The sequence below is a fragment of the Dromiciops gliroides genome, chromosome 4, assembly GCF_019393635.1.
Source record: "Dromiciops gliroides isolate mDroGli1 chromosome 4, mDroGli1.pri, whole genome shotgun sequence".
Lineage (NCBI taxonomy): Eukaryota > Metazoa > Chordata > Mammalia > Microbiotheria > Microbiotheriidae > Dromiciops > Dromiciops gliroides.
This window is the reverse complement of record NC_057864.1, coordinates 16,915,626-17,059,804: the sequence shown is the minus strand read 5'-3', so window position 1 is coordinate 17,059,804 and position 144,179 is coordinate 16,915,626. Positions and strand designations below refer to the sequence as shown.

Genomic DNA, 144,179 nt, shown 5'->3' with positions numbered 1-144,179 from the left:
ATTGTTCCAGGCCAGGGATTGCCTTTACAATATCCCTCACACCTGGTGATCCAAGGATGAAAGCATCAGTGATTCAGAGCCCCAAGGGAAATGAGTGGTGATGGATTCTGCCCCACTCCTATCTTACAGACAAGGAAACTGAAGCCCACAGTGGGGAAGGAACAGGCAGTAAATGGAAGAATAGAACTGGAAGCCAGGTTCTTTGACTCCAAATCTAGCCCTGGGTTGTTCCTCATCCCTCTAACCCCATTCTGTGAGATAGAAGGCTAGTTTAGGAAGACCTGGATTACAATCCTCCCTGACTGATGAATGGGTAGAGAAGGGAGGAGGGAGGGAGAGCAGGTGGAGGGACAGAGCGGCATATAGACAAATAGAGATAGAGTGGAAGGAAGGAATGGAAGAGGGAGGGAGGAAGAAAAAGGAAGGAAGGAAGTGAGGGAGGGAGGGAAGGAGGGAGAAAGGAAGAGAGGGAGGGAGAGCAAGAGAGACAGAGACAGAGACAGAAACAGAGACACAGAGAGACAGAAACAGAGACACAAAGAGACAGAGACACAGAGAGAGAGAATTAGAGCTGGGGAAATTTCAGAGCTGTCTAACCCTGGCTAGGCACTGAACTGTGAAAAGTCTGAGATGGACTGTGTCTAGGGCTGATGCTGTGACCTGATTCCTGCACCTCCCCTATCACAGCACAGTATTAGACCCACACAGAAGAATATTAGTGAGAGATGTGAATCAGGTCTGGTCTCACACCACTTAGAATTGGTTTTTCCAGCTCCTCCTCATTACTTTGGGGCAGATATTACCCAGGAGAGGAAGAGATAGGGTGACTCCCCCCCTCCCAAAGTTAAATTATAATTCAGTCCATAACTTAATCACTGCAAATGTGTAACCAATGTAGGCTGATTTTAAAGAATGCATTTCCCCTGGTGCAGATGACCCAAATGTCATTCTTATGTGACTTTGACATTTGTTGGGTTACTTACATGTGAAGGGCAGTGTTTTAAGTAATTCCCAACACTTCTCTTGCAGTCAGTCACCAGATTTTGTGAATTACTTTGCCTCTGATGTCTCTCAGAGAGGCAGAATTGCCTAGTAAACAGAGGTCCAAGTCTGGAGTCAGGAACACCTGGGTTCAAGTTCTGTCTCTGAAAATAGCAGCTGTGTGGCCATGGACAAGTCACTGAACCTCTCAGTTCTCTGCCAATTCTCTAAGCCTTTAGGTTACAGACAAGGTGCCAACCTGCACAGGTAGAGAGATTCTCCACACCAGAAATTCTTGCTGTGATGAAGTCATATCAGTGGCTCTGGCATCAGAAGACCTTTGAGGATTACCAGCTGTGTGACCTAAAATAAGTCATGTCATTTCCCTGAACCTCATTGTCTTTATCTGTAAAATAAGAGTTTGGGACTCAACAACCCAGCTCAAGATTTATGTTCCTTTGGTCTTCCAGTCACAGATGGACTCCACAAAAATCTCTTGTATCCCTGCCTTCCATCCTCCTTTCAAAGTGTCTCCCTGTTCATCTTTTTTTTGGGGGGGGGCAGGGCAGTGGGGGTTAAGTGACTTGCCCAGGGCCACACAGCTAGTAAGTGTCAAGTGTCTGAGGACGGATTTGAACTCAGGTACTCCTGAATCCAGGGCCGGTGCTTTATCCACTGCACCACCTAGTTGCCCCCTCCCTGTTTATCTTATTGTGTAAGACCTGCTTCAGCTAGCCCCCATCCTACCGCAGCCAACCAGAAACTATCCCCTCTACCCAGAAGTAGGGATGCTTAGCCTAGAAAAGAATACCTTTGCAGGAGGAGAGGAAGCAAGGACCATTGCTGTAAATATTGCCCCAAAGTTTCTACCCAACAAAAGTCCCCATCGTGATAAAGACTATTCCCATCATAAGCACCATCAACAATGAGCATTTATTAAGCACCTACTATGTTCTGGACACTGTGCCAAGCCCTGGAGGTACAAAGACAAGCAAAAACAGGGTCCCCACCTTCAAGGATATATCATTGGGATGAAGGAGACAGAGTGCAAACAACAATGTCCATCCAGTATAAATGGAAAGTAACCTCAGAGGGAATGTACTGAGGGGTCAGAGTACTAACTTTGTTATTAACTTTATTAATGGAGAGTATTAACTTTAAGAATTCACCCCTCCTGGGCAGCTAGGTGGCACAGTGGATAAAGCACTGGCCCTGGATTCAGGAGGACCTGAGTTCAAATTTGTCCTCAGACACTTGACACTTACTAGCTGTGTGACCCTGGGTAAGTCACTTAACCCTCATTGCCCTGGGTGGGGGGGGGGAATAATTCACCCCTCCCCCCAACTATTCACTATATAATTGTCCGGAGAACAACAATGGAGTTTAAATTCTTAGTCCATAGACTCCCAGCCCCTTTGGATATTAAAGATAGTGTTGAAAAAGTAACTGGGAATAACTCCCTCATGGTACAGTTAAGGAAACTGAGAGCTAGAAAGAGACTTGGGTCACACAGATTATGAATGGGAAAGCAAGGATTGGGACCCTGCTCTCTGACTCCAACTTTCCCCACTATACCATGCTGCCTCTGGCCATAGGAACTGGGAATTAGAAAGGACATGAGAGATTCTGTACTCCAACTCCTTATAAAACAGATGAGGAAACTGAGGTGCAACAGGAAGTAAAGTATCACAGAGGTGGGATTTGCACCCAGGTCCTTTGACTCCAAAGTGCCCCTTCAACCTCACTGCGCTATCCCTCAAGTGAAGCTTTGTTACGGAAACTTTTGTCCTTGGCCAAGTCTGGGATTAATGATCTAGGTGAGGCCTGTGATGGCATCAGCCCTACCGAAACAAAGGTTTTTTTAAATGTCACTAAATTATAACCAGCTTTTGTTTTCTAAACAATTTCTGTTCTGTGGAGAAGGGAATGAAGGCTAATATCCTATACGTTTGTTTCCCAGAGAACTGATTCAGTGAGGGGCCTCGTTCATGCACAAGGAGGGTTCGCACAATGCCCCGCCTGCAGCACTCAGGATGTGGGGCCCAGAGTTCTGACGACGGAACCCTCCAGGGCTCACTCTCTGAAATCTGTTCGGCAATCCAGGGGTCATGTGCTGGACCCTTTGTATGGGAAGAGCTTGGATTTCGAGTTGGAGGGAATCAGAAAATCTCCCTTTTACCTACATAACCCTGGTCAAGTCACTCAGCTGCGTCAGGCCTCAGTTTCCTCATCTCTAAAAAGAGATGGATGAGGGGCAGCTAGGTGGCACAGTGGATAGAGCACTGGCCCCGGATTCAGGAGGACCTGAGTTCAAATCCAGCTTCAGATACTTGATACTAGCTGTGTGACCCTGGGCAAGTCACTTAACCCTAATTGCCTTGCAAAAAAAGAGGGGGGGGTGCGGCTAGGTGGCGCAGTGGATAAAGCACTGGCCCTGGAGTCAGGAGTACCTGAGTTCAAATCCGGCCTCAGACACTTAACACTTACTAGCTGTGTGACCCTGGGCAAGTCACTTAACCCCAATTGCCTCACTAAAAAAAAAAAAAAAAAGAAGAGACGGATGGCCTCTGAGGCCTCTTCCTGCTTTAAATCTGTGAACCTATGGCATATTTTACTACACATAAAGCAAAGCCCAAAGCTTAAAATGAGAGAGCTGGAACTAGGAGCATGGGGAACAGGAGCAATGGGGAGATCTCTAAAACCTTAGGCTCCATGGTCTTTGGGCCACACAAGAAACAAAGGGGTCAGTCATGGCCCTGGGAAAAGCTGTCTTTGGACCAGGCATCCCCCAGGTTCCCATCACTTCTCCTAGTGACCCTGTGGGGTGCCTAGGTGCCTTGTCACCTACCCTCCATAGTAGCTCACCAAGGCAGGACAATGGGTTTTATAGGGAAGGACCCACCTGATCTATTTCCCACTTCAGGCAGCTAGGTGGCATAGTGGACAGAGACCTGGAGTCAGGAAGGCCTGAGTTCAAATCCTATGTCAGGACATCAGCTATATAACCCTTGGCAAGTCACTTAACCTCTATTTGCCTCAGTTTCTTCATCTGTAAAATGGGAATAATAATAGCACCTCCCTCCCAGGTTAAATGTGACTATCAAATCGGATCATCTTTGTAAAGTGCTTTGCAAACATTAACATGCTATTTGCATGCCAAGCATCATTATTGTTGTTTTATGATCATTTTTGCTGATGTCACAGGCTGGTGGACACTGGTAAGGGACTTGAGGAATACCGAGCACAAGGCATGGAGGATTTTTTTCTTCTTAAATAACAAGCATTTATTTTCCTTCACTTTCACCTGCAGTCAGTGGAAAAAAGGAAAGAAAAGCAAAATCTTTGTAACAAAGAGTCCAATAAAACAAATTTCTGCATTGGCCGTGCCCCCCACATATGTTTCATGCTGCATAGTTAGCCCATCACCTCTCTGTCAAAGGCTAGGGAGCATTCTTCATCACTGGTTCTCAAGGAGCCCATCCTTTGGGGAATGACTGAACAAAGTGCAGCATGTGCATGTGAAGAAATACTATTTTGCCCTTAGAAGTGACATAATGGATGGTTTCAAAGAAACCAGGCAAGACTTGTATAAGATGATGCAGAGGGAAGGAGCAGAACCAAGGCTCCAAAGTTTTACACCAAGTGTCGAGTGAATACAGTGTTTGGCACGAAGGCAGACTCAGACATTAATTTTATGATTCTTGGTTAAGTAACTTAACTTCTCTCATGCCTACCTGTTATGTCATCTGTAGGATGGGACTATTACTAACACCACCTCACAAGGTTCTTGTGAGAATCAAATTATATAACCCATCAAGCCCTTTGTAAATATTAAAGTGCTGCATGAATGCATCAGTGTTATTGATGGGCACAGTGCAATGCTCCTGACTGGTGACTTGAGTGAGAGCGAATGGATGAAGCCAACCTTGTCCTTCTCGGCCCATGCTTCATATCCCGATATTGGCTGTGCCAATATCTCCTCTTCCTGTCTGGGGTCCCACGATTTAATAAAGAGGATCAGTGCTTCTGGAAAGGGTTTGCAAGCTATTCCCATTGCTCTCCAAACCCAAATACCCTTCCCTGGCTCTCACTTCTCTTTATAGTCTGTCTCCTCTTATTAGAATGTAAACTCCCTGAGGGCAGGGACTGTCTTTTCTTTGCATTTGTATCCTTAGCACCTAGAATCACCTCTAGAACATAGTGAGGACTTAAGAAATGATTTTTCATTCATTTGTTCATTCATCTGGTGTGGGGGGAGGGGAAGATGATGGCATAACCAGCAACAGAATGACTTGGAAGGCTGCTAGGACAACCAAAGAAGGAAAGGGTTCAAATGGGAAACATTTTCCATGCATACAAATTAGATTTTCCCAACCGCAGAGAGAACACAATACAAAAAGTTTGCTATGACTCAAAACCAAGCCAATCTTCCAAATGCCTGATTTTTCATCTTCACTAATTTGATGCAAGGGAGATTAATGTCATTGGTTTCAAAACATGAACCAATGTAATGGAACAGAGTATTATTATTCACACAACAAACATGAGCCAGAAAAAATGGAATTGGATAAAGTCTGCCCACAATTGCCCGCATGGCCAACCACACAGCGTGGGGACTCTCTCTCTCTCTCTGACATTTTATCCAGACTTACTTTTTCTCTCTATGATCTGCTAGAATCTCATGTTATCTTATCTCTTGAAAATGAACCATATTTACAGGAAGAGAAAAGGAATAATTTGAGTAGCACACTCCGGAATACAGCTTATTGCTAGTCATCTCTATCCTGTCTCTTTCTAGTTCTTTTTCCGCTTGTCATCGTCTTTAGCATCCAAAATGTCTAGTGTTGTTGTTTGGTTGTTTTTAGTCACATCTGACTCTCCATGACCCGATTTGGGGTTTTCCTGGCAGAGATATTGGAGTAGTTTGCTTTTTCCTCCTCCGGCTCATTTTACAGATGAGGAAACAAAGGCAAACAGGGTTAAATGACTTGACCAGGATCACACAGTCCATCTGAGGCCAGGTTTGAACTCGGGAAGATGAGTCTTCCTGACTCCAGACCCAGTATTCTATCCACTGTGCCACCTAGCTGCCAAAAAGTGTCTAATAGCACTCTTAATATTGAGAGTTAAAATTCTCTTCTCAAACAGCTGTCTCCTTCCCCTTTCCCCTCCTCCCCTCTTCCCTTTAGATGTTGAAAGAAGTGGAAAGAGCACAGGGTTAGTGTCAGAAGAGCTAAGTTTGAATGCAGACTCCACTCTATTTTTAGCCATGTGTGACCTTGTAGAAATGACTTAACTTTCTGAACCCAGTGTAGTGGGAAGAGCATATGCTCTAGAGTTAGAAGAAGCCTGAGTTCGAAGCCTGTGTCCGGAACTTACTGGCTGTATAATTCCAAACTGATCACAAGCTGCCCAAGCTTTTCTTCATCTATGAGACGCTTCCAGGAAAATAGATTAAGGACATTCCCTCATCCTGAGGGGATGAAAAGGATGAAAACGGCTCACCTACACTGAAATATTCACAGCAGCCCTCTTTGATAGCAAAGGACACAGGGCAAGGACTGATTGAGGAAGGAGTAAACAAAATGGGCAATGGAATGTTAACATTGATTAATGTTATGTTAATGTACCATTGGAAATGATGACCATGAAGAATTCAAAGAAGCCTGGAGAGAAGTATGAACTGATGCAAACAACCATGAAATCAACATACACCAGGACTGTGGCGATGGAAATGGAGAGAACAATGACAAAAAACTGGAACTGGCTGCAGCACAATTATGAGTAAGCTTGGTCCCAAAGGGGTGAAAAAAGTACACTTCTCACCCTTCTTTGCAGAGGTGGGGGACTGTGGGTATGGAACATTACATATACTCTCAGACTTGGTTGATACATCTGCTTGTTGGCCATGTTTTTGTTTTTTTTCCCTTGCAGCCAACCTCATGCAGCAGAATCATCTAAGAGGCACAAAAGGTTTGAGCCCATCTCTTCCTTTTGATGTGACATAAGTGAGCTATGGTTATAACTCAACCTATTAGTCATTCTATCAACAAATGTTTCTTGAACAGCTCCTGTGGGCTAAGGAGGAAGATGAAACAGGACAGCTTTCTCACTCAGGATGCATGGAGTCTAATGACAGTTCAGTCTTTCTGTCTTTCTGTCTCTCTGTCTCTGTCTCTGTCTCTGTCTCTGTCTCTCTCTCTCTCACACACACACACACACACACACACACACACACACACACACACACACACATACCTTCATAGTGATTCCTGGTTAAAAGTCAGCATTGCCATTTGATTTCATAATTCTGTTCTCACTACCCTTTTCAGATCGTATCTGAAGACTTGTGTCTTCTGCTTGGGGTACCACAGTGCAGAAAGGGTCTTACTGAGCTGTTAAGTATGTGAAGGAGGGCAGACAGGACAGAAAAGGTCCTCAAAATCCTACCCCAAGAGGATCAATCATAGATGCCAGGTGGTGTGGGCACCATGATCAAGCACTGGGTTGGGATGGGTATTCCCTCAGTTTCAAATTCTTAGCCACCATAAAAAGAGCCACTATAAATATTTTTGTACAAATAGATAGGTCTTTTTCTCTTTTTTGGATGTCTTTGGGATATAAACCTACCAGTGATATTGCTGGATCAAAGGGTATGCACAATTTTATAGCCCTTTGGACACAGTTCCAAATTGTTCTCCAGAATGGTTGGATCAGTTCACAACTCTACCAACAGTGGATTAGTGAAAGGGCCTGGCTTTGACTCCTACCATGGGTGAATCACTGGACCTCTTAGGTCCTCAGTGTCCTCATCTATCAAATGAAAAGGTTGGGGGGCAGCTAGGTGGCACAGTGGATAGAGTAGTGGCCCTGGATTCAGGAAGGCCTGAGTTCAAATCCGTCCTCAGACACTTGACACTTACTAGCTGTATGACCCTGGGCAAGTCACTTAACCCCAATTGCCTCACAAAAAAAAAATAAATAAATAAGAAGGTTGCACTAGATGAACTCTATGATCTTTTCTGTCTCTAAGACAATTATCCCACAACCTAGGACTATTTATCCTGAAGAAAAGATATGATAACTATCTTCAAGTATCCAAAGTCCTGTCATGTGGAAAAAAAGATCAAGTTTGTTCTTTATGGCCCAAGGCTAGCAGCAAGGGAAAGAAGTTACAAAGAGGCAAATTTAGTCTTACTACAAGGAAAGTCTTCCTAACTAGAGCTGTCTGAGTGTGGCGTGAGATGCCCAGGATGCAATAGATTCCCCCTCATTGTAAGTCTTTGAGTAAAGATACAAGCAAACTCAACAAGTTGTTGAGTGTATTGTAGTGAGAATTCTTGTTGAGGCCCAGATTGGACTAGGTGGCTTCCGTGGTCTGCTCCTACCCCAAGATTTTCTGATTCAATCGTCCAAGGTACTATTTACAACTGCAAAGAATATTCCTTCTAGATAGCCACACACTCAAAGAGAAATGGTAAGTTATTCCTGTAATGTATTTTCATCACTATTCATTGCATCTTGGAATTAATTCCAGAAATCTCCCCAATGTTTTTGAATATATTGTACTAGAGCCAGGACATCTTAAGCAGCCCCAAGGCACAAAGCCTTGGTCCAGAGAGCACATCTGCGTTGATTACAGTTCCATGCTAGCTCATTATGTGATGTATTCTGGACTTGGTCACCTTTGAGGGCATCAGCCACTGTATTATGAAAAACAAGCCTCTTAGCTGAGGGACAAGAGCTGGCTTCCTAGGAAATTTTCATATAAGAATTTTGATATTAACAAGTACATCATAAATTCTTATTGAATTGAAAGAGAGCCTGATATCTGCACGGATATTGGGGCATGACAAGGTCAAAGAAGCCATCATTGCCCAGTCTAAGAGAACAGGGATAATTTTTCATGTGGGAGGTGATGGGCAGCGAGCCTCTGCCAGAGGCTGTGTGGGCACAGCAGAGCGTCCATGGGTCTACATCCTTGTCCACAAAGAGGTAAATCAATGGTTTACAGAAATATTAAAGGAAGTCAGAGTCAGGAATTTTTCCAAGTGATGTAGAACGTGAGACAGGTGTTATTTCATAAAGCTCATTAAATGAAAGATTTGATTAGGGTGCTTTGAATCTAATGCACTCGAACCATTGTGACTGGAGAAATGAAAAGTAGTTTTGCAGTGGGGAGAGAAGGGTATTGATTTGGGAAGTCCTTTGGTGTTCTGCTCAAGAGCACTCTGAATGAGGGAATGAGATGAGAGTTTGTAACCCACTGAAGAGTCTTACCCTTACTCAGCTGAAGGAGACTTAAATGGATTTTTAAAAAATCTACATTATCAACTTCCACAATCCTTTTTCCTCCATATCATATAAAGGAAATCTTTTATTTATATGGGTAAAGAAAATAAGTTTATTTTATTTTCCCCTTTTTCCAGACACCAGGAATCTCTTCTCTCATAGGGTTCTTTTGAGAATCATATGAGATCATATACATGGGGTAGTAGGAAGAGCTGTGTGGGCAGAGGACCTGGAAATGCATCACCCCTTGGTGATTGCAGCCAAAGATATCAGGTGATCTTTTTACCTCTTTGATTTCAGTTTCTTCCACTGTAAAATGGGGTATTAGAAGAACCTGATAACGGTCTTTGGGTATTTAAAGGGTTGTAGGATGGATGGACTTGAATGAATGAATGGGTACAAAAGCATTTATTATGTGCCAAGCATTAGGCTAAAAGAGGTAGTCAGTATATAGAGCTCTGGACCTGCAGTCAGGAAGACCTGAGTTCAAATCTTCCCCAGACATTTACTAGCTGTGTAACCCTGGGCAATTCACTTCTCCCTGTTTGCCTCAGTTCCCTCATCTGTAAAATGAGCTGGAGAAGGAAATGGCAAACCACTCCAGTATCTTTGCCATGAAAACCCTTAATAGGGTCATGAAGAATCCAACATGACTGAAAATGACTGAACAACAATTAGGTTAAATGCCCAGAATGCAAATACAAAAGGGAGACAGTTTCAGCCCTCAAAGGACCTTATGGGAAGAGACTACAAATAGAAGAGACAAGTGACCAGAGAAAGAAGCATGGGCCTGGGGAGTCATCAAAATGGTAAACTGATCCAGGGGGCAGCTCATTAGCATGACCTTTTCAGAAGCAACAGGGGTATTGATTTGATGATCGTGCCCAGAATGAAGAAGGGGAGCTGCTGGGAGGGAGAGGGGGAGGCCTGTGAGAGCCAGCCAGATGGTGCGCTGGCCTTGGGTGGATGGATAGACGAATGACATGCGAAACATCGGCTGGGTCCAGCTGGATAGAGCAAGCGACCCCCTCCATCAAGACAGCAGCTCCATCCCAGGATCCAAAGGCAATTGGATTACATTTCTGACAGCTGAGGACATGATTTGTGGTGCCCTGGGGTTCCATATAAGGCATAACTTCCAAACGTGTATGGCTACCCAAAGTGAGCTTCCACGGGAAGTGGGTTCCCCCACTGGAAGGATTCTTATCCAGGAAAAGGTGAACCAAATGCTTTCAAGGTCTCTTCCGGGTGGATATCGTATAGAAAGCAGTATGCTAGGATTTGGGGAGATAAAATGGATAATTGGGGACATACGGAACTTAAATTTGTGTACAAATAAAACCAATGCAGCTAAAATTAGAAGGGAAACAATAATGGGGGAAGGGGGACTCTTTGCAGCAAGCTTCACAGTTAACGTGCTCATTTTTCAATATAAACAAGGAACTGATTCGAATTTTTAACAAGGAGATTATCTAGTCAATAAATAGTTCAAGGATATGAATAGGCAATTTTTAAGGGAAAAAATCCAAGTAATCAACAGCCATATGAAAAAAAAATGCATCCAATCACTAACGATTAGAGAAATACCCATTCAGACAACTCTGAGGTTCCACCTCACGCCTATTTGAATGGCAAAGTTAACCCAAAAAAATGACAAATGTTGGAGGAACTGTGGAGAAACAGGCCCATGAATACATTCTTAGAGCTGTAGATATTCTGGAAACCAGCTTGGAACTATGCCTCCCCAAATCTTTAACTTACGTATCACCCTCTGACCCAGTGATACCAGTACTAGGCCTATACTCCAAGAGAGCAAAGATAGAGGAAAAGAACCCATGTGTACAATGGATAACAAGAGTGACAAAGTCCTCCTCTGGTCTAGGGGGGAGGGCAGCGGATAATGAGGCTCACTTGTCTCCTTCCCACCCACCCCCGTAGAGTAATCCCTTCCTTTTTGTCTTTTTTTCTTTAATTCCATGTTATATTATTTTCTGTTCCAAATACTCTCCCTCCCCACTCATTGAGAAGTCAAGGGGGAAAAGCCCATTACAAATATATTTAGTTATGAAAAACAAATTCCCATCATTGACCAAATCAGAGAAATTCCTTCCCTAGGGTTTGGTGAAGAGAGCTCCCACTGCTAAGTCAGGTCAACAAGCATTTCTTTATTACATGTCTGATCTGTGCCAGGCACTAATGCTAAGGGTTGGAGGTACAAAAAGGAAAAATAAAATAGTCCCTGCCCTCGAGGAGCTCACAGTCTAATGTATAATTTTATTACACGCTAATCTTCCATGCAATCTCTAGGCTCTGAAATTGCTTACAGTTTCATAGAAAACCATCCCACTAGACATCATCAAGTCTTCTCAGCTCAGTTGAACATGGTAGAGACAAGCATGTACCTCTGAGGCTTCTTGAACTGAGGAAGGCAACATAATTCAATGGAAAGTATTGGATTTGAAGTTAATAGCATTGGCAGGGCCTCAGTTTCCTCACCTGCAAAATGAGGCTGGACCTAAAGCCCTCCAACATCACTTCCAGATGTGAATCTATGGTCCCATGAGATCCTTTTACTGATGGGGTCAGATCTGTGCTTCAGGAATGTTACTTTAGTAGCTGTATTGAGTCTGGATTGGAGAGGAGAGACTGAGGCAGGCAGACCACCCAGGAGGCTACCCCACTAGTCCAGGCAGGAGGTGAGAAGGCCCTGAATTGAAATGGGTAGAGAGGAGGATGCCGACAGGAGGGATGTGGTAGGGGCAGAAGCAACAAGACTTCACAACTGAATGAAGGAAAAGGAAGAATGTCCAACAAGCCTTCAAACCTTGGGGTGTTACCCTCACGGGTAACTATAGACTCATGTCATCAATGCTTCATCAGGACCCAAGAGAAAAGAGCTGTTTAGGACTAGTCTTCACCTCAAAGGCCCTGGCCTTTGAGAGCTGTCTGAGAGAGCTGTGAGGCATCAGGTGCCTTTCCCACAACAAAGGTCTTGAAAATGGATTTTCTACATTTGTTGCATTGGGATCCAGATTTCTGGGAAGTTAGATGTAGAACCCAAAACTAGGTAGCAGCTTTCGTCCTTAGGACCACATTCCAAACTCTGAAAGCAGCAATGTAGTCCCAGCCACGTCCATCAATGATTCAGTACAAGAACTATGCACGAGTACCCAGTGCAGTTGAATAAATAACATGTCTCAAACTGAGGCATATCATTATCATTCAAATGTGTAGCAATGCCCAAAATAAAACAGGAAGAACATGACGGGTTGGATGGTGCTTGGAAACTTGCCCAAGACTTCTAATGAGCCCAAGTTTCTCCCTGAAACAAAAGCCCTTTTTCTTCAATCATTCAAGAAGCAGGTGTGCTTTGCTTATGACAAGTATGGGCCAAGCACCAGGTGAGGTGCTGGGGGGGGGCGCAAAAATAATAATGAAACAGTCCCTTCCCTCAATGAGCTTACAGTCTAATCTAAGCAACAAGGTACACTCACATACTAGATGAATGGATGGATGGATGGATGGATGGATGGATGGATGGATGGATGGATGGATGGATGGATGGATGGATGGATGGATGGGTGGATGGGTGGATGGATGGATGGATGGATGGATGGATGGATGGATGGATGGATGGATGGATGGATGGATGGATGGATGGATGGGTGGATGGATGGATGGATGGGTGGATGGGTGGATGGGTGGATGGATGGGTGGATGGGTGGATGGATGGGTGGATGGGTGGATGGATGGATGGATGGATGGGTGGATGGATGGGTGGATGGATGGGTGGATGGGTGGATGGGTGGATGGATGGATGGATGGGTGGATGGATGGATGGATGGATGGATGGATGGATGGATGGATATACACAGAGAGAGAGAGGGAGGAGGGGATGAGAAAGAAAAGGACACAAGGAGCTGGGCATCTAAGAAAGGCGTCCTGCAGAAGGTCAGATCTGAGCTGAATCTTTAAGGAAGCCAGAGGCCAGGTTGAGGGTATTGAGATAGAACATTCCAGGTATAGGGTCCAGCCAGTGCAAAAGCTGGAAGAGACAAAGGAAAGAGAGAGCCTCTGGATGAGCATGTAGATCAGGACATTCTCTTTATATTTTGGGGACCAAGGTGTAAGAAGACTGGAAAGGTAGGAGGGGGCAGGTCAGGGAGGGCTTGGAATGCCGGAGTATTTTGTATCTGCTTCTGGAGGCAATAGGGAGCTACGGGAGTTTACGAGTAGGGGATGACATGGCCAGCTCTCTGTGCTTTTGGAAAATCACTTTATTGGCTGAATGGAGGATGAACTGGAGTAGGAAGAGACTTGAGGCAGGCAGACCCCCCCCCAGCTATTGAAATAGTCCAGGTGTGAGGTGATGAGGATCTGCACAGGGTGGGGGCAGCATCAGAAGAGAAAAGGGGGCAAATTTGAGCGGTGATGCAGAGATGAAATAGAGAGCCCTTGGCAACAGGGTGGATGGGGGGAAGGGGAGGGGGTTGATAGTGAGAAGTCCAGGATGGCTCCTAGGTTGGGAGCCTGAGGGATTGGGAGGACAGTGTTACCCTTTACAGTAATAGGAGGGAGTGGAGAAATTGAATGAGTTTTGTTTTTTATGTACTGAGGTTAAGCTGTCTCCTGGATGTCCAGTTCTGAGAGGCAAGATTGGAGGTCAGCAGAAAGGTGGAAGCAGGACAGGTAGATTTGATAATCATCAGCATAGAGATGGTCATTAAATCCATGGGAGCTGAGGAGATCACCCAGTGAAGCAGCATAGAGGGAAAAGAGGACCCAGCACGGAGCCCCCCACCGTTAGAGGGCGCAATCTGAGAAGAATCCAGAAAAGGAGGATTTATTGGAGGAAATGGACAATGGCCACACCCAGAATGTGCAGCCTTGGGTGAGAGCCATCCTCTGCCTAAAGCATTTGGAATAATAATAATAATGATAATTTTTAATGAAGCATTTGGCAAACCTAAGAATCTTATATAAATATTAGCCATTGTTATTATTTTGCATAATTGAAGGGAACATGTATACTAAAGAAATCATGGATCCATCACAATATTAATGTATGTGGCTGCTTTTCTGGGGTCCATGGAACTTTTTGACATTACCAAGGGATTTTGTCCTGAAAAAAGAGGAGAGCCCTTTTAAGATGAAAGGGGGGCGGGGCAGCTAGGTGGCTCAGTGGATAAAGCACCAGCCCTGGATTCAGGAGGACCTGAGTTCAAATCTGGCCTCAGACACTTTGTTACTTACTAGCTGTGTGACCCTGGACAAGTCACTTAACCCCCATTGCCCCACAAAAACAAAAACAAAAAGATGAAAGGGAAGATGTCTCCTTATTATAAAACTAAGCATTTAGTATGGAGTGACCCTTTAAAAATGTTGGACAACCAAAGAGCCCAGCAATGGTGCACCTTAGCGTAGGCCACATTGATGAGGCAGGTCCGTCTGAGCCAGATGAAGAAGATTCAGGACACATTTGGATGTGATTGGGCTTAGATAGAAGTAACAAGGAGGAGGAGAAGTTCATTCTAAAGTGTAAGAAATGACTGAGCGCTCATAATCTCATTCACAGGGTCCTACATGCTTTAGAGATCACCTAGTTCAATGCCCTCATTTTGCAGATAAAGAAACTGAGGCCCAAAGAAGAGTGACTTTCCTCACCTCACATGGGTAGTTGTTGTTGTTTGTCCTTCCTTCCTGAAGAGGACCATGAAAGATGGCATGACTTGCACTGAATTGAAGGGAGTCAGCAGCCTCACTCTCTCCTCCAGAGCCATCTGGGTCCAGTGGCAAGATATGTTATCAGGACAACTGGGGATGGCCCTGGATGTTTAAGGCAATTGGGGTCCCACAGCTAGTTAGTGTCTGAGGTGATATTTGAATTCAGGTCCTCCCAACTTCAGGGACAGTACTCTATCCACTGTGCTACCTAGTAAATAGGAAAAAGGTAGGATTTGAACTCAGCCCCCCTGAATCCAGATGCCCTTCTAGTTTACTGCAAAAAGGAGTCCCCAGGAGGAAACCTTGGAGAGTGGAAAAAACACTGGTTCTACAGTCAGGACTGGGTTCAAATCTTCCCTCTCACAGCCGGGCCTCAGCTTCCTGGGGAAGGGTTGGACAAGATGGTCTCTGGGCTCCTTTCCAGCCTTGTCTGTGACCCTGTGCTCCTTTATAAATATCTGCCATGCCGGTCGATTGATCCCTATAATCTTGCTTTGAAGCCTGGCATCCTGGCTATAGATCAGGAAGCTGGTTTTGGAAGCCAGTATGGACCAGGCTGCATAGCCTCAGTAACTGCTAAGGGACTTTAGGTCACAGAGCATAAAACGCTGGATCCAGAAGGGACCTTAGAAACAAAGTGCTAGGATGATCTCAGAAAGGCCTGGACAGACTTATTTGAACTGATTCATAGTAAGTAAACAGAACCAAGAGAGCATTGTACACAGTGACAGCCATATTGTTTGAGGAAGAACTGGGAATGACTTAGCTATTCTCAGCAACACAATGATCTAGACAATCCCAAAGGAGTCATGATGAAGCACATGATCTACCTCCAGAGAAAGAACTGATAGTGATTCAACAGAGACTGAAGGATGAGATTCTTCACTTTATTTCTTCCATTTTTTCTTTTAACCCAAGTTTTCTTATACAAAATGACTAATACAGTAATGTTTTACATAATTGCACATGGGTAACCTATATCTGGTTGGTTATAGCCTCAAGGAGGAGGGAGGGGAGGGAGGGAAGGAGGGATAAAATTTGGAATAGAAAACTTTAAATAAAGATGTTTATTAAAAAAGAAAGGAAGGGGGGTGGCTAGGTGGCACAGTGGATAAAGCATCGGCCCTGGAGTCAGGAGGACCTGAGTTCAAATCCGACCTCAGACACTTGACACTTACCATCTGTGTGACCCTGGGCAAGTCACTTAACCCCCATTGCCCCGCAAAAGAAAAACAAAAAACAAAAAACAAAAAAGAAAGGAAGGAAGAGAGAGAAAGGAAGGAAGGAAGGAGGGAAAGAGGGAAGAGAGAGAGAAAGAAAAAGAAAGAAAGGAAGGAAGGAAGGAAGGAAGGAAGGAAGGAAGGAAGGAAGGAAGGAAGGAAGGAAGGAAGGAAGGAAGGAAGGAAGGAAGGAAGGAAGGAAGGAAGGAGGGAAAGAGGGAAGAGAGAGAGAAAGAAAAAGAAAGGAAGGAAGGAAAAAAGAAAGAAAGAAAAAAGGAAGGAAGAAAGGAAGAAAGAAGGAAAGAAAGAAAATGCTAGCACCAAGAACATTGGAGCTAGATGTGTCCTTAAAGCCCAGAATATTAAAACAGAGAAGAAATGATGGTTGATCCAGGAGGACCTTTAAGAACCTAGAACATTAGAATATAGAACCAAAAATGCTAGCACTGGAAGGGACCTTTGAGATCATTGTGTCTTATCCTCTGGGGGGGGGGGGACTGAGGGAGTGGGAACACTTTTCTGAGGGGAGGAGGAGGGGCAGGACAAGCCTGAGCTGCTTAGATGAGCTATGGGCTGGTAGGATCATTTTTAAAAATAAGCCACCTAGAAAGAAGTCTGATGAATATCAAGTTGTTATTTCACTCTGTATTTATGCACCTCATTAGTAAATACAGCTAGAAACTGTAATTACCAAAAACATCTCACATCATCTTAAATATTTAATTAGTCTCCCCACTGGAGATCAACCATGGAGAAAAGAGGCAACTTCTCACCAGGTTAATATTAATGCCTTCCCAGCCCAATGCGGATATTTCTGGAAAGATGGAGGAAAGGCACACGGGTTAAACAGGAGTGCATTCATCAGGGAAGGGAGGGTCCTTGTGCTTTCCAGGGTTAAGATCAGTTCTTCTTCATTTCAATTTTGAAGTTGGAAATGACCACTGGATGTGAGCGTCCTTTCGGGAAGGGCTGTTCTCTACCCAAGGAAAAACCAAATTCAGACTAATACATGGGCTGTGGGTTAGCATTTCTTATGTGTGTGAAGCACGTTAGTTCCTAATTCATCAGTATCAAAAAAATACACACACCTACCCACATGCGAAGTGGCTCAGAGGATAGAGTGATGGGCCTCAAGTCAGAAAGACTCGTGTTCCTAAGTTCAAGTCTGACCTCGGACACTTGCTAGCTGTGTGACCGTGGTCAAGTCACTTAACTCCGTTTGCCACAGTTTCCTCTTCTGTCAAATGAGCTGGAAAAGGAAATGGCAAACCACTCCAGTGTCTTTGCCAAAAAACCTCCAAATGGGGTCGCAAAGAGTCAGACGTGACTGAAATGACTGAACAACAACAAACATATGATATTATATATAATTATATTGTCATATATAATCTGTAGATCGGCTATATAATCTAAATGGTGCTTTAAGGTTTGAAAAGCACTTTATGTGTTATCTCATTCGATCCTCATGACAGCCCTGGTAGGTGGGTAGTGGTATTATTATCTCTATTTAACAAACGAGGAAGCTGAAGCCAACAGAGGTTAAGTGACTTCCCTAGGATCACACAGCTACGGAGGCTGGGTTTGAACTCAGGTCTTTGGGATTCCAGTCCAATATTCCTATCTACCGCAGCTGTGGTTTTGTGACTGTAGGTCCTCTTCTTCCTTGACAAAGCTGGCAGACCCTCAGTGACTTAGCAGTCTTTCCCCTGAGGCCCTTTTGGTGGTGAGCCTCTCTAAAGAATTCAGCTGCTCATCAAATAACAGACCCCCACCAAGCCCCTCCTGGAGGCTTCCCTGGTGCTACTGAGCCTACTAGATCTTGTGTTCTCCTGGGAGAGCCTTGCGAAGCCAGGGGTCATCTCTGTGTCATGTTAATATGACACAGCAAGACTTCAGTGGAGGGTTATTAGGAATGAGAAGAATTATTATTAGAAAAGCAATGTGGCATAATGGGTAGCGAGCTAACCACTGAGCAGGGAACATTTGTATGCAAGTTCTGCCTATGACACATACTGGCTGTGTGACCCTTTGCACATCTTGTGCCCCAAACTCTCTAAGACCATACATTGCCAAAGGACTGCTAATGCATTGATAGAGGCTTGACCCGGCCTACACGGATGAAGCACACGTCCCATAAAACCACCCCCACCACCAGTGTCTTACAAAGCACTAGTGGTGCATACATCATCTCCTTTTTTCTTAGCAGCAACTCTGTTGGGTAACCTGAAAATCAGAGAAATTAAATGACTTGGGGGCAGCTAGGTGGTGCAGTGGATAGAGCACTGGGCCTGGATGCAGGAGGACCTGAGTTCAAATCCAGCCCCAGACACTTGACACTTACTTGCTGTGTGACCTTGGGCAAGTCACTTGACCCTCATTGCCCCGCCAAAAAAAAAGAAAGAAAGAAATTAAATGACTTACCCAGGGCCAAACAGTGAAGTAGGATTGTAAACCCAGGTCTCTGCTGCCTTGATGAAGTACATTGCACTTTCTACTGCACCTATAGCTTATGAATCATAGGATGAGAGTGATGGGCTGCAGTATATTAGCCTGGTAGGAGACACAGGTTCTAGCCTCGGATGACTTTGAACATATTTGTATCCTGGCTCTTCCACTTACTATATGACCTTGGACAAGTCACTTAATTCCTTCTCTGATTCTCAGTTTCCTTGTCTGTAAAAATGAAGGAATCCAAAAATGGTCAAAGAATATGAACAAACAATTCTCAAAAGAATTACAAACCACTACCAACCACATGAAAGAATACTCCAAAACACTAACAATAAGAGAAATACAAATCAAAACAATTCAGAGGTTTCACCTCCTTCCCAGCAAACTGACAAAGATGGGAATAATCAATGTTGGAAGGGCTCTAGAAAGGCATGAGCAGCTAATTCCTTCTAGAACCTTCACTTTAAGGAAAGCACCCAAGCCAGTCATGCCTTCACTTCTCGCTAGGTTACACTCTTGATTCCTAAGGGGTTTGTCTACAGTGCCTTTCACACACCTTCATCTCTTTCCCCCAACTCCTCTTCAGCTTCCTTTTGTGCATTGTCTTTCCCCTTTGTAGGTAAGCTCCTTGAGGGTAGGATGGATATGTCATTATTTCTTCTTGTATTTGTATTCCCAGCACTCAGCAAAGGGCCGGGCACATAATAAGCACCTAATAAATACTTGTTGACTTGACTTGACACCATTATTGGTGGAACTGTGAATTAGTGCAACCATTCTGAAAAGAAATTCCAAATTATACAAAGAAAGTGACCAGCACATCCATTCCCTTTGACTCAGGGGTCCTACTGTAAAGACTCCAGAAAGGTCATTGAGAAAAAGAAAGGCACTTATTCATCAAAATATTTATAGCATCTCTTTTTGTGTTAGCAAAGAACTGGAAACAAAGTAGATGCCTTTCAACTGGGGAAGATCTAAACAATCTGCAGGACATGAATGGAATGGAATATTTCTGTGTTATATAAGAGATGATGAATGCCAAGAAGCACAGGAAGACTGACATGAATTGATGCAAAGTGAAGTCAGCATAGCCAAAGAAACAATCTACACAAAGACCACAGTGCTGAAAATGGGAAGAACAACCACCACCGAAAAATGAAAATTAAAGTCACAAAATCATAGAGAATAAGGATGGCCCCAAAGAAGAAATGTGAGAAGACACCTCCCCTGCTCCTGTGCAGACTGGTGGAGCAAGGGGTCTCAATAGCTAGGGAATGTTGTATATCTGATTATGTTGATATATTGATTGATATTGCTGATTTTTCCCCCTCTTCTTTTACGTCCTTCCTTCCTTCCTTCCCCTCCCTCTCTCCCTCCCTACTGCCTTCCTTCCTTCCTTCTCCTCCTTCTCTCCCTCCCTACTTACTTCCTTCTTTCCTTCTCCTCCCTCTCTCCCTCCCTACTTCCTTCCTTCCTTCCTTCCTTCCCCGCCCTCTCTCCCTCCCTACTGCCTTCCTTCCTTCCTTCTCCTCCCTCTCTCCCTCCCTACTGCCTTCCTTCCTTCCTTCTCCTCCCTCTCTCCCTCCCTACTGCCTTCCTTCCTTCCTTCTCCTCCCTCTCTCCCTCCCTACTTCCTTCCTTCCTTCCTTCCTTCCTTCCTTCCTTCCTTCCTTCCTTCCCCTCCCTCTCTCCCTCCCTACTTCCTTCCTTCCCCTCCCTCTCTCCCTCCCTCCCTCCTTTCTTCCTTCTTTCCTTCTTTCCTTCCTTCCTTCCTTCCTTCCTTCCTTCCTTCCTTCCTTCCTTCCTTCCTTCCTTCCTTCCTTCCTTTCTTTCTCTTTATAAAGGAGGACTCTATGAAAGGAGAAAAGGGAAAGATACAAGGGGAAATTTTGAAGATATAAAAATAAGTTATCAATACAAATTTATTTTTAAAATAAAACAAAGAAAGACAGCAAATAAATAAGGAAAAAATTAAGAGGCCTGTCTGGATGACCTCTAAGGAGATGTCATGTACTGTCAGGGCCTAGTCTCATCTATGTCTCTTCCCAGACCAAACCATGCCATGCCGTCTTTACTCAGAGCATCCCTTCCCCCAATAACCTGGACTCTACCTTTGGGTGCCTTGGTTCTGATAAATGAGCCTTTACCCTAATTTTCTAGGTCCCTGGCCTACACGACACTTCCCATGACATGCCACCTGTATTGGCCTTAGGCATTTAGCAGGTGCAGTGTGAGGCTGGGCAAGCCATTCACTTTCTTTCATCCTCTCCTACATCATGTATAAAACTGGGATAATAAGAGTACCTATATCCCAAGAGCAGTTGTTAGGATTAAATGAACTGTTATATATAAAGTGCCCTGCAAACCTTAGGTTCAGTATTGTCGTTCAGTTGTTTCAGTAGTGTCTGACTCTGTGACCCCATTTGGGTTTTCCTTGGCAAAGATACTGAAGCGGTTGGCCGTTTCCTTCTCCAGCTCATTTTACAGATGAGGAAACTGAGGCAAGCAGGGGAAAGTGATTTGTCCAAGGTCACACAGCTAGGAAGTATCTGTGTTCAGATTTGAACCCATGAAAATGAGTCTTCCTGACTCTATCCCGGCCCTCTCTCCACTGCATCACCTAGTCAGCCCTTCAAACCTTAGAGTGCTGTACAAATGTGAGCTGCTTTTATTGTTCCTGTCTCCAAAATCAACCTTCTATGTCATGTGGCTTCTCGGTCTTGTTGTTTTTAATTTTTTTTATTTATTTATTTTTTTTAGTGAGGCAATTGGGGTTAAGTGACTTGCCCAGGGTCACACGGCTAGTAAGTGTTAAGTGTCTGAGGTCGGATTTGAACTCAGGTACTCCTGACTCCAGGGCCAGTGCTCTATCCACTGCGCCATCTAGCTGCCCCCGGACTTGTTGCTTTTGATAGAACTACGACCTATTTCAAAACAGAGACCAATGAGAATTTTTTTTTTCCTTAAATAAAAATTTAAAATATCCAGTGAGAATCCACTCACTGACATCTACAAAACCCTTCCCAGCAGCACCTCACTGCCTGCTGTCGATAAGGCGCTGCCCTTTCTTCCCCATACCCACCAACAATCCTTTCTTTCCTGTCTTCCAGGCAGGCCCCCAGATCCAGTGACAAGGTCTATTTCCTTAATTACTATACAGAGATAATGCCACTTCCCCTGGCAGCTCCTCTGTCCTTCAATCAAGCAAGGATTCAATACCACCCTCCCCTTATCCCCCCCAAAAAAAAGTTGATTTGCCAAAAGAGAGATTAGCATAAGTGCCCATGGTCATGTGCTATTTTCTGAAGTTGAAAGCGTCTGGGATCAAGGTTGTTGGAAGTTCTATTTTAAAATTATAAAATGATGATCATCCTGGCATCCACCTGACAGGACAGACAGGGAGCGGGTGGGGCTGGCAAGTGATTTACAAAATTACAAGATTGAAGCTAATTGTCAATTCCTGAGGATTCTGTATAGTTCGGGAGCAAGTCTAAGGATGTCAGCACCTTGATTCCAAGCGGCTCCACAGCACAGGGAAGGCACAGCGGTTTGCCCAGAAAATGTCTTGACTCCTCCGTTTGGGCTGCTCTGCTCCCAACAGACGAATTCTTGTCAAAGATGGAGCAAAGCAGCAGATTTTGACCATAACCAGTCCTGTGGATTCAAGGCAAATTCTTCCCCAGCAGAAAGTCAGATTTCAGCCTTATTCATGTATGTATGCAAAGGGCAATTCCTGGAGAAGGTGAAGTGAGGGGGCCTCGGAAGGGAGGCCAGAGCAGAGCAGACTTGGGAAAGGAAAACACAAGTGGAAGAAATTAGGGAGAAATGTATGCAAATTCTTCCCCAGCGTGACGGGCCTCCGCACTGCCTCCCCAGGAAAAGACCAAAGCTGCTTTCTTCGAACAAGTTAAAACAGCAACCAGACAATTGTTTTGCCCTTTCCTGGGACTGCTTGAAGGAAGTACTTTTAACCCAACTTGAAATGTCACTCCCGAGGGATAACTATATGGATAGGTCCGTGATGGTCACAGTGCGTGGAATAATTGTCTACATTTTAGTCCTCTATTACTGAAAGGCTCCCCCCCTCCTCTGTGTGTGTGTGTGTGTGTGTCTTTGTCCCTCTCCCTTCTCTCTCTCCCTCTCTCCTTTCTCTCCTTTTTCTCCTTTCTCGCTATGGCGCGCGCTCTCTCTCCTTTCCTCCCTCTCTCTCTCTCCCTCCCTCTCCCTCTCCTTTCTCTCTCTCCTTTCTCTCTCTCCCTCTCCCTGCCTCCTTCCCTCCTTCTCCCTCCTTCTCCCTCCCTCTCCCTCTCCTTTCTCTTTCTCTCTCTCTCTGTCTCTCTCTCTGTCTCTCTCTGTCTCTCTCCCTCTCCCTGCCTCCTTCCCTTCTTCTCCCTCCCTCTCCCTCTCCTTTCTCTCTCTCTGTCTCTCTGTCTCTCTCTCCATCTCCTTCTCTGTCTCCACAGTCAGAGAGACAGGACATTTATGTTTTGTGTTCACAGAAACAAAGAGAAATAAAGGAAAAGGAGAGAGAAACACATGCAACTTTATCCCCAAAGAAGTCAAGAGAGATGTTGAGAACATACACAGACAATTCTCCCATTCCCTGTGATCCTCCTGGTCTCCCCAGAGCTAACCCAGAGTGAGAGAGATCGAGGTGTCCTATTTAGGGCAGGAAGGAAGAAGTCGAGCCAAGGATGCTAACTGGGACACTACAGCCTCTCTTGCTTTGAGGCTGCCTGTGGGGAGGGATGTGTAAGTAGGAAGAGCCTCAAATTCGGGCCTGCCATCAGGCTGGACCGTTATCCTGGGATGGTGGACTTCCATGTGCTGGAGGGATGAAAAGCCAGACAGGCCTGAAGCCTCTGGGAGAGGGGGGAGGCCCAGGGCTTCCTCCACAGGCCTGGGTTTGTACTGCCCTGTGTTTATCAGCGCCCGTGGGGACCCTGGTGAGCGCCAGCCTGGGCTCCCAGCCATGGCCAGGCCGTGATGAATTTGCCCCCCAAGGGAAGCAGCCACTGCACCCTTCTGTCTCAGTCCTGCCTCCGGAGGGCTGAGGGTCACTGCCCATTATTCACAGTGGTCACTCTCGGCACAACACTCGGGCATTCGAGTCAACTCCATAAAGCATCAACTGAGCTCCTAGGATGTGCCCACACTGTGCTAAGTGCCGGGGACACAACAGCACAGAAGGAAGCAGCCCCTGTCTTCAGGAAGCTCTCACCAGAATGAATGCCTGTTCCTTCCCTAGGCGTTCTGAATCGTTTTTGCGACTGGGCGTTCTGAATCGTTTTTGCATCAGGGGACCTTTGGAAGGCTGGGGAAGCCTGTGGTAGTTGCTGTGGTTCAGTCACATCTGACCCTTCAAGATCCCATGGACCATACTGTCCACGGGGGGGGTTTTTTGGGCAGAGACCCTGGAGGGGTTTTCCATTTCCTTCTCCTTATAGATGAGGATGTGGAGGCAAACAAGGTGAAGTGACTTGCCCAGGGTAACACAGCTAGCATCTGAGGCCAGATTTGAACTCAGGTTTTCCTGACTCCAGACCCAGTGCTCTATCCCCTGAGCCACCTAGCTGCCTCCTGGAAGCCTATGGACCCCTTCTCAAAATAACATGTTACCAGGTCAGCTAGGTGGCGCAGGGGATAGAAAACTGGCCCTGGAGTCAGGAGAACCTGAGTTCAAATCCAGCCTCAGACACTTAACACTTACTAGCTGTGTGACCTTGGGCAAGTCACTTAACCCCAATTGCCTCACCAAAAGGGAAAAAAAAAAAAACATGTTACCCTACATCTATAATGGAAGGAAATTCTATATTTCACTTAGAGGCAAGTAAAAGCAGAGACATCATTTTTTCCCAATCCAAGTTCACAAATCCCCTGAAATCTATCTCTAGAGCCCCAAAGGGATCCCAGGCTAAAAATTTCTTCCCTAGAATTTCATTACCTATGAACTTTCCAATTCAATAAAGACTGAGTAGCTAGGGAGCCTAGTAATGGATTTCGAGTCAAGGAGACCTAGGGTGGAAGGAAACTAACTATGTCATGCTGGCCAAGCCACTTAAGCTCTCTTAACCTCACTTTTCTCATCTTTAAAATGGGAATGATAATAGCCCTGCCTCCTAGAACTGCTGCGAGAGAAATCAAATGAGAGGTGAACTCTAAAGCGGGTTTCAAACTGTAAAGGGCTACATAAATGCACACTCTGATTGTTGTTGCTGCTAATATTCTCAAACTGAAGCCTAGAATTGTCTTTGATTTACAAATCCATATCAACGCCTACTCTAAAGTCATAATCAGGAATGGGACAGTTGTCCCTAACGCTGAATAGTGTGCCTGAAATCAGGAAGACTCCTCTTCCTGAGTTCAAATCCGGCCTCAGACACTTCCTAGCTGTGTGACCCTGGGCTAGTCACTTTACCCTGTTAGCCTCAGTGTCCTCATCTGTAAAATGAGCTGGAGAAGGAAATGGCAAACCATTCCAGTATCTCTGCCAAGAAAGCCCACCCCCCCCCCAGATGGAGTCACAAAGAGCTGGACATGACTGCAGAATGACTAAACAACAGTATGCTATTAACCCAACAAAGTCTTGAAGAACCTAATTCAGATACCTCATAAATACCATGGGACCAGCAAAGTGCCACCACTTGAACATCCCATGACAAAATAGACCTGGAAGAAAAGAGGATTCAGATGGTGAAGAGTAGAGATGAGCGGGAAAAGAAGGAATTGTCCTCTGCTTTTCCTTTTTTTGGTGGCCGTAAGCTGAAACATACTCTCAACTGTGAATGCATGAGAGGGACAGTGATGTAACTGTTCCCTGGGAACAATATTCCTATTTCACTGAAGGAGGTGAGCCAAGATGCTTATAAGCCCTAGAGAACCCTTAACACAGGAAGCTATTTATCATAACAAGCCTGGCTGATACTGTTCCCATACTGAACCAATTAGCTTGGCCGATTTCGTCATACTTCATAACTTGGGATGATAGGTTTCCAAGCATGGCGCGGTGTAGTAATTGAATTTTGATCAAACACACATGGCCCATAACCCAGTATGTGAAATTTTCAGAACAGTTCACAGCTTTTAAATATCCCGTCAACAGGCGGCCAAGAGTACAGGATGTGCTCTGTGTAAGAGGGAGAGAAAGGAGACAGCTGAAACTTGGTACAGCTGTAAAAGGAATATTTTTGTTCTGGTCTGGTCTTCTCTTTCGAAAAGCAGTGAAGAAAGGCAGCCCTTCCTGCGGCCCAGCCCCCTGCTCTGTACCCAGAGTCGGGCTGGGAGCTCGGGTCACATTACCTTGCCTTCTCTTTCCTGAGACCTCTCGTCCACATTACATGCCTGATACACGTTACAGGCCAGAATTTCTCCTTAGCAGGAGATCCACACTCTGCTCTTATTTCCAATAAAGACCAACTGCTTAGCCTCAAGCGTAGGATGATACGGAGAGCAGTCCTGCCTATAGACCCTCCCCCCGCCCCCCGACCCTGAAACATGACACCCCAACTCTCCACCAACCGTCCGGAAAAGTCACAGTTTTCACAGCCTGCCAAGGCAGCTTGGGAAGTCCAGGCCCTGTAGGGCTGCCCAGAGACGGTCAGAGGCATTCTTACATTAAACAGGTCCCAGGGATATGGTCATTTTCCACCCTGTGCACTGAGTCCATTTTCTTTACGGTAAACTGAAGGAAGAAGCCAAACATCGCAATGAACTCTAGAGTTCTATTCTCAGAGTAACAATGGCGGCCACAGACACCTGGGACCAAATAGCAAACTGGTCTGTGAAAGGCCCAAAGCAATGTGGAGTAGAAGAAGAGGGCAGGGGAACAGCTACGTGGCGCAGTGGATAAAGCACCGGCCTTGGATTCAGGAGGACTTGAGTTCAAATCCAGCCTCAGACACTTGACACTTAGCTGTGTGACCCTGGGCAAGTCACTTAACCCTCATTGCCCCGCCCCCCCCCCAGAAGAAGAAGAAGAAGACAATGATGACAACAACAAGCCTGGGAGTCAGGAAGACCTTGTTTCAAGCCTGCCCTCTCACACATGTTGGATGCATTATTGAAGCCCAGGTGATCCTGAGCAACTCTCAGGAATAGGGGTTCTCAACCCAGAGTCCATAAATTGTTGGTTTTGATTTTAAAAATATATTTTGGTAACTGTATTTCTTTGTCATCATTCGCATTTAAAAACATGATTCTGAGAAGGGGTCCGAAGGTTTCACCAAGGGGTCCTTGACCCAAGCCAGGTTAAGAACTCCTGCCTTAAGGCAATAATTACAGAAACGGTGTAGATCTACCCCAAGAGTTTCCCATGCCAATAAAAACAGATCTGTGCCGCCGTTCCCCCAAAGTAACATATAAATGTGCTGGCCTCGGTCACGGACGCCGATATCAAAGACAAAAAAAGAGTAGCTTACGCTCTAGGGGCAGGTGGGGGAGGGGTGAGAGGGGAATACAACATGTGTATGAGTCTAGTTCCAGAAATTGAGGAAGGAGAAAACACTAATATCTGGGAAGAGGAGGAAAAGGAAGATCATGGATTTGGTCTTGGAAGACCTCTTAGAAACTATCTTATCCATTTTGTAGATGACGAAATGGAAGCCTAGAGATGAAGTGACTTTCCCGATATCATATGGTTTCAGAGGTAGAATTAGAACTCAGGTAATCAGACTCCAAAGAAAGGACTCTTTCTCTTCTACCACATTATCTGCACATTGGTTTAAGAGGCAGCTAGATCGGGGCAGCTAGGTAGTGCAGTGGATAGAGCACCAGCCCTGGAGTCAGGAAGACCTGAGTTCAAATCTGGCCTCAGACACTTAATACTTACTAGCTGTGTGACCCTGGGCAAGTCACTTAACCCCAATTGCCTCACTAAAAAAAAAAGGGCAGCTAGATGGTTCAGTGGTTGGAGCACTGGGCCTGGAGTCAGGAGTACCTGAGTTCAAATCTGGCCTCAGACACTTAATACTTACTAGCTGTGTGACCCTGGGCAAGTCACTTAACCCCAATTGCCTCACTAAAAAAAAAGGGCAGCTAGATGGTTCAGTGGTTAGAGCACTGGGCCTGGAGTCAGGGAGCCCTGAGTGCAAATCCAGCCTTACTGGCTGTGGGACCCTGGCCAAATCACATACCCTCTCTCAACCATCTGTAAAATGGGAATAACCTCCTCTGGTTGTTGTCAGAATAAAATATTTGTCAAATGCTTCTCAGACCTTAACTAGTCATTGGCATGTGATATGTGAGCTGAACCCTGAAAGAAAACAGAATTTCTAGCAGGTTAAGAAACTGGGCAGAATATTGAATGAAGCCCCTCTGAGCTGGAAGGCAGAGTTCTTGGAGGAGAAAGAAGGTCCTGTCCTGCTCAATACTCACACTCAACATACCAATGTGTAGTTAATATGCAGCCGTGGTGGGTTGTCCATTATCCCTTTGAGCAAAAGGATCATGGGACCCATTGGAATTAAGAACTCTCTTCACTGGCTCCTCCAGCCAAGCATTCCCAATACTCAAATGTTCCTTTGGTTTAGCTTTTGATTTCAGTGTAATATGGGAAGGGGAAATGAGTTGGAAGGCACCTCCAAGGTCATCTTGATCATCCCATAACTTGACAAGAATCCCTCAACAATATCCCTGAGAGGTCTGCCTGAAGCCTCCAGGGAGAGGGAACCCACTTCCCCTGGAAGCAATCCATTCTACTTTTGGACACCTTTCATTGTTAGGGAATTTTTCTTGACATTAAGCCAAAATTTGCCTCTCCAAAAATTTTTCCTTGTTCTTCTGCTTTCTGGGGACTGAGTAAAAGAAGTCACAGAAGGGGGCAGCTAGATGGCACAGTGGATAAAGCACCGGTCCTGGATTCAGGAGGACCTGAGTTCAAATCCAGTCTCAGATACTTGACACTTACTAGCTGTGTGACCCTAGGCAAGTCACTTAACCCCCATTACCCTAGGAAAAAATATGAAAAGAAGAAGAAGAAGAAGAAGAAGAAGAAGAAGAAGAAGAAGAAGAAGAAGAAGAAGAAGAAAAAGAAGTCACAGAGGGGGCCGCTAGCTGGTGCAGTGGATAGAGCACCAGCCCTGGATTCAGGAGGACCTGAGTTCAAATATGGCCTCAGACACAATACTTACTAACTGTGTGACCCTGGGCAAGTCACTTAACCCTCATTGCCCTGCCCCCCCCCCAAGAAAAAAAACAAAGAAGTCACAGAATCTCAGAGTTTTTGTCATGTCATCAACAAGCATTCATTAAGTCCATATTATGTGTTCTGATCATACAAGGAAAGGCAAAACCATGGTCCCTGCCCTTCAGAAACTTAGGATTTAGTGGAGAAAGAACAAACAATTCTGTATGCACAAGATGGCTATTAGGTAAATTAGAGGTAATCTTGGAGACAAGGCACTGGTTTTAAGGGGTTAAAAAATTTGATAGTTCAAAGCAAACTGGGCAGCCATCGAATCCAACCCACACCCCCAAACAAACCCAGCAGGTGGTCATCTAAATCCTGGCTAAAGCTGGCCAGTGAAGAGTAGTCCTCTACCTTCTGAGTGCCCAGATTACTTTCTCTGACATTATTATCTCCAACTGATGCTGTCCATCTCTTGTTTGTACCCACTTGTTTGCTCATTGTCTCCCCCAATAGACTGGGACCTCCTTGAGATCAGGGACTGTCTTTGCCTTTCTTCATATTCCCAGCATGTAGCACAGTGCCTAGCACATAGTAGGTGCTTAATAAATGCTTAGTGCTTTGACTCCCACAAGACATCCCCTCAGATACTTGGAGCCAGCCACCACTTCTCCCCCACACTGATATTCTCTTCTCTAAGCTATAAACCCACAATTCCTCCTCCTGATCTTCCTATGACATGAACTCAATATCCCCTCATCTTCTTAGACCATTTTCCCAAGCCCTGCGTCTCAGCCAAGGATATGGTTCAGATCAAGGAAACTACCAACCCCATAGGAACAAGAAGAACAAGAATAATGGGGACCTTGTTTTTCTTTTTTTCTAGTAAAGAAAAGGTGAAAGTCACAAAACCCCAGAAACTACAGATAACATAATAGTTCTATTGCTCGACAGTTCATGCCCAGGAAGACCCCAGGCATGGCAAATGACCTCCAGATACACAAAATAAATAGATAAAAGTGGAATTTTTTTAAAAAGAGATTTAATAGCTACTCAGCCAGTCTTCCGAGAGGGAATTGGCAGCGTCTGGCTGAGAGGCCGCTCCCCCACCTGTCTCTGAGCCCTGCAAACACAGCTGTGAAGAGGGAGACCCCAAAAGGTTCCCAGGGATGAATGGGGCTTTCTGGAACAAAAGGAAAGAGAGAGGCGTCCTCACAAGCCCACTTGGGATGGGGCCAGGTCTAGCAATTGCAAAAATCAATGAAGTGAGATCGAAAGACCAAGCCTGCTGCAAGCTTTTTTTTGTGGAGGATATTACAAGAAGCAGTTCAGCTGCCACTTTAAGATGGGTTTAAGGGAATGAAACGACTCCCCCAAAATCATTTCCACCCTCTCTTCATCTTCCCTTCCCCCTGCCCATTTGGGGCCATACAGCCTCCCAGATCTTTTCTTTGTATCAAAATTAAACATCACGGTAGCTTGAAGTTGTGACAACATGTTTCCTTACATGTCACTCAGGTCCCCATTATTTACTATCTGTGTGACCTTGGACAAGTCATGTATCTTCTCTGATGAAATGAGGAGGTGTAGGGTGAACTAGAGCATGACTCCAGATTGGGGCTCTTAACCTTTTTGGCCATTTGGTGAAGTCTTTGGAACCCTTCTCGGAACCTGTTTTCACAATAATTGAAGGAAATGATACATTTTTGTTATAGAGTGAAAATGAAAATGTATTTTTTCTAAAGGAAATTCCCAGGCCCCCTGAGATCTTTCTAAGACCCCTCTGGGGGGCAGGGACCTTTGGAACCCAAATTCATTCCTAGATGTCTCTCTCATCTTTAAATCTATGGGCCTGGGCTCTTCTGAATCATTGGTAACAGATACAGAAACCTGTCTGTACATCTTTCTCCAGATAAAAATACCTACAGGCTTCAAAGCCAAGCTCTAAGGGGCTCCCGGGGGCAGACCTCCAAGAAGACGGCCCCCAAATAAATAAATAGATAGATAGATAAACAGATAGATGAATAAATAAATACATAGATAACGAATGAATGAATGAATGAATGGAGGCAGCAAGGGACAGTGGAAAGAACTCAGAGGCCCTGAGTTCAAATCTCATCTTGGTTACTTGTTACCTGTGTGACGTTGATCAGGTCTAAATAACTAACCTCTCCAGGCATCCATTTCCACATCTGTATAAGAGACGGCCTCTGAGGCCCTTCCAGCTCCGGACCTAGGCTTCCAAGGCACTCAGGTTCCCTGGACCTCAGTTTCTTCATGTGTAAAATGGGGAGGGGGTGTGTTTAAATCTATGATCCCGAGTCAATTAACCCCACCCCCGGGAGCCTCAGTTTCCTTATCTGTAAAATGAGGGGGTTAGCCTAGGTGGCGCTGCCCTCGTGCTTCCCAAACAAGTCTGGGTGCCCCCCACCCTCCCCCCAACGCCAGCACTAGCTTTACATTTCCATTTGTGTATTTGGTTTTTGTTTTGTTTTGTTTTCTCAGTCAGGCCAAGGTTCTGGGAAGAAGCGGAGCGGGCTGTCAAGGCGCCTCAGGCTGCCTCTGCTGGGTCAAGGGAGGCCGCCCCGGGGAAGAGATGAGAGCGACAGATGCGCAGAGGGAGCCGCGGGCAGGATAGATGAGGGGAAGGAAGAAGACGCTGATGCCCCTGTAATCCAAACCAGCTGCGCCTGTGGCTTCCCAGGGATGGGGTTTGGCTCCACCTGCAGGAACCAAAAGGAACTCGGGCAGACCCATCACAGAGGCTTAGAAAAAGGATGGGGAGGCAATACCAAGAGAATCCCCAGATCAGAAAAAGAAAAACAAACAAACAAAAGACAAGATGATTAGAAAGCCAGAGCCAGCATTTACACAGCACTTTATGTTTGCAAAAATGCTTTACAACCTTATTTCATTTTGTCTTCACAACAGTCCAGGGACGTAGGTGCTATTTTACAGATGAGGAAAGTGGGGGTCAAAAAAGTAAGTGGGTATAGGGCAGCTAGGTGGTGCAGTGGATAGAACACCGGCCCTGGATTTAGGAGGACCTGAGTTCAAATCCGGCCTCAGACACTTGGCAATTGCTAGCTGTGTGACCCTGGGCAAGTCACTTAACCCCAATTGCCTCACCAAAAAAAAAAAAAGTAAGTGGGTCACAAAGCTAGTCTGAAATGAGATCTGTGCTGAGGTCCTTCTGACTCCAAGTCCAGTTGCTCTACCCCCTGCACCACCCAGCCTCTGAATAACTAACGTCACTGAAACAGTGGCACAGAGAACCTCAGACTCCAAAGTCAACTTTCCATACCCTCTCCCAACCCCCAGCCACAGGCCACCAGATAGCACCCAGCACTCATAAGCTCCTGTTTAGTTGGCAGAATCTAAGGCAGTTCTACCACTTTTCTCAACTTGTAGGTCCCCTGCTCCAGCTCTTCAGTCCAACCCAACTAAATACCATTGGAAGCTTGGCACCATGGGAAGAATCTTGAGTCTGGAAGCAGAGGACCTGGGTTCTGGGCTGCCTCTGACACTACCTGGGCCACCCAGGTCTTCCTAACTCCAAGTCAAGCACACTACCCATGAGTATGTTTCACTGGCCAGTCCTTCCCTCTGGGCTCATCCAGCCTTGGCCAGAAGACTTCTAAGGAAGAGGAGCTTGCCCTGCCTCTGAGCAGCCCATCCATCCATTTGGGGCCGGTTGTCATTGTTGGGAAGTTCTTTCTGATATGAAGCCTACATTTATCTCTCTGCCTTCGGTGCCCTCTTCCACTGCTCCTAGTTCAGTCCCTGGGGACTGAACAAAACAAGTCCAATCCCTGCTTCATATAGCAACCCTTCCTTCACCTCCTCCAAGACAGATGTCATGACTCCAAGGCTTCTTGCCCTCTCCCTGGCTCAATGTCCTGAGTTCCATTAACCGACCTCATTTCATATTCTGACTTCCTCATTTTTTTTTCAGGAAAGGAAACTGAGACCTAGAGAGGAAAAGTGACTTCTCAAGGTCACCCAGCTGATAAGTGGCAGTATGTTCCAAAGAAAGATAGACCTTATTTGTCACAGAAGAACAGCTACTTAGAAAGCCCTGCCCACATGCCCACGCCATTCACTTGCAATCTGTTAAATGAATAATGATAAATCCCAATCAAGGCCATGCATATGTTTAATGTTGATGATTAAGCATCTATTTTTAGAGCCCATCAATGATTATCAATAGAAAGACTTTTTATATTAATGTCATGGGACTAGGTTTTGATACCTCGGTGTTAGACATCCTGTATTTTGCACTAATTGGATGGAGAGGGATTTAATCTCATTTGGCTTTAGAGTCTAGAGAGAATCAATAGTCTCCCTCTCTCTCTCTCTCTCTCTCTCACTGCGTGTGTCTTTCTCTTTGTCTGTCTGTCTCTATAATGACTTTGAAGATCTCTGTCGTAAGTGCCCAATGAGTCATTGTAGTCTAAAGCACAGTAAACACTTGGGAAAACCAAAAATTGAGGGAAGTAGCCTCAGGGTAAGAGTGGGGAACTCACAACTCAGTGTGCAGTTGAAAGAGTCCTGGATTTGGTATAAGCAGACAAATTCAAATTTAGATTTTGTTATTTACTGTGACCTTGGGTAAATTGTTTGCCCTTTTGGTGCCTCGGTTTCATTCTCTGTTAAACAAACAAACAAACAAACAAAAACGAGGGAGATTGAATTGTATCTTAAATCCTATCATTAGCCAAGGTCAGGCTGATCAAGATTTTGTCTATAGAACGCTCCTACTCAAAAATCATCCTCCAAAGTAGGCAGAGCTTCTGGTTCTAGCTTTCTCTCCCTTGCCCCAGAATATGGAATGATCAATTCATAATGTGGCCTCTTAACTCTGAAACTTCCTAGGATCATTGAGGGGCTGAGTGTCCCCTTCCTAAAAGGGGTTCTGCTGGCATCTCAGAGCTGTTTCCTATGAGCAAATCATCTTATAAAAATAACTCATCAGGGCAGCTAGGTGACACAGTGGATAAAGCACCAGCCCTGGATTCAGGAGGACCTGAGTTCAAATCCAGTCTCAGATACTTGACACTTATTAGCTGTGTGACCCTGGGCAAGTCACTTAACCCTCATTGTCCCACAAAAAATAAAAAATAACTTGTCCACCTTAAGGATCCCAAAGCACTTTACAAACATTATTTCATTCAGTCCTCATGACAACTCTTCAAGGTAGGTCTATTTTACACACAAGGAAACTGAAGCTGAGAAAGTTTAATTGACTTGGCCAGGGTCATGTAGCCAGAAAGAGGTAGAGTTGGAATTCGAACTCAGGCCTTCTTGACTCCAAGTCTAGGTAGGCACTTAACCTCAGTCAGCCTCACTTCCCTCATCTCTAAAATGGGGATGATGATAGCATCTCCCTCCTAGAGTGGTTGTAAGGATCAGATGAGCTCATTATTAGTAAAGGACTTTGAAACCCTTAAAGCAAATAAATCCTAGCTATTATTATTGTTTACTCTCATTATTCACTGCTCCAACAAGTAGCCTGTTATTTAACAATAATCTCAATCTAGCCCCATAGTAGCCCTGTGAAGGAGGTACTTACAGACTTTCTCTCTTGTTCTCTCTCTCTCTCTCTCTCACACACACACACACACACACACACACACACACACACTTTTCAGGCAAGAATCTTAGGCTGAGGGAAATGAAATGACCTACCCAGGATCACACAATCAATCTTTCATAGATGTAGAACTGGAGGAGATCTTCGAAGCCATATAGTCCAATCCCCGTATTTTACAGTTGAGGAAACTGAGGCAAATAGAGGTGAAATGATTTGCCTACAATCACACAGCCAGTAAGTGTCTGATGCAGGATTCAAGCTGTGGTCCTTCTAATTCCAAGGAGTGAATCACAATGCCTAGATGTGCTCACAACGGGAATACAAAAACAAAAAAGTGAGGCATTGCCCATCACTCCATTTATTCATTCAACAGTCATTTCTTAGCCACTTACTGTGTTCTAAGCACTTCCTCCCCTCAAGAAACTTACTTTCTATTTGAGGAAACATGTAACTCTTGGCTAGTGACTATCTAAGATGGGATAGGAGGCCAGGACTTCCTCTATACAATTTTTTTTTTTGGCGGGGTAATGGGGGTTAAGTGACTTTCCCAGGGTCACACAGCTAGTAAGCGTCAAGTGTCTGAATCTGGATTTGAACTCAGGTCCTCCTGAATCCAGGGCCACTGTTCTATCCAATGCATCGCCTAGCTGCCCCCTCCTCTATACAATTTTAGCGCTCACTCGATATATGATACCAAGTTGCCCTGGTGGCTTTGGTGATGGATGTTGGGAAGGTCATAGGCTACACAGAACAGACATTTGTCCCTCTGAAAACCCCTCAGTTTGAAAGAACCATCACCCTGCCAAATGTCTTCCTTTATATCCCAGCTCTTTCTATCCTAATTAAAAACATCTCCTGAGGTCAGCCCATTCTCTCTTTCCCATTCAATTTCTTCTAGAACATCAGCACTCAATCAGTCTCTTGACAAATACACTAATAACATTTTGAAAATCTAAATCTAATTTTCACTTGTTAAAAAAAAAAAAAGGCAACCCCCCCACCCCCACCCCCTCAAAGCCAGGCAATGAGATGGGCCTTCTGTAACTTGGAAAAAATCACTTTCTAGGCCTGGGTCTCAGTTTCCTCTTCCGTAAAATGAGCCAGCTAGCTCCACGATCTCTACGTCCCCCTGCCAATATCCTCATAATTAAATATAGTCTCCCCCTTTTAACTAACAGTGTGAGAGAGACAGCACACAGAATGCCGGATACAGAGTGAGGGAGACTTGGCTTCAGATCCCACTCTGGTACATATGAATTCTGTGACCCCGGACAGACAAGCTGCTTAAGCCCCCCCCCCCCTTAAGAACCTCAAGTTCTAGGCAAATGGCACTCTGCCTTGGCAGAAGAATGTTCAGCACCAGAGGTTCTGATTCTAGTGATATTGGGGTCCTTGGTATGATTTGAGTCAGAAGGTTTACATGGGACCTAAGAGGCCGATCATCGAAGTAAGGACCCAATTCACCAAAAAGTATTGACCGAGCCCTCGCTGTGTGCCAGGCACTGTGCTTGGTCCTGAAGATAGACAGAAAGGCAGAGGCCCCGGCCTCCAGGGCTGGACAGTCCCTTGGATGGGGAGACCAGAGACAGGACAGTTGCTGCTCCAGTTCTTTTCCCACAGATATAGTTCTATTATGCCCATTTTATAGACAAGGCAACTGAAGCTGAGAAAGTTCAAGTGACTTGGCCAAGGCCACAGAGCTAGGAAGAGGCAGAGTTAGGATTTGAACTCAAGTCTTCTTGACTCCAAATCTAGGCACTTAACCTCAGTCAACCTCAGATCCCTCATCTCTAAAATGGAGATGATAATAACAACACTTACCTCCTAGGGTGGTTGTAAGGATCATGAGTTCATTACCTGTAAACTGCACTGAGAACCTTAATGTAGTATAGAAATCCTAGCTGTAATTATTGTGGCTCCAGTTCTTTTCCCACCACCTATAAACCAGCCTCAAATGAAGATCCAAGACCAAAAAATAAATATCTTCATCCATCATTTTGTTTCAAGAGATCTGGGGGGAGGCTGTTATATATAAAGATGCTCCATTCTTGGATTCCCATTTCATTTGCTATTGCTTAGAAGGGGACCAGGGACAGGAATAAGCATTTATACAGCACCTACTATATATATGCCAGGCATTACGCTTAGTGCTTTACAAATATATCATTTGATCCTCAAGCCAAACCTGCAAGTTTACTACAATCCCCATTTGACAGTTGAGAAAATTGAGGCAAACAGACAGAGGTTTAGTCACTTGACCAGGGTTACACAACTAGTAAGTATCTGAGGCAGGATTTGAACTCAGTATTTTCCTGACTCCAGGTCTAACACTGTATCCACCTAGCCTAAATTGTTGTTGCTGCTATTGCTGTTGTTGTTGAGACATTTCTGACTCTTCATGACCCCATTTGGGGTTTTCTTGGCAAAGGTACTGGAGTGGTTTGTCATTCCTTTCTCCAGATCATTTTATAGATGAAGAAACTGAGGTTTGCATCAGGGTTAAGTGATTTGCCGAGGGTCACACAGCTATTAAGGTGTTTTAGGTTAGATTAGAACTCAGATCTGGAGCTCAGTGCACTACAGTGCCCCCCTTAGCTCCCCAAATTCCTTCTATTAATGCTAAGTTAAGCTTTTGAAGAGGGATACAGTGGTATTTTTGAGTGTAACCACACTAAGATAGCACCAAGAGGTCATGAGAGGCCATTTTTATCCAAAAATACTGTACATGGTCTGGGTTTAGAATCATAGAGTTTGAACATCTGAGACCTCAGGGGGCAGAATAAAAAATCCTTCTAAAAAAAGCCTTCTACAGGCCCCGCAACAAGTGGTCATTCAGCCTTTGTTGAAGACCTCCAGTGAGAGGGGAGCCGGGTGGCATAGTATGCAGAGCATCAGACCTGGAATCAACTATGTATCAACAAGGCACATCCAGGAAATACTAAGGGACGTCTTATAGGCAAGGAGGTGAGATGAAGGATTGGGAAAGGTTTATTGTGTATGGGGCGGGGGTGTTGCTGAGACTTTAAAGAGTCGGGGAAGCCAGGAGGTGGAGATGAGAGGAGAGAGAGACAAAGAGACAGAGAGACAGAGAGAGACAGAGAAAGGAGACAGACGGGGGGAGAGTGAGGCACAGAGACAGAAAAATGAAAGAGAAACAGAGACAGAGATGCAGAGAGTGAGGCACAGAGAAAGAGAAAGGAAAGAGAAACAGAAAGAGGAAAGAGATGTGTGTGTGTGTGTGTGTGTGTGTGTGTGTGTGTGAGAGAGAGAGAGAGAGAGAGAGAGAGAGAGAGAGAGAGAGAGAGAGAGAGAAAGAGAAAGAGAAAGGAAAGAGACAGAGACAGGGGTGGGGGAGAGAGACACAGAGACAAAGACACAGACACAGAGAGAGACAAAGAGAGAGGGAGGGACAGAGACGGAGAGTTCTGGTCATGGGAGACAGCCAGGGGAAAGATGAGCATCATGCATGTGGAAGGGGGGGCGGGGCGGGGGGGGTGCTATATCACTGAATAACAGTGCATGGAGTGCAGGTCAGAAGGAGGGGGTTCCAAACCAAAAAGAAAGGTTTATTAGATCCTAGAGGTAATATGGAGTCACTGGAGCTTACTGATTGCAGCGGTTTGATAGCCCCTTCCAGTTTTTCATCTATGAATCCTATGGGGGTAGGTACACCAAGCAGTTTATTATTTCTATTTTACAAATGAGGAAACTGAGATTCCAAAATTATGGTGACTTGCTCAGGGACGGCTTTCTGGAAGAGGAAAAAACGGAGAGCTTCTGAGACAAATATAATCCAAGATAGAAATAAAATATATCAATAAAATCTATTTTTTTTTAAAAAGGAAGAATATGGCAAGGAGACAAACTTGCAGACATTTTCTGCTACAGTAGCACGGTGCAATGTTAAGGTCTGGCTATGTTTATCCATAACAAACAATATTTCCTGCATTTATTATCAATGTTTCAGAAAAAATGCTATTTCCTTCCAACTATGTAAATGTTGTGTTCGCTGTCATAGCATAAGCAGGTGGGTGGAAAGTTGCCGGGCCCATTATGCATGACCGTCAAAGTGTTGCCGTCCACAGACAAGCCGATTTCTCCTCTGGGCCGTTTATTAAATCTCCTCCCATTAATTGCCCATTAGCTACTCGGGTGGTTGTGGCAACCAGTGCTCTTAAGAAGCAGAGGGAAAAGTGGAAGAACCAGAAGACTTGACCATTGCCCAACCAGAGCCCAGCATCCCCCCATCACCACTGAGAAGCTCGGGCTCTGACAGAGTTTTGTCCTAAGGGTGTGTGACAGTGACGGTGACGGTGACATGAGTGACAGGAACAGCCCCTGAAGCATATGCTGGATGAAAGGAAAGCAGAGGGACAGACCTGGAAGGAAAACACAAATGCTAAGTTGATCCTAAGAAATCAGAGAGGAAAACAACCCATATTTCTGTAGCAGGAAGATTGCAAAAAAAGGGTTGGTCATTAATGACTGACTTCTGGTTAAGAAATGTGAAAGGAGGGGGCAACTAGGTGGCACAGTGGATAGAGCACCAGCCCTGGATTCAGGAGGACCTGAGTTCAAATCTGTCCTCAAACACTTGACACTAGCTGTGTGACCCTGGGCAAGTCACTTAACTCTCATTGCCCCACCAAAAAAAAAAAAAAGAAATGTGAAAGGAAAGGACATAGACTGATCCTAGATTTAGAGGTGGGAGGGACCTTAGAGGCCTCTAATTCAAAGCTTCTCAAACTATGGATTGAGCAACTGAATGTGGGGGTTGCAAAAAATTGGCAACAGTAAAAGGTTATGTATACCTATTTTACATACCTATATACCTGGGATCTCAGAAAAATTTCTCAGGTGAAAAAATTAGAAAAAGTTTAAGAAGCCCTGCTCTGATCCAACCCCCTCATATGAAAGAGGAGGACATGGAGGTGAAGACAAGGAGTCACATAGCTAGGAAGTATGGACCCCAAACATTCCTGATTCCCTAGTCCAGTGAACTCACCACTACACCACACTTCCTTATAAAGGAGCCCAGCTCTTTCACATATACTTCCACAAAGATAGAAAAACAGGCCTAGATCAAGAAATGATCAAGAATTCCAGTGATAAACAGAAATAAGTTTCTTCATCCAGATCAGGACTGAACAAAAAGATATTGGAAGTCTAAAAGGCATTAAGAAGGGAAGCCAGTGTAAACTGGTAAGTAAGCCAGGGCTGTAGCAGTGCCCTGACCTGAGACATGAAGGGTCTAAGGGCTGCAGCTCCAACCTCCACCCCTCTCCTCCCTCTTCTCTCTCCCTATCATCTCTCTCTCTCTCTCTCTCTCTCTGGCAAGAAGCCCATAGGGCTCAGACTGGGAAACTCCAGACCAGTCAGAAACCCAAAGTGCTCTGACCACAAATGTGTCTGGAGACCCTCCAGAAGGCCCTGGAAATCTCAGCATTCTGAACTGGTAGGATTTGGAAGGGCCTGAATCCTGCTGGTCTGAGTGCAGATACACCAGGGGAGGTAAAAGCCAGAGGCAGACTTTTCCCATGAAACCAGGGGTCAGGACCAACAAGAGACCACCCATCCCATCTGAGAGTAAGGGAGGGGGTGGAGTCTAGCCTGACAAAAAGTCCCCTGAAGATAGGAACACCCAGAAGAAGAAACAACACAGTGAAGATATGTTCTGAGACAAAAGGTGGCCCATAGGAAAATACAAAAGCACAAAATCTACAGCAAGAGACTTGGGGAGCCAAGGATGGCCCAGTCACAAGGACCCCACGAGTACTTGGAAGGGATGAAGCAAGAGATGAAAAGTGAAAGAAGAGCTCTGGAGAAAGGAGAATCAATTGCTTCTAACATAAAATGGGAAAACCCAAGCAAGGGAACAGAGACAAGTGAAACCATCACAATGGAATCAAGAAACGTCAGTGACTCCATGAGACAAGAAACACTGAAGCAAAAAACAAATGTAAGAGGGGGTGGGGGCAGACGGACAACACAAGATATCTCCTATAAAAACAGCTAAGCTGGAACAAAAGGGCAAGGAGAAATCATTTAAGAATCATTGACCTTGGGGGCAGCTAGGTGGCGCAGTAGATAAAACACCAGCCCTGGATTCAGGACGACCTGAGTTCAAATCCAGCCTCAGACACTTGACACTTACAAGCTGTGTGACCCTGGGCAAGTCACTTAACCCTCATTGCCACCCCCCCAAAATTAATAAATAAAAAATAAAAATCATTGAACTCCCTGAAAAGCATGAGTAAAAAACCAAAACAAAACAAATACCCCAAAAACCATATTTCATGAAATCATAAATGAAAATTACCTAAATCTAGTAGAGTCAGAGGGCAAAGTGAAAGTAGAAAGAATCCACTGGATACCACTTGAGAGAATCTCCAAAATGAAAACTCCAAGAAACATCATAGTCAAAATTTAGAGTTTACAGGCCAAAGAAAAAAAATACTGACAACAGCCAGAAAGAAAGATTGTAAGCACTGAGGGGCCACAGTCGGTCAGGATCATACAAGACTTGTCAGCAACTACTATATAGTAGAAAAAAAGTTGGTTTTTAATGTGATATTCCCCAAAGCAAAAGATAAAGACTTAGTGGCAGCTAGGTGGCGCAGTGGATAAAGCACCCACCCTGGATTCAGGAGAACCTGAGTTTAAATCCGTCCTCAGACACTTGACACTTACTAGTTGTGTGACCCTGGGCAAGTCACTTAACCCTCATTGACCCACACACACACAAAAAAAAAGATAAAGACTTACAACTAATAATTTACCCTGTAAGACTGAACATAATTCTATAGGATTTTTAATGGACCTTTAATTACATGGACTTAATCAGTAGAAGACTTTCAAGCACTCCTGATAAAAAAAGACCATAACTGAGTAGAAATTTTGAAATGTGAACACAAGATTCAAGAGAAACTTAGAAAGGTAAATACATTTGTGCACAGGAAAAAAATTAAATGATGGGGAAGTACTTATATCCTGATAAAGGGAGAGGAAATACATATTCTTTCAGAACTCTATCTTAAAGGCCACAGAGGGAGTTAAATAAGTTGGAGGACCTGTAATGTTGTTGGTTCCCCCCCCCCCCCCGAAAAGGGAATAAAAAAGAAATACACTGGGGAAGAAATGAGGAAGAAGGGAGTAGAACCACACCTCACAATTCCAGTGAGTGAGATGAAGAACATAGAAATTTGGAAGAAGAGTAGAGGGAACCAGCATCACGTAAATACTTTTGTCTGAACTGGGAAAAAGAGGGTGGAGTGCGTGCAGGTACGCGCACACACACACTCACACACACACACACAGATCTTGATATCAAAATACATTAAATTTAACAGAAAAATTGTAAATAGAAGCGGGGCTTAAAAGGGGAGAAAAACAACTAGTGATTGGGATTTAGTTAAGTAGAAGAGAGGGGGGCAGTGGAATACAAGGAGGTTGCTTCAATTACAGATGACTAGTATTGATCACATTCCTTCTCTTAGGCTCACCTAGGTGGACAGAAATCTGGGCCTGCAGTCAGGAAGACCTGAGTTCAGATCCAGCTTTAGACACTTATTAGCTGTGTCACCCCGGAAAAGTCACACTCTTCTTGTCTCAATTTCCTCATTGTAAAATGGGCAGAGGAATAATAGCACCTACCATTCAGGGCTTATTTAAGGATAAAATGAGATAATTAATATCTGTAAAGTGTTTTGTAATCCTTAAAGCACTAGGTAAATAAAAGCTATTGTTACTGTTGTTTTTATTGTTGTTATTATTATCATCTTTCCCTGTCTTCTTTGTAAACTTACCTTTCTTATCTTCTCACACATTATTCTCCTCTACTCGTTCTATGACCCAGAAACACTAGTCTATTTGGAATTCTCATCTCTGCACTAGTGTCCCTAATGCTTGCAATTCTCTCTTCTCTCATCTCTGCCTCCAGGCCATTCTAGCTTCCTTTAAAACTCAGCTCAAATCACACATTCTGCAAAAGGCCTTTTGCAGTCCTTCCCCAGTCCCCTCAATTATTGCTTTTCATCTGCTATGTCTATGTCTTATATATGTAGTTATTTATGTTACCTCCTTCATTAGAATGTGAGCTCCCTAAAGGCAAGAATTATTTTTGCCTTTCTTTGTATCCCCACTATTTAGCACAGTAACTGACACAAAGTGCTTAATGAATATGTAACGTTTGACTGACTGGGGGCAAGACACAGAGAAAAAAGTATAATATTATGTGATAGACATAAACGTTCAATCAACTCTCATAATTATAAATGTGCATGGGATGAACTCACCCACAAAATGGAAGAGTACAGCAAAATATATAAGACAGTAACATCCAACAATAGGTTGTTGAAAAGAAACACAGTTGGAACATATGAATCCTTACAGAGCTAAAGTGAGGATCTGGAGAAGAATTTATTATGCTTCAAGTAAAGTAAAAAAAGTGGGAGTAAGAATCGTGATCTCAAACAAGGTAAAAGACATGGATAAAAGGGATAATTATCCTTAAAGATATGTTATATGAGGGGTTCTTAACCTGAGGTGAACCTTTTAAAAATATTTTATATTTGATCATGGCATTTCAATACAATTGGTTTCCTTTGTAATCCTATATATATTATTTTGTGCATTATTCTGCTTTACCAAACTGCCAAAAGGGTCCATGACATACACAAAAAAAGGTTAATAACCCCTGCTATAAACAACAAAAATATATCCATATTATACAGGGTGTCCCAAAAGTCTAAGAGCAATTTTAAGCTTTAAGAAAACCTTTTGGACACCCTGTGTGTGTATATATACTATGTGTATATTATGCACCAAATGGAATAACATCTAATTAACAAAAGTAATTAAATTACAGGGGGGAAAGTATAGCCCAATTATAACAAGAGACCTCAATGTAATCCTCTCAGACCTAGAAAAATCTACCCCCTCAAAAAAACCTCATTAAATAAGAAAGAAGTTAAGAACTTGGATATAATTTTAGGAAAGTTAAATATGATAGATCTCTGGTAATTACAAAATAAGAATTAAAAGGTGTAACATATTTCTCAGATGTATCTGATCCCTTTTTAAAAATTCATCATGTGCTAAGACATTAAAAATCTCTTAAACAAATGCAGAAATATTAAACACATCTCTACCAACCAAACACAATAAAAATATCAATAAGAGCCTTTGAAAGAAGGACTCAAAGTTATAGAATAAATAAGTTCATTCTAACAAACCAGAAAGTCAGGGAACAAATCCTAGAAATAATAGATAATTCCATCAAAGTAAATGATAAAAATGAGCTAACATACAAAAACTTTTGGGATATATCCAAAGAAGTTCTTGAAAGAAAATTTACATCTGTAAATACTTTCATCAACAAAAAAGAGAAAGTGCATATCAATGAATCAAGCACAAACCTAAATAAAGGAATTGTAAAAACATTAAAATTCCCAACTAAATAAACTTTGAAAATCAAAGAAAATTACAAAATTAAAAGCAAAAAAAAGAAATGCTAAATAAAAAACAATAAAATGAATACATTTTAAGCTAATCTGATGTTTAAGAGAGAAAAAGTAAAACAACATTTCTAAGAGTAAAAGTAAAAAAAGAAAATTCATAACAGATGAAAAGAAAATAAAGAAAATTATTAGGAATTATTTTGCCCAATTATATGCCAACAAAACTGTCAGCAAATGAAATGTATAAATATTTATAACATATAAAATATACAGATAAACAGAACAAGAAATAGTTTTAAAATTAATTCCAATATTAAATAATCTGTTTGGAAAAATAAAAAAGAAGGGTATTGTACCTAATTTCTTCTACAATAAAACATAGTCTTTATATCTTATGTAAGGAGATAATTCAGAGAAAAAACTATTCACTAATATCCCTAATTAATATTTATACAAAAACTTCACTAACAACATTTTAACAAAAGGGCCACAGAAAAATTTTAGAGGTCATATACTATGACCAAGTTGGGAGAGGCAGTGTGGTTCAGTGTGTAGTATGCTGGACAGAGTAAGGAAGATCTGGGTTTGAATCTTGCCTCTGACTCTAGCTCAGTGAATGACCACTGAATGACCTTTAAGCTCTCTGAGCCTACATAAACATTAATAATAGTGCACATACCACCTACTTCACATAGGGTGGTATATGGAAAGCATTTTGTCAACTGAAAAGCATTACAGGAGCATATGCTTTTTTGTTGTTATTGTTTACAAGATTTCTAATTACATCAGGGTAGGGAGTTCCTGATGAGTAAATTTCTTCTACCAATGCAAATGAGTACCAACTCTGCAATTCAGAATCTTGAGAGATGCTATCATGACCATTGGGTGCCAGGGAACACATGAAAATGAATAAGACAGACTTGCCCCTCAAGGAGGTTATAGACTAATTGGGGGAGAGAAGACGTTCATGCAGATAAATATAATAGCAAGTGATATATGGTAAATGCATAAAGGAAATATAAATATGCCTCCAAATAGGATGAGGAAAAGATATTTTCCAGTGGTCCGGGAATCAGAGAAGGCTTCTTAGAGGAGCTGACATTTGATCTGGGCTCTGAAGAATGAGTATCGAGACTCTACCTGTCCTCTATCACTGAGAGTTAACCATGTGAAAATAACCTAAAAGGCAGAGAAGTGAGCAAAATGAGCCTGTCTAAAAATGGTGCAGTAAAAGAATTAGGGGCACTCACATTAATTTGCTGGACGTGGATTCCAGGGATTTGAAATATTGTTATTTTACTTCATGTGACAAGAAATCTGAGTAACTATTGATTGATTGGAATACTATTTCATTTCTTAGGTGCTGCAGAGGGTGGGGAAGGGAACTAATTAATGGAGCAGCAAAAAGGCTAGCACTGCCTTTTAACCAACTCAAGAGAAAAGACACAGACTAACAGCCATTGGATCTAACACCATTTTTTTCATCCAGTTGCCAATCACCACGCCCTGTTCATTTTGGCTTAGCTGTAACAGAACCTCAGAACTGAAAAGGATCTCAGTGGCCATTGGGCCCACCCCACATCTGAAAATAATCCCTTCTAGGATATGCCTATCAAGTGATCTCTAGCCTTTGATTAAAGACTTGGGGGTGGGGGGGAGTTGGGAGGGAATGGGGATAGCTAGGTGGCGCCATGGTGCTTAGAGCACCAGTCCTGGAGTCAGGAAGACTCCTCTTCTGAGTTCAAATTTGACCTCAGACACTAACTAGCTGTGTGAGCTTGGGCAAGTCACTTCCCCCTGTTTGCCTTGGTTTCCTCCTCTGTAAAGTGAGCTGAAAATGGCAAAACCACTCCAGGATCTTTGCCAAGACAATCCCAAATGGGGTCACAAGGAGTCTAACGTGACTGAAAAATGATTGAACAAAAAAGACAGGAATCAGCCACCTCCCAAGGCAGCCCACTGTACTTTGGGATGGCTCTAACTGTAAGAAAGTTTGTTCTTAAGTGAAGCCTAGATTTAACTCTTGGCACCTTCTACATAGCTGCTCTGGAGCCAAACGGAACAAGTCGATTCCCATTTTCTTTTATTTTCTTTTTTATTTTTCCTGGGCAATGAGGGTTAAGTTACTTGCCCAAGGTCACCCAGCTAGTAAGTGTCAAGTGTCTGAGGCCACATTTGAACTCAAGTCCTCCTGAATCCAGGGCTGGTGCTTTATCTACTGCACCACCTAGCTGCCCCTTGATTCCCATTTTCATCTTCCAGCTGCTTGAAGACTGTTGCCATGTTCCCGAGTCTTCTCCAGGTTAAACCTTCAAGCCCCTTCAATTGTTCTTCATAAGATATGCCTTGGAGCCCCTCCCCCATCCTGACTGATCTCCTTCAGAAGCTCTTCACTCTTCAACTTATCAAGGGCCTCCCTAAAAGGCAGCGCCCAGACAGGGGTGTGCTGGAGCCAGCTCAGAGAGGCTCTGGGAGAGTTGATTGTTAAATATTCAGTCTGAGCAATTACATTTTGGTTTTTGTATTTTAGTCATTTCCAATTCTTCATGGCTCCATTTGGGGTTTTCTTGGCAAAGATACCGGAGTGATTTGCTTTTCCTTCTCCTGCTCATTTTATAGATGAGGAAACTGAGGCAAACAAGGGGAAGGGACTTGCCCAGGGTCATACAGCTAGTCAGTGTCTGAGGCCAGATTTGAACTCAGGAAGAGGAGTCTTCCTGACTCCAGACCTGGAGTTCTAGCTACTATAGCACCTAACAATTACACTTTGGAAACCAGCAAATGCTACAATTCATGGTTTGATTTAGTCTTTTGATGATAGTCTAATCTTAATAAAGGGATGAAAAAGATGTTAATAAAGATTAAACTTAAAAGTGTGCTATGGGGTTCTCACTAAGATGGCAACTCCCATGCACCGACTTATTGCCCGGAGGCAGGCTGAGAATGTCAATATGAATATGAACCAGATAAAAGGGAAGCAAATAAGCAACATGTGAGGTGTCAGAAATGTTTAGAATTTGGACACTGGACATATGAATGCCCAGGAAAAAGAAAATACTTGCGTAGACCTTCAAGAACAGCAGAACTTAAGAAAGCTTTCAACGAAAAAGAAAACAGATTATTATTACAACAAAGCTTTGGAGAAACTAATACAGAAAAAAAGACCGAGAAAAAAGGTCTAAGAGTGTTATCAGTTCCAGCAGCAGTAGCAGTGGCAGTTCAGCCAGTGATTCTTCATCAGAGAGTGAAGACTCCTCTACCTCTTCTTCCTCTGATGATAAGGATACCGAGAAAAGCTCTACTTCATCATCTTCACCTTCCTCAACTAGTTCTTCCTCTTCCTCTGATTCTGAGTCAGATTCCAGCTCTTCCTCTAGCACCAGCTCTAGTGCAGATAGCAGCTCTCATGATGAGCCACCAAAGAAGAAGAAAAAGAAATAGAATTGCTTTAAGCACTTCTAATCATTTAGGACTGATGAACTGACAAATGCTAATGTATTTGTCAAAAGAGGCGTTAGAATATGTAGTGGCCAAATGGAACAACTGGTCTAAATTTCTATAATTCAGAAGCTTTCTAAATGTTTTACATTTTAAGGGCATAAAGGTTCTTAATAACAAAGTGTGTATGTAAATTTTTTTTAATTTTAAGGAGAATTTAGTTTTTTCTTTTTTTAATCTTAAAAACATATCTTTAAAATTTAATCAAAGCTGGGGCAGCTAGGTGGCGCAGTGGATAGAGCACTGGCCCTGGAGTCAGGAGTACCTGAGTTCAAATCCAGCCTCAGACACTTAACACTTACTAGGTGTGTGTGACCCTGGGCAAGTCACTTAACCCCAATTGCCTCACTTAAAAAAAAAAAAGAAAATTTAATCAAAGCTGAAGTGCAGTAAATCTGGTATTTATTTATTGAAATGTGTAAACTTTTTGTTAAATAAATGCCATACCTTGTTTGTATGTTGATATTATATATTCTGACACTGGTTTCACTTGTTTTCAGGATAATCCTGTAAAATTACTGGGAACAATGACTTTCCAATGGTTTGGGCTAAATATTACCATGTCAGTCAGATTGAATACAGTGTTCCTACTATGAAAGTGTCACCCAATTGTTAGCAATGTGTTATATTTCTAAGTTTATCCTTAGAGGGTTTGTTGTTTTTGTGATAGGTTTGGGTTTTTTTTAACTTAATGTCAGAAATGAAATGTAATAAGATGTATACTAATCTAGTAGATATTTCTAATTGTGGGCAACAATTTTTGACTTGTTGGGATTTCTTTCTATTTTATTTTCTTCTGGTTCCCTAAATACTCAGAGCCATACTATTTTGGAGATAGAATGTCTAATAGGAAAATAATCATCTTGAATAAGCTAAAGGGAGAAGAAAAAGAAAACTGAAATTACTTAGTTTAATCTTGAGTCTGTAAGGAGTCTATAATTATTTGTATATTTTACAGAATCACTTGGAAAGATTGTAAATAAATTACTAGAACATTATTTGAAAGACTCACGTTAAAGAACGTACCAGTTAACAGGGAAACAATAAATTATCAAACAAGCACAATTTTTTTTAAAAAGCGTGCTATGGCTCATTTTGAGCTTGCAGTCTACTAAACCCTCCAGGTCTTTAACAAAGTCTTATCTAACTGGACTCTGTCCCATCTTCTATTTGTGAAGCTGGTTTTTTGAATCTAAGTGTAAGACTTCACATTTATACCATTCTATTTCATCATTTTCAATAAAGTCTAATTTTCCAGTTTGTTGAGTTGTCTTTGAATCCTGACTTTGTTATCCAGTGTCTCATCATACGCATGATCAGTAATTTACAGGTAAGTAGCATTATTTTTCTTTGATTTCTCTTCCCACCTCTCACCCCTCACCCCCATCCCCACCCTCACCCCCACTATTACCTGGATCTTCTCCTATAATTCTATCTCATCTCCTGGTTTTTTATTTACTTGAAACAAGGCTGGTATCTCATGTGGAAGGCAGCAGAGTCCAGACAAAGTCTAAAGAACTGAATCTCAAATAGGGGCTCTTTGTTTAAATCCCATATAATCTACAAAATCAAGGGGTTGGAATAGATAATTCTAATACAGCTCTGTTGTTGTCAGGGTGATGTCATGACTTGCACTGAATTGGATTTAAGTGAGGGAGGACTGTACAAGGTCACCAACCTCACTCTCTGTTTTAAGGCAATTGGGGTTAAGTGACTTGCCTAGGGTCACACAGCTAGTAAGTGTCTGAGGTGAGATTTGATTCAGGTCCTCCCAACTTCAGGGCCAGCACTCGATCCACTGTGCCCCCAGTTCTAGGTCAATGAAGAACCCCCCATCTGACTTCCTGCACCCAGTTAGCTAGAGAAGCTCATAATATTTTAAGTCTTTACTCCTCTTCTGTCCCTCAGAAGCATCAACCTGAACTTCTATTTGACATAACTACAGTTAGACATTTTCTTTTAGCTCCTATCATACCCCTCATTACCAAAAATGAGGCAGGAATTCTCCAGAAAAACTGGGGATACAACAAAAGAAAAACTGCAATGAAGTTGTGGGGAATTAGCCAGATAATTCATTTAAACTGCCATCATGCTCCTAGTAGTAGTAGTAGTAGTAGTAGTAGTAGTAGTAGTAGTAGGCTTCCACCAGTCTCGGACGACCATGATCAGCGCCTTGAAGAGCCACAGGCCACAGTGTGGCTGTGCAGTCCGATGCGGGAGCCGCAGCTCCTGCCACAATGAGGACATGGGAAAATTGCGCTCTCTGTTGCCCGTGGGTTCCTGAGTCTATGTAAATCACTATGGGAGCAAGCCTGCAAAGGGAATAGATGGAGCTGGGGAAGCTGATCACCTTTTTGTTACTTCCCTCCAGTAACCAACTATCACGTTTTGTTTTTTAATTGTTTGGTCTGTGTTCAATGTATTTTCCTAGTGAAACAGTAATAATACTGACATCATGTTCTATAGTATGTCACAGAGTGCAATACAAACATCTTCCCCGATCCTCACAACAACAGACATTCTTATCCTTCTAGCCTTCCCCAGCCTCTCTTAATTCCAGTGCCTTCCCTCTGTTAATGATCTCCTGTTTATCAGATCATTCACTTTGTATCTATTTGTTTGCATGCTGTCTCCTCCATTAGACTGTAGGATCCTTGAGGACAGGGACTATCTTTTTTATTTTTGTACCTCCAGCTCTTAACACACTGCATGGCACATAGTAGGTACTTAATAAATGTTTATTGATTGATTGATTACCCCCATCTTACAGATGAGAAAACTCATAGGGAAAGTAGCTTGCCTAACATTGTTCAGTTGATGTGTAATGGAGCCAAGACTTTATACCAGGTCTCCTGTCTCAGAGGCAAGGGCATGTATTCTTTTGGGAGGGCTGTCACAGCACCTGGTACAGTGCTAGGCATATAGAGGGAGTTCAGTAAAAAAAAAAAAAAGAAGAAAGAAAAAACTTATTGAATTAAAGATCTATTTTCCCCTACATACAATGAGCTCCTGGCATTTTCCTGCATTTTTAATGATTTCTTTATATTGTAACACAAGGTCAACTTTTTTAAAGGTGTCATGCAAAACAGAGCAGTATATACATCCCCTATAATCTCTGTTCAGTAATTGCCATAATTGTACCACATTTAACTTTTCTAAAATTCTATTCAGGTTCTTTATTTCTTTCTTCTTTTATTAGATTCATATAGGTACAAAATGGATACAATGAAGTTTGCTGTTTCCTCCCATAGTTCAATTAGTTTTTCCTTTGCGTACTTAGATGTTATGTCATTTAATGCACATATATTATTATTGATACTGTTTCCTCACATAGGGTGCCTTTTAAGGAAAATGTAATCCCCACCCCCAAACCTGTCTTAACTGAGTTGTGGTGTTTTGTTTTGTTTTAACTGTTGTCTTGTGCAAGTTCATCCTTGCCAGTCCCGCTGTTTTGGATTCACCTGACACCTGATAGATTCTACTCAACTGATGATCCTCAGAGCTAATTATCTAGCCCTACCCTCTCTCCTGACTTCTATACTCAATTACCTATTCTAGACCTTCAATTACCTATCAGATATCTCAAATTGCATCTTAAACTCGCCATGTTGAAAAGTGAATTCATTCTTTCCCTCCCTGCTTCTGAATTTCCCTATTACTGTCAAAGGTACCACCATCCTTCCAGTCAACCAGGCTCAAATCCCAGGTATCATTCTGACCTCCTCACCTCTCTCACTCCCTAAGTCTGATACATCACCAAGGGATATTGATTTTCCCTGCGTAACTTATTTTGCATTTGCCCCCTATTAAAGGTCCTTGAAATGTCTCATATGGACTATTTAAATAACTGGCTGGCTGGTCTCCCTACCTCTAGTCTCTCCCCATTCAAGGCAATCCTCCACTCAGTTATCAGAGTGATCTTCCTAAAATGGATTGTAGGATGGGAATACTGGCATGCTAATCCACTGTTGGTGGAGTTGTCATTGCTCTCCAACCATCCTGGAGAGCAATTTTAAATTATGCCCAAAGTACTATAAAACTGTTCATACCCTTTGATACCACTACAAGGTTTATATTACCAAAACATTCTAAAAAAGAGAAAAAAGATCTAATTTTTTTTTGCAGGACAATGAAGGTTAAGTGACTTGCCCAGGGTCACACAACTAGTAAGTGTCAAGTGTCTGAGACTGGATTTGAACTCAGGTCCTCCTGAATCCAGGGCTAGTGCTTTATCCACTGTACCACCTAGCTCCCCCTGAAAAAGACCTATTTGTACAAAAATATTTATAACAGCTCTTTTTGTAGTGGCTAAGAATTGGAGATCAAAGGAATACCCATCAATTGGGAAATGGCTAAACAAGTTGTGGTATATGATAATGATGGAATATTATTGTGCTATAAGAAATGACAAGCAGGATGATTTCAGAAAGGCCTAGAAAAACATATTACCTGGCACATAGTAGGTTTGTAATAAATGTTTATTGATTGATTGATTGATTATCCCCATCATCTGAAGTGAGCAGAACCAGGAGAACTGTGCACAGTGACAGCAACACTACACAATGAAAAACTGTCAATGACAACTATTTTCAGCAATACAATTATCTAAGACAATTCCAAAGGACTAATGATAAAGCATACTATTCACCTCCAAAGAAAGAACTGATATTGATTGAACAGAGACTGAAGCATGCTATTTTTAATTTTCTTTCATTTTTTTCTTTTACTCAAGTTTTCTTATACAAAATGACTAATATAGTAATGTTTTACATAATTGCAAATGTATAACCTATATATGATTGTTTGCTGCCTCGGGGAGGGGGAAGGAGAAGGGAGGGAAGGAGGGATAGAATTTGGAACTCAAAACTTTAAATAAAAATGTTTATTTTTTTAAATAAATAAATAAAATGTGTCCAAAAAATGCATGGAGAACACACACACACACACACACACACACACACACACACACACACACACACACACACACACACACACCCGTCCCCAGTAAATCACCATCCAACCTTTGCCTAACAACCTCCATCAGAAAAGAAAACCCGAGTGCAGAGACAATGCTCTCTCTTTTTCTCTCCCTGCCTCCCTCTTTCCTTCTCTCTTGTGCTCTTTCACTCTTTCTTGCTCTCTCATTCTCTCTTTCTTATTCTCCCTATTCCATTCATCTTTCTCCCTCTCTCTTTTTCTCTTTCCTCTCTTTCTCTCTCTTCCTCCTCTCCCCCCCCCCACCTTGGGCTGCCTTTCATTGTTAAGAACATTTCCTTAACTTGATATTTTTCATTTATTAATTAAATTGACTTAATTTAAATTCTTAATTAGATGTTTTATACCAAGCCAAACTGCTGCCTTGGGAATGGTCCCCTTGGAAAGGCTTGAACTTATTACAGTGATGTCCACAGCACATCTGTGTTCCTCTTTAGACACTCACTGCCTTCCAAGTTTCTCCAGTGTTCTTTTTCATATCTGCAATAGTGAAATGCCTTCAGTTTTTGAGGATGGATTTGAGGTTTTTTTCAATGGCTCAAAGTGCTTTGAAACCAAGTCAGGGAATTCTGACTTTTAAATGAACCACAAGTCACATATGATTCTTTACAATCTCTCCTTCTGTGGGGCCTTTCCTATTTACCTGAGACACTAGTGTCTCCCTCCTGAACCCCAGATTACTTTGCATTTACTGATCTGTCTACGCGGATCCCCCCAGTCAAATGCCAACTCTTTGAAGGCAAAGACAGTCATTTATTTTGACCTTCATTCCCAGTGCCTAGTAGAAAGCTTTGAACATAGTAGGACTTTAATAAATACTGATTGGATTGGATTGAACTGAATCCCAAGTAGAATGGACTAAAATACATTTGACCACAAAAGTAGAAAGTGACTGTGAAAATACCCTAACAAATCTATCTGAAGAAATGGGATCAGATTTGCTGCAGTGTATTTCACCTAAGTGCATATCACTTAAGTGCATAATCAGCTCATGTTCCCAAGAATTATGCAGCCTCCATCTGGCCCCCATTAGACTGGCTGGGGTTGCTACTCTCACTAATTGCACATTGGCAAATTGCATAATGCAGCTCTGGGCACTCTGGTCTGAGTTCCCTAAGTCATCCTTTACAATGTCATGAAGCCAAGGGAGTTGAGTAGGAATACTTAGGAGCTTCTGTCAATTTCTCGTCTTTTACTTCATCTGGGTGCATGCATGTGGGCTCTGCATCCCCTCCCTGCAGCTCCAGGTCCCCTGAAATTAAACTGGATTGTAGTAAGTGAATGTAATGGGATATCCAAAAGCAGCTGAAAAGAAATTCAGAGAAACTTGGGAATTAATCACCCAAGTAGCTTTTAGTTAGTGCCTACTATGTGCCAGACAGAGTGTTTAGCCCTGTGGTCACAAATTTTTTAAATTAGATAGTCTGCTGCCCTCAGGGAGCTTATTGTTCTATTGGGAGGAAAGATCAGTATGATCACAGCTAAGTAAATAGAGGATGTGTAAGCAGAGAGTAACAAGAGTGCTTTCTTTGTCAGGGGACAACTGAGGAAAACAGCAAAACTTTCTTGAATGAGAAACCCATGTTCACATCATTGTATAACCTTGAGATAAAAGAAGAAGGAAAGTAGCTAGTATTTATATAATGCTTTAAGATTTGCAGAGGACTTTACAAATAATATCTCATTTGATCTTCACAAAAGCCCCAATAGGGGCAGCTAGGTGGCGCAGTGGATAGAGCACTGGCCCTGGAGTCAGGAGGACCTGAGTTCTAATCTGGCCTCAGACACTTAACACTTACTAGCTGTGTGACCCTGGGCAAGTCACTTAACCCCAATTGCCTCACTAAAAAAAAACAAAAAAACAAACAAAAGCCCCAATAGATAGACTTATTACCAGCTCTATTTTATAGATGATGAAGGTGGGGCCCCAGGGTCTCATAGCTCAGTAAGTGCCTGAGACAGGATTTGAACTCAAGTCTTCCTGACTCCAAACCCAGTACTTTACCCACTGTGCTACCTGCCTCTATCAACCAGCTACATTTAACCAGTACTTTAAAATTTATGAAGCACTTTGCTGAGTGTGAGGTTGATAATGCATCTGCTATTACATTCATTTTACAGATAAGGAAACAGACACAAGGATTTAAGTCACTTAACTCCAGAACCTCAGTTTCCACAAACCAAAGGAATCCTCACCATACCACAGTGGACAAATGGTTATCCAGCCTGTGCTTGAAGACCCCCAGTAAAGGAAAAACCCACTACCTCTGTAATAAGCCCCTCCCATTTTGGGGTAGTTTTTTTTATCAGGAAGTGGTTTTTGACATCAAGCCTAAATTTGCAGTTCACCTCATTACTCCTGGTTCTTTCTTCTGTGGAGCCAAACAACGGAGTCTAATCCCTCTTCCACCTGAAGGTCCTTCAAATATCTGTAGCTAACGTCCCCCCTGAATATTCTCTAGGCTAAACAACTGGAAGAATGGTGGTGCCTTTGACAGAAATACGGACGTTTGGAAGAGCAGAGGGTTTAGGGAGGAAAATGATGATGAGACCTGTTTTAGACACGGTGAGCTGGAGACGTCTCCAGGACATTGAGTTCGAAATGTCCAGCAGGTATCTGGTGATGTAAGTCTGAAACTCAGGGAAGGGATTGGGGCTGCATTTATAGACCCAGGGCTCCTCTGAAGAGAGGTGATTGTTCAACCCACGGGAGCTAATGAGGTTACCAAGAAAAGGAAGTATAGGGAGAAGAGAAGATGGTCCAAGACAGAACATTGGTGGGTAGTGTTGAAGATGATGAGCCAGCAAAGGTTACTGAGGAGTGGTCTGACAGGGAAGAGAGAGTATTAGTGCAATCGTGCACATGTGCACACACACACACCAGAGAGGAGAGTAGCCAAGGAGAGATGATGGTCAACCATGTCAAACAGATAGGTCAAGAAGAATGAGGACTGAGAGAAGACCATTAGATTTGACAAGAGATCAACAGTAACTGGAGCAAGCAGTTTCAGCTGAATGATGAGATCAAAAGCCAGGTTACAAAAGGTTGAGGAGTGAGAGGAAAGGAAGTGGAGATCTTGAACGCAGACGATTTTTTCAAGAGTTTGGCCAAGGAAGGGAAGAGAGCTATAGAATGCTCACTACAGAAGATGACGGGGCCTAGTGAATGTTTTTTTAAGAAGAGGGGAGGGGGTGGCTAGGTGGCGCAGTGAATAAAGCACAAGCCCTGGATTCAGGAGTATCTGGGTTCAAATCCAGCCTCAGACATTTGACACTTACTAGCTGTGTGACCCTGGGCAAGTCACTTAACCCCCATTGCCCCGCAAAAAAAAAAAAAAAAGAAGAGGGGAGACAAGTCTGTGAATGAATGAGGCATTTGTGAAGCACTTACTTTGTACCTACACTGTGCTAAGTGCCAGAGATAGTCAGTCCCTGCTCTCAAGGAGGTTACAGTCTAATGGTGGAGACAATACGTATGGAAGTTTTCAAGTCCAAGTCAGATGGAAATGTGCCATAATCTTTAGGGGTCAGCAGCAAAGCAGATAGTCCCACTTCTTCTTTAAAGGCATTTCTACTGTTAAATCATATCTGTTTCTGGTTTTGATCATTTGACAATGCCAAGTGTTTTGATGGGAATAACTTTATTTTCTGGGTTTCCACCACAGTAGCTGTAGCCCCTGCAGGAGCCATTGGTCCTCAGCCTGCATCTCCTCAGGGGCTTCTTTCCAGGAGGATTCTGAGGGCCCTGGGCTGGGTTCTAGGGCTCAGGATCCAGGGCTTTCCCAGAGTCTGAGGGGAGTGATCAGCACTCAAGGGGAGTGGGAGTGGTCTGCCCTGCCAGGTTCTTGTAGCCTCCTGTCTCCTCCTCAGGAAGGTTGTTGCTTCTTCTAGTCTTCCTGCCCTGTGAGGCTCAGTGGATTGGCAGTTGGTGGTGATGGCGGGTTTCTCCTCTCCAGGAGCTGCTTGTCCAGATGATAGCTTCAAGGGCTGAACTGGAAGCAAGACCAATGGTCTGCGGTTGGGGGTTGGGGGAGAGTGCTGCCACTCCCAGGGTTCACTCTCTGATGGTGACAGGTAGTTGTCAGTTGTTGCTGGAGGTAATGAAGAAGGTGAGCCCTTTCTCCAGAATGATTTCTCTCCTCCAAGATGGCTACAGGGGCTGGGCTGGAAGCAGGTCTGGTGGTTTGGGGCACTGCTATTCCCAAGGCTCCTGGGTAATTTCCAGCTCTAACATTCTATGTTACACGTCCCAATATTCCATGATCTAAGGTTCTTCCAGCTCTGGTTACTTACAATCCTATGGTATTATTAAAAATAGGAGATCTGACTCATGGCCCTAGGAGTGTCTTTCCAAGGACAGAAGGACTGAAGTTTGTCACCCCCAGACTCCAGTGCCCTGTAAACATGCATTATAGTCCTGTCTGGCAGACCAAGCTAAAATAAGAAAAAAGAGAAACTGAAGTTAGGGTCCGTGGGTCCTGCATGCAGACCTGTGCTGAAACCGAAATGCAAACAAGAAAATTTCCCTTCTGGGGGAAGAACATTCCGGTGACATGAAGGCATTGCTGGCTGGATCCAAGGGCCAGCTGCAATGACCACTGACTTCACGGTTCTCTGCTGAAATTAAGTCTGTGCATTCTTTTCCCTTTGCTGCCCGGGCAGTAACTACCACAGATGACCTAGAGACCAATCCGTCCGGCCATCGTAAGGCCAAGGTCCTGCCCCAATAAGTCGATCGTTTTACTACTTAACGCAAAGTAATAAAGACCCTTGGGCAAGCAGGCAGACGCACACCAGGGTCTGGGCATCTCGTGTGCTGGACTTGTTATTTTTTTTCAAAACAAACAAAGCAGGAACCACAAGTGATTTCCCTATTGGAGCATCACTTCAGGATGTTGGAGATGAAAAGAGCCCGGAAGCCATCTAGTGCTAACCCTGCCTGAATATCAATCGACAAGAGCTCTAAGCAGCGAGCCCATGCCAGGCACTACGACAAGTTCAGGGGATACAGGACAGCGAGCAAGACAGTCCCTGACCTGAAGAAGCTTACATTCTGAAGGGGGACATTGATACAGTAAGGGGAGCTGGAAAAGGGGAGAGGGGTTCTGGGTGGAGAGGAGGTGTAACCGGAGGCAAGCCTTAGAGACAGCGATGATGTACTAGGAATAATGCTGGACTAACTCTTATATAGCACCTGCTATGTGCTGGACACTGTGCTAAGTGCTCTACACATATGATCTCATTTGATCCTCACAACAGCCCTGGGAGGAAGGTGCTCTTATCGTCATCACTTAACAGATGAGAAAACTGGAGCAAATGGAAGTTATTTATTAAGTGACTTGCTTTATATGCGTGTGTATATGTGTATTTGCTTATTTATTTATTCTTTTATTTAACTATCTGTTTATCTATTTATCTATTTGTTTGTTTGATGTTGTCTCCCCCATTAGATTTTTTTTTTAATGAGGCAATTGGGGTTAAGCAACTTGCCCAGGGTCACACAGCTAGTAAGTGTTAAGTGTCTGAGGCCGGATTTGAACTCAGGTACTCCTGACTCCAGGGCCAGTGCTCTATCCACTGTGCCACTTAGCTGCCCCTCCCCCATTAGATTGTAAGTTCTTTGAGGGCAGGAACTGTCTTTTGCCTCTTTTTGTATTCTCAGCACTTAGCCTGTGCCTGGCACATGGGAACTCTCAATCAACGCTTTTTCATTCAAGCATCATTAAGCTACTTCCAAACCCCATGACTCTGGTACTATAGATTCTCCCTAAACCTTCTGTGTTTCCATGAGGCATCTTTGAGAGTTTCTGTAGCCATAAAATCATCTCCTTGGCTTCAATCTGTTGAGTCTCTCAACAGGCCAACCATTCACCACCAATCCAAGTATCCTGACCTTTCCAGCTGGGTCAGTCAGTATTTATTAAACATCTACCATGTGGGGCAGCTAGGTGGCGCAGTGGGTAGAGCACTGGCCCTGGAGTCAGGCGTACCTGAGTTCAAATCCGGCCTCAGACACTTAATACTTACTAGCTGTGTGACCCTGGGCAAGTCATTTAACCCCAATTGCCTCACTAAAAAAATTAAAAAACAAAACAAAAACAAATAAACACCTACCATGTGCCAGGAACTGTGCTAAGTACTAGGTATATGAATAAAGATAAAAACAGTCCCTGTCCTCAAGGACCTTACATTTGAATGGGGAAGACAACATATGAATAATTAACTACATGTCTGTTATGTACACATGTATCTTCTGAGCAGAGAGAGGTAATCTCAGAAGGAAGTTACAAGCCGTTAAGGGGATTGAGAAAGGCTACCTGTAGAATGTGGAATTTGAGCTGAATCTCCAAGGAAGCTGGGGAAGTCATGAGGCTTAGGTGAAGAGGAAAGAATTCCAGGCATGGGGCATATGCATGGAGTCTGGAGATGGAGAGTAGGTCAGTATAGTTAGACTACAGAGTGTGAGAGGAGAGCAAAGCTTAACGAGGCTGAAAAGTAGGAAGGGGTCAAATTATGAAGGGTTTTCTGACTGCCAAACAGAGGGTGTTATATTGGATTCTGGAAGTAATAGGGAGCCATTGAAGTTTATTGATTGGGAAGGGAAAAGATGACTCGGTCAAAACTGTGCTTTTAGAAAAATCACTTTGTTAAGCTGGAAGTGGACCTGAATGGGAACAGATTAGAGAGAGGAGAGACTTGAGGCAGGAAGACTATTGAAACAGTCCAGAGTGGACTATGGTGGCAATCACGTGAATGGAGAGGAGATATATATGAGATTTAATGTTGTTTTTGAGGGAAACTTGGGAGAGCTCAAGCAACTTCCTGGCTTCTCTGCCATCTTGGCTCCACCTCTCTGAGGAAACATATATGAGAGATGCAAAAGTCGAAACAAGACTCATCAATGGATTGGACAAGTGGGGTGAGTGCAACAGAGAATCAAAGATGACACCAAGATGGCATGGGGGGGGACTGTGAGGCTGGTGGTGCCCCCTTGACAACGATAGGAAAGCAGAGCTGATGTTCAATCAGCACAGTTTTGGGGAATCCCAAAGCACTGGAGGAGGACATTAATGAAGGATAACACATAATAATATGCACCTATTAGGGAAGTCTGGGAGGTTGAGCACATTTATCTTGGAGAAGAGAAGATTCAAGGGTGACATGAGAGTTTTCCTCAAGTATCAAAGGGCTGTCATGTGAATAGAATGTCAAGCCTGGAGTCAAGAACACATCTTCCTGAGTTCAAATCCAGCCTTAGACATTTATTAGCTGTGTGACCTTGGGCAAGTCACTTAACCCTGTTTACCTTAGTTTCCTCTTCTATAAAATGAGCTAGAGAAGGAAATGGCCAATCACTCCAGTATCTCTCTCTTTTTTTTCCCTGAGGCAATTGGGGTTAAGTGACTTGCCCAGGGTCACACAGCCAGTACTTGTTAAGTGTCTGAGGCCGGATTTGAACTCAGGTCCTCCTGAATCCAGGGTTGGTGCTTTATCCACTGCGCCACCTAGCTGCCCCTCCAGTATCTCTCTTTCTCAAGTTCTCTCCCTCTTGCTCTTTTTCCTTTCCTTCTCTCTTCTTACCTTTTTTTTCTCTCCCCCTTTGTATTCTCTCACTTTCTCTTTCTCTTTTTGCTCTTTCTTGAATTCTCTCTTCTCCTGTCATGTACTGTCTTCTCTTCTCTACCCAAATGACCCTTCTCTCACTGTCTCTCTTTGTCTCAGTCTCTCTCTGACTTCCTCAAATAAACAAGCATTTATTAAATACTTATTATGTGTCAGGCACAGGGCCAAGCACTGGAGATACAAATACAAGCAAAAAGATAGTCCCTGCCCTCAAGGAGCTTACATTCTAATGGGAGAAGACAATACATAAAAGGGAGGTGAAAAGCAGTGGGAATGGGGGAAGCTACCCACTTGTGGTAATGGTTGCCAAGTCCAGAGAGTCAGTAGGAGAGAAGGGAAGGACAGATGGCTGGCCTGATCACTTCCTTAAAATGGAGGTTGGGGGAAGAACTCCCCAGAGAGGGGGTGGGGGAGGAGGCCTATAAGAGTAGAGAGAGACTTCAGAGCGAAAGGCCACAAAAGCCTGGCAGTGAAGCCAGGAGACTCAAGAGAGGAGCTGGCCAGTCAAGGAAGCCTGGCCCAACTGGGGTGGGGAGAGGTCATCCAATTCCATCCTATTTACAATAAATCTTGTGGTCGTTGGCTCTGGGCTCTTCTGAGGATTATACTCTCAATTTATAGCTGTCAATTGTGATGGATTCACATGTTTAGACTGAGCTAGAAATTCCCCCAAAAGCCCATGAGCTCTCTAATCCTCATTAAATATCTTTCTTAAGTAAAATTGTCAGCTTAGTTTATTCAGCAGGTTCAGCCTGCCAAGAGTCCATCACCCAAAAGATCCCTAGTTAAAGAAAGTGTTGACCTTTAGCAGATTTGGGAGAGGAAGGCAGGCAGGGTGTGCAACAGTTCTGGGGCAGAAAGCAGGCAAAGAAGTTTTTTTAAATCGATTTAATGTTTTTATTTTTTCCCCAATTACATGTAAAAACAATTTTTAACTTTTGTTTTTTAAAATTCTGAGTTTCAAGTGATCTCCCTGCTTTCTCCCCTCAGTGAAAAGGCAAGTGACTCGACACATTATACATGTGCAGTCACAGGCATGGAGTTTTAAGAAGAAATACTTGTTCTTTATTGATTCCTTCCCTGGCTTTCATTCCCATACAAGCGTCTTTTCCTCTTCTGAAGTTCCAGTAGCATTCAGTGTCTTCACCAATGACTGAGCACTGCCCCGTGTTGGGCTACATTTGACTTTTCATGATTTTTTTATACCTCATTTTTCCAGTTAGATTGTAAACACCATGAGGGCAAGGACCATAGCTCCTACTTCTACTGGAGTAGGGTATTTGAGTGTAAATTTGGAATGGGAGGGTGGGGGAACTAGCCAATGAGGACAAGCCCTTAGAGCAGAAGTTCTTCAGCTTTTACCACTCTCGACCCCTTTTATCCCAAGAAATTTTTACATCACCCCAGGCATATAGGTATATAAAATAGGTATATGTAACCTCTCACTATTGCCAAATTTTTCATGATGCCCACATTCAGTTACTCGACCCAGAGTTTGAGAAGCTAGGCCTTAGAGCATGCCTATATCCACCCCCATGGAGAATCTGCTTTTGGAAATGCAGGATAACAAGCAGTAGAGGGTCCCTACCTCTAATTCAGAGCGCACATAGGTATACTTTGACTATTTCCTGTCAGCTGACAACAGAGTGATAAAAAGCCTTTTAATTGGCTGCTGAGACAGAATTGAATGGGCTTAAGTCCTTGAATGGCAAAAAATTATTCTTTCCTGGTGTTTTTTGACTGTGGAGGAAGAACTGCCAAAAGCCTGGGTGGGGAGAGATATATTCATATTGATGGTATTACCTCCCTACTCTGGCTGCCTGTGGCCATGTACACATGATGCTGCTATTTCTTCTTTCCTCATCTTAGGTGAATGAGTATCAGAGATGTCAAGACCTTCTGAGCTTTGGAATTTGTCCCCTAAATCCACTAGAAGCTCCACTACTAAATACATCCATTTTACTTGCCTCAGGAGGGCCAGTTAATAACATGAGCACATTTTAGTCTAATAGAAGGAAACTGAAAACATGCTTAGAAGACTAGGAGAATTTGGGGGTGCTATAATGTGGAGAACATGTGAAAGTGAGAAATTAGAAGGGCTACAAGGACAAATAAAGATAATATTATCCCCTCTAAACGTAGAAGTGTTGATATAAGGTGGGATCAATAGATCAAAAGAACAATCAGAAGCCCAACAAAACTGGAGTCCAAAGAAGAGCCTGGTTCAGTTCAATAATTTTTCAGTTGTGTCCAACTCTTCATGCCCCACTTAGGGTTTTCTTGGCAGAAATCCTGGAGGGGTTTGCCATTTCCTTCTTCAGCTCATTTGACAGATAAGGAAACTGAGGCAAACAGGGTGAAATGACTTACCCAGAGTCACACAGCCAGTCAGTGTCTAAGGAAAAATTTGAGAGTTTACTGGTAAGTAACCATAATGAGCTAGCCTTAACTGTCAGCTAAGATACTGCATCTTGAAAGGGATCAGGCAGGGAGCAATTACTGAAGTTTCTCCCTGAATGGGAGAAAAAGGTTCCAACAACCAGGAGTCACCAAGTAACCTCCCACCCAAAACCTCACGTGTTCCTGATATATGTTCCTTATTAACACAATACTTTGAGTTTGAGCCTGCTCTCTCCCAAGACTGAATGCCAAAGAAAGGAGAGTGTTTATATCTGGTTGTGAAGGAAGTCAAGAGATGGAGGGTTTTATTTAAGGAACAACCAAGAAGATAACATCACCAACTCCAGTATCCTATACGCTAAGCCATTATTCCTTCTCCTACATGTCTATGATGTGCTACAGCCTGTTTACACACACCATATGCCTCTCCATTGTTCTTTGGAAGGACCCTACCTTCAGTGTTTCTTTCTTTCTTTCTCTTTCTTTCTTTCTTTCTTTTTGGCGAGGCAATGAGGGTTAAGTGGCTTGCCCAAGATCACACAGCTAGTACGTTTCAAGTGTCTGAGGTCAGATTTGAACTCAGGTCCTCCTGAATCTAGGGCCAGTGCTTTATCCACTGTGTCACCTAGCTGCCCCCATACCTTCAGTGTTTCAAAGACTGTAGGGTTCCATGGATCACAGCTATATAACATCACAGGTAGACTAGGTCCAGAGACTAGACTTGGCCCTTGAGTCAGGAAGATCCAATTTATATTCTCAGACACTTATAAGCTGTGTGATCCTGAGCAAGTCACTTAACCTCTGTTTGCCTTAATCTACTGGAGAATTAAATGGCAAACCATTCCAGTATTTTTGCCAAGAAAGCCTCATGGATAGCATAAGTGTGCTATGGTCCATGGGGTCACAGCTGAACAACAACAACAAAAGACAGTGATGGACCAATTCAGTGGGCCACCCATCCAACCTCATGCCATTATCTGGACAAAAGACATTCTCCAGCTGCTTGGGGTTTGTTTTTTTTTTCTACATAGGTTTCTAGGCACAATCTTCTTCTTCTTCTTTGAGGAGTTTTAAATCTCATTTAAAAAAACTAGATAGTATTCTAGGGCTTGATGCAATCTGGACAATATGATCCTCAAAAAGAAATAACTGGAGGACTTCCCCATCTGAACCAGATAGACTCTGTGGTCTATAACAGCTCTGGGCTTCAGAAGACTGCAATAACTAACGAGAGCCAGTTTTTTTCAAGCCAATGAGGACATTCTCTACCTGTAAATGACTTGGGTGCAAGAGACCATGTGGAAACCTGGGGAGAGGCAATTTCTGGATATGATGACTCAGGACTTTGTACATATATGTGATGAAAAGTCTTCTGACTGGCTCCAGAGGTGGAAGAGGAGATGAGTAGGAGGCAGAGGGAGGAATGGATTGTGACGCCCATTTTTCAGTCTTTTTTGCTACAGGTGTGCAGGATTACTTTGAGAGGGCCCTGAGAAGGTAGAGAAGGGGCATAAACCCTGTCTCCCATCTGGCGATAAGAACATGGTCCCCCCTCTCTCTGGATGCTTACTCTTTATGGAGTTTGGGTGAATAAGTATCCTAAAATGTAAGAGTCTGGGCAGTCTTGTGAATTTGGAAATCCGGAGATCCCACTAGCAACGAGAGTCGGTAGCAATTGCCACTGGAACATCCATATCCTTCAGGATATGGAAAGACAGTTATTCAAGGATGATGGCAGATTCAGGGGTCACGACCCCTCATGATGGAGAGAAGTGGACTAGCTGTGGACTGTACTGGAAATCTCCACCTAGGGGGACCTTAAGGGGGAGCAGGATTTCCAGTATCCAAGGGACAGTGGATTTACCCTGTGGTGCTCTCTGCATCAGGCATCAAAAGCACAACACACAAGGGTTAAGGAGTTTCTCAGGCTTAATGGAACCACTTCCCCAAATGGAGATAAGGAGAGCTGAATCCAACTGAACTTGCTGCCTTTGCTCAACAGCCTTTCCATGATATTATTTTTTCTCTTTCTTTTTTTTTTTTTTTTGTGAGGCAATTGGGGTTAAGTGACTTGCCCAGGGTCACACAGCTAGTAAGTGTCAAGTGTCTGAGGCCAGATTTGAACTCAGGTCCTCCTGAATCCAGGGCCAGTGCTCTATCCACTGCTCCACCTAGCTGCCCCTCCATGATATTATTTTTAAAAACCTTCTTTTGGTAAATGGTCACTAAGTGTCTCATTCCATTCCAACTCCAAGCCTGAACCACTGAGCTAGCCTAAGTCAGGCCTTGCCCAGTAATATTTCTGATAGACCCCTGGCTCCTAATATGATCATCATCGTAGCCATTTACACGGGATTTTAAGGTTTGCAAAGCACTTTACAAATGATATTTCACTTGATCCACACAACAACCCTAGGTGGTAGGTGGTATTATTATCCCCATTTTACAGATGAGAAAACAGAGGCAGGCAGAAGTTAAGTGACTTGCCTAGGGTCACACAGCTAGTGTCTGAGGCTGACTTCGAACTCAGGTCTACCTGACTCCAGGCTCAGTCCTACCTACTGAAAACACCAAGTTGCCTAGAGATCAAGAAGTAGACAAGGTAAAGATCCCTCTTATGTAGATGTATAGCATGGGGGGGGGGGGAAGGCATTATTTCTATCCATTTTACATTTTGAAAGCTTACTACATTATTAAACCTCACTCATAAGATGAATATGTAGGCTGTTATCTACTTTTTTTTCCTGGGAGGATGCTTGAGAGCAGGGGCTATCACTGCTGTTCTGTTTGTATCCTTAGCACTTGGCATGGTGCTCTGCACACAGTAAGTGCTTAATAAATGCAGTTTCATCACTCAGTGATTCATCTCCTGTTTCACATACTGTGATTCAACATTCCAGAAGAACACAAGTTCCCAGAGGTCAAGGGTTATTTCCATCCCATTTTTGCTTTTGTACCCCCTACACAGTGCTTGGTACCTACTCAAAGACTCTCAGATGGATCTGCGACTTGTTTGTGTGGATATTTTTGCAGTGAAACAGATGGCAAACCACCCACACCTCCTGATCCTATGGGACCCTTGTCCATCCCAGCTACATCACCAAGACTATTAAGAAGGAAAAAAAGGCTTGGCTGTTTCCCAGAATGTGATCTTCCTTCTTCTCTTCCTACTGTTTAGTAATGGGCTCCTCTTGCCCATTTGCAGCATCTTTCCAAGATTAGATAGATAGATAGATAGACAGACAGACAGACAGATCTAGCTCTATAGATATATTTAAATCTATCTACATCCATTTAAATAAATCTGCATTTCTGTCTCCATATATCTACCCCTGCACACACATACATAAGCTGATAAATAAGCTGGGCAGGTTTTCCATCTAACTGCATGTCCCAGTTTAGACAACAAGCATTCTTCATCACTCATTTTTCCAGGATAGTTATGCCAGACTCTTTGGAGTGGTTATTAAGGCTCTGAATTGCTACAAGACTTGATATGGTCAGGACTATGTCATCATGTCTCTCTCCTTTGTGGGATCATCATCCTTGTGACTCCTTCCCCCACCCCACCCTCATACCCATCCCCCTCCCATATGGGCATATGCCAAGTCTCTGGCGTATACGATCTATAATCTCTTTCAGTGATCCCATCAACTCCCACTGACTAAATTACCTCCTCCATAGCTTCCAAGTCTTCCAAAGCTTCCAAAGCGGGCAGCTGGGTGGCGAAGTGGATAAAGCACTGGCCCTGAATTCAGGAGGACCTGAGTTCAAATCTGGCCTCAGACACTTGACACTTACTAGCTGTGTGACCCTGGGCAAGTCGCTTAACCCTTGTTGCCTCACCCCAAAAAACCAAAAACAAAACACAAAACAAACAAAAAACCAAGTCTATGCAAAAATCTTCCTGCAGTTTTAAGCATTAATAAATACTAAGCTGTTAATATTAGGTTGTGCAGAAGCTATCTATGGCCAGTCTTTGTCTCTCTCCTGAGCTTCAGTCCTACACCTCCCCCTGCATGCTGGACAGCTCCACTTGGGTGTCCCATAGGTATCTCCAAGTCAGCATGTCCAACACTTTATCTTTGCCCCTCAAAGCCCCCCACCCCCTTCTTAACTTCTCTAGTTCTGGTGAGGGCACCACCCACCTCGCAGACACCCAGATTTCCAACCTTGGAGTTAGCTTCAATTCTTCACTCTCCCTCATCGTCCATATCCGCTCAATCGCCAAGTCTTATTGGCTCTCTGATCTTTCTTCTCTCTCTTATCCATCCCATTCTCTACTCCCACCACCACCTCCCTAGTCCAGGCTCTCATCAAGTCCCACCTTTGCAATATACCAAGTACTATTGTGATGGCCTCCTCCCTTCTCCAACCCATCCTCTGCACAGTCGTCCAACTGGTGTTCCTGAAGCCTAAGCCTGGTCACATCACTCCCCTGCTAAGAAGATCCAGAGAAGGACCAGCAGCTTACTCCATGGTACCTCTAAAACAAAATTATAGGCAGTTGGGGGGTGCCAGAGTACATAGACTGCTGGGCCTGGATTCAGGAAGACCTGAGTTCAAATGTGACCTCAAGACACTTCCTAGCTATGTGACCCTAGGCTAATCATTTAAACTCTTTTTGGCTCAGTTTCCCCATTTGTAAAATAAGCTAAGGAAGAAAATGGCAAATCACACCAGTATCTTTGCCAAACAAACAAACAAACCCCAAATGGGGTCATGGAGAGTTAGACACTGAACATTGAATTGATTCATAAACAGTGAAATCTAGAGCCCCCCCTCCATCAGTAGGGAAACTTTGGGCTGGGCTCCCCCCAATCAAGCACTGTAACCATTGGAATGACGCCACCTGCTGGAGACTTACTGTAGAAGAGTTCTGCCCATGAAGTGAAGGTCCTTGAGGGCAAGACCAGGAGTCAGGAAGTGAGCGGGCTAGTGGGAGGAGGAAGGAAGAGACTGGCGCTCAGTCTCGCACTCTTTCCTTTGGACTCAGGTGGAGAGCGGAGCTAGAAATGTGCTCTCCCTTTAATAGATAGGAATCTAGGCCTTTCTCTCTCTTTATCAAATTCTTATTCTCCTTAATAAATGCTTAAAAGTCTAACTCTTGCTAAAGCTTATAATTTATTGGCGACCACTCGTTAGATATTTTAGACAGACTAGCTAGAATTTTAGCCCTTAACAGCACTTTAAGCAAGTGACCACTATTTTATACTATTCTTCTGAATGGTCAGAGGGTTCACTGAACAAGTTTGTTTTCTTGTTATGTCTTTGTAGGATCTTGTATGATCCTCATGCATGCAATAAATTGTGAAACACTTATTAAGCACCTACTATATGCCAGACATATGTGAGATACTGAAAATACCAAGACAACAACAGACTCTTAAGTCTAGGACTTCTAGAAGTTCACATTCTAATGGGGGACTCAATATGCAGATACACAGGGATGCACTCAGTAGGCACTTATTAAATGCTTGTTGGATTGAAATGGATTAGCATGGTTTCATACAATAAGCATTGGCGTTAGTCAAAGGACCTGGGTTCAAATTCCACCTTTGATGTTTACTACCCATGTGATCTCAAACCAATCATGAAATGTCTATGGGCCTTCCTTTGTAAAATGAGGGAATTGGATTAAGCATTCTCCAACATCTCTCAGGCCCTAGCTCAAGGGTCTCACAAACTGAACTGATGGATTTAAGACTAGGCTTATGGGATGCTATAACAAGAAAGAAAATTGAACTGTCAATTTTCCAAAGTGAAGTAGGTCTAAACTTCACTTTATTACTATGTATCAAACATGACCTATCTGGAAGGGACATGTGGTTTTCTTTGTTAAATTAGAAGGAACACTAGCTTTGGGGTCTGAGGACCTGAGTTCAAATCCCACCCTGCCATTTAGTACCTGTGTGACATCAGGCAAGTCCCTTCACATCCCCCTAAATGGGGGGGATTGGATTGGGTGGGCTCTGAGGTCTATTGTACACCCTTAAAATCTTACAGCACTGACAGATTGAAAGTTAGCCTAGCATTACATTATCAGGTCAATTGTGCTTATTTTCATGAGAAACAAACGTTATTTACTCGATTAAAATAACAGTTTAAACTTTCAGAATTCCCAAAAGTCAAGAGGGGTAAATCCTGATTATTCATAACCGTCTCCTTTTGGAATACAAAAATGAGCCCTGAGCTTGGAAAGTGTCAAGCCCCACATCCTTTCACAAAGTGTTCTGGTAAGGCTGTGCTTTCCCTCAGAGGCTGACCTGGCCCCAGCAGCTCCGACCTGAATCATTTTTCACATCTTGATCTCTCCATGCTTGGCACCCACTGATAACCTTGACAGGTTAAAAGCAACATCTCATTGCCTGTGTGAGGACGCTCACGATGAACCTTAATTTGGGTCCAAAGTAGATGGCTCAGCTGCTGTCACAGCCACATTTCTGAAGTTATTAGATAATGAACTCCAGAGAAGTTTAGATTAAAGAAAACAAACTTTGGTGCCGCATTCCCACGTGACTCGTACAAGAAGAATGGCCATAGCAAAGGGCTATAAGATCATGCATACTCTGTGTAGTAATCCCACTACTAGGTCACTATCAAAAAAGAGATAAAAAACAAAAATTTAAAGGACCTCTATGGACCAAAAATACTTATGGCAGCCCTTTTCTGGTGCAAAGAATTCAAAATTGAGGGGATGCCCATCCACTGGGGAATGGCTGAACAAACTGTGGGATGAAATTGGGATGGACACTTCTGTGCTGTAGGAAATGATGAGCAGGAGGCTCTCAGAAAAGCCTGGAAAGACTCACATGAGCTGATGCAAAGTGAAGTGTACTGTGTACAAAGTAACAGCAACATGGTAAGATGTCCTGTGCCTTGGCTATTTTCCGCAATACAATGATCCAAGACAACTCTGAAGGACTTATGAAAAATGCAGTCTGTCCCCAGACAAAGAACCGATGGAGTCTGAAAACAGATTGGAGCTTATTTTTTTAAAGTAAAAAAAGTAAATATTTATTTATATAAAAAAAGAAAGGAGGGGCAGCTAGGTGGTGCAGTGGATAGAGCACCGGCCCTGGATTCAGGAGGACCTGAGTTCAAATCCGGCCTCAGACACTTAACAATTACTAGCTGTGTGATCTTGGGCAAGTCACTTAACCCCAATTGCCTCACCAAAAAAAAAAAAAGAAGGGGCATAGGGTGAAGGACCCAGAAAGCCCTCTCAAAGATCCAAGAAAAGTACTGTCTTTGGAGACCAGGGAACAATTTTGTTCTTCATCATACTGGTAACCAAAAGCAAACAATCAACAAGCATTTATTGAGCACCTACCATATACAAAGGCCAGCTAGGTGATCCTTCAGTGGATAGAACATTGTTCCTGGAGTCAAAAAGATTCCTCTCCCTGAGTTCAAATCTGGCCTCAGATACTTACTAGCTGTGTGACCCTGGGCAAGTCACTTCACCCTCTTTGCTTCAGTTTCCTCATCTGTCAAATGAGCTGGAGAAGGAAATGGCAAAACCAGTCCATTTTTCTTTTTAAGTGGGGCAATTGGGGTTAAGTGACTTGCCCAGGGTCACACAGCTAGTAATTGTTAAGTGTCTGAGGCCAGATTTGAACTCAGGTACTCCTGACTCCAGGGCTGGTGCTTTATCTACTGCACCACCTAGCTACCCCAGTGTCTTTTCCAAAAAATTCCCAAATGGGGTCACAGAGAGTTGGACCAGACTGAAATGACTGAACAACAAAACCTGTAATAAGGCACTGTGCTAAGAATAGCACTTTCAAGACAAAAACAAAAATATCCCTGCCCTCAAGGGTCTTACATTCTACTAGAGGAGACAAGCATGTATAGATAAACATAGGCAAATACACAATAGATACCAGGCATTTGGGATGGGGGGCGAGGAGCAATCAGGGCAGACTTCATGGAATATGTGGTATTTAAGCTGAGCTTTGAAGGAAGCTCGGGAGTCTAACAGGGGGAGATGAACTGGGAGTGAGTTCCAGGAATGGGAGAAAACCAAGGCAAAGGCAAAGAGATGGGAACATTAAGAAGAACATTAAGAAACTAGATTGACTAGACTATTGACTGTATGAAGGGGATAAGGCTGAAAAGGCAGGTTGGGACTAGGTTGTAAAGAGCTTTAAAGACCAAACAGGAAAGTTTATCCTTGCTTCAAAAGTAATAGGGAGCTACTGATGTTTATTAGGGAACAGTGGGGTCAGATCTGCACTTAAGAAAATTATTTTGCAAACTTATGAATTATGCTCCAAAGAACACTGTTCACTCTTTTAAAAATGCAAAATAAATGCAAAAAATGCAAATAAAAAGGTACGTTATAGACCACACATAATAAAGATGTTTCTTTAATTTAGGATTGACCCTACCATTAGGATTGACTCTCCCAACATGAGGGTTTTGCTTACAGGTTCAGTATACAATAAACAGTCAAAATAATACTGATGGTGGTAGAGGGGGAGAGGAGAAGGCTTGATCCATTTCTATGAGTAGCTCTATTTCTATAAGTCAAAATTTATACATCAGTGAGTAGTGCCTGGAACCATGAAATGGGTTCAGCTGTCAAAAGAAGGCACTGGTTCATTAAATAAAGACTCTCGGGATACATCTGTGGCTCACCAGGGATAAAAGATAAGAATAAAACAGCCCCTGCTCTCAAGGAGCTTTATTCCACTACAAAGAATATAAAATGCCCAGAGCTGTTGGCATGTTATCCCTCCCATTAGAGGTGAGGGCAGAGGGCTGCCTTTTGCCTTTTTTTGCATCCCCAGTACTTAGCACTGTGCCTGGTACATAGAAAGTGTTTTAGAAATGCTTGTTGACTCAGGAGAAGACAATAACAATACAATAATAGTATCTATATAAAATGCCTTAAGGTTTGCAAAGCACTTTACAAATATCTCATTTTATCCTCACAACAACCATAGGAGGCAGGTGACATTAAGTAAATTCAAAGAATGGACAAGATCATTTCAAGAGGGGCAGAGGGGCTCATAGGCCTCCTCCTTGCCCCACCCCCACCTCCTCACCAAGCAGTACTTTGAAGGAATTTGATGAGGTGGAGGTGAGAAGGCAGCCCGTTCCCAGCATGAGGAATCACTTTTGCAGAAGGTTAGAGACAGAAGGAATGCCCCTGAAGGGAATGATTAAATGAGTACTTAGGTTAAATTTTCATTTTAGAATTTTTCCAGGAAAACATCTGGAAAGTAAAAGTAGAAGCACATAATTCAATTTTTACTGACAAACAAAAGTTCCCTATTGGAAACAACCTTAAGGGTATAGGCACCCTTCAGAGAATTCAATTAGAGCCCCTAAAAGAGCCTTTTCATCGATAGCTCAGCTACATAGAAAATCTTAAGGTACTAAGGATCAAACCCATAAAAGTTCCTTAGAAGGATTTTTCCAATAGAGCATTTTATCCTAAAATTTGAAGTTTCTTTCTTCTTCCTTCCTTCCTTCCTTCCTTCCTTCCTTCCTTCCTTCCTTCCTTCCTTCCTTCCTTCCTTCCTTCCTTCCTTCCTTCCTTCCTTCCTTCCTTCCTTTCTTTCTTTCTTTCTTTCTTTCTTTCTTTCTTTCTTTCTTTCTTTCTTTCTTTCTTTCTGTCTTCCCTTCCTTTTCTTTCTTTCTGTCTTCCCTTCCCTTTCTTTCTTTCTTTCTTTCTTTCTTTCTTTCTTTCTTTCTTTCTTTCTTTCTTTCTTTCTTTCTTTCTTTCTTTCTTTCTTTCTTTCTTTCCTTTCTTTCTCTTCCTTTGCTCCAGACAGTTAGGTTACATTTCTCCCCCACAAAACAATGCTTTTGCTTGGGGCTTGATTCTAATTTCAGCCCCACTTCAACAATCATCAGCATATCCAAAGTGGGATGCTACATCTTCTCGAGCTGACACTCCTACTCCTCTTTCTTGCTGCTGCAAGAAGCTTCAATCTGTACCTACTTCCTATCTACTAATTAACAACATTATATTTATCACCATACATTATGTATCTAAATTAAAAGAAGAAAAAGTGTCATGTGTTATAGAAAGTTATAAGCAACTTGGAGTCTCGTTAGAGAAAGGAGGTAGGGGCAGAGGTCTTCAGTTCCACTGGCTCCATCTGGCTTGCTTTACTCTTTAAAAACAAAATAATAAACATTTTTATTTATAGTTTTGAGTTCCAAATTTTATCCCTCATTCCCTCCCTCTCCTCCCCCCTCCCTGAGGTGGTAAGCAGATATGGGTTGTATATGTGCAATTATGTAAAACATTACCATATTTGTCATTTAAAAAAAAATAAAAACTTGAATAAAAGAAAAAAATTAGAGTGAAAAATAGCCTGCTTCAGTCTATGTTCAATCAATATCAGTTATTTCTTTGGAGGTGGATAGTGTACTTCATCAATAGTCCTTTGGGATTGTCTTGGATCATTGTATTGCTGAGAATAGCTAAGTCATTCACAGTTCTTCATCAAATAATATTGCTGTCTTTGTGTACAACGTTCTCCTGGTTCTGCTCACTTCACTATGCATCAGTTTATACAACTCTGTCGAGGCCTTTCTGAAATCATCCTGCTTGTCATTTTCTTATAGCACAATAAAATTCCATCACCATCATATATCACAGCTTGTTTAGCCATTCTCCAATTGATGGGCATACCTTGGATTTCCAATTCTTAGCCACCACAAAAAGAGCTGCTTGCTCTCAAGCTCATTTGCACAGCAACCAGGAGCATCATAGGATTTGAAAGGAATCTCATCCAGTTTATGACCAAACAAGAGATAGAGAATATTATGAAATGCAAAATGGATGATTTTGATTACATTAAATTAAAAAGGTTTTATACAAACAGAAGCAATGCATCCAAAATTAGAAGGGAACCAGGAAGCTGGGAAACAATTTTTATAGCCAGTATTTCTGATAAAGGCCTCATTTCTAAAATATATTGGGAAATAAATCAAATTTATAAGAATTCAAGTCATTCCCCAATTGAGAAATGGTGAAAGGATATGAACAGGCAGCTTTCTGATGAAGAAATCAAAGCTATCTGTTGCCATATGAAAAAAATGCTCTAAATCACTATTGATTAGAGAAATGCAAATTAAAACAACTCTTAGGTACCACCTGACATCTATCAAATTGGCTAATATGACAAAAAAGGAAAAAAATTTTGAAGAAGCTGGGAAATATTGGAATACTAATGCACTGTTGGTGGAGCTGTGAACTGATCTAACCATTCTGGAGAGCAATTTGGAACTATGCCCAAAGGGCTATAAACCTGTGCATACCCTTTGACCCAGCAATACCACTATTAGGTTTTTTTCCCAAAGAGATCATAAAAATGGGAAAAGGACCCACATGTACAAAAATATTTATACCTGCTCTTTTTGTGGTGTCAAGGAATTGGAAATTGAGGTGATGCCCATCAATTGGGGAATGGCTAAACAATTTGTGGTATATTGATGTAATGGAATACTAATGTGCTGTAAGAAACAATGAGCAGGCAGATTTCAGAGAAACCTGGAAGGACTTACATGAACTGATGCTGAGTGAGATGAGCAGAACCAGGAGAACATTGTATACAGTATCAACTACATTGTGTGCTGATCACCTGTGATAGATTTGATTCTTCTCAGCAATACAGTGGTCCAAGATAGTTTCAAAGGACTCATGATGGAAAATGCTCTCCAAACCCAGAAAAAAAGAATTGTGGAATCTAGATGCAGATTGAACCCTACTATTTCTACTTTTTTTGGTTTTCTTTTTTTGAGGTTTTTCCCTCTTGCTCTGATTCTTCTTTCACAACATGACTAATGCAGAAATATGTTTACTGTGATTGTACATATATAACCTTTATCGGATTGCTTGCTGTCTTGGGGAGAGGGTAGAGGGGGAGGGAGAAAAATTTGAAACTAGAAACCTTATAAAAGCAAAAGTTGAAAACTATCTCTACATGTAACCAGAAAATAATAAAATAATTTTATAGTAAAAAAAAAGAAGAAGAAGAAAGGAATCTCATCACCACACTTCCACTCAGCACTTTTTGCTAAGTAGTTTTGCTAAATGGAGTCCCTGAGATGATTGGAAGTGACCCAGGCTCCAGCCTCAGGGGAGTCTGGACAGAAGTTAAAAAGAATTATGGGCCATAACTCAGATAAGAGTTTAAACTAAGTCTGAATAGCATAAGGAGGGAAAGGCATTACAAAACAACTAAGTATCTGAGTCTGTGGACTTCTCTTGGCTGCTGAGCTATATATAGCCATAGTAGCCACCGGGGCTATAAAATGAAAGAACTGAGTCTTCCCCTCACAAGTGCAGAGACCACACAGAAGATGAAGATCAAGACAGAGCAGCAGCAGACACTGGGCAAAAACAGCACAGCAGAGAAAAAAAGTCAGCATGTTGGAGGTGTAAGTAGCACCCAATGCATTTGTGTCCCTTCCATCCACCTGACTACACATCTTCCCTGCCTGGGTTCCCTCTCTAATTCCTGGTATAGGAGTGTCTAACTCTGTATTCAAGGAGGAATCTTTCTCCTACCTTAGGTTTCATGATTGCTTGATTTTTGAATTAATGTGTCCCCTGGTTACCTAGAAAAAGAAACATTGGTGGGAGCTCACAAGCTATGATTTTTTTTTTTAAGTGGATGCTAATCCTAATAGCTTGCAGAGGAGCCACGATTAAGGATAGTCCCATGGTTAGAGTATTTTCTTTACGCATTCAAAACAAAGACTATATAATAATTTTACAGTGTTGTACCATTCCAGGGTGTTTGGTTTGGTTCCTTGGCCCAGAATGTGCTATTGTTGTTGTGGGGAGCTCCCAATGTGAAAATTCTCTCTTTTACTGCAGATCAGAAACTCCTCCGTGATTGATTTGCTTGGAAGTATAAAGAGAAGTGGCTTGCCCAAGGCCACACAGCTAGCATGTATCAGAGGCAGTACTTGGGTTGAGGCTTTCCAGATTCCAGGACCAACCCTCACAAAAGGCTATCCTTGAATTGGATGGAATCCCTGATGTTTTACAAAGATCCAGCAGTTTAATAGGTCTGCATCTTATTTAAGTCTGGGTCAGATGACTTCTAGGTTAGCCCAGAGAATGTTTGCTTTTCATTTTGGTGACATGACTGCTTCCACACCCTTCTAGATTCTGTTCAATTCAATAAGAGTTATTAAGTGACTCCTATGTGCTTTGTATTGTGCTGGCGTTATAAAATGGAAATAGTTCCTGCCCTCAAGAAACTTACATTCTATTTGGGGATGAGGGGAAATACAGCATTCCATTCCATTCAACTAGAATTTAATTAAACATCTATGATGGGCACATTCCGTTCCATTCAGCAGGTATTTTTTTTCTATTTGTACATTTATTCTTTATTTTTTCTTTCTTTCTTTCTTTCTTTCTTTCTTTTTTTTTTTTTTTGGTGAGGCAATTGGGGTCAAGTGACTTGCCCAGGGTCACACAGCTAGTAAGTGTCAAGGGTCTGAGGCCGGATTTGAACTCAGGTACTCCTGACTCCAGAGCCAGTTCTCTATCCACTGCGCCACCTAGCAGCCCCTATTCTTTATTTTTTAATAAATAAAAGTATTTTATTATTTTCCAGTTACATATAAGGATAGTTTTAAACATTTGTTTTCATAGGATTTTTAGTTCCGAATTTTTCTCCCACCCTCCCTTCCCTCTCTCCTCCCCAAGATGTAAAGCAATCTGATATAGGTTATATATGTACAATCACATTAAACATATTTCTGCATTAGTCATCTTGTGAAAAAAAAGAATCAGAGCACAAGAAAAAAACCTCAAAAAAGAAATAAAAAAACAGCCCCAAAGTAGAAACAGTATGAGTTCAATCTGCATTTATAATCCACAATTCTTTTTTCTGGATGTTGAGAACATTTTCTATCATGAATTCTTTGAAACTGTTTTGGATAATTGCACTGCTGAGAAGAGCCAAGTCTATCACCATTGTTCATCACACAATGTGGCTGTTACTATGTACAATGTTCTCCTGGTTCTGCTCCTCTCAGTCAGCATCAGTTCATGTAAGGCCCTTCAGGTTTCTCTAAACTCCTCCTGTTGTTCTTACAGCACAATAGTATTCCATTACATTCATATACCACATGTTTAGCCATTCCCCAATTGATGGGCATTCCTTTGATTTCCGATCCTTTGCCACAACAAAGAGAGCTGCTATAAATATTTTTGTACCAGCAAGTATTTTCTAAGCATCTATTATGCCCATGCTAACTGGGGGTGAGTGGGAGGGGGAAACAACCTAGCTCTGAAGGAGTTTCCATTCTACTGTGCCAGTAGGGAGGAGGAGAGCAATATGGACACAGATGTTAAAGTAAAAAATAAACTTCTAATAATAAAAAATGCTGCTGAGCCCAGAGAGACTCAGTGTTCCCTCTTGATCTCTACTAAAGGGCCCCTTTCAGTTCTTAACCCAGGCATGTGGACTAGTTTCAAACCTGAGTTGAGCCTGACCTCCAAAAAGAGAGATCAGGCCATTTTGTCTCATTGTCTCTGGGCTTTTGATGCCTCAATGTCAGAAAACCCTAGGTCTGAGCTCATGTCTAGGTTCTATTTCCCCAAACCAAGTAGTAAAAAGGCATACAGTTTATAACATTTATAGGACAGCTACTTCTTTAAAGAAGTAGCAGCACCATAACTATGGTCATAAAATCCTAGGAGGTTGATACTTAGAACGCAAAGACACAATGCAGTTTTCAGGGCTGATGAAAGATATTTTACATTTCACCTCAGCTTAGCACTGTACAAGCAATTCTATTCAGATTCGTGTCTTCTGGAAAGCAAGGGCAGGGGTTGGTCATTATTTCTAATGCAGAAACTTCTGCTGCCAGCAAGTTCTTACTGACAGGTGCACATACTGTCAAACTCAAATTCAGACTGTCCAAGGCTGAACAAATCTGTCTCAGGATCATTGTTTGGTCATTGCTGCTCAGGGCAGGAAACACAAAGAGTCAGGAAAAGGAACCAGGAGGGCAAAGCTGAAGTTTCATCTCATCCAATGGAGCAAAACCACCATCCCTCTCTCACACCTTTATGCCCAAAGTCCAGTGAGGGAAAGCTGTCAGTCAAATGGAAGAGTAGAGTCAGAGGGCAGTCTCTCCCTTTTAAGGCCCATTGATTAGCCACTCCTTACATGCCATAACTGACAGAGCCTCCCCCCACTTCCTGATGACACTGGAGAGATCAGAATGGCCTTGTATGAGTTTGATGGATCACAGAGAGGACTTTAGAAGTCACCGGGTCCAACTTCCTCGTTTTTGCAAAGCCACAGAAACGTTGGTGCCTCCTCCTTGTCCTCAGCATCCTGGTCAGCCTCAGCCCATTCTGAGCCTGTTTCTGACCTTCCTGCCCTTACTTCTGTCTTCTGCATGGTCTGTCCAGGTGCCCTTTGCACCCACGTGGATTTCTAGTTAACTCTCCTCTTTTGGGTCTTGTCTGCCTTCTATCCTCTATGAGGGCAGGAACCCTGTCTTAACCACACTTTTTAGATCCCCAGGACTCTGGTCTGTGTAGAGTCAAGCATTTATTAAGAATCTACTTTGTGCTGAGTGCTGAAGACACAAAACTAAGAGTTCCTGCTTCCATTCTATCCCCACATTCTCTCTCTCTCCAGGGAGGTAACACTCAAATACATAACAATATATGACACATACAAAGCAGACACAAGACAGCTTTGAATGGGAAGGCACTAGCAGCTAAAGGAACTTGCGATGACCTTGAGGAGAAAGGAGTTTGGATGGTGTCTCATACGAAGCCATCTGCACACTCTAAGAAGCAGAGGTGAAAGGGGAGTGCACATCAGGAATGAGGTTCAACCAGTACAAAGACAGGAGATGGAATATCATGGGCCAAAGAGGAAAAACGTGGAGACAGTATTTGGGGTTTGGCTCATAAATACACATGGGCAGAGCATTTTAATTTAATCGTATAATTAAAATGCTCTTACAAGCCTGCTGGGGACTGTTACACACACAATAGTAGCGGTGAGCATGCATTTGCTAATTCTGCACATTTAGTAAATTTTTAATCTTATCAATGTGAGAATTCCCTTCAATGGGATTCGTGGTGAACGCTTGTCTTTGTCCGTCCTTAGTCCTTTGTCCACAGGGGTTTCACCGAACCCACTGGGAGCTCTCCCCCAGGTCTCTTGTCTTTGCCTGGTTATCATTGGTGCGTATAGGCTTTTCCATTCCCTTACTTCTGCTTCTCTTGTAAAATTCGTTATCTGCAATGTGTTGCGATGGTCTCAAACCCACCACACACCCCCTCATTGCCCTGTGATTGAACCTGTTTCAATTTTTCAAGGACAGTGGGATTCCATGACTCATCACCATACATTTCCTTAATACACACACACACACACACACACACATGCAGCACAAAAAGGGAAAAAAAGAAACTAGGAGAACATTCACCGCTACATGCACTTACCCAACTATCCATACTAATCTGTTAAGACACTAGCTGCGTGACCCTGGGCAAGTCACTTAACCCTCATTGCCACACACACCCCCCACACACAAAAAAGGTTACATAAAGAACCCCAGAGCTCGCTGTGCTCACTGACTCCATCAAGGGGTCGCCCAGGTCCATCTCTAGCCCCTGGTGTGGCACCTGAGCCCCAGGGGCCCTGACAAGGGCTTGTGAGTGAATGAGAATCTGGGGCAGCACTATGACGCGTCTCACATATCTGGATGGATGAGACACGTTCTTCTTAGACCCCAAGGTGTAGGAATGGTGGGGGCTGCGGAGGCCATTCAACAGAGCTGTCCAAACGAGGGTTGGGCTGCCCTCGGCGGTTAGTCTGGAGAGTCTGAGGGAGCTGGAAGGAGCCCTCCAAAGGCACTGAGTTCAAGCCCCTCAGCATCAGCTGGGTAAAGGTCACACAGCTAAGTGACCGACCAGAGATCTGGCTGATAGTCAGCAAGACCTGTGTTCAAGTCCTGCTTCCGAGTCCCCCTCGGCTGCCAAAGTCCCTGAACCTCTCGGTGCCCCAGGCACTCTCCACCACCTAACTTACACAGAAGGCCTCCTCAGTGTGAATAACCTCCACTGATGGAATCAGAGGGCCAGACCAAAAACACACTATAATTCTTATTACGATTATTCATTTTAGAGGCAGCTACGTGGTGCAGTGGCTAAGAGTGCTATGCTAGAGTCTGGAACAACTGGCCTGAGTTCAAATCCTGCCTCAGTTAATGGCTGTGTGATGCTGGGCAAATCACTTAGCCTGTCTGGGCCTGTTTCCTCATCTATAAAATGGAAATTAAAATTGCACTGAACCTCCCAAGGTGGTTCTGAGGATTGAATGTGGGAAGTGGAGCACTTGACAAACCTTAGCGCAGGCTAGATAAGGGCTAGCTAGGATGATAATAATGATTGATCATTATCCTTCTTAGCCTCCAGTTCTTGTCTGCTTTCTGGGTACCCAGACTCTCCTCTATCTCTTGGCCTTGAAATGTATACAAACCTTTCTCTTTCTTATGTCTTCATGATGGCAAGATAAACCAATCAGCTGCATACAGAACTTGCACAGGCCAGAGGACTGATGTGCTCATCACTGACCAGCAGCCGGGACCGGCCCCTTCCTGAAGCCAGCGCCACGTTCTCCCCAGAGGTGGCCCAACCCCTTCCAGGAGCCTGTGCTAGCAGGGCTGAGGAGGGGCAGGCTCCAGGGGCTGCTCCAGACCCCAGGGCTTCTCTCAGAGTTTTCCCTCCTTCATCTGTCTGGGGCCGCTACCAGGTGGGAGGCATTAAATGTCTCTTCTGTTCCCCTCTTTGCCCATCTCCGGAAGTCCCTGCACGGGCAAGGCTGATCGGCCCCTCGGCTTCTACTAGAAGGATGGGGGAAGGTTTCAGACTTCAGAAGCGCAGATCCGTGCCAGCCACAGCCGTGCTACCTCAGCTTTCCGAGATAAACCAAAACACTTTAATATCCCTCCTCAGGCAGATTGAAATGCTGCAGAAAAGGTGTTACACCCAAGCATAGAAATGATCTTGTCAAATAAGACGTGAGCTGTTTTCATAAAGAAATCAGCCTTAAGAGCCAAGGAGACCTGGGATCAAATCCCACCTCAGAAACTTACCAGCTGTGTCATCTTGGGTAAGTCACTTAACTTTGTTCAGCCTCAGTTTCCCCATCAGTTAAAAAAAAAAAAACAGACTAGACGCATCAGCTGCTGTTATTATTAAGAGTTGGGGAGGGCCTTGATGGTCACCTCACCCAAACTCATCGTTATAGAGAAGAAAACTGAGGGAGGCCTAGAGAAATGAAGTCACTTGTCCAAGGTCACAGAGAGAGTGACAAGCAAAATAACCCCGATTCAAACCCAGGTCCATTCATTTGAAGGATTTTTTTTTTTCAAAAAAGAAAGCCCAGAAATGGTATGAATGAATCATGCCCAGCAGAGCAGAGAGGTTATTCTATTGTTTTATTTGGAAGAAGGAAAAACGACAAGCCACAACTTGCCTAGAGAAAAGGCATTTGGGGTGGGACAGGAAGGCGGGTGGGGGGGGTGATAAAGCCCTCTAAGGGAGCCAAGAGGCCTCAGAGAAAGTCTCCAGTCAACCAAATCTCAGAATAAAATATCTAAAAAAAATCTTCAGTAAAAATCACATTGAAGCAACCACAGAGGCGTGCTGTGCAAACAGGGACGATTCGAAGGCCTGGGATTTCTCACTCTGGAGTTCTCTTTCCATCAAGGAGACACAAAACCTAAAGGAAAAAAAGACAATCAAATGGAAATGGCTTTTTAAAAGTACCCAAAGTGACTGTGGATGCCTCCTTGAACAATGACGGGCTCTGCTGCTCCCACTGCCCCTCCCTCACTCCCTCTTCCTCCTCCAAGGCCCAGTGACCATCCCAGCTTCTGCTCTTGCCAGTGTGATAGAATGGGGGGGCCCCCCCAACACTCTCATGGTATACACTTCTTTGACAATCAGTGAAGCCAGGTCTTTTTCAAGTGAGGATGAACAATTTGGGATTCCTTTCCTGAAAACTGTCTTTTCATATCTTTTATCAGGTCCTATCCACAGTGGGCTGGGAATTGCCACTGGGGCTTTTAAAATAGTTCCTTGTATATTTTAGATGTCAAGTTTCCAATGTCATATTTGCCACAAACATTTTCTGTTATTTTCCCTTTTATGATGTTCGTTATGCAGAATAACTTTTAATTGTTCATGAAATCAAGGACATCTACCTTGCCCCTAATAAATCCTTCTATTCTTTGAATTTTAAAAATATCTTCCTCCCATAATTTACATATGCAACATTTCATTTTTTCCACCTCTTTCTACCTACATGCCAAGCTGCCTCTAATCACATTCAATAAATGAATGGTATTCTTATATTAAGTTGAAAATTTTAATATGAATTAAATACATAAATTAAAGGACTGCCATTTTTACTATGTTGATCCAACCCATCCATGAACAGTGAATGTGAGTTAGTTAATAGCGCCAATGTCCCTGGGTCACAAAGTGCTGGAGGGCAGGTGTATAAGGGGTAAGAACCCTCTGGAGAGGTAGGAGAGGCCTGGTTATGAAAGGATTTGAACATCAAGCAGAGGATTTTCTATTTGATGCTGTAGTGATGGGTGGAGGACAGGAAGATCATCTGACATCTGAGAGGAAGACTGACCAGAGGGGGCAGCAGCTGTGCAATGGTCCGAGCTGCGCCTCTCTGGCCGCCGCCCCCTCCTCCCCTCCTCCTTCTAAGACCCCGAACTGGCCAGGAGACTGTTTTCTATTTCTCCTCATTACGCCTTTGTATAGGCTACTCCTCACATTGGAAAGGCCAGAAATCTCCCCATCTCAGTCCCAGACACACACAACAGCAGAGGTGAGCACGGTGTCTTGGTGGGAAGCCTTTCCCAGCCCTTCCCTTTGCATAGGCTTTATTATGCTTATTTATGTATTGGGAGACATTCTGCTTCCCCCAGGAAAATGTCAGTTTCCTGGAGCCTCCCTGACTCTCCTCTCTCTTCATGAGGCTGTGGGGCCTGGTGCTCCTGCTGCCGCAGTCTGACAACCAGGGCTACATGCTCCAGATTATCTCCTCATGTTGGGCAATAGGGGGATGACAAGGGACGGAGGAGCAACAAAAGTAGCTGGGGGACTTTCCTCTGCCATGCTGGGCTGGGTCACCATAACAAGGAAAAACAAGGGTGGAGGCCTGTAGTGAGCTTCCTGTGATTATGCAAGTGAACTCACAATCAGCCGGTCTCAGCACCATAATACACAGAACATCATCCCTGTGAAATCCTATCAGACTGATTAACACTGGCTAGAAAACAGGGGTCCAGTGAATCATCTATCACAAGATTAAACGCAGCTACTTACCACCAAGCTGTTTTCTAAACATCTATGGGTACTTCTGTGTTTTTCTAAACGTTTCATTGGTGATGCTCAATCTTGTGAGTCTTGTTCCATAATAATCTATGATGTAACTCGTGCCGTCAGAAGGACCAACAATCTAGAGAAGGAAACAATGCTTTTTAATGACACGGGTCGTGCCTGCAATACTGTGAAGGGTTTTGTCCTTAGTTATCATGACATCCCATCTACTCCATCACAGCTAGTGCCGACACTGTCTCCAAAGCGGGTCACCAAGCTTCTAAACTGGAATTTCGTTCCAAGAAGAACTTTCCTAGATCTGATCGTGAAGTCAAGTGCGCTAAGGATGAAGCTGACAAATGTGCTCCCTCCTGCTTATGTCCAATTTCTGGTCAAAAACAAACCCTTTTTAGGGCCCAGGTGGAAAAGAGCTGTGCGTCTAAGAAGTGGAACTTGTAGGTGGAAGATAAAACAGGCAAAGGGAAGCCACAAGCTGGGTGGAAGAACTGACCAACCTCTATGAACTCCCTGCTGATGAAGGCTACCTGGGCACCCTCCTCAGGGCCCGGGTCACCTTCTCCGGGAGACCTAGAGGGGATGCCCGGGCTGCCTGCAATGCTGGCCGCCACAGCCACAGCAGCCAGTTTAGCCTCCTTGGCCTCTTTGGAGGCCTACTCATCCTCCCCAGCTCGCCCTCTGCGGTGGCCTCTAAGGGGATGTCCAGGCCCCGGGATTCTGAGCGCCGCACCGTCATCCCCAATGAACAAGACGCGCTGTTTCCTTGGGGAAAGTCCAGGACACACCTTGGGTCTCTCAAGGAAAAGAAAGCATTTGGTTCCAGCCACAAAATGGGTTCAACCTCTCCTTGAGAAATTCTATTAACTTTTCTTCCCACGCCCCAAATCCACCTGTAGCCTAAAGACTCGAATTTAGGCCTAAGGGACACCTCAGGAAAAGGGGGCAGGCGGCTTCCTGTAACAAAGAGTCGGGGTGTGTGGAGTCAGGAGAGTTCTGGGTGCGAGTTCTGTCCAGGGCCACAGGTAAGTCACAGGATCCTAAATTTAGAGTTGGAATGGACTTCAGATCTTCATTTTACAAATAAGGGATCTGACATAGCAAGGAGCCCCAACTGCATCCTGCTGCTCCCAAGTCACGGAACCCTTGCTGGGCCTCAATTTTCTCTTCTGTAAAATGCGCTGATGTCTGGAGTCTTTACTTCATGGGTTATTGTATCCACCAACACTCCTGCTTCTCATAGTGAGGATAAAATACACATGGGGAGATGACTGGAAAGGTCAATGAAGGTCAAACATTTGCTGAGTTTTGTATTCATGTGACTTGGGTCCTTCCCACCCTGGTGTAGGGTGTGGCCTCATCCACCCAAGCCCTTACCTGGGCCTTCTTTTTTTTTTTTTTTTACGGGGCAATGGGGTTAAGTGACTTGCCCAGGGTCACACAGCTAGTAAGTGTCAAGTGTCTGAGGCCAGATTTGAACTCAGGAACTCCTGAATCCAGGACCGGTGCTTTATCCACTGTACCACCTAGCCACCCCTTATCTGGGCCTTCTTGATCCACAACACCCAGGGAATAATCTGTGGCTAGGACAGAGCTGACTGACCCCAGCAGCACTGGCCTCCACCAAAGGCGCTAAAGGATTATTTCTATTTGAATAGAGTCCAGAGGGATTCATCCTGAAGCTTCAGCCACCTTCAAAGTCACTTCACCTTCTCCTGCCTTTCCCATGGAAAGAGGAAGCTATATCCTTAGAGGGTCCTCTTTTAGCCCCATCAGGATGCAGATATTATCTCGTTTTTTATAGTCTGGTTTACAAGGCTCTTTCCATACATTTGTAGTAATTGCAGCCTTGAGACCCACTGGAGACATGGAGATATTCACAGGGAGGACAGAGATCAAAGAAAGAGACAGACGGGCCCTCACAGGGCTCTCAGAGCAGGACGCTTGGGTCATTTCAGTCGAGTCTGACTTTTTGTGACTCCCATTTGGGGTTTTCTTGCAAAGATACTGGAATGGTTTGTCATTTCCTTCTCCAGCTCATTTGACAGACGAGGGTGAAGTGACTTGCCCAGGATCACTGAGCTGGTAAGTGTCTGTGGCCAGATTTGAATTCAGGTCCTCCTGACTCCAGGGCAGGTGCTCCATCCACTGAGCCACCCAGTTGCCCCAGGACACTTGAACCAAATAGGCCTCCTCAGCCAGCTTCCCTTCCCTTCCCTTCCCTTCCCTTCCCCTTGACAGACGGTGATATTGTTTCTGATAACCTGAATTTTTGCCTTACCAATAAAGAGTCCAAGGCTTAGCTAGAGACAAACATAGATTCAAATTAAGTCAGAGAGCCAAAACCCTGCTAAATGTTTTTCACACACCTAAATGTTTTGTTTAAAATCAACCCCATAAAACAGCAATGAAGAGGACCATAAGGAGCTCAGGGGTCACTGTACTGCCCCAGTTAGCTGGTGTAACAGGGATCGGCTGATCAAATCAGCAGAGGCAAAGGGGGGGAGGGGGAGGGGGGGAGAAGACTCTAAGGCTGAGCTCCTCCAGTGAGGCAGAGGCTGTATCCCTTAGTAAGTCCTCCAGCGAGGGAGTGACCTGCTAAGACCATCTGTCACCACCTCTCTCTTTCTCAGAATACTGTCTGGTGCCAGGTCACTCTTCTGGGGATACATTCAAAACAAATGAAGCTCGTTTTAGTGAGTGCCACCAACGTGCCAAGTCTCAGGCCCTGCCATCCAGTGGCCTCAAAGCCAAACAGACCAACACTTCCTGCCACAGCTCAGTCTGCCCTGCTCATGGTTCCCAAGGGGGCTTGCCTTGGGTGCAGGCTAAGTGGACCCACATTCATAACGCACGCTCTGCTTGTGCAGTGCCGGGCAGTGAGTGGCCTCACTCCCTTCCCATCCCTTCCTGGGTGGAGATCTGACCTCTCCCTGAGGATCAAGTGTAAGTTCTTCTGTGTGTCCTTTAAAGCCCTCCGTGACCTTGGCTCAACCCTCATTTCAGCTTTGCTGCATGTCAGGCCCCCCGCTCTGCTCCCCCTCAGCTTCTCGGACAAAACACTCCACGCCCCACTCTGTGCCCTCTCAGGCACTGAGCGAAGCAGGTACAAGTGAGGCAGACTGTGATGGCAGTCCCGCGCTCTCCTCAGTTTATTCATCTGTAAAATGAGAGGCCTGCAGAATCTCTTCAATTCCTTCCAGCTCCTAAATCTGTGATTTTATGGACATTGGCCCAAGTGCCAAGTGAGCAGCAGAGATGACATCTGACATGATGTCTACACACTAGACAGAGGTGACACAGACTGGTAATCACAAGGAATTTTTTCAGCACTGTTGACTCGGTGATGGCTGGGGCTTCTCAGACCATCAGAATCATTCCCCAGAAGCAGAAGGATACTGAGGGGCTTCCGGAGACCACACAGAGAACACAGTTGTGGCTCCAGGCACCAAGGTAAGTTGCCATCCTGTACCATTTCACATCCCCCACCCCCCATGCCACCCATGTATCATGACATGGATATTCCTTTAACCCTGAGCATCTGAGCGCCTTGTCCAGGTCTGATAACAGGAATAGGAAAGACCATTCCTGGAACTGCTTGAGTCTCAAGTTAAGTCTAGTTCATTTAGCAACAGATGTGTACAAAGTACTTGGCCATTATTTAAATCAGAACAGAAGTATCTAGACCTATTTTTTTCTAGGATGGTTTTTCTGAGTTTTCATTACAAACATATGAAGTGTAAAAGAAAAATCATAATGTGTGTTTTGGGAGGTCACGAGGCCATGCACGATGTGTTTCTGGGATCACAGCCCAATAGAAAAACACTGCTAACCACTAGGGAGGAATATTTAATGGTTAAAAAAAAATGGGCACGGAGAGCAGGATAAAAAGGGGAAGAGAAGAACTACATACAAAAAAAGCAGGATGGAAATGTCTATGATCAACTGGAACAAATATATTCTAGCCATAAATATTAACCTAAGTTGATACTGCTTGCAGTTAAAAGTTACTCATATTTGTTTAAAAATGATTCATCTTGAAAATGCCTCACTTAAGAGGCAACCAACCATGTGGGGCAGGCAGAACGATGTGAGGACGTGCTTAGCAAACTTGGAGAAAGGACTCCTCTTTCCCCAGCTGAGAGCACTGCATAGCTGCCCCTCCATCCTTAAGCTGCTGCAGGGGCCAGGTGTGCCAGCTCTTCCCCCAAACACCTTCCTATTCGATTCTGGTGGATTCTACTTCCACCGAAGTCTTGAGGAAGAGTGATCTGTGGCAGGGAAGTTAGGCATTCAGCTGCCTCAAGGCAGAGGCTCAATCAGCAGATGATTTCTTGAGGTCTTTTCCAAGTTTGTGATTTTATGTAAATAGGAGCTGCAAGGAAATGCTACAACGACCAAAAGAGAAAACTCCTTCTAAAGCTATCAGACAGATGGTGGGACCGTGGAGCTATTGAGTTTTGGAAGTCTTAACTCTAAGAATCCCAATGACACATTAAATTTCTTTGAATGTCATTTAACATGAGCCACCACTTTTCTAACATATGTAAAATGTTACCTTAGCCTCTTCATGCCGACTTGCCTGTCCCACACTCAGAGGAGGTAAGGCATATGCTTGTGGGTGAATATAGTAGAATTTCAAATTCAAAACTCAATATTTCCTTTGTTTAACGCTGCTGGTCTTATTCTTTCCCCAGATGCTGCCTCCTCCTCACAATATGGCAGCCTGCGTATTTTTCTCCTAGATCTGCACTTTTATCTACAGAATAAAGACTGACTGCACAAAGCAGCAAGAAGGTGAGGCCTGGAGACACTGGACTGGGGGGGAAATGGAACAGAACAAAGGCAATCAAAATGTCATAACCAGCAAACTTGCTGCAGGATCGAGGACAGGCTTGTTTCAATATCTGGCACGTAAATGCTTGATGACTAAAGGAAGAAATGAATGTATTTTGCAAGTTCAAATGCTAAATATGGCCACTAATCACTTAAACTCCACAAACCCTGCGTCTGGGATGTAACAGTTTGCAAAGTAAATACCTGGTAATGCTTGTGAGTGCTCAGAAACATAAGTTATCTGGTAGGCCAAGTTTATGAAGCAAATTTGGAAAACATTAATAACTGTCAACCTCTCAGTGTGATATGTGATAGCAATCTAAAATGTATTATTAGTTCCAGACAATGTGCAAAAGACACTTTAATACTGATGCTGACATCTTTTTACCCCAGTAATTCCACTACATCTTAGTCTGTGAATGGGTATATACAAAGATGCAAGATTTAGTAGATGACTACCAGGCTCAGAGATAGGCCATCTACATGGAAAAGATGTGTTGTAAAAGCTTATGGAGGGGGGCAGCTAGATGGTGCAGTGTATAGAGCACCGGCCCTGGAGTCAGGAGTACCTGAGTTCAAATCCGGCCTCAGACACTTAACACTTACTAGCTGTGTGACTCTGGGCAAGTCACTTAACCCCAATTGCCTCACCAAAAACAAAATTAAAAAAAAAAAAAAAAAGCTTATGGAGTGGGTCAGCTAGATGGTGCAGTGGATAGAGCACCGGCCCTGGAGTCAGGAGTACCTGAGTTCAAATCTGGCCTCAGACACTTAATACTTACTAGCTGTGTGACCCTGGGCAAGTCACTTAACCCCAATTGCCTCACTTAAAAAAAAAAAAAAGCTTATGGAGTACAACAGTATTCCATCACATTCATATAACACAACTTGTTCAGCTATTCCCCAACTGATGAGCATTCCCTCGATTTCCACTACAAAGAGAGCTGCTATAAATATTTTTGTACATGTGGTTCCTTTTCCCTTTTCTATGATCTCTTTGGGATACAGACCTAGTAGTGGTATTACTGGGTCAAAGGGAATGCACAGTCCCATAGCCCTTTGGGCACAGTTCCAAACTGCTCACCAGAATGGCTGGATCAGCTCACAATTCCACCAACAATGCATGTAATGGAATACTATTGTACTGTAAGAAATAATGATCAGGCAGATTTCTGAAAAACCTGGAAAGACCTAAGTGTTCTGATGCTGAGTGAAGTGAGCAGAACCAGGAGAACATTGTACACAGTAAAAGCAACATTGTATGATGATCAACTATGATAGACTTGGCTCTTCTCAATGAGCAATGATCCAAGACAATTCCAGAGAACTCATGATGGAAAATGTTCTCCACATCCAGAAAAAAGGAGTGTGGATTCTGAATGCAGATTGAACCAGACTGTTTATACTTTTTAGTTGTTGTTTTTTCTTTATTGAGGTTTTGCCTTGTGCTCTGATTCTTCTTTCACAACATGACTAATGCAGAAATATGCTTAATGTGATTATACATATGTAACTTATATCAGATTACTTTCTGTCTTGGGGAGGGGGGAGGGAAGGGAGGGTGAGAGAAAACTATAAGAACTATAAATCTTATGAAAACAAATGTTGAAAACTATCTTTACATGTAACTGGAAAATAATAAAATACTTTTATGATTAAAAAAAAGCTTATGGAAACGTGGATCACTGGAACAAAGGTGTCTGGTCTACCCAAAAGAGAACACTGTGGGGCAGCTAGATGGCACAGTGGATAGAGCACCAGCCCTGGAGTCAGGAGGACCTGAGTTCAAATCCGGCCTCAGACACTTAACACTTACTGGCTGTGTGACCCTGGGCAAGTCACTTAACCTCAATTGCCTCACCAAAAAAAAAAAAAATAGAGAACACTGGGAAACAAACCCAAATGTACCTACACAACTGTCATCTACAAGAAAGTACTGTGAGTCAAAAAGAAATAAGAAATGAGGTCTAAGTAGCAGGGCCTTTAAAAGAGGTGGATAAAAGAAGAGTGTTCTTCTTTTTCAGTATGAAAGAGTGTTGAAGGAGAGGCAACTTCTCAGAGATGACGGGGAACATCAAGTATTGAAAGACAGTCTTTGGATTTACACACATAGTATCCTCTTGAGTGAAAAGACACACACACACACCACATATACTCACACGGTACAAATAAAGCAGGCACACTTGGAAATCGACTTACCTGCATTGAAATGAGAATGAAGTCAATCAGACTCCCAATCCCACAAAATCCAACAGTGCAAAATTTTAACAAACCTAAAGAAAAAAAAAGAAAGAAAGAACAATCAGCAGTCTCCTAACTGTTCCACAATGTGAACAGAACTTTTCAATTTCGCAAGGAGCTTGGCAGGATCCTCCACACTGATCCTTTTATTTCAAGAATTTCAAACTGGCAGAAGAATCTATTTCTCTAACAAAAGTTCATGTGATCACACATGAAATATATTTAAAGAAAGAGTAAAAGTCCAGAGTTTCTTAACTGAATTAACAGACAAACATCAGGAAATGAAGGGAAAAATGTAATAAAATTTGCAAAAGTTCTTCTGTGCTAAAAGTCTAAAGAAATAAATCTGTAAATCTCAGTGTACTAGGAGTTACAGAACATCTTTCAAAACTGAAATAATTTCTCTATGACATCTCCATTTGATTTAGTCAATATGATCTGTTCCCCAGTTTTAATGTGCATAAATTTGTCTGAAAGACTTCAAACAAAAAAGTTTGGCATGCCTACAAAAATGTGGCCAAATGGAGAACAAATTTGGATATTATACTAAATACCAAAACTATAATAGGAGAATCAAAAATCATGGCACACAGTGGGCACTTATTAAGTGCTTATTAATTCAATTAATCAATAAACATTTATTAAGCACCTACTATGTTCCAGGTACTGGTTAACTGATTGAGCCTTAGGAGTTAGAAGCAACTTAAGAATTCATCTAGTCTACCTAAACCAGAAAGAACAAAAACAGAAAGAAAATTATAGACCAGTTTCATGAATGAATGTTGATATAAAAATCCTAAACAAACATATCTAAAAAAATGATCACATATATCACAAAAGATTATCCATTGTGACCCAGTGGTATTTATATTCAGGGCTGGTTCAAAATAAGGAAAACTTCTTTTAATTTTAAAAAAAATTGTAGTAATAAACATTTCTATTTAAAGTTTTGAGTTCCAAATTCCACCCCTCCTTGCCTCCCTCCCTCGCCCTCCAGGTGGTAAGCAATCAGATATAGGCTATACATGTGCAATTATGTAAAACGTTGCCATATTAGTCATTCTGTATAAAAAAAACAACCTTGAATAAAAGAAAAAAATGAAAGTACATTTTTTTTAATTAAAAAAAGAAGAATTCATCTAGTCCAACCTGTACCTAAATAAAAAATAGCACTGTCTTTAGGAGTCTGAGAACACACAAATCCAAAATAAGAAAGGAAAACCAAACCCTTGTTACAAACATGCCTACAAGTAAAACAAATTCCCATATTGTTTGTTTGTTTTTTAAGTCTCAATCTACTCTAGGTGGCGCAGTGGCAGCTAGGTGGTGCAGTGGATAAAGCACCAGCTCTGGATTCAGGAGGACCTGAGTTCAAGTCCAGCCTCAGACACTTGACACTTATTAACTGGGTGACCCTGGGCAAGTCACTTAACCCTCATTGCCCTGCCCCCCCCCCAAAAAAAAGCAAAGAAAAAAAGTCTCAATTTGTACTGAGAATCCATATAGCCTCTTTATCTGGAGGTAGGCAGCATGTCTCATCAGGAGCTGGTCACTGCAATGATGAAAAGTCCCAAGTCTTTTAGAGCTGCTGGTCACTGTGTAAACCCTTCTCCCAGCTCAGCTCACCTCACTCTTTTTTTTTTTTTTAGAAGGGCATTGAGGGTTAAGTGACTTGCCCAGGGTCACCCAGCTAGTAAGTGTCAAGTGTCTGAGACTGGATTTGAACTCAGGTCCTCCTGACTCCAGGGCCGGTGCTTTATCCACTGTGCCACCTAGCTGGCCCTCACCTCACTCTTCCCACCATCCCTATCATCATCTCTCACAGCACCATAGCGTTCCATCCCATTTCTACACCATAACCAGTGCAGCCTTTCCTGTTAGCAGCCAGCCCCTTCAGTTCAATCTCTGCCACAGCAAAAGGAGATGCTGTGTATATTTCTGTAATCCTGAGCTAGCGTCCGTTTTGCTCAGGACTAATCCCCCCCCCCTTGATATGCTTTCTATCTTGTTTCCTCCATTCCCTTCTGTTTCTCTATTGAATGAGGTCCTTCCAACAGTGAAATTCTATCATTAATTATTAGATTCTATTTTTCAGTTATCTCATCTCTACCACTGATAAAACAAGATCACTCATTTAGAATTAGAAGGGTATGGTGAGGTCACCTAACCCAACCCCATCACTATACAGCCAGGAGTTAAGTCACTTGTCCAAGGTTGGACACATAACAAGCGGCAAACCTAGGTCTTAAGTCCAAACCTAGTTCTCTTTCCAGGGTGCCATGCTACCTCCTAATTCACATCAGAGGGTTTGGAGCCAGGAGTCTGGCAGTAAGTAACACACCAAGAATGGGTCATTAGGATGCAAAGTCTCCTTCTTTGAAAGTCTTTTGGGGCAGCTAGGTGGTACAGTGAATAGAGCACTGGCCCTGGATTCATGAGGACCTGAGTTCAAATCCAGCTTCAGACACTTAACACTTACTAGGCTGTGTGACCCTGGGAAAGTCACTTAACCCCAATTGCCCCGCCAAAAAAAAAAGAAAGTCTTTCCACACAAAACATGAGCATCTATCTGGGATGGCTGACATCCAGATCTGCCTTAAAAATTGGGAGCGGTGGCCTGGAGGGCATCTCATTCTCTCTGGACCCAGAACCACAGACTCTATCAAGGACAGAAATAAAAGACAAAGGGGGAAAAAATTGGACATGGAGAAACCACAGTGAAATCAAAGAAGGTAAGGAACAGAAACGTTCTTGCTGGTGCTTTATCCACTGCATGGAGACACATGGAAGTGACTCATGGCAATGATCACCAGGAGAGTAACAAAAACTCAGACTGATGTGGTACTTCAAGGTTTGCCAAGTGCTTTCCTCAGAACAGCCCCGGGGGAGAAGTCATGCAGATACTGTTCCCATTCTGCAGGTGAAGACACCGAGAGAGAACTGACCCAGAGTCCCTCGGTTAGTAAGCCTCAGAGCTCAGCTTCCTGAACGGCCCAATGTTCTCTCCTCTGCACGGGTGAGGTTTGTTCCCACAGGATGCCTTTTGGGGAAGGTGGAAGTGCTTTTAAAAACGTAAAACAGGCCGTGCAAAGACAGGTATTGATACTACTGGTTGAGCTGTGAACTGGCCCAACCCTCCTGGAAACTGATTTGGAATTATGGGGAAAAAAATAAACTAAACTGTTTGAACCCTTTGACCTGGTGATCTTGTTCCTGGGCAGGAAGGAAGGAAGGAAAGTGCTAAACATAAAAAATATTCAGCAGCACTTTTTTGTGGTAACAAAGAATTGGAAACATGGCGGGTGCCCACTGACTGTTGCCTAGTTAGGCAACTGTGTGGCATGTGAATGGAGTGGAGCAGGACTGTGTGATTAAGAAGTAGTGACAGGTGATGGAAAACGCTCTCCACGTCCAGAAAAAAACAAAAAACTGTGGAATCTGGATGCGGATTGGCCCAGACTTCTACTTTTTTTGGTTTTTGAGGTTCTTCCCTTTTGTTCTGATTCTTCTTTCACCACATGATTAATGTGGAAATAGGTTTACTATGGTTGTACATACGGAACCTATATCAGATTGTTTTCTGTCTTGGGGAGGGGAAAGGGAGTAGGGAAAGAGAGAGGGAGAAAAATTTGGAACTAAAAATCTTATGAAAACTAATATTGAAAACTGTCTTTACATGTAACTGGAAAATAATAAAATGCTTTTAAGACACCCCCCCCCAAAAAAGCAGCAACAACAGGCACAAGGCCAGGGACCTAGTAAGTGCTTCATAAAGGCTTGCTGACTGACTGACTGACCGACCAAAGTGCAGACATTCCTGCCCTCCACAAACAACACGCATGTAAGCTCCAGATGAGTGCAGTGCTGGCTGATGAGGCAGGCAGAGAGATCCTCCCGGCTGTGGGGAAGGGGCAGGGGGTGGGGGCGGAGGGTTAACCTGTGCTTTAAAGGAGCCCATCCATGGCCTCCAGGAGGTGCAGGTGAGAGGCCCAAGGGACAGCCTGTGCAAAGGCACTCTGAGGGGAAATGGGCGGCAGACCGATGTCACTGCCAAGTTCACAACATAAATCGCCTCCTTTGTGTTTCATACAAAGTGCTCTCTGATGACTGTGCATAGAAATGATGACAAAAACTCATTTCTGTAGCACGAGCAAGTCTGCAAAGCACTTTCCTCACAACCCACAACAGTACCATAAGGTAAGAACTGCAATCAATACCACATCCCCCTTTCGAAGATGGGGAAACCTATCCACAGCCACTGTTAGGAAGTATCTGAGGTAGAATGAGAACCCAGGTTTTCAGGCTCCAAGTTCAATGTTCTTTCCACTACTTCTTGTCATTTTGGGGGGGCGTGGGGGGCTGGGCAATGAGGGTTAAGTGACTTGCCCAGGGTCACACAGCTAGTAAGTGTCAAGTGTCTGAGGCCATATTTGAACTCAGGTTCTCCTGACTCCAGGGCTGGTGCTCTATCCAGTGCACCACCTAGCTGCCCCTCGCTTCTTGTCATTTTTAATACACATTGCACAATTAAAGGTACTAGTAATAGAATGGAGACAGTGACAGCGGCCAGCAGGAGTGAGTAAGTGAGCATCTGGCTCCCAGGTCTGTCTGTCCCCATCAGAAGCTTCCATTTTCCAGGTAGAAAATTTTCCATTTTCATCAGGTAGAAAACCATGATCATTTGTGGGACCGTTCACTGGGACCCACCTCTTCTAACACTAGCTCTTCCTCTAGCAGTGCCCACAGTCTTTGAAGCCTGGTTCAGAGAAGGAGGCCACGAGTTTGCAAGAGAAGGGATGAAAACGGGGCCTTGTAGGCACTACATTATAGAGTACTGACTTCTCTTTCAAGTTTTAGGCTCAGGCAGCTGTAGCTGAGCCAGCTCACTGCCTCCGTCTGCCTGTTCCCCTCTCCCCATGGAGTTGAAGATGTGGAAGGAGGCAGATGGCCCCAAACCCTGATTCTAGAATGGTAGAGAGACAGGAATAAATATGGGGAGGGCAGGATAAGAGGCAACAGGCCAGTGTAGAAGCAGAAGTGCTGCTTAATGCTCCCCAGGCCCCAAACCAAAGCCGGGGCAAACATCTGGCTGGCCCTGCAATTAAGTACAAGCAGGGGCTTGAGATCTGGGCTAATTCCTCTGGAACTGGAGAAAGATTTCTTTGGCAAAAGGCTGTCTTAGGGAGTTTTCACGGCACACTGGTAGAACAACATGGAGAATCCCTTCTTAATCTAGCACCATGATTTTTCATCACATTCTTGAGCAGCGTGCTCATTCAGATTAATTTTTTTTTTAACTTTTTTGGGGAAAAAAGAAGCTTCTGCCTCATCCCAATCTGCTATCTTGTGACATTCAAATCTTCTGATTCCAGAGAAACACTGACAAGAGGCCTGGTCCCTGGCTCTGTCGAGGCACCGTCAGAGAGCAAAGATGGTTCCCTCCCCCCAATGTGCCAAGAGGCCAGCAAGGAGGCTTCCACTTCCTCCTGAACCGTGGCTGCATCACACAACACCAGGCTGATGCAGAATGATGCTAGCAGGTGACCGGGGACAAGCAAACCCCAAACACTGGTTTTACCAATGGATTACTTCAGTAATCAGCCTTCACATCTTAACAACAGGAACCAGAATGGGGGAGGCAGATTAATTGTGCAGAGGAACCTGCCTGGTGACAGGTTAGCTCTTGCATCTGCACCCTCAGTCTCTTTTAAAGAGTCTCTTAAGACAGAGATCACTGCTGGCTCAAGGCAGCCTCCGTGCCAAAGCCCCGCAGAGCTAAACAAGGAATCTGGCCATCAGGCACCAGGCTTCCTTCTGCTCCTGCACCAACACCGAGCGGCTTTCAATCCTGGGAGAAGCTTAACTCGCAAATCTTTTTTCTTTGGGCTTAATAACTCTCCATTATAGGCCGGTCCAGACGGGTAACTTCAAACTCACTTAATAATCACATTTTTAAACCATCAGAACACTATGGATGAACCTAAGATTTTAAACTCCAGGACTAAAACTACAACACATTGTTATTCTCATAATAAGAAAATATTTACACTTTCAAACGAAGAGCATTAGGAAATGGGAGAATCTGCAATCAGCGCCCCCAAAAGAGGCTTTCTCTTCAAGAAGCCATAATCTCTTAATGCAACAGATGGGCAAAATGAAATGTGCTAGTTATGGCATATCAGAAAAAAGTGTCACAGATGTTAACGCAGAATTAAACATAAAGACAGAATATTATTAGAAGAACAAGACTTCGTATTGAGCAGACAAATGAAAGGGTTCCAGAGGAAGCAGCTTTGATGTATTCTGTATTCAACACAGAACAGACCGAAGGGGATGATGAGAGGCCTAGAAAGGAAAAATTTCCTAAGATTGAGCAAAACAAATTTTCTAAATCCCATCAAACTTTATTGGGGTAAAAGGACCAACTTCCCTTGCTCTCTGCTGCTGCTGAACAAAAGGGAACCAGAGCAGAGCCCCCAACCCTGAAAGCTTCCTCCTTCTTTAAAATAACAGCTGGCACGCACCCCCACCCCCACCCCCACCCCAGGGCTACCTCTCCAACTCACACAGGAAGGCTGGCTCCTCCTGGGGATAACCACCCCACGGTCAAGGGTGACCCCATGACTCTGCGGGTCCCTACTAAGGCCCCACCTTCAAAAGTCAGTGAGAGGACACAATGAGCTCAAATCATAGGCATTTATTGCAATGGTGTATGGCAAGGAGGGGGACTTCAGAACATCTCTCCCATAAATATATACACACACACACATGTACACGCACACATATGCACTGTCTCTCTGTCCATGGCAGGGCCTGGTGGTGATCGTACGCTCCTCCCCCTCACAAGTGCACAGCAGAAGGAGGGGCCTGCCTTCTGCGGCCATGGGTCTCCTGGGAGATACCACTGCCAATGAGGAAGGGAAGAGAGAGGCCATTTCTGTCCTCCCCACACCTCCTGCCCCCAGGATGGAGGGACTTCTCTCGGACGCCAGGCAGTTTCTCCACAGCTGGCTCTCTCCTCAGGTGCCCAGAAAGCTGGTTCCCCCATCAGAGACTGCGCCTCCTTTCTCCCATTAATTTGTCTAAGACCCCTCCTCACGCCTCCTAAAGCTTGTAAAGAAGCACAAACATCTCTTCCCACTTCCCTTATAGTGACCAACCCCACTCTGGGAGGGCAGCCCTTGACAAGCTGGTCTGAAAGGGGGGAACCTTATCTTTGTTACCAAGTCCTTAATTTCATCAAGTAGGGGTGGAGTAAGGGGTGGAACTACACCTGATGGAGCCCCCTGATCACCTCCCCACCCTCTACATAATTATTATAACATTTAATATACAATTGTGAAACGTAACAGTGCACACCTGAGGAAAAATGCCAAAATAATTCATAGATTTCCCTCATTAAAGCATACAATGTTGTAAGAAATATATCAAGCCCGATGGTTTTTACAACATGAAAGGCAGTGTGGCCTAGTAGCTGATCTAGGAGGCCCTGGTGTAGGGCCCGCTCCTCCTTCACCCTCACCAGCTACCAAACCTGGCTGACACTTGTGAGAATATTATTACCAGGTGCCCCTTGCTGAAAGAGCATGGGTTGACCTTTCTAAGGTCAATTCAGCGTCTGGAAATTACCTCACAATTCATGGACCACCTTCAAGTCATGCCAATCAATGGACTTGAATGCTACCAGCCAATTAGCTTGGAACTATGTGTGGGGACCACCCCTCTTCCTGTCCCGCAGGGAGCTTCCGCTCAAGGAGACTTGGGATCTCTCTCTTGGCTGCCTGGGTCGGCTGGGGGAGGCAGCTTTTTTTCTCTCTCTCCCGCATAGATCTTAGCTAGGCTTTGCTATTCTTTCAGAGACGTGTTCTCTTTGCTATCCTCTAATATACTTTAATAAATGCTTAATGCCTGAATTGTTGCTGAAGATTCTCATTTCTAAGTCAACCCTAGCTAGCTTCCTCCACACTGGGGACAGGTGAGGTGACCACACATATTTAGTTTTACCCACTGCACACCCCTGTACCAAGGAGCACTCATGCCTGCTAAGGGCACTGGCCTGGTTGAGGTCTTTATTGTCTAGGACATCTGCAAAAGCCCCAAGGCACATCCTCTGGCACCCAACCCCTGCATGGCTACCACGCAGACTGTCCTCAAACACACACTGAGGCCCCAGGTTCAATATCTAGTAGCTTCCCAGAAAGCCAGGCCTGCAGTCGGGATGACCCGAGGCCAAACGCAGCCTCAGACACTTTCTGGCTTAAGGTCTAGCTCCATGCTCTCTTTTTCACAAGGAGTCCACATAGTAGGTCTGTAACTTCCCACATTAAAACACTCCTCCAAAGTCATTTCTGCCTTTCTGAAGGCAGGGACTGTGTCATCCTTTGAATCTGTACTCCCCAGGCTGGGAAGAGTGCCTCATGTAAAGTGAAGCCATAACCGAGTTTTATTTTCATTCATCCACTCACTGAAAAAGTTGCAAGTCTGGTAGATAGGTGATGGGGAAAAACCTGGAGGTGCAACAAGTCCAAATCTCAGCAAAGCATTTGACACGGTCTCTCAAAGAAGACACAGAGGGATGGGCCAGATAACCGGGAGCACAGTGCTTAGAACTCTGGGCCTGGAGTGGAGAAGGTCTGAGTCCAAACCCAGCCTTTGATACTTGCTGGCCATGTCACCCTGGGCAAGTCATTTAACCCCATTTGCCTCATCTGTCAAATGGAGATAATAATAGCAGCCTTTGGAGGTTGTTGTGGATCAGATGAGATAATGACTGTAGAGCCCTTGGCCTTGGGCTAAGTGCTGCATAAATGGTCACTATTATTATTCAAAACCAACTGAATAACTAGAACCAAAGAGCAGGCATGAATGGGTCAGCATCAGTGGGAAGGCCAGTGCTATAAAACATCTTTATCAAAACCAGACTGAAGCCATAAAAGAAATGCTTCACTCATGCAGCAGACACTGAAGCAGGAACAATGCAGAGAAGATTCACACGCATGTGCTAATCCCTGTGCAAGGCTGACACTCAAATTCATGAAACATTCTCTTTTTCTTTCACACTTCAGCTGAAGTAGAAAGGGTAGGGGTAGCAATCAAGATCTCAGACAAACCAAAAGCAAAACCAGACCTCATGAAAAGAGAGAATCAGGAAAAGTTACCAGAGACAATGAATTAATATTGGTACTAAACACATATGTACCAAATGCATCTAAATTCTTAAAGAAAGAGTTAAATGAGTTACAGGAAGAAATAAACAGTGATGGTACAGTAGTGGGGGAATTTGATTTACCTCTCTGACCTAGATAAATTGAACCAAAAAATAAACAAGAAAGAGATTAAGGACTTGAGTGGAATCTTAGAAAAGTTAGCTATGCTAACCCTCTAGAGAATACTGAATGGGAATAGAGAGGAGTATACCTAATTCTCAGTTATACATGACACAGTAACAAAAATTAACCATATACTAGAACATAAAAACTTCACAAATACAGAAAAGAAGAAATATTAAATGTCTTTTTTATCAACCATAATGCAATAAAAATTATGTTCAATAGAGAGGCAGCTAGGTGGCGCAGTAGATAAAGCACTGGCCCTGGATTCAGGAGTACCTGAGTTCAAATCCAGTCTCAGACACTTGACACTAGCTGTGTGACCCTGGGCAAGTCACTTAACCCCTATTGCCCTGCAAAAAAAAAAAAAAAAGAATTAAAAAAAATTATGTTCAATAAAGGGCCTTTGAAGCCCATATTAAAAATTATTGAAAACTAAATAACTTAATCCTAAAGAATGGATGGGGGGGGCAGCTAGGTGACGCAGTGGATAAAGCACCGGCCCTAGATTCAGGAGGACCTGAGTTCAAATCCAGCCTCAGACACTTGACACTTACCAGCTGTGTGACCCTGGGCAAGTCACTTAACCCCCATTGCCCCGCAAAAAAAAAAAAAAGAAAAGAATGGGTAGGGAAAGAAAAAATTATAGAAACAATTAATAATTTCATTAAAGACAATGACAACAATGAGACAGTACCAAAATTTGTGGGATGAAGCCAAAGCAGTAATTGGAGAAAACTTTATATCTCTAAAAGGAATGCTTCTCAGATTTGCTGATAACTTAAAGTTGAAGCAAATCAGACTGAGTAAAATATTGAATGACAGGTTCCAAAAAGATCTCAAAAGGTAAGAATGGGTCAAATTTAACAACATGAAATTTTAAAAATAAATGTAAGGGGGCAGCTAGGTGGCACAGTGGATAAAGCACCAGCCCTGGATGCAGGAGTACCTGAGTTCAAATCCGGCCTCAGACACTTGACACTTATTAGCTGTGTGACCCTGGGCAAGTCACTTAACCCCATTGTCCCACCAAAAAAAAAAAAAAAGTAAAATTCTAAATTTGGTTTCAAAAAGATACACTGTGATGCAGTGTTTTGGGAAAGGGCATCATCTTCAACATCTATAAGATGCATTAGTCACAAAGTTGTCATCTCAGAGATCTTGCTGACTCTTCCCTCACCCTGCACATCTAATCAGCTGTCAGATGCTGTCCTGTGTCTACCTGAGCATCATTTCTTGCTTTCTTCACCTCCTCCTTTCACTATAACCACCCTACTTTAGGATCTTATCTCAGGAAAACTACCTAACTATTCTTCCTACCTCCAGTCTATCTGTCTCCAAGCCTTTCTTCAAACCAACATCCAAGTGATCCTTCCCTGCCAAAAGTCTTTCAGTGGCTTCCTACTGCCTAGAGAAAAATGCATCAAGGCCTAATCCTTGAATTCAAAGAGTTTCACAGTCTGGCTCCAGTCTATATTTCCACACTTATCTCATGTAGTCCAGGTTCCAGCCAAGACAACTTATTCCATTTTTACATAGTTTTCCATTAGGCAATTTTTCCACACCACAAATCTAAACCTGCAGCTCTGCACAATTCTCCATTCATACATCTTCCTTCTTGAGCCAAACAGGCTGACAGGACAGCTCTTCAACTGTACTTGTGGAATGACTGAATGAATCAAAGCAGCATTTATCAATCACTTGCTATGTGCAGAGAGCTGCTCTAAGTGCCGTGGAGACGAGTCAGGCAGCCCCTGCTCTCCAGCAGCTCACAGGCTGACGGAAGAGACAACAGAGATGAAGAAGTCCCCTGGCCCTTAGGGTCTGGCAACAAAGCGGACGGCAATAATGCCTCTTCTTTAACGTTGTTTCCACTGATGAAATCCCATCCATTTCCGGTAGTGAGTCATGGGACAGGCCCAGCACCTCCTTTTCTGGGTCTCCAGTAGCTGTGGCTGCAGCCTCTTCACGGGGGTTGGGGTCTGATTTGCGTGGTACGAGCCTCCTCCTATTTCTTCCTTAGGGTGGTGCCCTGCTGCTTCACCGAGGCAGACCTGCCGGCCCTGTGGGTTAGCAGCTGGTGGCGAGAGCTGATCTCCCCTTTCCCTGGATAATGGCTGAGGGCTAGGCTGGAAGCAGAACTGCTACAATGGGGGGAGCCGTCGCACCGGGGCTCTTGGTGATTCTCTATGCCTGTTGATGGAAGGTGGTCAGCAGTTGCTGCTGGTAGTAATGGGGAAGGTAGGCCCCTTCTCCACAATGATTTTCGCCCTCAATAATGGCTACCAGGACTGGATCGGTAGCAGGTCTGGTGGCTTAGGGGTACTGCTATTCCCAAGGCTCTTGGGTGCAGGGTCCCATCTTAGGCTGCCTCCATTGGCGGTCTGAGGGGAGATGGTGGCCATGGTGGTAGTCTGACTTGCCTGCACATACATGATCCCTCTCTCCTCTCTCTCCTGTAGGGTGCTCTACTATTTGTTGTATTCATAGGCTCAAAGATTTAAGGCTGGTAGGACCTTAGCGGCCACCTGGTCCAATCCCCTCCTTTTCTAGATGAAGAAATAGAACCAGAGGGGTACTTTGCAGCAGAGCCCATGATTCGAACCCAGCTTCTCCGGCTCCAAACCCTACAGTCTTTCCTCTGGACCGCACAGCCTCTAAAGTGCAGATCGGCTACCACCCGGGCTCAGGCTCTCACTGCCTCCTACCTGAACTAATGCAATGCCCTATGTCCAGTCTCCCCCCAGGCCAAGGCAGCCTCCATAGACTCCAAATCTGATGCTGTCATCCCCCGCTCCATAAGCTGTAGTGGTTCCCTGTTGTCCCAAGCCAACATATGAGCTCCACAGCGTGGTTCTATAAGCCCGCCCCAGTCCTGAGCCTGACATTGTGTTACTCCCCACTAGCTCTTGAAAGCCCCTCTTTTCTGTGTATTCAGCCTTTGCCTCTGCACTGGCCTCCTCCTGGCCTGGGATGTGCCCCCCCTCTCCCGCCTCAAAGAATCCTTGAGGACCCTCCCTATGAAATCTCTCCTCATGCCCCATGTGCTCAGGCCTCCCTAACTGCCTCCCATTTAATGTCCTGAACTTACTTTATGGTGATTCTGCATAGACTGATCCTTTTGTGAGAAAGTAATTATTAAGAATGGTCTTTGGGGGTGGGACCCCTTCTCTTCACCCCTACTTTGGAAGGTCCAGTGCAGGCTCTTTTGGGGACCAGCTTAAGGGTACAATAGAGGTGGAGAATAGACTCCGACTGGCTCAGTGAACATCAGGATTCTGCAGCACCTGTCTGGGCTGTGACTCTGCCCCTCGGGGGCCATCCCCTACAGCTCATTTTAACCTGGACCACAAACCAAAGGAGCTGAGTGATGCTGGCCAATCAGCTCTGATCAGGGGGTGAGGAGCTGCCTCTACGGAAAAGAGGCAAGAGACTGGACCCCAAGGGGCTTGCTCTCCATTTCCCAGGACTCTCTTTCACTCTCCACAGGCACTGGGCATGTCATTGTTTAGGCCTGTAAGCCTGTGACCAGTGGGGAAGGTAGGGAGATGCAGTCAATACTTTATTAATATGTGATGTGAATTAATAATAAACGCTTACTGCCCAAACAGATGCAACAGCCATTAATATGTAATTTAGTAAAAAAAATTAAAAATACATAGAGAGGATTTAGTAATATTTTAGAAACCCCAAACCAACCCCTGATAATTTAGCTAGAAACAGTCACCGACCCAATACTTTAAATAACTCAATTTATAAGGTGATGAGAGGCAGAACAGCTTCATGGTTGGGGAAGTGGCCTCAGAGCCAGGAAGACATGGGTCCGAGCCCCACCTCTGACGCAGACCAGCTGTGTGACAAATCACTAAAACCCCAGCCTGCAGAGAATGTGCCAACCCAGAGGGGAATCAACAGGACCTATGAGAACTGAATCCATGGGAACTCTGAGATCACCAAGTGAAAGAGTCCAGTGTGGGGGACCCCCCATTAGTGGGCACAGGCTGGATGAAGATGCAGCAGAGGGGGCTGAGGAAGAGTGATCAAAAGGTAAGAGGAGAACAAGAGAAAGCAGTGACATGAAAGAAGAGAGAGAAGAGAATCCCAAGGAAGAGAGGGACCCCAGAGGAGTCAGGAAGAATAAGGACTGAGAAAAGGCCCTCAGGTTTGGCGATCATCAGTAACTGTGGAGAGCACAGGTTCAGTGGAAGGATGAGGTCAGGAGCCAGGCTGCTGAGAGGGGTGAGCATCTCTCCTACAGTTCCACTGATTCCCCCGAACCAGTCCGGCTTCCAGGGTCAGAAATCCCTGGCTGGGTATTGAGGGGCAGGAATTCTGGGAGCCAGATCTGGGGATTCTGAAAGGACCCAAGGGCAAGGACTTATGGGCTATGTACTCCCACCGAGAGGAGAAGACACCATAGGGAGCAACACCTTGAGCTCCACAGCCGATGGCAGGAAGAGGAAAGGAAAGGCACAGTGGCTGTCTCTAAGTCAGCATTTCTAAGCAGAGAACTTCCCGCATTCCACCTCTCCCTAAATGCTTTCTATGAAAGTGAAAATACGGCTCAGCAAGGAAGCAGACGAGCTCCACAGACGCCGAATGGCTGAGCGAATGTGAGCTGTTTCCTCTGCAGATGTCCCGCCACACGATCCAAAGCAGCATATGGAACGCTGAATGTTTAGAAGAGTCGAGAGTTCGTCTACAAGAAAATATCTACATATATCTAGAATACTAGTTTCAAGTGGTCACGTTCCTTGAGGGGTGGGGTGTACTCACCTAAAGCAGGGTACCCCAGGTAAAACCTGTCTGCTCCTAACCAGCCGAGGAAGAGGGAGAGAGCCACTGCCACCCGGTAGGAATAGCCATTTCTGTAGAAGAACAAAAACCAAGATTCAAACCCTAATACTTCCAAGAAGTAAATGGCATTTGAAAATCACATTGTTAAATACTATAATTAAAATGGTCTGTGAGGCAAAATAAACTGGGCTCTGGTTAAATATAAGTATTTTAACTACTTGGCCTATTTCTAAAAGCAGATTCTCATTTGTAAGCTAGAAATGCATGCTTTTAAATGCTACTCAGCCAAAATAGTGTATAGTACACCATGTACATAGTAGGTCATCGGTAAAAAAAATTCTGGTACAATTGAATATGGTTACAATTTAATAATAACTTACAATGGAAGGTAAAGGTAAAATCCCAATACGATATGTGGGTGAAAAGGTTTGGGCACAACAAGGGTCTACTTCTGTTCATGGGACTAGCCCATGTCAATCACTGGGTTCTCTCCTCTCACTCCCAACATTCGCCATATTCTTCCCACTTACAGAAAACGACTCTCTCCAGTCTCCTTCCTCCATTTTCCAAAGCTCCCTTGCTTCATCTCCTTTTTCCTTCTGGTCCCACTAAGACCAATCTCTCCACCTGTGTCCTGTATCCAGGTCTTCCCCAATTCCTCCAGGGCCTCACCCCAGCTGTCGTCCCTCCTCTCTCTTTCATCTTCAATCTCTCCCTCTCTATGGGTGCTTTTCTACCAACCTATAACTCCACTCAGAGCTTTGAATAACTCTTCCTTTGATCTTTCTATTCTCTCTCTTCCCTTTCCTTGATAAGCTTGAAAATCTGTCCCAGATCCAATGCTTCTGCTCTGCTCAACTCCTGACAATAAAGCTCTGAGCCTCACTGCCTGCCAGGCTGAAGCTGAACTCTTCAATCACATCAAGAAATCCAATACTGTGTGACCCTGGGCAAGTCACTTAACCCCAATTGCCCTGCAAAAAAAAAAAAAAAAAAAAAGAAATCCAATGGCCTCTTTCTGAGTGTCCGTCTTCCTTGATCTTCTCCCAGTATTTAATATTCAGTAGATAGGGCCCCACCTACTTACGTCCATTCTTTATTTCCTTATTTGTGAACATAATGAATGCCCCAAGAGATGTCATCTCCCTGAAGTCTAGGACCAGAATCTCACTCTTGTTTCTAAATCTCCAATACCCAGTACAGTACCAGACATATAGCAGACCTTTAAAAATACTGGATATTCTCTATTGCAATGGTTTCTGAGACTCTGACACATTCCTAATTCTCTTTCTCCTCCTCTCACTGTGCCTTGTTTCCTTCACTGACTCCACTTCCCCCCAACCCCAAGCTTCTACCCTTGTCCCTTTTCTCCTCTCTCAACCACCACCGTGCCTCCGAGCTTTCTTCCTAAACCTGCTTCTGACACCATAGTCTGTGGAAGCGAGAAGTATTGCCAGTGATCACGAAGTGTTGAGCAAGAAACAACATCACAGAGGCTTAGGTTGTGTTTTCTGTACCACTGCCCACTGAAAGCAAGAGATGCAGAAAAGGAAAAATAATCTGGGAAGTGAACAGTGAGCTGAACAGTGGGTCTAAGATCAGGATTTGGATTTTCTGAATCACAGATACAGAATTCCTGGCTAGAATGGAGCATATTAACAAAGGCTGATCGGAATGTATTTTCTTTCTTTCTTTCTTTTTGTTTGTTTGGTTTTTTTTTTTGCAGGGCAATGAGGGTTAAGTGACTTGCCCAGGGTCACACAGCTAATAAGTGTCACGTGTCTGAGGCCGGATTTGAACTTAGGTCCTCCTGAATCCAGGGCTGGTGCTCTATCCACTGTGCCACCTAGCTGCCCCCCAGAATGTATTTTCTAAGGGTCTTGCAAAATCTAATCAATAGGACTTTGAACTCAAAAGACTGGGGAGGGAGATGGCTGCCAATGTCTATGCATGAAGGAAAAAAGCAGCTGGGATACTCACAAATTCACAGAAGAAAAAAATTCAAAAAAGGAGCCAGAAGTAAAACTCACAGTCCTTGGTGTCTATACACATATGTCCAAAGTATAGACAATAAGCAAGAGGAAAGAGAAGTCTGAATGTAATGGGATGATTTTTGACCTCATAGCTTTCCCTGGGTAGGCAGCTAAGTGGTGCAGTGGATAGAGCACGGCCCCTGGAGTCAGGAGGACTCATCTTCCTGATTTCAGGTCCAGCATCAGACCCTTATTAGCTGTGTGATCCTGGACAAGTCACTTAATCCTGTTTGCCTCAGTTTCCTCATCTATAAAGTGAGCGGGAGAAGGAAATGGTAAATCACTCCCATATCTCTGCCAAGAAAACCCCAAAGAGAGGTACAGAGTCAGACATGACTGAAAAATTACCTAGCAATATATTTTGGTTTGAAGTTCAACTCAAAGCTGAACAAGAATCCCCTCTATGACACACCCAATCAAGCTGGGTATCTAGTCTTTTCTTCAAGATCTCCACTAAGGGGGCAGCTAGGTGGTACAGTGGATAGAGCACTGGGCCTGAAGTTGGGAGGATCTGAGTTCAAATCTCACCTGACACTTCCCAGCTGTGGGACCCTGGGCAAGTCACTTAACCCCAATTGCCTCACATATCCGGGGCTGTCTCCAGTCATCCTGATGTATATCTTGCCACTAAACCCAGATGGCTCTGGAGGAGAGAATGAAGTAGGTTACTGCCCAGCCCTGCCTCGCTTAAATCCAATCACTGCACGCGACATCTGTCACGCTCCTCTTTGAGAACTAAGGACAAACAACAAGGGGCAACTCATTCATGAGTTTGATTGCAATGTGTCCATTTTATGTGGGGGTGGAGTATTATCTCCAAACCCACTGAAGGCAGCTTTTATGCAGAAATTGCCACCATCACTACAGTATTCTGGGCATCATCACTACCGCAGACTCCAGGGATCATCTCTAATGCCTATTCTTGTTCCACAGCTGTTCAACGGAAAATGAAAAGACACCCAAAGCAACTTCATTTAGGGACACATGTAGGGGACAAGAATGAACACTGGGGCGCCACAACCATGTGATGACAACTACACTGGCCTTCCTTCACACGGGGCTCAAATGTAGTAGAGGAAGCGCCCTTGATGCACGGCTGGAATCTGCATGTGCCTGCTGCTGTCTCACAGTATCAGGGGAGGTGGAGGAAGCCCACCAACTCCAGAGCAGGCCCAGGTGCAGAGAGGGGGTTGTGCTCCCAAGGCACTGCATCCATCCTCAGTCCCTCGGGTTCCCTGAGCTCTTCACAGGAGCTATCACCTGCCTGTGGTTCTCAAGGATGTGCAGGATGGCGTCTGCCTCGGCTGGCACGTGGTGTGGCGGCATTCCCTGTCTCATGACAAGCTCGGGGTCTCCTTTTGGTTTTGTGGCACACTTCCAACAGAGGGAGTGCACGGCACTCTCCATCAATGCCGAAAGGTCTTTCCTCAGGCCTACACCACCTCCCGATTTCTCTGCAATGTTGAACCATCCTTAATATCTTCCAAGCTGTTGACTTGCCACTCGTGTTTAATACCTGTAAATTTCATGGCCTCTTCAGAACTATCATTGATCATCTTGCCCGAGTCAAATACCAGCTCCCCTTCCTAAAACTCTTCATCCAGAATGTGGCATCTTCCAAAGTCAACCAGCCATCCCTTGGGGACTTGTTTGTCCTTCCCTAAGAGGACCGTGCTATCAGGGTGATGTCATGACGTGCACTGAACTGGATTTAAGGGAGGGAGGGTCATGCAAGGTCAACAAGCTCACTCTCTCCCCCAGAGCCCCTTCCAGCTCTCCACCTAGGACTCTGTGACCTTCAGTTGCCTTGCCTCCTTGACCCTCAAGCGTCCCCAGTGAAGACGAGGGGCTTGACCCAATGACTCTTAAAGTAACTGCCAGCTCTAACTTTATGATCCTAAGTCACAGGAGTCCTACACCTCTCCCCTAAGCTAATTCATCGTCCCCATGCAATCAAGACAGAATTATTAGTCAAATCATTTTGAAATGAAAACTTGGGCAAATGTTTTACTTACACATTACGGCAAGGTATGGTCTTGAAAAAACCAACTTCACTTCCGGTAAAATGGGTTTCGTTGCCGCTAAAATCCTTACAAGTTATGTTTGGTGCTGGGTAACATGATGCTAAAAGAAGAAAAAACCAAGAAACAATTATCTTTTCTACAAGCAAACAGGCTTTGTAATAACACAGTCATTTTACTCAAAAGTCTGGAGAAGGGCAAGTACTTCCCCCAACAAAGTGCAAAACACTGGCATACAGTGTTAGTTTGGTTATGAAACACTCAAAGGATCCAAATTTGCAAAGGTTTATCAAGTGCTGTGGGTAAGGCGCTGTGCTACCCAAGTGAGCGGCACCAAAGTCTGGATTAGTGAGAATAAGGAGCCCCCTGAAGCACTGTCTGAAATTAGGATTGTGTAAAATACGGTCATGGTCCCAGCCCAGGATAGAAGCAGCAGCTGCTTCACGGGTTCCTTATTCTTTTTTTTTTTTTTTTGGCGAGGCAATTGGGGTTAAGTGACTTGCCCAGGGTCACACAGCTAGTAAGTGTTAAGTGTCTGAGGCCAGATTTGAACTCTGGTCCTCCTGAATCCAGGGCCGGTGCTCTATCCACTGTGCCACCTAGCTGCCCCACGGGTTCCTTATTCAAACCTCCTTTAAGGAGGTCCCATTCTACCAGGACAGAGGATCTTAACCAGGGAGTCTGTGAACCTGGGAGGGGAAAATGACACCTTCATTTCACTATGACCACAGGGTTCACATGCCAAAGGGGCCTATGACACAAGGAAGGTGGGCACAACATGAACACAGATAAGTAAATACATGGCAGTGAGGTGGGAGGAGGTATTGACTTAAACATGTCTTGTAGTGATCTCACTGTAGTTGGCTGCACCCCACTCCAATCACACTGCTAGAATGAAATCTTGTGGAAGGAACAAGGGATATACAAGATCATGTATTAAGACCCTATTTTAAGCATACTGGGTCTACACTGAATTGTAACAGTGAGTACGAGCCATCCTCAGATGAGTCACAGAAGGGGTGTGGCAGAACAGGGGTTCACAGTGACACCAATATGTTACAAGTGATACCACTTTGTCCCTTTCCTATTACTCTGCTACGGTCACTTCAAGAACAGATCAAAGTCACACAGGACTGTGGCACATTTGGTCTTTTTCTCTGCCAGCTCACTGGTGATAAGCCTCTCCCTCCTTGAAGGCTGGTCCTTAGAAAGCCAACAGCCTGGGGGCAGTGAGGTGGCAAAGTAGATAAAGCGCCAGCCCTGCATTCTGGAGGACCCGAGTTCAAATCCGGACTCAGACACTTGACACTAGCTATGTGTGACCCTGGACAAGTCACTTAACCCACATTGCCCTGAAAAAAAAGAAAAGAAAATACAACAACTGGTTTGCTTATCTGTAAAATGTGGATTAAAAACAGCACCTGCCTCCCAAGGTTGTTGATAATCATCGTAAGATATAGGCCCTAGGTATGGTGAACATTGGACTTGCCCAGAGTTTCTAGAAGAACCCAGCAACACATGCACTTTTTTTTGTTTGTTTTTTGCACACAGCTAGTAAGTGTCAAGTGTCTGAGGACAAATTTGAACTCAAGTCCTCCTGAATCCAGGGCCAGTGCTTTATCCACTGCGCCACCTAGTTGCCCCCTACACATGCACTTTTTTTTTAAATTAATAAAGTATTTTATTTTTTTCCCCGTTACATGTAAAGATAGTTCTCAACTTTTGTTTATACAAGCTTTCCAATTTCAGATTTTTCTCCCTCCCTCCCCTCCCTTCCTACACATGCACTTTTAAAGAGGGTTTGCAGAAAGCACATGTCCCTGTCTGACCAGGCCTCTTGATCTGAGCTCAGGCACAAGCATGAAGCCCTTGCCTGACATGGCAGAGTCCACCTGACCTCTCAGATACTCAAATTTCTCATCTGTACAATGTGTGGGAAGAGACCTGTTGAGTGCCTGGACCAGTCAAAGCTAAACTGCGTTTAAGGAATATGAATGGTAGCCGTGCTATTAATTCAGCCCCACGCTTAGATCTGGACTTATTGCTTCAGAGGCTGAATGCTGCACTAATTCAAGAAACAAGGAGGGAGTCAATCCATGGGGTGCTCCTTCTAAAAGCCTGCAATCAGGACAACTGAGTGGACAGTTGTGGGGAGTCCTCAGATATGCTCAAAAAACCAGCTCAGAGCCAACCAAGTGATAAGCTAGGCTGGAGCTCAAACCAGACACCATCATTCCACAGGCTCAGACCCGAAGACCTTCCTCTCTCACTTGGCAGGCCTCTGCCAAGTCTACATTGCCTCAGCATGGCCTGGGGTACATCCACACTTCCAAACACAGGGCAGACTTTCCAGTTGCTTGGGAAGAGATACAGGCATACCTCGTTTTATTGTGCTTCATAGTTAGTGTTTTTTTACAAATTGAAGGTTTGTGGCACCATATTGCCAACAGCAAGTGCTCACATCATATCTCTACAACACATTTTGGCAATTCTTGTAATATTTCAAACTTTTTCATTATTGCTACATCTGTGATCCGTGATCTTTAAGGTTACTGTTTTAATTGTTTTGAAGTGCCATGAACCATGTGTTAAGGGCTAAAATTCTAGCTAAACTGTCTAAAATATCTAATGAGTGGTCGCCAATAAATTATAAGCTTTAGCAAGAGTTAGACTTTTAAGCATTTATTAAGGAGAATAAGAATTTGGTAAAGAGAGAGAGAAAGGCCTAGATTTCTATCTATTAAAGGGAGAGAGCATTTCTAGCTCCGCTCTCCACCAGAGTCCAAAGGAAAGAGCCAGACCGAGCGCCAGTCTCTTCCTTCCTCCTCCCACTAGCCTGCGTCACTTCCTGACGCCAAAGAAAAGACTCCTGGTCTTGCCCTCAAAGACCTTCACTTCATGGGCGGAACTCTTCTACAGTAAGTCTCCAGCAGGTGGCTTCATTCCAATCGTTACACATGCCCATATAGATGGCGGACTTGACTGATAAACATTGTATGTTGGGCTGCTCCACCCACAGGCTGTTCCCCATCTCTCTCCTCCTCCTCCTCAGGCCTCCCTATTTCCTGAGACACAACAATAGTAAATTAGGCTAATTAATGACCTCTAAGTGTTCAAGAGAAAGGAAGAATCCATGACGTGGCTTTAGGAAATTGTCACAGCCACCCCAACCTTCAGCAATCACCACCCTGATCGGTCAGAAGCCTCAGCATCGAGGTAAGGCCTTCCACCAGCAAAAAGATGACAACTCAACGAATGTTGAAAACTATCTTTACATGTGACTGGAAAAAATAAACCACTATTATGATCGAAAAACAAATAAAAATAAAAAGATGACAACTTGCTGAAGGTTCAGATAATGGTTAGCATTTTTTTAAGCAAAAAAACCCATTTTTAAATTAAAGTATGTACACTGGACTTTTTGGAATAATATTATTGCACTTCATAGATGACAGTATAGTGTAAACAAAACTTTAATATGCACTGGGAAACTACAAAATTTGTGCGGCTTGCTTTATTGCAATATTTGCTTTATTATGGCAGTCTGGAACCAAACCCACAATATCTCTGAGTCACACCTGTACAGTAAAAGGGTTAGGTATATTTGCACCAAAGGTGAAGTGAGTGACAAGGCCTAAAGAGAAGAGTACTGCATGCTTTTCTCTTAGACTTCCAAGCTTGTGCTAAGAAAGAAGCCTGAGCTAGTCATTGGTCCTGGATTTCAGCCCTCCCTAACCCAGTACTCAGCTGTGTGCTGGCAGGTAAAGTCATTTAACTTGAATCTCCCTCAATTTTCTGCCATCTCTAAAAGAGAACCAGCTGATGAAGTATGCTACCCAACACCTGACCAAGAAGAGGAAGATTCAAGGGTATTGCCTCCTCCACTCTTTGCTCTCTGAGTTTTCATGATTCCTTTTTCTCCTGGGTCTCCTATCTATCTAACCATTTTTTTCTCAGTCTCCTTTAGCATTTCTTCATCCATGTCACATCCACTAAACCTGGGTGCCGCCCTAACTCTCTCCTGGGCTGCCCTTTTCTCTTTCCCCCATAACATTTGGTGACTCATACACTCCCATGGGCTCTATTCCTCTGTGCAAATGACTCCCAGATCTATATACCCATCCCTAATCTCTCCCCAGAGCTCCAGTCCCACATCACCAACTCTCTTTTGGACATCTCTGATATTTCAAACTCAACATATCCAAAACAGAATTGATTACTGCTCCCCAAAAACCTCTTCTCTCTTCCAAAACGCCCCATGACTGATGAAGACACTCCCATCCTCCCAGGCACTGAAGTTTAAAACCTCAGTGTCATCCTCAACTTTTCACTCTCACTTATCCCATATATGTAACCCATTGCCAAATCCTTTTTTGGAATAATGCTTAATTACTGAATGAATAAAAAAAAAAAGAAATGAGTCATTGTACCATTCGTTTAAAATTAAGAGAAAGAGGGGCAGCTAGGTGGCATAGTGGATAGAGCACTGGCCCTGGATTTAGGAGGACCTGAGTTAAAATCTGACCTCAGACACTTGACACTTACTAGCTGTGTGACCCTGGGCAAGTCACTTAACCCTCATTGCCCTGCAAAAAAAAAAAAAAGAGAGAGAGAGAGAGAGAGAGAGAGAGAGAGAGAGAGGTAAAGAAGACTTGTATAAGCAGGATAGAATATGGAATGTATAATTTTGAAAAGAAATGCAAGCTGTATTCTATAGAGAAGCTGGGTTTCACATGTAATCTTCCTATTCTATTCTATGTATAGAGAAATATTTGTGTCTATTGATGCTTGCCAAGTTAATAAAAAATTATTTTAAAAAGTAATAAGCTTACATTGGTAGACTACAGAATAAAATAAATCAGATACAATAGTTGCAAAATGCTTTAAAAATAACGCCACATTCATGATTTCCCTTTTGTCTACACTGGGATTTCACCACCCTTCCATAGGATTAGGTCCCTCATCTGGTTGGAATTATAAACAGACTGGAATAAGCCCCCAGATGGCAGTTTACACGTTGGGGATCCTTTCTCATACAAAGGAAGAACGGTGAGATGCCTCAGTATTCCCTTTATGCGGACCAAGCCCGGTTTCAATCAATCAGGTAGACACACTCTACTCTAAAAGCACTCATCAACTCAAGGAAGACCTGATTTCAGTTTAGGGTTTTGTGTGTTGTTTTTTTTTCAACAACCAAGACAAAATTTCTAGTGAAAAATGAAAACTGGAGACAAATCAAGTTCAGGAACCTGACCACATTTTAAAAAGTAATCCTTCTAAAACCTGGAAAGACTTACATGAATTGAGGCTGAGTGAAGGGAGCAGAAACAAGAGAACATTGTACACAGTAACAGCAACATTGTATGAGGATCACCTGGGACAGACTTGGCTCTTCTCAGCAACTAATGATACAAGACAATTGCAAAAGAAAATGCTCTCTCCAGCCAGAGAAAGAACTCTGGAGTCTGAATCGAGATGGATGCAGACTATTTTCACTTATTTTTGGTTGAGGGAAGGGGGAGTTGTGGGTTTTCCCCTTTGTTGTTTCTTCTTTCACAACATGACTAATGTGCAAATGTTTAACATGACTGAACATGTATAACCTATTAGCAGATTGCTTGCTGTCCTGGGGATGGGGGAGGCGGGAAGGAGGGAGAAAATTTTTATTTAGAACTCAAAATCTCAAAAAAACATTCATGTGGAAAACCATCTTTATATATAATTGGGAAAAAATGAAATACTATTTACATAAAAAGTTCCTACTCCCCCCAAAATAGACCTTCTACTAAAGGACCAGGGCAAGATGAGAAGGTGGGCGTGATCGTCTTTAAAGGCCCTTCCAGCTCTGAAATTGTTTCTATAAATTCCCCACAGAGGAAAGAACTTTGTAGAGGCTGAGTCCTCTCAAGCCTCCAGAGAACCCAAAGTGTTTCAGGGGCAGCCTCAGAGGATTATAATCAGCTTTTATTTCTAGGTCCAGGGAACTCCCGAGGCAGACCCATTATAGATTTTCTGTACTGAGAGCACTTACACCTCAGAAATGGCAAGTGCAACAAACCAAGCCTTCATTTGTTCTGTTGATTATCTGGACTTGAAAAAGTTCCTGATGCAGAGAAAGCTAAAAATGGGTGTGCAGGGGCAGCTAGGTGGCGCAATGGATAAGGCACCGGCCCTGGATTCAGGAGGACCTGAGTTCAAGTCCAACCTCAGACCCTTGACACTTACTAGCTGTGTGACCCTGAGCAAGTCACTTAACCCCAATTGCCACACACACACACACACACACACACACACACACACACACACACACACACACACGATACTAAAAATGGGTGTGCAGACTCCCAGAGCCTCCCAGCTCCCCCTGAGCTGCTCTCCAGTGTCTGACTCAGCTCAGGGTATGAGGCCATCACCAGGCTAGTGACCTGGGGAATGAGGGACAATAACAATAATAACAACTGTCATTTCTATAGTGCTTTGAGGCATGCAAAGTGCTTTACATCTGTTACCTTTAGAGCTTCACAATACCTCTCCCCATCACCTCAACCTTTAAGTGGCTTGTACAAATTGCTACCCTAGCTTACAACTTCATTCTTAGAAGTCTCAACTGGCTTTTAAAAAACAGATATATACAGATATGAACACAACCCTGGGGGAGACAGGAGGGGGGGAAGGAAAGGAGCAGGGAACTTTAAAGTCCATCAATGGATCTTTTGTACATCAGAATTTTAATGCTATGGGGCAGAACTCTACTAAATCTTTCATCCAGAACTTCAAAGAAAAAATCTATCTTTCCATTTCAATGGATGGTAAAGAAGGTGACAATGTGAAGATCTGGAAGAGTGTCAAAGACTGAACAAAACATCTTTATTTGAACTGGAAGAAATGGAGGAAAACATTAACAGCAGATTTTTATAACCAATAACTAATATTTAATAAGCAATAACTAAATTTTTCAGTGTGTGCCATCATATTTTCATTTGAACGATTTCAGGGGCAGCTAGGTGGCTCAGTGGATAAAGCACCAGCCCTGGAGTCAGGAGGACCTGAGTTCAAATCCGGCCTCAAACACTTGACACTTACTAGCTGTGTGACCCTGGGCAAGTCACTGAACCTTCATTGCCCCGCAAAAATAAATAAATGAATGAATGAATGAATGAGTAAATAGATTCAATGACAGCAGGAATTGTGCCTTAGACAATTTTTGAATTTCTCCCTAGCTCCATATGATCAGTGACCTGCACAAAACAGATTAATAAATGTTTGTGAAAATGAATTTAAAGGCACAAAGGTAAATACAGACCCAAAGCCTGACACAGTTAATGAAGTTCTTAATTATTTGCTTTTTTAAAGCTTTATTGGCTATTTCCCTCCACGAGTGTTTAGTGCATTCGATTAATCATGTGCAAGCACTTCTGTACTAAACCCAACAATGTGACTACACTGAGGACACATCCAAGAAATGTTTCTTTCGTGATTCTACCCAGACCCAAAATAAATAGGCTTCAGAAAAGAGAATTAGCATAGGCATGATCTATTTTATTGGTCGAGAGAAATCATTTTGCTATAACTTGTAAACGAAGGACCAAACAACCTCAGAGTTAGATAATAACTTCAGAGAACATCTAATCTGAAACAAAAATCGCACCCACCCCCTCTCCTAGGAGTGACCATCCAGCCTCTAACTTCTACTGGAAGAAAGCTCTTAATGGGTACTCTCCAAGCACAGTTCATTCCACTTTGGGCCAGCTCTAAAAATTTGTTGTTTTACCTTATATTGAACTGACTTGCACCCTGTGGTCCAAACTCTGATGTCCAGTTAAGAACCAGCCCAATCTGTCCTCCACATGACAATGACGCCTCAAACACCTGAACACAACGATCATGTCACCATTAAGTCTTCTCCTGCTCGGTTAAATCTGCCTGAATCTCTTAACCAAACCCCACAAGGCATGGTGGATTGTTCCCTCATCACCCCAAGTGCCCCTCTGAGTGGGTTTTGCTTTTTTAAATTCTTCATTTCCTTGATTACATGTTTTCTGAGCATCTTACCATGAGCTGTGTAATTTGTACAGTTAACAGGTTCTTGAGTGGCGTCATTTATTTCAGGATCTTTACAAAAATATGTTGGAAGAGTTAAGGAAAACTTTGAATTACATTTCAATACAAAGTACTGTCATATTAATGATACATTTCTAATATGATACAAGCACAAACATACTGAGAAAAGTAAAGAAAACAAACCAAAATAAGAGCACACAGGCACAAACATCTCTGTCAGTACCCCTAAGTACCTAACCCTTAACTTAATACAAGATAAAATAAGGGTAATAATGAACGAGACAGCATATAAATCTAACAGCAAAAACCTGAGTTTCAGGATACAAAATATTAAATTCCTGAGCTTTTTTCTTCATTATTATTTTCTTCTTGGTTCTTTTTGGGGGGGCTGAGAGAGAAGAGGAAAACTTGGTCTGGCAGGACTCCTGGCCATGAATGGCACGACATCCAGGGCCATCGTCAGAAGTTTCTGAATCTCTCGGAGTTAATTCGTCTCCTTTGACAGCAATACCAGAGATTTGCTAGGTCCTTTCCCCACATGGAAACAAAGACTCAACCTCTGCTCTACAGACTTGAGAAAGCAACCCTCCCTGCCTTCCGTCCTACTTTCCTTGGCAGCTTCCCAGTCAGACACCCCTGGGACAGCTGATGGGCCTGATTCTTTGCCTGGACAAATGACAGAATGAGACTCTCGCCAGTGGTGATTTATGTATGTGTCACAGCTCCCTACGAGAATGTAAGCTTCCTGAGAGCAGCCCCATTTCTCACTTATCCTTTTATCTCCCCGTGTGTTACTCTGTAATCAAGTGACAAATCACTAGCTGATTCCAGAGCCTAAATCCAATTCAACTTAACAAAATTTTTCAATGCCTAAGATGTGGAAAGGGAAAATACAAACTTTAGTTAAAACAACCACTGGGGAGTTCAAAGGCAGGTAAGGGCCCATGACACATACACATGGAGAATCCTGTCTCTCATTCATCAAGGCCCTCCCTCCCCTACAAAGGCCATCCCCACCACTCCTCAGCTAGTGGCTAGGTGTCCCCAGCGGGTCCTCCCATGAGAGACCGAACTAAAAATTAGGGCAGCTCCCTAGTCAGTCCTTTTCCTGCTTCCTAAACTTGCTGACGCTTTGGTCTCTTGGCTTTGCCTTTGAAAACCCAGAGTCAGTGGCCTCAGCACAGCACTGAGGCATAGGAGTAGGACTTAAACGGAAGAGGACACAGACAGACTAAAGACTCTATCACCCGCTAGCTTTGGCAGCACTGAAGACAGAAGCTTAAGGCACACTGATTTTGACAGCGCAAGCTTAATAAATGTGGAATTGAGCTGAATGAGAGGGAAAGCTGGAGGAAAGATCAAAGCACTGAGAACTAGAATGGGCATTAGAGAACACGGGACCACTTCAGAGTCACCGAATTGGAGCTGAAAGGGGCCGTGGGGATCCCGCAGTACAACCCTCATCTCATCGAGGACCCCTGCACCGCCTTATCTTAGGGGTCTTAGTTGGCCCTGGATCCTCCAGTGGGGTGTTGTGAGAACAGGTCACCCAGCCTTCCACCGTAGACCCCCCCCTCCCTGTAAACTGAGGATCTCACTGCAGAATCTCTAAGGTCCATTTCTGCTCTAAATCTTGGGCTGTTAGAAGCTCCCTCCCAGCTCGGACATTCTATGACCTAAGGGTCCTCCCCACTCTAACATGCTGTGTTCTAAGGTCCCTCCCAGCTGGGACATTCTGTGTTCTAAGGTTCCTCCTAGTGCTGACATTCTATGTCGTAGGTTCCCTCCCAGCTCTGACATTCTGTGCTCCAAAGTTCCTCCCAACTCGGACATTCTGTGTTCTAAAGTCGATTCTAGCTCGGACATTCTGTATCCTAAGGTTACTTCCAGGTCTGATATTCTATGTCCTAAGAACACTCCCAGCTCAGACATTCTGTGGCCTAAAGTCCCTCCCAACTCAGACATTCTATATCCCAGAGTCACCCCCAGCTCTGACATTCTGTGTCCTAAGGTTCTTCCCAGTTCTGACATTCTGCGTCCCAAGGTCCTTTCCAGCCCCAATATCCTGTGTCCTAAGATCACCCCCAGATGTGACATTCTAAGTCCAAAAGTCACTGACAACTCGGACATCCTCCGTCCTAAAGTCACTCCCAGCTGTGACATCCTCCGTTCTAGGGTGGCTCCCAGCTCTGACATTCTACATCCTAAGGTCCCCTCCAGCGCTGGCATTCTGGGCCCCAAGGACCCTCCCATCTGCCGCATTCTTAGTCCCCAAACTGCTTCTAGCTGGGCCACCCTGTGTGCTAAGGTGGCTCCCAGCTCAGACATCCTGTGTGCTAAGGTGGCTCCCAGCTCAGACATCCTGTGTGCTAAGGTCACTTCCAGCTCTGACATTCTATGGTCTAAGGTCACTTCTAGCTCTGACATTCTGTGTCCCAAGGCCCCTCCCAGATCTGACATCCTGTGTTCTAAGGACCCTCCCAGCCCAGACATTCTGTGTTCTAAGGTTGAGCCTAGCTTGGCCATTCTGTGCTCTAGGGTCTCTCCCAGCTCGGACATTCTGTGTTCTAAGGACCCTCCCAACTCGAACATCCTATGTGTTAAGGTTGAGCCGAGCTCGGACATTCTGTGTTCTAAGGTGGCTCCCAGCTCGGACATCCTATGCTCTAGGGTCCCTCCCAGCTCGGACATCCTATGTCCCAAGGCCCCTCCCAGATCTGACATTCTCTGTTCTAAAGTCCCTCCCAGCACCGACATTCGATGTCCTAAAGTCGAACCCAGCTCAGACATTCGATGTCCTAAGGTTGCTCCCAGCTGTGACACTCTACGTCCCAGGACTCCTCCGAATCCTGACATTCTATGCCCTAAGACCCCCTCCAGCTCTGACATTCTGTGCTCTAAGACCCCCTCCAGCTCTGACATTCTGTGTTCTAAGGTGCCTCCTAGCTCTGATATTCTGTGTTTTAAGGTCTCTTCCAACTCTAAGATCCTGTGTTCTAAGGTCTCTTCCAGCTCTGACATCCTGTGTTCTAAGGTCCCTCCCAGCTCAGATAGTCTGTATCCCAAGGACCCTCCCAGTTCAGACATCCTATGTCTTAAGATTCCTCCTAGCTCCGACATCCTGTGTTCCAAAGTCCCTTCCAGTTCTGACATTTTATGTTCCAGGGTCCCCTCCAGTTCTGACATTCGGTGCCCTAAAGTGTCCCCCAGCTCTGACATGATAAACTCTAGGGTCCCTTCCAGCTCGGACATGATTGTGTGTCCCATGGCCCCTCCCAGCTCGGACACTCTGCGTCCTAAGGTGCCTCGGAGCTCCGACATCCGACACTCCAAGGTCCCTTCCAGCTCCAGGTTTCTGTACTGTAGGGTGACTCCCAGTTCCGACATTCTGTATTCTAGGTTCCCTACAACCTCTTCAGTCCTGTGCAACGACAGTCTGCGTCCTAGGTTCCCTCCCAGCTCTGACATTCTATGTCTTAAGGTCCACCCCAACTCCGACATTCGGTGTTCTAGGGTCCCTTCCAGCTCAGAAGTTCTGTGTCCCAAAGTTCCTCCCAGCTCTGACATTCTATGTTCTAAGGTCCCAACTAGCTCTGACATCCTATGTTCTAAGGTACCTTTCAACTCAGAAATCCTATGTTCTAAGGTGTCTCCCAGCTCTGACATTTTGGGTTCTAGATTCCCTTCCAGCTCTGAAGACCTGTGCACTTTCGTTTTGGGGGTTCTCTCCTAGCACTGATGTTGTGTTCTATGTTTTGGGGCTTGGGGCTATGATCTGGATTCCCCTTCTACCCTGATGTTCTAGGGTCCCCTCCCAGGGGAGTCCCACATTTTAGGGTTCCCCCGAGCTTTGGTGTTTGTTCTAGGCTCCCTCACAGCACCTGTGTGCTGTGTTCTAGAGTCCCTGTTCCAGCACTGACATGCTAGCTTTTCCACCCCAGGCCCAAGTTCAATATTCTAGGCCCCCTCCAAGCAGTTATGCTCTGTGTTCTAGGTTCCCCTCCCAGTGCTTGTCTCCTACATTGCAGGGCCCCTTCCAAACACCTGAGCTGGGTTCTAGGCTGCTGGTGCTGTTTTCTAGGATTGCCCTCCCAGCACCTAAGTTCTATGTTAGGCTCCTCTTCCCCAGGGCGGGCAGGCCTAGGTTCTAAATTCCCCCTCCCAGCGCTGGTGGGTCCAGGTTCTAGACCCCCTGCAGCCCCGGTGGCTCTAGGTTTGGAGGTCAATGGCCCCACGGGTGGGTCTAGGTTCTAAGAGCCCCCTGGGGCTGCCCGGGGTTAGGGTTCTAGACCTTCAGGGCCCACCCCACCCCTAGGCGGGCCCAGGTTCTAAGCGCCGGGTTCTAGGGTGCTAGGTGCGGGCCCCTCCACCGCGCCCCCGCCTCTACAGAGGATATTGTCCCACTCTGAGGTCCTCGCACTTGACCGTCTCGTCGCCCCCCGCAGCAGCGGCCGCTGCCCCCCACGGCCCCGCGCTCACGGTCACGGAAACGAGCCACAGGACGCCCAGGAGCCCGGGGGCGGCGGCCGCCGCAGCCTCCGGGGCCGCCATGATGGAACTGGCGCGTCACCCGTGACGCGCTTCCGCTTCCGCTTCCGCTTCCGCTAGCGGCACCTCCTGCGCACGAGGGGCGGGGGAGCGGAGAGAGTCTTAAAGGGGCCGCGGCCTAAGAGGACTAGAAGGAGGGTTAGGGAGAAGCTAGTCCTCGGAGCCCAGCTGGGCTCTTAGCAAACTGAGGGAGCAGCGGGGAATTGTCCAAGGTCCTGCGGTTACCGAGTAGGAGACTCAGCAAGATTGGCACCCAGGGCCTCTAACTTACAAATGGATGCTCTGAATGTAAACAGACTTGCAGTTTGAAAATGCCTCCTGTAGCAGCAGCGCATCATTTCCCATCTGCGAAAATACGCTCCATCTCATTCTTCGTGACGTGTGATGCTCCCAGGGTCCTGGGTCTCCCACTTCTCTTCCTGAAGTCTTTGCTACGTGGAGGCAGGAGGCATCTGCGTGGTTTACACATAAGCTTCTGTCCTCATTTATTTCTTACCCCAGAACCATGTTTTTCAACACATTTTTCACTTTCCCCTCCTATGCAATCCTTGCATTAAAGTCATCAAGAAGGAAGTCGGGTATCCGTCTTTCATTCAGAGGGTCTTATTGAGGTCTTCATCGAATTTCTTCTTCTCTAATTCACCCTCCATGATAGACATTGTAACAAAAGTAGCAATTGACATGACAAAATGCTCTAAATCACTATTGATTAGAAAAATGCAAATTAAAACAACTCTGAGGTAACACCTCACACCTATCAGATTGGCTAATATGATCAAAAAGGAAAATAATAATTGTTAGAGAAGCTATGGAAAAATTGGAACACTAATGCATTATTGGTGGAATTGTGAACTGACCCAACCATTCTGGAAAGCAATTTGAAACTATGCCCAAAGGGCTATGGGACTGGGTGTTACCCAGTAATACCACTACTAAGTCTGTATCACAAAGAGATCATAAAAAAGGGAAAAGGACAAAAATATTTATAGCAGCTCTCTTTGTGGTGACAAAGAATTGGAAATCAATTGGGAAATGGCTGAACAAGTCGTGGTATATGAATGTACTGGAATACTATTGTGCTGTAAGAATGATGAGCAGGCAGATTTCAGAAAAACCTGGAAAGACTTAAGCAGACTGATGCTGAGTGAAGTGAGCAGAACCAGGAGAACATTGTATGTACACAGTAACAGCAACATTGTGTGATGATCAACTGTATTAGATTTGGCTCTTCTTAGCAGTGCAATGATCCAAGACAATTTCAAAGAACTCATGATGGAAAATGTTCTCCACATCCAGAGAAAAAGGACTGTGGATTCTGAATGCAGATTGAACCACACTGTTTCTACTTTTTGGTTGCCTTTTTTTTTTTCTATTTTGAGGTTTTTCCCTTGTGTTCTGATTCTTCTTTCACAATATGACTAATGCAGAAATATGTTTAGTGTGATCGTACATAGATAACCTATATCAGACTGCTTTCTGTCTTGGGGAGGGGGGAGGGAAGGGAGGAAAGGAGAAAAATTTCGAACTAAAAATCTTATGAAAACAAATGTTGAAAACTATCCTTATATGTAACTGGAAAATAATAAAATACTTTTATGATAAAACAGGGACAATTTTCTTCACAATCCATTTCAAAGTGAGCACTCCAGTGTGAGTGAGTTAGCAAGTGTCCTGAGAAATGGTGTTTCTTTTTGCTTTTGGACAATAAGATAAGCCAGCTAAGCCAACTGCTTTCTTTGCCTTTCTAAGAAAAACCCATGTGCCACTTAGCTACAATCTCCTTTTCTCTTCTAGTTTCATTTTCAGGAAGAATTTCAAGATTGACCTAACACAATTCCATCAGGTGTGTGTCTGTATGTTGCTCACTAGACTCCAATCTCATGTTTAGGAAGCCAATCTAATGTTTATCAAAGGCTTAAAAATTATATAACTAGCACTCTCTGGGCCTTTTTCTACCTTGTTGTCACTGCCAGAGCAAAGGTCAAATGAGTGTTATTTGTTTTTTCCCCCTTGGGTGACCATGGCCAAGTATGCATCACCAAGGCACCAGTGGTGAACCCCTCCATAGTTAGTTAAAGTGCATCTCAAAAAACAGAAACTGACTGTTGCTGGGGCAATTCTCAAATCCTTTGCAGTGTGGAAGAGCCTTCCAGAGCTTGCAACCCTCTGGCCAGCCTTTGAGACTCTAGGGTTACTTGCACATCACAAGGAGGCTTCATTGCAGGTTGGGCTTCATGGGGGAACAAGCCCACCTTTATACCCCTCCCAAATTCTAGTGAAAAGATAGCAGTAGTTGTCTTTTCTTGTCAAACTTATTACCAAGTATTGACAATTTCTTGTGAGTTTCCTTATTGTCTCTTAATCAACCTTCCATGTGAAAGAAAGGATGAAATATATTCTCAGGTTATGGGTGCTAGAACAGTTTGAAGCGCAGAAAGTGGATTGATGCATCATGATCAAGAGCTTGCTGAATAATCTCATCTCTATCGATTTCCTGAATAATGTTTCTTGTTTTTTTCAAAAAGCGTTTTCCAATCTTGGTTTTGTTTCTGCTATTTAGAAAATAAAGGGCTAAAAGAGTGTGTGTATAAACATGGAATGCTATAAAAAATCATGTTTATCCCTCCTGTACAAAAAAGTTGTTCAGTCATTTTTTCAGTTGTGTCCCACTGTTGGTCACCCCATTTGGGGTTTTCTTAGCAAAAATACTGGAATGCTTTGTCATTTCCTTTTTTAGCTAATTTTTTACAGTTGAGGAAACTGAGGCACAGGGGGTTAAGAGCCTTGTCTGGGATCACCCAGCTGTGTCTGAGGTCAGATTTGAACTCAGGAAGATGAGTCTCCTGGCTTCAGGCTCTGCACTATATCCACTGTGCCACATACCTACATATATAAAAATATGCCATAATTAATTATAGTAATATAAATATATTAATCAATTGGTATATTAATATGAAGTACATTAATGATGTATCCACTTGGAGGATGTGTGTGTGTGTGTGTGTGTGTGTGTATGGTTAGAGCAAACCTTTTAGGTGACTGATCCCTTTGGTGGTCTGGTAAAGCCTATGGACCCCTTCTTAAAATCCTGTTTTGTTTTTTTTCTTTGTTTTGGTTTGTTTGGTTTTTGCTGGGCAATGAGGGTTAAGTGACTTACCCAGGGTCACACAGCTAGTAAATGTCAAGTGTCTAAGGCCAGATTTGAACTCAGGTCCTCCTGAATCCAGGGCCAGTGCTTTATCCACTGTGCCACCTAGCTGCCCCCTAAAATCCTGTTTTTCAATACATCATATAAGATTGTAAAGAAAACCAATTACATTGAAATCATTATCAAGATTAAAAACAAACAAAACAAAACAAAAAACAAGTTCATGACTCCTAGGTAAGAACTCTTGATTGTAGGAATTGAGTGAACCACCCAGCACCTGATTTATGGGTAATCTGTCTTAAACTGGCACTCACCATTTGATCTTCAGCATCATAGATGCAACTACCTTGGTGAGCATACATCTCCCTGTTCTATGCCTTGCCTGATATTAATGATCTGAGGGTCGTGCAACAAGGTTATCTCTGCCATTTTATCTTTCAAGGAATATTGTGTGAATGTGATGGAGGAGCACATTTAGGGAAGTGGGTTTTCTCTCTTAGCCAACAAAAAAGAATGCTTATTATGACATGCAGTTGGATGAATAATCTATACAATTCATCCATCAGTATGGATATTTGAGAAAGACCCTGAAAATGGATAAGGATGTGGGCCCAGAATTAAATGGGAGGAAGAATGACTGGGTTGCCTTTGGGAGATTGAAAAGATGTAGGGATGATTCCAGACTTTCCCCAGAAACAAGAGGCCCACCTTTTGAATGCCAATATTCCATCAGTATTATTGTATGGTTGTATATTGTAGAGTCTCTAAAAAAATAAAAATAAGCATAATATAGCTAGGCGGGGTGAAGCATAGAGTGCAAGATGTGTGATCAAGAAGGACCTGCATTCAAGTCTTGCTTTACTTATTGACTATCCTTGTGACTCTGGACTAGTCCCTTAACTTCTTGATGCCTCAGTTTCCCTATCTGTAAAATGGGGATAATGATAATGGCCTCTGCCTCTCTTTTGTGAAGATCAAATGAGATGGCGTGTGTAAAGAGCTTTGCAAACCTTAAAGAAATATGTCTAAGTAGATATCCATTTATACCCACACGTTCTTTTAGTAGTAGTGGTATCTAGAGTTATAGCTGGGCATTTCTCTAGTCTGGCATCCTGCCATAGTCACAATAAACAGGGAATTATAAAGAACAAAAGATGTCATCAAAAAAACTTAGGATAAAAAAATAAGATGGGGCTAGTCCTCTAGTGACAATAAGAGCCAGTAAGGCTATTGTGTGCTTTAGTGGAATCCTCCTAATATTGAGAAAATGAGGAAGGCTTCCTACCACACTGAATGGACTGCTACTTGGGGAACTTATGTAGCATGAATCCTACAGGATGAGAAAGCTGGGCAGATGGACAAATGGATGGATGGATTTGTTGTGGTCTACATCATCAAAGGAAGGGAACATCCATGTTAATGAGAAGATCCACTAGAATATTTTTAATAATAATAATAATGGGGCAGCTAGGTGGCACAGTGGATAGAGCACCGGCCCTTGAGTCAGGAGGACCTGAGTTCAAATCTGGCCTCAGACCCATGACACTTACTAGCTGTGTGACCCTGGGCAAGTCACTTAACCCCAATTGTCTCACCAAATAATAATAATAATAATAATGATGATGATGATGATGACTGATGATGATGATGAAGAATGCTATAGCACTCATTTAAGAAATGAATTCTGACTTCAGGCTTTGATCGTGGAGTTTGGGGTATTTCTGCTTGGGGAGAAGGAGAAGAGGCTGAAAAGGATTTCCTTTCATTTGTAAGGAGTTGGCCAAGTGAGCTTTGTCATCTTTGGGGGACAAGGAAAGGAACCTAACCCCAAGGTGGTGGGCTGGAAGGGACCATTAAAAATGTTGTTTGTTTGTTTGGTTGGGGTTTTTTTGCAAAAATTTGATGGTTGGATGTCTGTGGGATCGGGTAGAAAAGTTTTGAATTTAAATTCATGCCCAGTCTTTGAAAATGTACATAATCCAAGCCCATCTTGATATGATAACATAACAATAGAATTCTTCCTATTTGTATTATGTGGTTCAAATACTTAAGGGCCAAGCCTCCCTTCATTTTGGTGCATTTAGGATTTGAAGGAACTAGAAGAATGCAAAGGAAAAGGAAAACAAACCGGGAAGCAGGCATTCCATTGTTCAGATCCTTATCTGAACCCCTCTTGACATTTGGAGGTTGAGAGCAAAATGTTGTTGGGGGTGGGAGGGAGAGGGGGAAGGAGGAAGAAGGAGGAGTGAAACTGTAGGGGAGGAATTCAAGGAGCAGTGAATTGTCTGAACTCAAGGACTCTGAACTTGGCATGTTTTTCATTCCATAACCTAGAGTCTTTAAGCAGCCAGTCACAGAAAGGGAGAGCCAGGACAGTAGCATATCTTTCTTGGGAAGCCCCTACCTCCCCTCCTGCTGCAGTTAAAGAAAGCAGAGCTGATTTCAGTGATATTGAAGGCTACCTGATCCTGTGGAAAGAGTCCTGTATTTGGAGCCAGAGGATCTTGGTTCAAATTGTAACCCTGCTCCTTATTACCTGTGCGACAATGGGTGAATAACTCCTCTCTGGGTACCCATTTTGTCATCTGTAAAATGAGGGCTTCTGAGATCCCTTTAACTTTAGAGCTGTGATCTTATTACCCAATGACCTGATACTGGTTCAAATTCTATCTCTGTCCCTTAATACCTCTGTGTCCATGGACAAGCCACTGAACCTCTCTGGGACCCAGTTTTGACATTTGTAAAATGGACTAGATCCTCTCTGAAGTTCCTTCTAGCTCTAAATTTATGGTCTTTTGGTCTTGTTCTCAGAGCCTTCATGGGAGGATTCAATTAAACAATCATTTATTAACCTCTACATGCCATGCTAGTGTTAAGGGCTAAAATTCTAGCTAGTCTGTCTAAAATATCTAATGAGTGGTCGCCAATAAATTATAAGCTTTAGCAAGAGTTAGACTTTTAAGCATTTATTAAGGAGAATAAGAATTTGGTAAAGAGAGAGAAAGGCCTAGATTCCTATCTATTAAAGGGAGAGCACATTTCTAGCTCCCTTCTCCGCCAGCGTCCTCAGGAAAGAGCCCGAGACCGAGCGCCAGTCTCTTCCTTCCTCCTCCCACTCGTCCGCGTCACTTCCTGATGCCTGGTCTTGCCCTCAAAGACCTTCGCTTCATGGGCAGAACTCCTCCACAGCAAGTCTCCAGCAGGTGGCGTCATTCCAATCGTTACAGTCCCCCCTGTTGTTCCTCAAGAAACAAAATGTTTCCTTGACGGAACAGTAAAAACAATATAATAACTATTGCTAACTAATAATATGTGAACAACAATATAGAAAAGGAAGAGAGGAAAGTTTTGTCCAGAGGGGCGATTTTTTTTTGTCCTCATGAACCGACGCTTTGACATTGGTCTTGCAAAGGGAGGGCCTCTGCAGAGAATACATGTTACAGATGGTGTATATTATAACAGAAAGAGAAAAAAAACAACAAATCAAAACTGTTCATTTAAAGTCTCTGAAAGTCTTTTCTCAGATGTCCTCTAGGTGTAGTCGTGGAATGGAAGTCTTTTCAGGGGTTGATGTGTGGATGCTGGTAATCAGCCAGGAAATTTCCTACAAAATTGAGCTTAACACAACTTTAAAATAGTTTTGTCAATAATCAAATCAAACAATGAAAGTTTTCAAAAACATGTCTAAGGGAATTCAGAATCTTAGTTGTTACACATGAAACATATAATAAAACAAAAATTGAACCATTCTTTAAAATTATAATATTACTATAGTCCCCCCCTTATGGAGGGTAATTGAGAAGACAATTGCTGTGATATTAATTTTTTAAAATAATTTTTATCTTTGTTTCATCATTTTTTGCATCATCTGCCTAATTATCCTCATGCCATTATGAGAAATTTAAAAATCTAATATAATTGGTAACAGGTGTCAAGGCCAAATTCAACACTGTATTTATCATGACACCTGAGATAATTATGGGGGTTACCATAAAAGAACAGAGAAATGATGGGATATGAGCATTCCCACACTTGAGCAATATGTACTGCCCATACAGTATGCCAGGCTTAAAATAGGTGGATGGAATATATGTCCATGCCACCGAACATATTGGAAGAAACTGAGTCAGACTTAATCAGATGCATGGGATTGAGATGTCCATGGCATCAGGCATATAGGAGGGAGCATAGAAGCCAGGTGTAGAAGTGAGATGGGTGGGATGAATACTTCCAGCCATCTGTACAATATTGTGGGGAAAAAGAGAATAAAATATTAAACCAAGAGAATCCAACCTCAACATTTGTCAAAAGCCGTTCCCTCGGCCATACCTTGACTTCATGCATGTCTCCCCTCATGTGACAGTTCAGTGTCTGCTCTTGCATGTATTCCTCTTGTGATTGGATGGCATCTTGGCCAACTGGCATCTGATAACTCAGAATAAAGGCAATTAATGTCTTAAATGATAAGTTCCCATAATCCAAGTCTCATATGGATTTAAAATTGAGGATAATAAATGATTGCAAAAAATGTGAATACATCTTGACTCAAAATATAATATATAATTATGCAACAATTTCAAATAATACCTTTTTTTTACTTAGCATACAATTACTTTTTTGAAAAATCTGAACATATTTAAATACAAGTTAAAGCACAACACAATCTCAAAGACAACTTTTACAAATGTTCCCCTCTTTTTTTTTTTTTTTGGAATATGCTTATCAAAAATAATACTTCTAGAATCAATTTACACTTGCCTTGGCAACCAATTTGCCAAGGAAATGCTTTAAAGAGTTTGATCAAATAATCAGTTGAGAAAAAATAGCAAAAACAAATAACTCAGAATATGGGAGCACAATACTCCTAGAATTAACATTGTATTATGAAATCAAAACCATGTTTCAAAATTAGATAGATGAATGAATAGAAGAAAATACACGTGGAATAATAAAAGACAATGAAATTCAAACTAGGGAAATCTAAATGAATATGAACTTAATATTAATAAGAGTATTATAAAATATAAACTTGATCACATGACTATAAAAAGCTTTTACAAATATTCTCCTTGTTTTAAAAACTAAGTATAAGACACAATCTCAAAAGCATTAAAATCTCTATGAAAATAAACCCATACCATTAATTTCAAAATGTATATGTAATAGCATAGAAATCCTATGTAACCTCTGAACTGATATTAATACTCTGAGTGAATTCAGAACACCTTTGATTCCGATATCTAAAATCCCCAATACTCATATCAATACCTTGCTGCTTACTTCTACATTTCTGTAAAATATGTACCCTTCCATGGCAAAAGCAGAGTCTTGAACTATGTTGATGATTGTCATTCTTATTCAGCTTAAGTTTTTCTTCTTTAACCCCTCTATATTGTCTGTCAGTCTTTTCACCATACAAATGCTTTATAAGATTACTAATGAAAGACAAAAGCAGGTTAGCAAAATTATGAACAAAACGAGCATATCTGGAATTTAAAGAGTTTTCTAAGATTGTCTCAAAAGCACAGCCAGGCCGGGGAAGGGCTGAGCCTGAAGCTGCAAATGCAGGTAGAAAAAGTTGAGCATGCGCATCAGATCTCTGGACTTCCCAGGCAGGGGAAGCAATGGGCTTGGCCATAGGAGGAGTAGAGGGTGGGGTCTGGAGAGGAGGGGAGGGACCAGAGCAATTTGAATCAGACTTGATTTTGAACTCAGGCCTGGATTCCTCTTCCCCCACTTTGCCTCCAAGTGCTAGGGGATTAAAAGCTTCAAGAGGGTGGGTCATTGCCTCTAGGCATGCAAAATTAGAGCAACAATTAGTGTTGGAACTGGGAAAAGCTGCAGGAATCTCTTCAGGTTTCTCTGAAAAAGCATGGTTGGGAGAGGGAGAGATATTTCCTTGTGTGAGTAAGTTGCTGGCTCTTTTAACAAAAATAAAAAGAAAAATAGAAAATCCACAAAAACAAAGCATTAACATGATCTTATCTCCCATTTGTCTGGTTAAACAGACTAAAATCAAAAATAGGGTAATTAGGGAGTTTAAAAGGTCCATTCGAAAAAATTTAAAGGAAAACACAGCCAGTGCGCCAGTACTTAGCAGTTAAAGGGAGAGGGAGGGGAAATTTCTTACCCAACCAGCAGATCAGAAGACTGAGGGTTAGCTTTCCTCTTCGTGGTCAGCCATCTGTTAAGGGCTAAAATTCTAGCTAGTCTGTCTAAAATATCTAATGAGTGGTCGCCAATAAATTATAAGCTTTAGCAAGAGTTAGACTTTTAAGCATTTATTAAGGAGAATAAGAATTTGGTAAAGAGAGAGAAAGGCCTAGATTCCTATCTATTAAAGGGAGAGCACATTTCTAGCTCCCTTCTCCGCCAGCGTCCTCAGGAAAGAGCCCGAGACCGAGCGCCAGTCTCTTCCTTCCTCCTCCCACTCGTCCGCGTCACTTCCTGATGCCTGGTCTTGCCCTCAAAGACCTTCGCTTCATGGGCAGAACTCCTCCACAGCAAGTCTCCAGCAGGTGGCGTCATTCCAATCGTTACACTAGGATGTAGGCATACAATAACAAAACTAAAACCCTACTTGCCTTCAAGAATCTTACATTTTACTAGAGCTAGGTTATACAACTTTTACACACCTAGGAATATAAAAATATAAACTGAGTATAGACAAAGTAATTTTTTGTTGTTGTTGGGAGAAAAGAGCACTTATAACCATGAAGATCAATAAAGACTTCCATTTAAACCAGGTAGGTATGCATTTTAATTATATGTTCTGGTCCTTTTTTTTCTTATGTGATTAGGAATTCTGGCTTCTTGTGTAGCCTTTGAAGACACTAAGACTGAGACTCTCCCCAAACCATATCAAAATCATCTGTATAACATCCAACATCTGAGCATGCTAAAGCCTCCATGCTGATTATTCCCAAATGCAAATTTATAGTCTAATACTCTCATTAAGCTCCAGTCATTTCTGTTTAGATATCCCATGGTCACTGTCAAATTATTTTGATACATCAGTGGATCTGAAATCTCTTCCAGAGGTGCTGATCACAACACATCCATGCCTTCTCGTGCCATGGAACTTCATGACATATTCTCCAAAAATCTCCTAACAGGGCTCTCTCCAACACGCTTTTCTTCTTTCCAGGGGATCTAAGACCGGAGCCTATAAACTTAGTTTGGTTTTTGTTTTTTTTGTTTTTTAATTTTGGATAATTTTACTTTGTTCTAATTGGTTTCCTTTGTGATCCTAGGCATCTTATCTTACACATTTATAAACATGATTCTGAGGAGTCCATAGGCTTCACCAGATTGACTGCCCAAGGGGTCCAGGCCACAATGAAAGTGAAAAACCCCAGAAATAGATCTCCTGACAATGAATGGGGGCCAAAGGAGCACACAGATTTTCCATAGGATATCTGTCCCTCTCAACATGTGCTTGGGTCCATGCTTCCTTTATGCCACTTCTCCTGTGGATTTTTTAAAAATTGGAAATAGAGCAGCACAACTGACTCAGAGGTAAAAAGTTCCAGGTACAGAAAAGGACAGCGCCAATGTGAGAATCTGGTTTGTTTGACAATGCTTATTTATAGGCAGCTAGGTAATGTGGTGTATCTAGCTTTGGACATGGAACCAGGATACCTGACTTCAAATTAGCAAATGTTACAAATCAGGGCTTGATTTATTTATTTATTTTTCTTTTCTTTTCTTTTCTTTCTTTCTTTTTTTTTTTTTTTTTGGTGGGGCAATGAGGGTTAAGTGACTTGCCCAGGGTCACACAGCTAGTAAATGTCAAGGGTCTGAGGCCAGATTTGAACTCAGGTCCTCCTGAATCCAGGGCTGTTGCTTTATGCACTGCGCCACCTAGCTGCCCCTTGATTTATTCTTGTTTTGGGTTTTTTTTTTTTTAGTGAGGCAATTGGGGTTAAGTGACTTGCCCAAGGTCACACAGCTATTAAGTATTAAGTGTCTGAGGCTGGATTTGAACTCACATACTCCTGTCTTCAGGGACGGTGCTCTATCCACTGCGCCACCTAGCTGCCCCTTTGATTTATTCTTTTATTGCTTCTCTAGACTTAAGAAAGTGACGGGGAAAGATCTGTTTGTTAAATATGTCCTAGCACATCACTGAATGTAATCATCCATTAGGGGAGGACTGAATCAGTTGTAGAAGCTAAATGAAATGGAATTTTAGAGTAACCTTAGAAAAGATGATTATGATGGATTTAGAGAAACCTGGGAAGATTTCTGTGAACTGGTGCTGAGTGAAGAGAGCAGAAGGAGAACTGTTTATATAACAACCAAAATAATAATGTGAGCTCTGGAGACAGCAAACCAATTACTGACCAGATCATGACTTTAAAGGAATGATAATGAACTATACCTCCCACCTCTTGGCAGAAAGATGATGGACTAGAGGTTCAGGATAATTCTCAGATATGGTCCAGGTGCTGACTGGACTTCCTTGCCTTTATATGTTTCCTAAAAAGAAAAGGCTTCTATTGAGGGGGGAAGGAGAGGTGATAGGTGTGAAGAAGAGAATATCAAGAAAACATTTTTTTAAATATCCAGAATAAAAGACATGCAAAAGGGAACACAAGAGTGGGATTGTGTTTCCTTGAATGGCTCACTTGACACTTGTCACCCTCTCCCTTAAAGCATCTCTATTTCTGCAGGCTTTATCTTCTCTAATACAGGAAGCCTGGAGATATAGACCGAAATCTGAAGATAGAGAGACCTCGGTTTGATGGCCATGGCCAGGGCCATCTCACCTCCCAGTCCCTTAGTTTCCTTATCTGTAAAATTGAAATAATACCCTAATAAGGTTAAATGAGGGTCAAATGAGAATGTATGCAAATTACCTCGCAAACTCTAAAGCACTAATTGTCAATTATTATGAAGATTGCTATTCCATGATTGTGCTGTAAGAAACGAGGAGCAGGAGGATTTCAGAGAAACCAGGAAGGATTTACATGAACTGATGCTGAGTGAGAGGAGCAGAACCAGGAGAACATTGTACAAAGTAACAGCAACATTGTGTGATGATCAACTGTGGTAGACTTGGCTCTTTTCAGCAGTGCAATGATCTGAAACAATTTCAACGTACTCATGATAGAAAATGTTCTCCACATCCAGAAAAAAAGAACTGTGGTTTCTGAATGCTGATTGAACTATATATATAGTTTCTACTTTTTCACTGTTTTTTTAAAAAAAATTTTGAGGTGTTCTGATTCTTCTTTCACAATATGACTAATGCAGAAATATGTTTTTAATGTGATTGTACATATATAATCTATATCAGATTGCTTTTCATCTTGGGGAGGGGGGAGGGAAGGGAGGGTGGGAGAAAAATTTGGAACTAAAAATCCTATGAAAGCAAATGTTGAAAACTATCTTTACAAGTAAACGGAAAATTAAAAAATACTTTAAAAAGAAAAAAAAGGGGCAGCTAGGTGACGCAGTGGATGGAGCACCGGCCCTGGAGTCAGGAGTGCCTGAGTTCAAATCTGGCCTCAGACACTTGACACTTGCTGGCTGTGTGACCCTGGGCAAGTCACTTAGCCCCAATTGCCTCACCAAAAAAAAAAAAAAGAAAAAAAAAGATTGCTATTCCACTGAACTCCTTGGGGTCAAAGATTACATTTTATACATTTTCCCCATCCCCTTTCAACTTCCCGACCAGTGTGTAACAGACTTTTCTTTGGTCTGGCTCCAAGAATTCATCAGTGTGGAGAACTTCTAGGGCACAAACTCTATCCACAGATGTGGATCAACACATCTTCCATAACTTAGTCTTAGGTTATTGTCCAAGAGCTTGTGACCTGTTTACATTCATTTGATTAGACGGTGTCAAGGGAGACACCATATGTACAATGCACTGCGAACTTTAACACCCTATAGAAAGGTCATAGTTATTACTATGATTATAATGATGCATCAGAGACGAGATTCTAATGGGGTCTTTTTGCTTCCAAGGTCAACTTCTATCAATCAAGGAAGATAACCTCTCATATGGGATGATCCAAAAGTTTTAGTGCAGTTTTCAATGTACTAAGACTTCTGGAAAACCCTATATATCTTATCTCTAAGATACTTAAGAGATATTAGATAACTAATTGTAGAATCAATGAAATAATTGATTTTTGTCTCTGTTTGAGGTGTGATGATAATAATGGAGACGTATTAGGCTCAGGACCACAACCCTAGAATTGATAATGGGTGTGAATAAAGTAGAATCAGTATTCTCATTGTGTGATTCCTTGATGTGAAATTACGTTGCTAAAAGAACAAAATCAAGAGATCAAACATTAGGCCAATGATTTAAAGCTGGATAAGACCTTTGAGGGTAGCTAATCCAACCTCTTCATTTTATAGGGGGATGAACTGAGGCTCAGAGAAGCCAAAGAGACTTCTCCAAGGGCACACAGGTAGTAAGGGGAAGTGTCAGGATTTGAATCCAGATCTCCTGAATTATCAGTCCCGTTTTGCTTCTGTTATCCCATTCGTCAGAGTGATAGTTTCAGTCAATTGAAAGGAAAGAATCTGAGAATATAAAATTGTAGTATTTTTGGTATTTGTGATGGAGCTGGTCTGAATATTTTATATCAAATGTTATACAAGGCATTATGTAAATGTTAAAAACGGGCTCCATTGGGACAGTGTGGTGCAGTGGGAATATAACCTCCACCCCATGACATGTGTCATTGAGAAGCAGAGCAACAAAGGCTAAGGATGTGCAGGTCTTTCCCCACCTTGAAAAAGACTTCCCCAGGGGAGAAATCAGGGATCCACAAGGGCCCCACCCCCCACCCCCACCCCAGAGCATTGTGGGGGCACTAGGGGACTCCATTTTGACACACTGAGTCAGGTATGAAGTAATGGGGGAGGGAGGCTAGCCATATGCAAATGAGATCTGGGTGGGCTGGGACCAGGCAGAGGCTCTAAGGGAAAATGGGGCTGAATGGGTGAGACTACTCCCCCACCCACGTTCCAATCCATGGCTCCTTTGATTTATTCCAACCTTCTCTGGATCATTTCCTAGTGAAGCCCATGCCATTTTCCTATATGATCTCACTTCCCGTTTCGCTTCCAACTGGTAGGAGGAAGAGTGTGTGTGTGTTGGGGGGGGGGGTGCAGTAAAGACATCCATCCCCACCAGTAATAGTCATTGCAGCTGTCATTTGAGAGCCTTCTTCGTTTTATATCTCATTTTTGTTATGATGTACATGAAACTGTTGTTAAACTATACGACCATTTACTGTGAATCTGTCTGTGAGTACTCCATTCAAGATTAAGAGAGAAGTTAACTCTAAGGAAGAATGTGCTTTTTTCTCCAGGAAAGTGGGGTGGAGGCTTAACAAGCCTGAAATTAGAGCAATTGTCAGATAGATTATCACCAGAAAGGCTTTAAAAACAACAACAACAACAACAACTCAGAGAGAGATTTAGCAAAGAAATGAGCCTATGGATACAGTTGTATCCACTTGGGTGTGGTTGAGGCCAGTCAACTCTCCTTGTCTGGTGGTAGAAGACCTTGGCACTATTCAGATATTCCTCCCCAGCCCGCTCCTCAATCTAGCCATGGAATAAAGAAGAAGGTAGCTCAGTGGTATAGGCAATTGAGTGCTGGGTTTGACCTCATGAAGACCTGGGTTTGAATCCTGTCTCCCACACTTATTAGCTTATTAGCAATGAGCTACATAAATGTTAATTATTTTTATTATCTGGAGCCAGAGGATTTGGGTTTCAATCTATACCTGTGTGTCATTGGGAAATCCATCTCCCTTCTTTGGGCCTCAGTTGCCTTGTCTATAAAATGAGGGGGATGACCTCAAAAGTGCCAGCCAGGTCTAAATGTATTTTCCTATAAATTCAACTGTTATTATATTGGGAGAAATGACAAATGTGAGGGTGAAATGGAGTCACCAGAAAGGTATGGGATATAATGCAGCCTGCTCCCAACTGAGCGGGGATAGAAAAAGGAGATCCATATTTCAGGGCATGGCCAATGAGGAGATTGGTTTTGTTTGCTTCATTGTGCCTATTTGTTACAAGGATTTTTTTTTCCAGTGAGGAGGGAGGTGGAAGTAAATGCTTGTTAATTGAAAAAAAAATTAGAAAAGGGTAGTAACAGGAAACCAGCTGACAAAAGTGAGAGTTATGGAGGATAATAATAAATAATAAAAAATTCAACTTTGGCCAAGTCCATTCATTTATTCATTCAATAAGCAATTATGGTTTTGTTGTTGTTGTTGTTGTTGTTTGTTTTCAGGGAAATGAGGGTTAAGTGACCCTAGTAAGTGTCAAGTGTCTGAGGCTGGATTCCAACTCAGGTCCTCCTGAATCCAGAGCCAGTGCTTTATCCACTGTGCCACATAGCTGCCCCTCAATAAGCAATTATGCCTACTTTGTACCAGGAATTGTGTTGGGTCCTGGAGATAAAAAGAGAGAAAAAAGTCCCTGGTTTCAAACAGGTTTTCTTCTATCTAGGGAAACAATGTATAGACAGATGAGTAAATATAAAGTAATATGGGCTCGGAGAGCACTAGGAGCTGGGAGGAATTAGAACAGACATGGTTAGTCAAACATTCAGTAAGCACTTATTACGCATCCACTACATGCCAGGCATTTTGTTGTACCAGGCAGCTAGGTGGTGCTGCAGTGGGTAGAGCCCTGGGCCTGGAATCAGAAAGACCAGAGTTCAAATGTGGCCTCAGACACTTACTAGCTGTGTGACCTTGGGCAAGTCCCTTCAGCCTATCTGGCTCAGTTTCCTCATCTGTAAAATGAACTGGAGAAGGAAATGGCCAACCACTCCAGTATCTTTGCCAAGAAAACCTCCAATGGGATCACAAAGAGTGGACACAACTCAACAACAATGACAACAAATGTGCCAGGCACCTTGCTAAGCTATGTAGGCATCTCCTGTAGAGAGCACTACTTGAGCTGAGACTTAACGGGAGCTTAGGAGTTTCCAGAGGCAGGGATGAGAAAGGAGGAGATTCCAGGCATGAGGCACAACCAGTGCAAAGGCCTGGAGAGAGGAGGTGGAATGTCATGAAAAGCAATGGTGGACACTCAGGGCTATGGCTACTAAGGCCAGAAAAAATGGCCAATGCAAAGATTAGGAAGGATTTTTTTTTTTATTAAGGTCAGGCTCTTGCTGTTTGTCAAGTCTCTGCCAGTGAAAAGCTGTCCTGTAAGCTAGAAGGCTGACTAGTTTGTTGTATTCTGAAATCACTGAAAGCAAAACAGCAAAAGATTTAAACATTTTTTTTAAAAAGGGGAATACTAGGCTTCGTTAGTGATTGGCACTGGATTGACCAAGACTGCTGGATTTCAATTGGTTGTTTTCAAGTTAATTTCTATTTTCCCATCATGTCCACTGCTGTTGTTAGTGTCTCCTCCACCCCATCTGCCCCTTTCCTCTGTTTGCTTCTTTGATCCATCATTCCCTAATTTGAACTCTGAGAATCGGGGTTCAAACGCCTGCTCTGCCTCTTACAACCTGTGTGACTTTGGGAAATGTGTGTGGCTTCTCTGGGCCTCAGTTTCTTACCTGGAAAATGAGGGGGATGAAGAGATGGTCTCTAAGATCTCTTCTAGCTCACAACCTGTGGTCCTAATCTACTCTCATTGTAGGATGGGTGATCCACTTTCCTTGTCCAGGCCACTATTCCCATACATATTAAATGAGGGCTTAGACTAGATCAGTTTTTGGCTCTCAGTGCTGTGATCTGCTTGTCTTTCCCATTCCAGTTTTCTTCCCTCCCTCTAGAGTGGCTGGCGATCCATCAGTCTGTCTCCTTCTCCCCTCTCCCTGGTAGGACCATCTGTCTTGCTTATCAGCCACTAGGCCATCTGTGTCTTCTTCTGTTTGTCTGACTGTCTCTTCCCGTACCTCCCATCTTTCCAGACTGAAAGGCAAAAAGAGACTGTGTTTAGAGGAGGGGAAGGTACTTCCAAGTCAGGCCCAGGAGCAGAAAGAGTTTCTTGCATTTCCTAACACGTTGGGCATCCTTTCCTGAGCCTCAGGTTCCTGATTTGTAGAACAAGTGGGTTCATAGACTGTGAGAGCTGAGGAGACTTAGAAGTCACTTAATCTGGCTTCCTCATTTTATAGAGGATTTGGATTAGATGATCCTTAAGGCCCTCCTAGGGCCTTCTCTCTGTCTCTCTCCAAGGTCCCTTCCTCTTTACCCCCAGACAGGAAGGGGCATGTGGTTAAGGTGAAACTCCTTCCCAAATCCCTCCATCCAGGGTCAGCTCACTCAGACTCTTGCTCCCCCTTTCCCTTTCTTTCCCTTTCCTTTCCCTTCTTTCCTCTTCCTATTTAGGGAGGGCGCTATCTTTCCAGGATCAGCCATATACCTCCCTTCCCTTCCCCCTCTTTCTCCCTCTCAGGCCTCCCCTTACACCATCTTTCCCTTGCTCCCTTCCTGGTTTCTTCTTTCTCCTCCAACTCTTCTTTCCCATATTCAATGCAATAAATCTTTATTATACACATACTTTGATAGGAATATAAAGACAATATATGTGTATATATATATATATATATATATATATATACACACATGTATATATGTACACACACACACACACACACATATATATAAGAAATAAAGACAAATAAGTTGTTAGGAATATAAAGACAAACCCAGCAGGAAACAGCCCAGGTGTTTTTAGAGCTTTCATTCTTCTTGCTCAAAGGGAGAGATTAAAGATGGCTTCCAATTGGGCCAAGAGTCAGGAACACCTGAATTCAAATATAGCCTCAGACACCTCCCAGCTGTGTGACCCTGGGTGAGTCATTTAACATCTGTTTGCCTCAGTTTCCTCAGTAAAATAGGGATAATAAGAGTGCCTACCTCTCATGGTTGTCATAAGAATCAAATGAGATATTTATAAGGCACATAGTAGGTACTATAAAAATACTTGTTCCCTTTCCTTTCCCCTTCACCCCTTCATATATATATATACGAACCAACTGAGATAATATATGAACCATTCTTTTTTTTGGTTTGTTTGTTTGTTTTTAGTGAGGCAATTGGGGTCAAGTGACTTGCCCAGGGTCACACAGCCAGTACGTGTTAAGTGTCCGAGGTCGGATTTGAACTCAGGTCCTCCTGACTCCAGGGCTGGCGCTCTATCCACTGCGCCACCTAGCTGCCCCAGAACCATTCTTTACACACAAAGCTCGAAGTGTTATATGTTTGTATTTGTGTCCTGACCAACTCTTTATGACCCCATCTGGGTTTTTGTTTTTGTTTTTTGGCAAAGACACTGGAGCGATTTGCTATTTCCTTCTCCAGCTCATTTTATAGACGAGGAAGCTGAGGCAGAGTTAAGTGACTTGCTCAGGGTCACCAGTCAGTAAGCGTCTGCGGCCATATTTGACCTCAGGTTTTCCTGACTCCAGGCCAGGTGCCATTTAAATACAGGTTATAAAGTAGCCTAGTCATTTCAGGGGCTGGGAGCGCACTAACGCCCCCTCGCCCTTCCCCATGCTCCCCGTCCCAGTCTTTTCCCTCCCTGGCCCCGGGAGATCAGAGGGTGCCCAGGCTTTCCTTGTTGGCCCCCGGGTGGACCCCGCCCCCTCAGCTGGGCCCCACCCCCGGGCCCTGGTTGGGGAGGGGGTCGGGAGGGCAGAGCCTGCCAGGTGAGTGCGCTCCGCCTCTAGGCTCTCTCTCTCTCACTTCCGCCCAGGTGAGGGGAGGGGGGGGTGTGCTTCTGCGTCCTGGAGCCCCACCTTTCCCGATCCCTGAGCCAGCGCCAGCCTCCCGCACCCACTCTCCGGGACCGACCAGGTAAAGAAAGGCTGGGGTTGGGGGTGGGGTTCCTGCTTTCCAGATCCCTGTCCGCCACTCCCCCGATCCAGGCCTCCCCTGGCTCTCCGAGGGGCCCCCCAACTCCCAGCCCCTTTAAATCCCTACGTCAGCCGCCGGCACACCTCCCCCGCCCCCCACTCCGCCCTCTGCTCCCTGCTTTTGGGGGAACCGAGGAGGGGCCTCGAACGTCTGATCGGAGCCGAGCTCCGATTCGATGGAGGCCAGGAAGTCGGAGGGAATAGGAGCCGGAGTATTCCCGGCCTGGAGAAGGGAGGAAGGAAGGAACAGGGGGAAGGAGGGAGGGAGGGAGAGACGGAAGGAGGAGGAAGAGGAGGCCAGGACCTCCGTTTTCCGTTCTGGAGTCTGGGTAACACATGTATCTGCCAGGCTCGGAAGCCTGGGGAGGTCCTCAGCTGGGACGAAGCTTGTGGTTCTTTACTTTAGACTAACCCTTTATATTTACATGTGAGGAAACTGAGTCCCAGAGAGGGGAGAGGGCCTTGCAGGGGCCCGTTTTCTTCTCCACCTGTTGGGACCAGGTAGCCGTCAAATGAACCCTCCCCCACCTTGATTTCTCTCGGGGTGGAAAGAGATTCCAGCGTCCCCCCTCTACTCCCAAGGGCTTGCCTGCTTTTAGGGAGCGGCAGGATTCCTGGTTTACACACGATCACCAGCACTGATGACAAGCATTTACTAAGCACCCGGCCTGCCCTTGGTAGAGTCAAGAGAGGCCTGGACTTCGTTCGGGAAATTCAGTTAATGTTCAAATGAAGGAGAGGCAAAGGGAAGAGTCAGTCACTGTCCGATTTGGAGAGATAGCGGATAGAAGCATCGATGTCAGAGCCTGAAGGGACTTTGGGGATGCGAGGTGGCAGCTAGATGGTACAGTGGGTAGAACTGGGGCCCGGAATCTGGAAGACCTGAGTTCAAATTGGGATAGGAGACACTTAGTAGCTGTGTGACCCTAGGCAAGTCAACTTAACCTGTTTCCAGCAGTTTCCTCATCTGTAAACTGGGGATAGTATACCTCCCAGCGTTGTTGTGAGGGTCCAATGAGATCATTCTAAAGAGCTTAGCACATAGGAAATTTTCCAGCACTTAGCTATTTATTATTGTTATTATTATTATTATCAGGTCGAATTCCCTCCTCCTCCATGCAGTGAAGTCAAGCATTTTATTAAATGCTTATTGTCTGCCGGGAAATGGAGGACACCAGCTCTGACTTGGTGCCAAATGAGTTCTAGGGTTAATGGGTGATACAGGAGCAAGGGGACACATCTCCATAGGTCATGCCTGTCCTGGTACAGTGACAAGTATTTTGGCTCAGGAGTCAGGGCTTGGGTTCAAATCTTCTCACTGATACTTTCTACCATTGTGAACTTGACTACCTTTCAGGGCCTCAGGTTCCCCACTTGTCCAATGGGGAAGGGTAGATTAAATGGCCTCTGAGGTCCTTTTTAGCCTCTAGTTCTTCTTTTAAGGCCGGGGAAAAAGGGCTACATTGTGAGTCAGTGAAATTGAGTTGAAATTTTGGCTTCTGACACTACCTGTGTGACCTTGGTTAAGTCACAGCCTCTCTGGGGTTAGCCTCCTGATCCAGGTAATGTGGCCATTGTACAACATGAACTTAAGGGTTTCTTTTCAGCTCTAACTCTATGACCTTCACCTCTAAAGGATGTCTTTCCATCTCAAAATTTCCTAAAACATCTCTCCTTTGCTTTCTACCACTAGTATTTGGATATTTATCTAGAACATAGAACATTTCTCCAACTATCCCTATCTTCCTGGCCCCAGAAAGCAGGCTCCTTGAGGACTGGTCTATACCACTGTTGTGTCCCTGGTATCTTTCATATAGAAATAAAATTGTTTATATTTGCATATTTATTTGAGTATTAACAAGGGACCTCACTTGTTCCCTACCATAGCTCTGTGAGGTGGGTACTTTTACACATGAGGAAACTGAGGCTCAATAAATTACTTGCCTTGGGTCTCATAGCTACTAAATGTTGGAGGCAGGATTTGAATCCATACCGTTCTTCCTTCCTTCCTTCCTCCAGGCCCAGCATTTTATCTACCACCTGGGCCACCTCTCATGGTAGGCAACTAGTCGATATTTGCAGAGTTGAATTGAGGGAGTGATCCCAGGGACCATAAGATTTTAAATTTATGGTTGGAAGGGACCCATAGTCCAAACAGCTCATTTTACAGATGAGGAAACTGAGCCCCAGAGAGATTAAGTGATATTCCTAGGGTCACACAGTCCTGGGCCCTAAACAGGTTTTTCATTCCAAATTCTCCCTGTGGGAACTGCTTGGACATGTCTAGCATCCTTGGATTGTTTTCTGTAGCTTAGGTTCCCTGTCCACACCTCAAGCTCTTATCTCTTCCCTACCTCCTGTTGGGTGGAGTTGTTGTTGGTAGGGAAAGACCTGTGGGCCCAATCCTACACCCAGACTTTTCTCATTCTAGGCCTGAGAAGCACCTTTATGGAGGTCTTTGCCCTTGGGGAATTCCTCTCCTTTGTTGCCAGCTAAACCCATTTACATCTCCCTTGTGAGGTGGACTGAAGATTGGGTGGGTTTAAAATCATAGGGTTAGAGCTGAGAATTCCATTTTAATGAAGAGGAAACTGAGGCCTCAGTTTGGGGTGTTAGCAACTCCTGATGAAATGCAGAATCTCAGACTGGAAGGTGCCCAGAGGCTGTCTTGTCCAACCTGTCCCTGGCTGATATTTTCATCATGATGCTACAATTCAGTTCAGGTCAGCAGATGTTTAAAAAAACATTCTTGATGTCAGTTGGTTTTAATTTGTCTTCCTTTCTGAATATATTTCTTGCCCTTGCCCTCCCCCTCCCCAGCTAGCCACCTCTCAGAACAATTAATAAAAGTTCCATTAAAGTAAGTCAGCAAAACTAACCAACTCATCATGGAGGCTGTGATTCAACAGACCTTTGTGACTTTGGAGGTACAGTAACAAAAACAGTTCCTGCCCTCAGGGACCTTAAATTCCAAAGGTGGCGGTGTAACATATACAAATTACCATGATAAAAGGAAATTGAAGAAAGAGAAAGCATAAATAACTGGGAGGGATGAGGGAAGGCTGCACCCTGGGGATGGACTCAATACACTGGTAGCATCTTGAGAGTAGGGACTACCTTTATGCCTAGCTCTTAGCAAGGTGCCTAACACATAGTAGGTATTTAATAAATGGCAGTTGATTTACTAAGTGGCCTTGAGCTGAGCTTTGAGCTGAAAAAAGATAAGCAGTGCTTACCAGGTTTGCCTTACCAATTCCTTAGCCTTTTGCTGAAAGTCCACCACAATCTGATTCTTTTAAAAAAAAATTTATTTTGTTAAATATTTTTTTAACAATCATTTAAAAAACACTTTTGAGTTACAAATTCTCTTCCTCTTTCTGGCCCCTCTCCCCTCCTTGAGAAGGCAAGCAATTTGCTATCGAGTATACATATGAAGCCATGCAAAACATTTCCATATTAGCCATGTGGCAAAAGAAAACACAAAAATGAAAATATTAAAAAGAAAGTTTAGAAAAGTCTGTACTTAGAGTTCATCGGTTCTCTCTCTGGAGGTGGATAGTGCTTTTCATCATGGCTCCTTTGGAATTTCCTGGCAGAGTAGCTGACTCTCACAGTTTCATTATAATATTGCTGTTACTGTGTACACGGTTCTCCTGATTCTGCTTACTGCACTTTGCACCCATTCATATAAGGCTTTCTTTCCAGGTTTTTCTAAAAACATTCTACTTGTCATGTCATTTCTTATAGCACAATAGTATTTCATCACAATCCTTTACTGTTCCCCAACTGATGAGCATCCCTTCAATTTCCAATTCTTTGTCACCATAAAAAGAGCTGCTATAAATATTTTGTACTAGAAAGTCCTTTTTTCTCTTTGATCTCTTTGGGATACAGATGTAGTCGTGGTATTGCTTGGTCAAAGGGTATATACAATTTTGTAGCCATTTGGGCAAAGTTACAAATTGTTCTTCAGACAGTTGGACTAGTTACTAGTTCACAACTCCTCCAACAGCGCATTAGTGTCCTAATTTTTCCACATCCTCTCCAGCATTTGTTAATTTCCGCTTGTCACCGTTAGCCAATCTAATGTGATATCTCAGATTTTTTATTTGCCTTTCTCTAATCATTGATTTAGAGCATTTTTTATGTGATTATGTATAGCTTTGATTTCTTCAGAAAACTGACCATTTATCAACTGGGGAGAAGTTGTTTTTTTTAAATAAATTTTGCTCAGTTCCTTCCTTATTTGAGAAATGAGGCCATTATCACAAAAACCTGATGTAAATTTTTTCCTCATTTTCCTTCTAATTTTAACTGCATTAGTTTTATTTGAGCAAAAGTTTTAAAATTTCATGTAATCAAAACTATCCACTTTACTTTCTGTAATCCTTTGGCTATAAACTCTTATCTATAGATCTGATAGGTACCTTTTTCCATGTTCCCCCAATTTACTAATGATATCATCCTTTACATCTAAATTATCCATTTTGACATTATCTTGTTATATGGTCTATGCCTAGTATCTGCAAAAATGCTTTCCACTTTTCCCAGCAACTTTGTTAAAT

At 43.6% G+C, this 144,179-nt stretch overlaps 2 protein-coding genes and 1 pseudogene across 4 annotated transcripts in view; 2 read left to right on the top strand and 1 right to left on the bottom strand.

Annotated features, from left to right (window-relative positions):
- Positions 1 to 80,800: 80,800 nt before the first annotated feature.
- On the bottom strand, positions 80,801 to 120,613 carry TM2D1 (TM2 domain containing 1). Of its 2 annotated transcripts, XM_043962897.1 has the most exons (7): positions 120,450 to 120,613; positions 116,045 to 116,118; positions 107,987 to 108,095; positions 103,918 to 104,009; positions 89,771 to 89,844; positions 82,727 to 82,859; positions 80,801 to 81,101 (listed from the first exon to the last, which is right to left on the bottom strand). In XM_043962897.1, exons 1-6 carry the CDS (start codon positions 120,602 to 120,604, stop codon positions 82,749 to 82,751), a joined length of 615 nt encoding a protein of 204 aa, XP_043818832.1. In that variant the 5' UTR covers positions 120,605 to 120,613; the 3' UTR covers positions 80,801 to 81,101; positions 82,727 to 82,748. The 2 variants fall into 2 exon arrangements, 1 of the variants encoding a protein (XP_043818832.1); XR_006352749.1 differs by lacking the exons at positions 80,801 to 81,101; positions 82,727 to 82,859; positions 89,771 to 89,844; positions 103,918 to 104,009; positions 120,450 to 120,613 and adding an exon at positions 116,378 to 120,338 and having other exon boundaries at positions 108,020 to 108,095; positions 116,045 to 116,104.
- On the top strand, positions 98,753 to 98,865 carry LOC122727053 (annotated as a pseudogene).
- Positions 120,614 to 139,464: 18,851 nt separating the features above from the next.
- PATJ (PATJ crumbs cell polarity complex component) overlaps positions 139,465 to 144,179 on the top strand; it is a 320,690-nt gene continuing 315,975 nt past the window's right edge. For both annotated transcript variants that reach the window (XM_044002310.1, XM_044002309.1), the window contains exon 1: positions 139,465 to 139,555. The gene's annotated coding sequence lies outside the window, so the exon portion shown is untranslated. The remainder of the gene's footprint in view (positions 139,556 to 144,179) is intronic.

What these genes read in the sequence shown, in the direction of transcription:
- TM2D1 (XM_043962897.1), bottom strand. Translation starts at nt 120,604, where the DNA reads ATGGCGGCCCCGGAGGCTGCGGCGGCCGCCGCCCCCGGGCTCCTGGGC. An exon ending in ACCATACCTTGCCGTAATGT is followed by an intron (nt 104,010 to 107,986) that starts GTAAGTAAAACA and finishes GTTCTTCTACAG; the next exon opens with AAATGGCTATTCCTACCGGG. An exon ending in CCTGGGGTACCCTGCTTTAG is followed by an intron (nt 89,845 to 103,917) that starts GTGAGTACACCC and finishes TTTTTTCTTTAG; the next exon opens with GTTTGTTAAAATTTTGCACT.